The following is a 144,179-nucleotide window of genomic DNA, read 5'->3' as shown; positions in this document are numbered from 1 at the left end:
TCAGCTTATTATAGAAATGCTGCAAGACATATTTCCCAACGTGTGGCTGACTTTCCAGGAAAATCCTGGAGGAGGGGGGCACAAACGCCACCGGTTTTTCTACACTGGGGCCCTCTTTTTCCTCCACAGGCGAGCTCTCTGTCTAGATTGTGTTGAATAAATAGCGGCAAGGATATTATAATTCTTAGCAGAGATATATGAAAAGAATGAGAAATTTAAGAAGACATAAATTAACAGCTTATAAAATAACCCATTCCTAGAAGGATAACACTTTTTTTTATTGCATTTCTTAGAAATTCACAAAGGCCCAGAACTGGAAAAGCAGACCTTCGAATGCAGCTGTCCAAACCCTTTTTTCAGCTACAGGATGCTATATGTTAATGTTAGTAATTTTTTATTGGGTGGGGGAAAATAGTTTAGCTTCTATTTTTTCTGAATTCAAATATATTTTTACATATTTACACACACACACACTTCAGTGTCTAAAAAGAGCCAAATAAATCTGGTTCGGCCTTTTCTTCTACATTACCTATCTGTATTCTAAGTATGCACGAGATAATAAAGTCTGAAATTTGTATGACGTAATATATATATATTATATCTTTATTACGTCATACAAATCACATACAAATTACGTCACACAAAAAATAAATGAATTTTTTTTGTTTGTTTCTTGTCTCAGTTTTACTTATGCCAAACCTTCAGGCTACGTTCCCGTCATGAGCTTTAGGTGAGTTTTTGATGTTAAAGATTTTCTGCACCCATTAAGTAAAATAGGTTACTTGCATTTATTTTAAAATACACCCAGTAAAAAAACTCACCCAAAACGTAGCTTAATTCTATTTTTTTATGATAAATTAAAGGACCTGGGGTAAATAACACCTCCATTGGGTTTGTCACCTTAATATGCTGCACAACTAAGGCTATGTTCACACATTGCTTTTTTTTTTTACTAAAAATTTTACGTTGCGTTTTACAGTACCAGCAAAGGCTATGACATTTTTCTAAAAATCTCGTGCACACACGTTCTTTTTAGTTCTTGACTGACTTGGAAAACGGCTGCGTTTTTTGCAAACTGCAGCAGGTCACTGCTTTCAGAGTTTATCACTCATAGAAAGCAATAAGTGCGTGCAAAATTGCAGCAAAAGTTAGGCAGGTAACAGGTTTTGCAGTGTTGTTGGTGCAAAACCCTTAAGGAAGTTGCACCGTGATTTTTGGGGGGCACTAAATTTTATCAACATGCACAAGAGACCACAAAAACGCAGCAAAAAACACAGCAAAACCTGATTTTTGTAAGCAAGAGAAAAGGTTTTGCCTGCATGAAAAAAAGCAACGTGTGAACATAGCCTTAGGAGACAAGACAAAAGAGATCTGCAGATTAGTAGCAGATCCAGCTGGACGAGATCATAATAATACAGTAGTTGCCATTGAAAGAAAACTTGATCAGCCTATGATATGGAGAGAAATTCATCTAGCTTATGGCCAATATTTCTATACACATTCAATTTTCTCGCTACTTGGCCTTTCGTACATTATTTTACATAACTGGGACAGGCTTATTTAAAGCACCACTCTATTGTTTTTTTTTTTTTTATTGCACCGCTGGAGCGGTGCCCTAAGGCCGGAGTCTTATTGCAGCGAGATACGGCCGAGTCTCGCAGGTTAAAAAGAAGCTCTGGCACCGGCACTCCGGAGCGGAGCGTGCGGCTCCATGTATTGCTATGCGGCCGCCCGCTCCGCTCCGGAGTGCCGATGCCAGAGCTTCTTTTTAACCTGCGAGACTCGGCCGTATCTCGCTGCAGTGTGACTCCAGCTTTAATGTAATTCCCCATCTCATACTCACTAACAAACAAGCAATTCCCACATGTATTCAGGCTGTCTAGCAGCTGCAAATCATGCAGCTGCAGCTACAAACTAAATCTCCGAACACTCACAAATACTCGAAGACCACCCGAGCATGCTCAGGAAATCTCAAGTGACGAGAATACTCGCTCATCATTAGTTGTGACTTCCGGCCAGTCAGAAGACACGGACACAAGATAGAGCAACATCAGGAAAAGGTAAAGCTGTTGGAAGGTGAGTATATGACTGGGGGCAGGGGACTTATATTTAAAGTACCACATGAAGACCCCTACCGGCCGACCCGGAGCACGAGCATATCATTAACTACAAACTGATAATAAAGATTAAACAATAACCACAAGACGGATTTCATCAACCAAGGTATCATTGTAAATCAGTATAATGACACCGACCTGACACTGTATGTAGGTTACTGTGCCCAATCCTAATGTCAGGTTCCCTTTAAGGAAGTTTTAAAATTTAAAGCAACAGTTAGTAATCGGATTATCTAGTCACATTGCTATGTATATGAGTGCATTAAAACTTGCTGCAAATCCTATTCAGCACAGCCAAATGTGTAAAATAAAACTACATTCCCACAATGAGCTTTTGATGTGGATTTTTTTGAATACTTAGCGTAAAAAAACGCATCGAGAGAACGTAGCCTACTACAGTAGCCATAGTAAATGACAATGAAGCACTGAAACATTTCATCTTTCACATGTATTGTGCTCAATTAGAACTGGATTTAGTAGAGCTTTTAGACATATTTTATTATAAAATTAAAAAATTAATTATAAAAAATTCTAGCACTTTTATTGCCATTTTGTCACAGTTTGATAAATACATGCCATTCGACAATTATCACATTAACTCCAGAATAAAGGTCAATTTATTATGTATATAGGCTGCAGGCGTAGCATAAATCTAATTGCCCACTCCAAATCAATCAATACTTTAAAAAAATTTAATAATTTTAACTAATTGTTAGAAAAAATTTTTTTACAATTTTTGATCAGCAGGATCAGAAGCAAAGCTAAGCTATTCCTTATCTAAGCCCTACAACTTAACATATCCTGACCCTATACCTAATACCTAGCTAAAGTACAGTGGTTAAACACCCTGCAAACCCCCCCCCCCCCAAAATAGTAATGGTAAAATAGATCTGATCTTACAGTCAAAAAAATCTATCCATTGTTCGATTTTCTTCCGTTTGTAGGAAATGTTTGTCATAGTTCCAGTGCCACACAAGATTACCATCATCAGTGGGAATGTGTTGTCCATCTGGAAGAACAGTCAAGAATAATAATAAAAAAAATAAAAAATTTACACGTCTGAGACTAGTTTATTTTTCTTTCTATTTTTACTTCCGCCATATATTAACAGAATGACTCTCTTTGATTAGAGTTACCCGTTCGAAAAAAAAAATATTTAATAATGTTTTATATAGAAATTGTGCAACTATTGTGGCTGTCTATTTGCGTCAAATGTTACTTTTTAGCAGATTTATGGATTCGAAGTTCTCAATTTCGCATATAGCTTTAATAAAACATTACGTGGAGGTTGTTAATCAATGTAAAAGAAAAGTTGTGTGTTCCAGAACATGTAAATCTCCAGCGATCTACAAAGATTATAATTTTATAACTACGGGGTAGTCATGAGATTTCATTTACTTCTTAAATAAGATCCAGAAGGCATGTTTGAAGGGGTTTTAATATGGACTGTTCCAAGTAATACAACAAGTCGACACTAGCAAAAATTCCAATGTCAAGATGACAAAGCCAAAAAATTAACTTAAATATTTAGAGTGTTTTAAAAGTATATTAACCCAATCCTTCTACTTTCTCCAAAAGTCACAAATTAGGAAAGTAGAGCCCGTACTTTCTGTCCAGATTATCGAACTACCGTATTTAACCAGTGAAAAGTTAGTGATATTATTATAATATTACTACATTTCTAAGACTATATTCACACTTGCCAAAAATACTCAGCAGTTTTTGTTTATTTTTTCGCCAAAATCGCATGGATTTTTCACTAGTTTGTGCAACAAGAAATTTGAAAATTCAGAGCATGTCATAAAATGTGCATTTTTTTTCTGCCACATACAAATTATGTTTTGCGAGCTCCGTGCATCTATATAGTATTTGGTATAGATTTTTTAGGACGGAATACACGTGAGGCCTCATTACCTTCAAATTAAAGAAAAAAGTTTTTGCATGCAATTTTACATGCCGAGCTTGTAAGATGTCTGGAAGTTAGCTAGTTAAAAACTAAAGACAGGTCTGAGTCTACTTTTTGGACGTCATCAAAACAGAGCAGGGAGGGTGCGAGAACCGAGAGGCAGCAAGTAAGTGGCGAAACATCAGTTAAATCTTGTCAGGAAGACAATGATTATTTTCTTAAATTCTAAAAGTCAGTATTCCAGTAAGAAAGAAAAATCTTATTTTATAAAACCAAGATTTTTTTTTGTCTAAAATGAAAGTTATAAAAATGTATTAAAAAGACATGGGACTACACAGTCTCCATGTCCGTTATACCAAATAGCAGGTATAAATACAGTGCATCTAAAATCATACATAGCACAAGATAGTAGTTAAAGGGAACCTGTCACCCCCAAAATCGAAGGTGAGCTAAGCCCACCGGCATCAGGGGCTTATCTACAGCATTTTGTAATGCTGTAGATAAGCCCCCGATGTATCCTGAGCGATGAGAAAAAGAGGTTATACTATACTCACCCAGGGGCGGTCCGATGGGCATCGCGGTCCGGGGCCTCCCATTTTCTTTCAATGACGTCCTCTTCTTGTCTTCACGCTGCGGCTCCGGCGCAGGCGTACTTTGTCTGCCCTGTTGAGGGCAGAGCAAAGTACTGCAGTGCGCAGGCGCCGAGCCTCTCTGACCTCTTCTGGCCCCTGCGCACTGCAGTACTTTTGTTATGAACCTAGTGGCTGGGGATCACAAAACGGACTAGCAAAGTTTATGAACATAGACACGAGCTCTAGGGAGGTGGTAACTGGACTGACCGCAAACCTGATCCTAACCAACACACTAAAGGTAGCCGGTGAACGTGCCTAAAATCCTGGACGTCTCGACGCAGCCTGAGAAACTATCTACTCCTGGAGGGAAAGTAAGACCTCACTTGCCTCAAGAGAAATCACCCCAAAGATATAGGAAGCCCCCAACAAATAATAACGGTGAGGTAAGGGGAAAACACAAACATAGAAATGAAAACAGATACAGCAAATGAGGCCCGCTAATACTAGATAGCAGAAGACAGATAGGGAACTGTGCGGTCAGTAAAAAACCCTATGCAAAATATCCACGCTGAGAATACAAGAACCCCCACACCAACTAACGGTGTGAGGGGAGAAACTCAGCCCCCTAGAGCTACCAGCAAGCAAGGAAATCACATATTAGCAAGCTGGACAAGAAACAAAAATAAACCAAGAAACATATGACCACTGATGGTCAAAAAATGAACCAAGCAAAACTTAGCTTCTCTTGAAGAGACTGATAACGAAGGACTGCAGGAGAGCTCCAAAATAGCACTGAAGACATTGACAGCAGGCAACAACTGAGAGTTCAGGTGAACTAAATAGGAAACCAGCTAACAGATAACGAGACAGCTGATCAAGCCTCAGACCTGCAGAATGACACAAAGAGCCACCAGAGGGAGCCCAAAGACAGCACTCACACAGTACCAGTTGTGACCACAAGAGGGAGCCCAAAAACAGAGTTCACAACAACTTTGCTCTGCCCTCAACAAGGCAGACAAAGTATGCCTGCGCTGGAGCGTGAAGGCAAGAAGAGGACGTCATCGTAAGAAGATGGGAGGCCCCAGACAGGACCACCCGCCCAGGTGAGTATAATCTAACCTCTTTTTTTCATCTTTCAGGATACATCGGGGGCTTATCTACAGCATTACAGAATGCTGTAGATAAGCCCCTGTTGATGGTGGGCTTAGCTCATCTTCGGATTTTGGGGTTGACAGGTTCCCTTTAAGGAGAAGTGGTCAGTACGTTCTTATTTCCAGTAAACTGCCACCTTTAGGTTTTATTTCTACTCTTTCACTTTCTATAAGTATCTTTATATGCAATAGAAAGATCAATAAAATTATAGATTAATTGCCAAGTTTTCTGTATGTAAATTACCTTGCAGGAGTCAAGTGAGTGGAGTTACTTAGCAGGAGAGTCATGGTGGCTCCATCTACTTGACTCTTGCAAAATATTTTACATGCAACAATTAAACCAACGATGTTACAAATGTCCGCTCTCAATATTAGGCCTCCTTCACATGTTCGTGTCTCCATTATGTGTGGCATCTGTTTTTTTTCAGATATCACACGTACCCATAATAACCTATGCTGCTATTCACATGTCTGCATTTTTACATGGACCGTACAAAACACACAGGGTCATGTCCGCTTTTTTGGATAACAAGAGTCAATACAAGTCTATGGGTGGGTGAAAAACATGTACAGAACATGGATGGCATCTCTGTACTATAAGTGTTTAACATTACAAAGTATAGGAGAAGATTTGTCATTTGTTTCTTTATCCATACTGGAAAAACACTGCTGACACACTGATGGTAAAAGTGGACACACTGGTAGCACACAGATGGTAAAAACAGGACACACTGATGGTAAAAGCAGACACCCTGATGGCACAATGATGGCAAAATCAGGACACAAGGATGGCACACTGATGGTAAAAACGGACACAACCTGGAGATTTAAAAAAAAAAAAAAATTAAAAATTATTTCACTGAAAATAAGGATCAAAACACTGGATAAAGACAAGAAAAGAAGAAAATAGTGGACAAAGGAAAACTAGAAAAAAAAATGAGAATGAATTGAAGATTTCAATTCAAAAAAGAAAGAAAACTGAAAATGAGGGAAGGTTGCTGCATATGATATGTCTACCCTTAGCTTTTCTTACTGGACCACACCTTGTTAATTGATCCAGGGTGCTGCATAAATAAAATCTATATGCTTAATTTCTGGACAGGAGCCACTCCTCTGCTCTCAGCCCGATATCCCCTGATGGTCTGCTGACATAAAGAATGTTATGTGATCGCTGCAGCCAATCAGTTGCTACTAACCAGCTGCAGGCTTCACATTTTTGTCCAATTGAAAGAACAGTGTTGCTTCTGCTCAGACAAAAATATGAACACTGAAGAAGCCATGGGACGTTATATTAGGAGACTAATGGTGGACACAGGACTGAGAGTGGAGACATAGTGCTGGAAAATCAGATTATATATATATATAATTTTTGTAGCACTCTAACTTACTAAACAACAACTCAATTTCACTAAAATGCTAGTAAAACTCTTTACATCTGAAACACTAGGTGGCCATACATACACAATAAAACAGACATTGTGTGTTACAACCCTGCAAAATTAGTTTAAAAGATGGCAATCTCAGGCTTTGCTGTTCAAAAAGGGTAAGATAAGAGAGGAGAATATTCACACTTGTAGTGCTTCCCAACATAAACTCTGAGTTAGAAGTCATTCTGTTTTTCAAAGACTCCAATAAAAGCTATAAAAAAAAAGTCAGGTTAACATTTGTGGAACATAAGAATATTTGAAGTCAACAATGGTCTTTGATCTCAATATTCACCCTTTGAATTCCATTGTTTCATGCTAGTACTACCATGGAATATACTTTAGGTTACCCTACAATCCAGTCCTCGTTCTTCCGGACTTTGGTTCTGTTGCTTACTTTGATCTGTGCTCTAGTGGATCCAAGTTGCATTGCTTATTGAAAGACATTTTTTGTGAGCGTTAGTAATCTATTCATCTTTAAAGCTAGACGTTACAATTCTACATTAATGAAACCAATATGTGACATTGATGACAACTGAGATTTATTGATAAATACTTATGTGTTTTTAATTATTTTTCCGGACGTGAGAAGTTCCTACGCAATCTCAATGCTCTACATGTCACCTCTATAGGCCAATATGTGCTAAGCGTACTTCCTTACCGTAATCTGGTACTCATGAATATAGCTTTTTTCACCATTTAGGAAAGTGTTAAGAGTCACAATTAAAAATTTGTATATATTACAGGAGACTATGGGCGACCTGACCTTCTCTGTATACATATACAATAGAATATTTCATAGCCTTCTCTCTGGGAATTGGCTGCTGTTACAAGACTCTACCAAATGTATGCCTTTGACGTAAACTCAAAATGAGATGTGAACAGAGTCTTAAATGTCAGCATTGTGATTGCTTAACAACTGACAACAGTGTAAACACAGATAGTAATATTCAGCTGACACATTTTATAAAAAAAAAAAAAGGCTACAAACTGCTAAAATATGGGAATCATACTGCAACAGCTAACACCGCTCCAATGCTTATTCTCATTATGATAAATGGTTAAAATTAGAAACTGCTTGTAGAAAGAAGAAACTTTTGCAAGATGCTGCTTATGAAAAAAAACAAACAAAAAAAAAAATTTAAAAATGTAAATATTAAAAAAAAAAATAATAAAAAAAAAAAAATTCCATTCTGACGAATACAGGGATTTTTAAATACATTTTTTTCTGCTCACTGCCTACGTCTCCTAGACAAGGAGAGCAATGCTCTTGCCAATAAAGCTAGAAAGCGCTGTTCTTAAATGTTCCCGATCGAAGCCTCCCTTCTCCAATGCTGCAGAAGCAAAACGGTTTCTGTTGCCTCATAGGAGAGCACATAGTTCGGGTCAGCACCATTATAATGAGACTGGTCCTTCCCAGTCAGAAGGGCACTGTAACCCCTTCTCCTGCTCCCGTCAATCCGGACAGTCATAAAGATTAACGTTGAGAATAATGCTTTTAAATTAGATGACATACAAACACTAAGTGACAATTATTTTGGATTATTCTATTAGTTAATAGCATCAGAAGTTTAATTAAACATTTGTAAAATATATCCGTACACCTTAAAAAAAAAAAAAAAAAAGATGTCTGCCAAACTACTTATTCAACCGACATCTACTTCTCCCAACACACCCATCATACTCATTCATGTTGGGCTCGTTCAAATGCGCATGTATCCTCAAGTTGGGAGAGGAGAATAAGCTGCTGCCAGAAATTTGGCAGTGGCTTATTACTTTTGAAAACAAAGGATTTGGCATGGTGAAATCCAAAAATATTGGTTTTTTCCCCCTCAATATTTGCTTTTGTTAGAGATTCAGGACGTCACCATGCATAGAAGAATATTGGAAAGTTTTCACATTAAGACTCCAGATAAATTGCATTATGAATGAAGAGATCAGTACTGAACACAACACTAAAAAGCAGCTGTAATGAGCAATAGTAACACGCAAATGTTTTATGAATTTAAAACAAATAAAGCATAATTCATTCTCTAAATAAAAATTGTAATAAATGTTATCCCAAATCCAAATTAATTATAATAAAATCTGCCTAAGTCTTTTTTTATAACATATACTCCATTAAAACATACACACACTGATATTTGGCTTGTTGCTTCCTAATACACGACCAGGCTGTGAGAAATGGACATTTGCCCATTGCCTTTTGCCTGGCCAACTTTTTCAACCACATCCTTTCTTCAATGCAGTTTAATGCTGTTGCTCTAAGACTCCTGACTATGTAAACTTCTGGGTATTGCATAATTTTCTAATATGGCATGTGATCAGATCACGATCACTAACAACAACCAATAAAAATAAAAAAAATAGATAAAACATTAGATCAACACGATGTATTACTTTGCTAAATGAAAACACAACAAAAGCCACAAACCCAAGAGCCTATGCCATAGTAATGTAAATGTAAGGGTCTGAGCTACATCATCAGTGGCAGTAGCATAGCTACTGGGGGGCAATCGCCCCGGGCCTGGTGCTCAAAGGGGGCCCACCAGGAGCCACGCTACTGTAACTGTATCGGCGCGCGCAGATACAGTTACATTCTGCGGCAGAGCAGGGACAATCTATCTCCCTGCACTACCACCATAGGGCCCCTGAGCAGGCGGTGGGGGGCCCGGTGCCAGAGGAGTGCCCCCCGCCCGTCATTGCAAGGTCAGCTGTACCGGAATTTAGCTGATACAGCTGACCGCATTGATGAGGGAAGGAGAGCTGCGCTCCTACTCCCATCATCCTCATGTCAGCGTCTGATGTCACCGAAGCCGACACTGACAGTGGGCGCAATGATGTCACCACCCAGCGCCCGCTGTTAGGAGATGAGCAAGGAAGAGAGGCGAGTTTTATTGTTTTGTTTTTTATGGGGTGCTGACATCCTACAGGGTCTGCTGCCTTATACTACAGGGTCTGCCTATGGGGGTGCTGCCTTGTGCTATAGAGTCTTCCTATGAGGTCTGCCTTATGCTATAGAGTCTGCCTATGGGGGCTGCCTTATGCTATATAGTCTGCCTTTGGGGGTGCATTATACAATGTAGAGTAGGCCTATGGGGAGTGCATTTTACTATATTTAGGACGATCTGGTGCATTATACTATATGGAGGCTATCTAGGGGGCCATCATACAGTGTGGAGATTACAGTGAGGGGGCCATCGTACAGTGTGGGGATTACAGTGAAAGGGCCATCATACAGTGTTGGAGCCAAACAGTTTGGGGGCTACTAAGGGGTCAGTATACTGTGTGGGTGGTACTATATAGTGAGGGGGCATTATACTGTGTATAAGAGAGTATCATACTGTGTATAGAGGAGCTGTACGGGGGGAGACTTGGGACATTATTAAATGTAAAGTGGTCACTTATTGTTATAGGGAAACTCAGGCTACTGTGACTGTCAAAGGGGCACACAGTGCATTATTACTTTCTAGGGAGGAAAAGATGGACACAGTTTTCTAGGGCACATGTGCCCGGTGTTACTATATTATACAGGGTTGCTTTAGAATTTTGAAGGCACAGAGAATCACACAGCAAGTGCAGTAATAGGGACACTTACGGCAGCAGCGGCTCAGCATTGGGGTTTCAGCAGGATGAGGAGTTTGTGCAGGTTGAGAATAGATGGTGATGGCTGGAATGTGAGAAGTCAAACGTGTCTTTGTTGTATTCTCTGCAGCCAAGTCCTGCCTGGAAGAAGTTGTCGTGTCGGTCTGGACCAGATGGAAAAGACGAGAAAAGTGAACGACTCCATCAGAAAGAACGTCAGCAGCAAGTCATTATCTGTAACTGTGCTGTGATCTCTTATATGTTCTGTAGGACTGGTGTCTACCACTGACCATATGGTGGTAATATCAATATTAGTCTTCTAATTAGGTTCTCCTCCACTATTAGGGTGCGTCACCCACTTGTAATCAAGGTTACCTGGTTAGGGGCCCACTCAGAAGTTTCGCCCCCCCCAAACCAAAACCCTAGCTATGCCTCTGATCAGTGGGGTAGGTTTACATGACCAATGTTCCCACACTTGAGAAAAACGGTATAATTATTCTGATCAGTTTTTCTCAGACGTGTAGAGAAAAGAAAAAAAACATTTTCACCACCTTCTACATTCTGTCAGTCTGTGAAAATCAGACCACACTCAGATGTTATTCGAGCACAGTCCAATTTTTTCACAGATCCATAGAATTGCATTACCGATTTTGATCCGATACGTCGATCAAAATTGGAGAAGTCTCTGAATTTTTCCGGGGACCACAAGGTCCAAAAAAAAATAAATTTGGATATGTGCACAATCTCAAAGAATATCATAGGTATGACTAGGGTTGAGCGAAACGGATCGTTCATTTTCATAAGTCGCCGACTTTTGGCAAAGTCGGCGTCTCATGAAACCCGACCCGATCCCTGTGTGGGGTCGGCCATGCGGTACGCGATCTTGGCGCTAAAGTCGCGTTTCGTATGACGCATTTAGCGCCATTTTTTCAGCCAATGAAGGAGTGTGGGCAGAGTGATGACATAGGGGTTAGGGGCGTGCACGCCTATGATCATTTTAGCGCTTATGCGCAGCAGGGATTTGCAATGTGTAAAACGAAATCTTCGGGAGAGAGAGAGAGAGAGAGAGAGAGAGAGAGAGAGAGAGAGAGAGAGAGAGAGAGAGAGAGAGAGAGAGAGAGAGAGAGAGAGAGAGAGAATGAGAATAAAAAAATCCCCATTGACGTGCATAGGGTTTCGTGTTCCGGCCGATCCTCGACTTTTCGCAGTAATCGGCCGATTTCGCCCGACTCGACTTTTCAAAAAGTTGGGTTTCGCAAAACATGACTCGACCCTAAAAAGGTCAAGGTCGCTCAACCCTAGGTATGACTGCTATCTATGAAAATCACGGATGGCACTTGTCCGAGAAAATTAGTCATGTGCATGAGCCCTTACACAGAGGACAAGAGCACACTATCTTAAAATGTTTTTTCTTATATTTGGACAATTTATGACAATTCATAATTATCCTGTAGATTAGTTTCAATGCAAGTTTGCAGGTTTTATTCTTACAAACTGCATTTATCTATAATTACTGTGTACCTAAAGGGATGTCCAGAGTTGTGTTCTGCCAATTTGTTGTTCTTCAGAATCTCATCTACAATTAGGCAACTATTTGGGACATAATTAAAGAGTTTGTCCAACTTGAAAAACATATATTTTATTTATGTATGTGCGCAACTTCCAACTTAAATTTGATACCCTGACCAGTCCGTCTCCTGGGTCTTGACAGCTTCATTTTAGGCTTGGATTCAAAACAAGAGTTTTCTGTGCCGGCACATGATGAGTGTGTGACGGGGCTGACTGAGAGGCTTATTTTAATAATGAAGCCAGACTTACAACTTACAATTGATGAGTCACTTGGGTGGTACCAAGTGTAGGAAAAGTTGTAGAGTTGTAGCTCCAACCCCTCACCATCCTGGCTTGATTGGTTGTACCATCTGACTCTGTACATCAACAGTAACCTCAACCAAATTTTGCATGTGTGCCAGCATGGTGTGCAGAAAGAAGCTGTGCACAGTACGTTTTGTTACATACTAAAATAATACCTGGTAATGTCGCATGAGTGAGATATGGTGAAGTTAAAGGTGACATACAGGGCGGGGGGGGGGGGGGAGAAATGCCAGTCAACCAGGAAGTGTGAAAATGTCGTAAAGATTGCCTAACACAATGGGTAGCCTGACTTTTCTTACATAATGATTCATCTTGCAAAATGACTGCAATGTTTGACTCTCTACCTGTACAGAACAATAAATAATAGGCCTCCTACAGACCCAGATGTTGTAACCATCCTCTCCCTATAATGCGGACAATATAACATGATGCAAAGTTTCGACAAGTTTCTGGGTAAATTCCATGAGCTGTAACTTGACATACTTCACTGACAAAACTACACAGTTTCTTTGTCCAGAAACTTATACACAGAGGTTGATAGAGTGGCCATGTTGTAGACCCTACAAATGGACCAAGAAGTTTCAGCCAAAGGAACCTTTCACCAAATGTCCATAGGTGATGAATGAATACCCTACATGTGCTGGTATACAGAAAATACTTAGCATGACAAAGTAGAAAGATCCCGAGTTTTGTTTGATACTTGAATTACAAAAGTTTACAGAGCAGCTGGAAGGCACCTGTAATGTCCTACAAGATTTTCTCCTGCCTTACAATAGAAATGAATCCAATCCCCAGTTCTTATAGTATAAACCATATTTAAATAGTATATTCCACTCCATGTGCCTCACTAGCGCATGATAAAGCTGGTATTTTAAATTGGCATATGTAAATTAATTTCAGACTATGATATGTTAAAAAGAATCTGTCAGCAAGATTTCACCCTCCAAAGTATTTGTGTGCACATGTAGCTCTTTCAAAGACAAATCCATCCATACCTTTAGCTAGCCATTCATTTCCTTTAATACTGAAAAATCTGTATTTGAATGGGTATGCAAATGAGGCTGAAGTGCTTTTGGTGCATAGAAGCACTTCCCAAGATTCTGCCCTTCTAACTCTATACTCTGCCCCCAGTGCTGCGGTCTCCTACTTGACTGACAGCTCCTTTCCTGTGTTACTTCAAACAAGTGCGCTGTCAGTCAAACAGGAAGAGGTGCCACTGGAAAGGGAATAGAGCTGGAGTGACAAAGGCTTGAGAAGTACCTCCATGAGCCGAAAGCACTTCAGCCTCATTTGCATATTCATTTAAAAGCTAATTTCTTATTACCGACTATCATCACTATAAAGGTATTCCTGTATTTATCTTTCAAAGAGCTACATGTGCATATACTGTAAATAGTTTGGTGGTGAAAACCTACTGATAGATTCCCTTTAAAGCAGTGCTCAATATGTTAATATGTATGCATTTTGCCACAACAATAACTTATGACAACTATTGTAGCTTAGTAGATTCATACAAAGCTCAGGTTCAGTCACAGAGGCAATATAAATAAGAATCTACTATAGCAAGACAGTATACAGAGAGGAAACAAGAGAGAGTATACAGACAGGACAGCACAGGATCATCGCAGATCCCATTCTGTCCTGTCTGCATACTCCTTTGCTTCTTCCCCTGCCCAGGAGCTGTGGTATGATCAGGCCATGTTCCTGCACGGTCAGACACAGCCATTATACAGTACACAGCAGGGGCACATATATAAGATTATCTCGGCACAGGAATATTTAAAAAAAAAATCCAATTGTGGAACTTATTATTCAAAGATCTTTTGATTAAAATAAATATTGTTTGTGGGAAAAATCACTGCAATGAATTCCAGCTAAATCAAAAAGGTCCCTCATCCCCAGTGGCGTAACTACAAAGTTATGGGCCCCGGTGCGAACTTCCAAATGGGGCCCCCCCCCACCCCAACCTTCCCCTACATACGCCTCAGACTGTTGCAGGAATCTCCTGCACTGCAACATGGTGTTGGGTGCCAGCACAGCCTGCAAAGTGGTATATCCAGCACAGCCCGCACAGGGGTATATCCAGCACAGCCTGCACAGGGGTATATCCAGCACAGCCCGCACAGGGGTATATCCAGCACAGCCCGCACAGGGGTATATCCAGCACAGCCCGCACAGGGGTATATCCAGCACAGCCCGCACAGGGGTATATCCAGCACAGCCCGCACAGGGGTATATCCAGCACAGCCCGCACAGGGGTATATCCAGCACAGCCCGCACAGGGGTATATACAGCACAGCCCACACAGGGGTATATACAGCACAGCCCACACAGGGGTATATACAGCACAGGGGTATATACAGCACAGCCCGCACAGGGGTATATACAGCACAGCCCGCACAGGGGTATATACAGCACAGCCCGCACAGGGGTATATACAGCACAGCCCGCACAGGGGTATATACAGCACAGCCCACATCTCATCTCCTCCTCCCCCCCCCCCCCCCCCGATAATGGCCCCACAGTCCATTTAAAAAGAAAAAAGAAAAAAAAAAAAAAAAACCCTCTCCTCACCTTTCCTTTTGCCCGCGCTGCTCCTGGCGGCTGCAGTCTGCCCAGGACACAGCAGGTGCGCGATGATATGACGTCATCGCGCACCCGCAGTGTACTGTCAGAGGCAGAGCAGGGAATGATGGGAGAGGGAGCGTCAGGTGATGCTCTCCTCCATCATTGCATTGAACTATACCGGTGTCATAGACGCCGGTATAGTTAAATGCGGCGGCGGCACTGGCGGGGGGAGGGGAGGAACAGTGCAGCGGCCCACTACTGGCCCCGGCTCTTCTGGCATTTGCCAGAAGTGCCCGATGGCCAGTCCGGCCCTGCAGTCTGACCTGCCGGCCCCGGGCCCCTGACCCGCCGGCCCCGGGCCCCTAACCTGCGGGGCCCGGTCGCAATGGCGACTGCTGCGACCGCGGTAGTTACGCCCCTGCTCATCCCTACAGCTAGTCGCACCATGTTTCAGGCTGCTCTGCATGATAAAGAGGTGGAACCTCTCGAAATGTGGCAAGATCAGTTGGACCTACACATGACTTTGGCCATATGTTAGTAGATCAGCAGTCGTCCGTGAATAAGGCTACTTTCACATTGGCGTTAACTGCATTACGTCGCAATGCGTCGTTTTGCCGAAAAAACGCATCCTGCAAAAGTGCTTGCAGGATGCGTTTTTTCTGCATTGACTAACATTAGAGACGCATTTGCGACGCATTGACACACGTCGCAACCGTCGTGCGACGGTTGCGCCGTGCTGTGGCGGACCGTCGGGAGCAAAAAACGCTACATGTAACGTGTTTTGCTCCCGACGGTCCGCTTTTTCCGACCGCGCATGCGCGGCCGGAACTCCGCCCCCACCTCCCCGCACTTCCCCGCACCTCACAATGGGGCAGCGGATGCGCTGGAAAAATGCATCCGCTGCCCCCGTTGTGCGGCGGAGACAACGCTAGCGTCGGGAACCTCGGCCCGATGCACCGCGACGGGCCGAGCCCGACGCTAGTGTGAAAGTAGCCTAAGAAGTGCAGTTATACTGGTGGTCTCCTTTGACTTAGCACTTTAATAAAAAAAAAAAAAGTTTACTAACAGATTGGCAGGTGGTTTTCAATTTGTGAGACACTGATTTCAATGTGACAACGAATATGGCTTTTGTAACCACAAAAGAGTAAAGTGTCCCTATCTTTTTAAGTAAAAAGAAAATAAAATGCTGTAAATATGGGTCCCATATCCTCAGCATGAATGAATCTGTAATGCGCATGTGTAACGCTGGCTCCATTGACTGGCTATGAGAGTGGGCGTTACACATGCGCATTACCCCTCCACTCACACAGGAGATACAAGGCTTACATTAGGCCTAGACTTGCATCGATTTTTCTGGCTAACACGGCACCACAATATTATTTTGTATTGTACATCATTAGGCCTAGACCACGCCTATACATGATTTCTACTTCGCCCAGAGTATATATTCAACTCTGCTCATTTCCACTTTGCATTACAAAAAATGGTCAAAAAAAAAAATTGGCTAAAAAATATAAATTGGATAATAATTATTATTATTATTGATACCCAATACCATATAATGCAACCAATCATATTATATGATATTTGTTTTCAATAATAATTATCCAATTTCTATTTTTTTTGGACAAAGAGTGGGAAACTTAATAAATAGCTCCTGTTATTATATTACCCTACTGATGGTCGTCCACATTTCCAGAGGAAATATTATAGAGGTGTCGAAGGAGAATATTTGCAGCAAAGGTGTTAAAAGTAGAGCAGAGGAAGCTGAGCTGTGCTTTTAGTTATTTATTTATTTTTTTTATTTTTTTTTAGACACTGAACCACCACCTGAGGTTTTCCACATGGCGGTGCAATTATTTAGCCTGAAGAATTTTAAACTACAGTCGTAATATATACACACACACACACAGTACATATATACATACATGCATATTAAAAAAAAATATATATATAAAAAAAGAAGACGAGAAGGTGAATCTTCAATTACTAACGAGAAAAGTTTGGGCCTCATTTCAATCTTGTAGGATACTAAAGTAATTATGCAAAGAACCAATATTAATTAGTGTTCTCACTTACATACACAAGTGTGAAAACCCCACCACGAGCTGTTTTATAACACTAAACAACAGCTCAACGAAATCAGATCTATCACATGTGTTTCTTGCCTCCAAAACGCACTGAACAGTCGGAACATTTTTTTTTACCTATCTGAGGCTTGATTTTTCCTTTCCAAACTGTAATTAGACACCTATTTCACTCCACTGAAATATTATTATAAAATGGTGAAAATGCACTAGTGTGCCCTTACTGTGCCATCTATATAATGTCCACAGTGATGGGGCACATTAAGTAAGCTCCCAGAGACAAGAGGATGAACCCAAATTAGCGCTGATGTGCAATTACCACGTACTGTCGATACGGTTTAATAGTTAATTACGACAAGTGTAAAGTTATCAGTACAACATAATTCATTATTTTCGGTTAATTACGGAAACCAAAAAGTCAGAAATATAAATATATATATATATATATATATATATATATATATATATATATATATATATATATTTATTTAATATATTTTTCTGACTTTTTGGTTTCCGGAATTAACCAAAAATAATTAATTATATTGTCAATGTAATGTTCAGAAAATTTTACACTTACCGCAATTAACACATCATATATACACACACACACACGCTCACATGCAAAGCACCATGGAATAAATGACGCTATAATAATAATAATAATAATGTGTACAGTACTCATTAATTAGTATTCTTACGTTTACTCATATGGGTTTCATCAATAATGTATTTTTCAACATATTATAATTTCCTGAAACACATTACCCCCACGTTTCATTCTGAAAAAGAAAGTTATTAAACTAAAATATAATTATCTTAATAAAGTTAAAACTATTATTCTCTTAATTTCCCTCCACTGACAGGCCGCATACATCTTGTATGGGCTCAAGTAAAATGTAGGCGTACGTAATATTATGTAATAAAGTTATCCAGGCAATTTTTCGCAAATTACAAACATGTGATATCCACGTTTCCATTGGCTACAAAGGTAAGCACAGAAATAATATTAACGGTCCTTTAACCAAAAAAAAAAAAAAAGTCGATTTGTGTGGTTTTTTTTCCTGGAGATATAAGTGGCCCCCAAAAGCGGGACTTTGCGGGCCAGTTGGATAAAACATTAGCTCATCTCGCCCCCAAAATCCCGACTCTGAAACCACACACTGATGATAGAGTTATGGTCCAAAAAAATAAATAAAATAAATAATCGATCCCTCCTGCTGGAAAGTAATGGAAGCAAATTCATAACATTCTGTAAAAGGTATAAATATTCTAAAAACTTTTTATTGACTGTATAATAATAATATATAATTCCTTAATGGAAGAATCTCCTATTAACTCCACAGATTTCCTCCATAGGGACCATACATATATTTTTCAATGTCAAAAAAAAAAAAAGATATCTAACGTCGAAATAGGTTAACCCTTTCGGTTCAGAACATTTCAATATTTCCTCTTGTCCACTTACCGATGACTTCAGCAGGAATAAAGGACCCAATGTACCTTTTTTTGGGAAATGCATTAAAAAAAAAAAAAAAAAAAAAAAGACACGGCAGGGTTAACTGGAGAACAAGGGCTATAAGATTCAAGTCCTTTCCAAATGTAGCTGTCAACTCTTATTTTGTTAGCTTTGGCTTGGATCATGGATTGCAGGCGCCTCGGCCCGGACCCAAAAAAGTAACAACTGGTAGAATAATTGGATGATATGAAATGTATAGCAAATTGTCTTTTTTTTTTTTTTACAACTCTGCCCTACCCTAACCACCATAAAAAGTTAAAGGTTTATAACATCTCAGCAATTTAGGGAGCGTTTCTAAGGGATTATTTAAACATGATAACTTTCTAAAGGGATTTTGAGAGTATCGGTCACAACCAGAAATGTGAATTCTGGAATCTTTTAATGAACCTGACGTGATGGCGAGAATTCACATCTATAAAGGTATATGCGTAATTTGTCTCTTAAGGAGTTAAAATATATACAAACAAAAGAATGTTCATTTTTAGCAATTTTTTCCTTCTAAGAACCTCTGGTGATGTAAATCTAACAGTGCAACCCATTCATGTATTTTATGGTTTCACCATGAGAATAGAAGTGTCAGTGACAACTTTTTCAAAAGTATAGACTCCGGTAGATCTAAAGACTAAACAGGCCTCCCGGCCCTATGGTCAGGAGGGAAGGGGGCAGGTTATCAAACCAGAACAGTCAAAAGGTTCTAGATCCATAATTAATCAAACGGAACATTTATGATCTAGATTTCTATCCGTGTGGCACCACCAGTCCAAACCTTTAAGAAAGTCCCACTCAATGATCAGAATAGGCTGTCAACTTTTTTTTCCCACCCCTTTCTAAAAAAAAAAAAAAAATACAAAATGTTGATGAATTTGACCTGATTAAAATGTGTTCCCATATGAGTTTTAGGACAATTTAAAGCAAAAACATACAAAGAAAGAAAAAGAGAAAAACGCCGAGCCTGGTGCCAACTCATAGGGCAGCATTCAATCTTAATGGGTGTGTTCACATTATTTCAAAACGCGCATGCCATGAGTGTAAAAAAATAAAAAAATAAAAAGTAAAAAATGGTCATAAGGTTATATTTTACAGCTTATCGGAAAAAAAAAAAAAAAAAAAATCTAAAAAGTAGCTGGCGTGCTAAAGAGTTAACTCATTCCTCAACGGACAGCTTTACGAACAGATATATTTACGCAACTTTTTTTTTTTTTTAAACAAATAGACGAACCCAAGAGAAATAGACTATATCATTTGCAGATTAAAAGAAAGCAAGAAGGAGCGCAGATCAGCTGAGATCTGTTGCTTTGGCAGTCAGCAGTGTAATAAAGCAGACTGCAGCTCAATGTCAGACGCTGTCTATGGCAAGGTCCCTTGAGAATACAGGTACTTAGTCCATTGTCTTCATGCAATCTACAGCAGGATTGTAGAATAAAGTCCTATGTGCACACAGCATTCACCAATATACAAGGTCATACTGGAAAGTAATGATCAATATGCAATAAAGCAGCTATGGATCCCCTATACTCACACACACCACACCTGCATATCCAGGGGATCAGAGCATGCATTGTGCCATGTGTATGTGCCATGCACTGCCTGCTTCTGCCCATGCTGATTACAGCCTGCTGCAGTCTATTATTTATAGAAATCAGGACAAAAGGAGGGTAACTTACAGGCTGTGGAGCTAGCAGGGAGAGCCCAGGCTGCAGATCTCCCTCCTGCTTGTCATTCCCTGGGCTGGGGGAAGCTGGATCCTCAGCCCTGCTCCTTCCCTTAGCAAATCCTGACTCATTATATAAAGATCACATTGCCAGGCTTCTATAACATTTCTTCATCATCATCATGGTCACGCCACAAGAGGCCAGATCAGGGGTAAAAAAAAAAAAATCCACTGGTGGCTGCAGGAGAGATCCAAAAAAAGTGACTGTAAAAATGTAGCTAGTGAAATCTGCCAATTCTATGGATTCAGGTTTTGTACAACATCAGGCTGTGGATCCATATTTAAAAAAATAGACTTCTGAGTTTGCTGCAGGGAGAAGGAAAAAAAAAAGATCCTGAAAGTGGTTCTGAATATGGAGCTGTGCTGAAGTCCAGATCTTCTGAAAATTATTTTCCTAGAAACTACCTCCAAATATAGTAACAGGGAAGGGGCATTCCTAGAAATTCTGGAGACGTCAGAAGAGTTAAGCAGCTTCTGTGCTCTGCTGTGCTGCAGGGGGCGCTGCTGAGCTGGATCCAGCAGCACAGACTGCCCTGCATGCCTTTTGGATCAGATAATGGTTAAACTAAGAGGGAAAAACTATTTAAACCTGCAGTTTGCAGATTAGATCCGAAGAGAGTCGTGTGAAAAGCCAGGAGGCTGCACAGTTACCTTTTATTATTAGTTCTGTTGTGTAGTTTTATGGGAGAAATATACAGAATATTTAGGATTTCTCAAGTCACAGGAAAAAAAAAATAAGTGTGCGTAACGTGGCACTTGTGTCATGATGTAAAGATCTTGGAAAAATTGACGACTACAACGTGTGTTATAGCTAGGAAGAAATGTAATCATTTTCTGAGATACTGGTTATATTTAGGGCTCGCTCACACGAGCGTATAGACCGCTATCTGATGGTTTATTGGATAGCACGCAGCCCAATGTTATTCTACGGGGCAGTGCTGATCAGTGCTTTTTTCTCATTGCAATTCGGCTTGAAAAAACAATCGCAGCATCCGTGCGCAAAAAAACACCGGACTGCACTTGGATGACATCTGAGTGCAGTCCGATTTCACAGAATGGAGAAGGTGGGTGACAGCTTTGGTGTGTATACAAGTCATCGCAAGGATTGTTACAAACAGTCATGCAGAGATACCTATATACATTAACAGTAATAGACCAATATCTAAAGGTACCTCAATGCATGTATCCAGACCATGGTCAGGAAAAAACTGCCAACCATATGGTAAAAAACCTCACACATATGCAGTCCAAGATTTCCCATAAAAAATATACCTTTATTAGTGCACAAATAAATACATAAAACTGTGAACAAGGTTAATGGACAACAGGGAGTCATCGCGAGGGTCTGAAGGTCGTTATGTCAAGTCGAGGTTCTTCCAGCTACGGTGGCTTGTTTAGACCATGCTAGCAGCATGGTCTAAAAGGCTTCTGTCAGTGCAGCACTGACCGGTGTAATGACATGAACGGCAATGCTGGTGCATTCCCTTGTATCATACCAGCGATCAGAGTAATAGGAGTTAAAGTCCCATAGAGGCACTTAGTAAAAAAAAAGATGTAAAAATAATATTAAAAATGAAAACAAACGTACTATATACCCATAAACACTCATCTTTATGTAAAAACAAACAAAGTACACAAATTTGGTATTGTCGTGTCCGGAAAGGCCTGATCTATAAAACTGTTAAACTAGTTAACCCCTACAGTGAACACCGTAAAAAATAGTGGCAAAAAAAACATGATTTTATAATGCAGCTGACTATGACTAAGGCCTGTCCCACACGTCCAGATAATTCCGGTACCGGAAAAAAACGGTACCGGAGTTATCCGTGTCCGTGTGTCCGTGAGCTCACGTAGGCCATCCGTGTGGCACACGTGCGGCAGCCGTGTGCCGCCTGGGTACCACACGGACCGTGCAGGAGAGACAGCGCTACAGTAAGCGCTGTCCCCCCAGCATGGTGCTGAAGCCGCCATTCATCCATTCTCTCCAGCGCTCGCTGGGGAGAAGGGATGAAAAATATTTTTTTTTTTTAGGGGTGGAGCCGCATATTCATCAACTGTAATGGGCGGCACCACGTGACCGCTCAGTGCAGGAGAAGCTGCTGGGCGGAGAGCAAGCGTCGAGGGAGGCGGGTGAGTATTTTAATGCCGGCGGCCGGGCGCACAGGGGGTGGGAGGATGCCCTAAAGTTTATTTTAAACACATAAAAACAAAAACAAAAAAAAAAGATTTTTCATCCTTTCTCCCCAGCGAGCGCTGGAGAGAACGGATGAATGGCGGCTTCAGCACCATGCTGGGGGGACAGCGCTTACTGTAAGTGCTGTCTCCAGCACGGCACACAGACTGCACACGGAAAACATCCGTGTGCGTTACGTGTTTTACACAGACCCATTGACTTTAATAGGTCCGTGTAATACGTGCGCTCCCACGAACACTGACATGTCTCCGTGTTTGGCAAACAGAGACACGGTCCACAAAAAATCAATGACATCTGCACAGATGCATTGATTTCAATGTGTCTACGTGTGTCAGTGGCTCCGGTACGTGAGGAAACTGTCACCTCACGTACCGGAGCCACTGATGTGTGAAACCGGCCTAAGGGTGTGTATACACCTGAAATGCGTCAGGCACAAGGCCTCGCCTTTTAACCCCTTTACCCCAAAGGGTGGTTTGCACGTTAATGACCGGGCCAATTTTAACAATTCTGACCACTGTCCCTTTATAACTCTGGAACGCTTCAACGGATTCCGCTGATTCTGACTTTGTTTTCTCGTGACATATTGTACTTCATGATAGTGGTAAAATTTCTTTGATATTACCTGCGTTTATTTGAATTTGAATTTTTATGCCCTTAAATCACAGAGATATGTCACACAAAATACTTAATAAGTAACATTTCCCACATGTCTACTTTACATCAGCACAATTTTGGAGCCAAAATTTTTTTTGTTAGGGAGTTATAAGGGTTAAAAGTTGACCAGCAATTTCTCATTTTTACACCACCATTTTTTTTTAGGGACCACATCACATTTGAAGTCATTTTGAGGGGTCTATATGATAAAAAATAACCAAGTGTGACACCATTCTAAAAACTGCTCCCCTCAAGGTGCTCAAAACCACATTCAAGAAGTTTATTAACTCTTCAGGTGTTTCACGGGAATTTTTTGGAATGTTTTTTTTTTAACCCCTTTCTGACATCTGACGTACTATCCCGTCGAGGTGGGATGGGCCCGTATGACCACCGACGGTATAGTACGTCATACGCGATCGGCCGCGCTCACGGGGGGAGCGCGGCCGATCGCGGCCGGGTGTCAGCTGCATATCGCAGTTGACATCCGGCACTATGTGCCAGGAGCGGTCACGGACCGCCCCCGGCACATTAACCCCCGGCACACCGCGATCAAACATGATCGCGGTGTGCCGGCGGTATAGGAAAGCATCGCGCAGGGAGGGGGCTCCCTGCGGGCTTCCCTGAGACCCCCGGAGCAACGCGATGTGATCGCGTTGCTCTGAGGGTCTCCTACCTCCCTCCTCGCCGCAGGTCCCGGATCCAAGATGGCCGCGGCATCCGGGTCCTGCAGGGAGGGAGGTGGCTTACCGAGTGCCTGCTCAGAGCAGGCGCTGGTAAGCCTGCAGCCCTGCACAGCAGATCGCAGATCTGACAGAGTGCTGTGCACACTGTCAGATCACTGATCTGTAATGTCCCACCCGGGACAAAGTAAAAAAGTAAAAAAAATGTTTTTCCACATGTGTAAAAAAATAAATAAAAAATAAATTCCTAAATAAAGAAAAAAAAAATATTATTCCCATAAATACATTTCTTTATCTAAATAATAAAAAAAAAACAATAAAAGTACACATATTTAGTATCGCCGCGTCCGTAACGACCCAACCTATAAAACTGCCCCACTAGTTAACCCCTTCAGTAAACACCGTGAGGAAAAAAAAAAAAAAACGAGGCAAAAAACAACGCTTTATTACCATACCGCCGAACAAAAAGTGGAATAACATGCGATCAAAAAGACGAATATAAATAACCATGGTACCGCTGAAAACGACATCTTGTCCCGCAAAAAACGAGCCACCATACAGCATCATCAGCATAAAAATAAAAAAGTTATAGTCCTGAGAATAAAGCGATACCAAAATAATTATTTTTTCTATAAAATAGCTTTTATCGTATAAAAGCGCCAAAACATAAAAAAATGATATAAATGAGGTATCGCTGTAATCGTACTGACCTGAAGAATAAAACTGCTTTATCAATTTTACCAAACGCGGAACGGTATAAACGCCTCCCCCAAAAGAAATTCATGAATAGCTGGTTTTTTGATCATTCTGCCTCACAAAAATCGGAATAAAAAGCGATCAAAAAATGTCATGTGCCCGAAAATGTTACCAATAAAAACGTCAACTCGTCCCGCAAAAAACAAGACCTCACATGACTCTGTGGACTCAAATATGGAAAAATTATAGCTCTCAAAATGTGGTAACGCAAAAAATATTTTTTGCAATAAAAAGCGTCTTTCAGTGTGTGAAGGCTGCCAATCATAAAAATCCGCTAAATAACCCGCTATAAAAGTAAATCAAACCCCCCTTCATCACCCCCTTAGTTAGGGAAAAATAAAAAAATTAAAAAAATGTATTTATTTCCATTTTCCCGCTAGGGTTAGGGTTAGGGTTAGGGCTAGGGTTAGGGCTAGGGTTAGGGTTACGGCTAGGGTTACGGCTAGGGTTAGGGCTAGGGTTACTGCTAGGGTTAGGGCTAGGGTTATTGCTAGGGTTATTGCTAGGGTTAGGGCTAGGGTTAGGGTTAGGGCTAGGGTTAGGGCTAGGGTTAGGGCTAGGGTTAGGGTTATTGCTAGGGTTAGGGCTAGGGTTAGGGCTAGGGTTAGGGTTAGGGCTAGGGTTGGGGCTAGGGTTAAGGCTACAGTTAGGTTTGGGGCTAAAGTTAGGGTTAGGGTTTGGATTACATTTACGGTTGGGAATAGGGTTGGGATCAGGGTTAGGGGTGTGTCAGGGTTAGGGGTGTGGTTAGGGTTACCATTGGGATTAGGGTAAGGGGTGTGTTTGGATTTGGGTTTCAGTTATAATTGGGGGGTTTCCACTGTTTAGGCACATCAGGGGCTCTCCAAACGGGACATGGCATCCGATCTCAATTCCAGACAATTCTGCGTTGAAAAAGTAAAACAGTGCTCCTTCCCTTCAGAGCTCTCCCGTGTACCCAAACAGGGGTTTACCCCAACATATGGGGTATCGGCGTACTCAGGACAAATTGGACAACATCTTTTGGGGTCCAATTTCTCCTGTTACCCTTGGGAAAATACAAAACTGGGGGCTAAAAAATAAGTTTTGTGGGAAAAAAAAGATTTTTTATTTTCACGGCTCTGCGTTGTAAACTGTAGTGAAACACTTGGGGGTTCAAAGTTTTCACAACACATCTAGATAAGTTCCTTGGGGGGGTCTAATTTCCAATATGGGGTCACTTGTGGGGGGTTTCTGCTGTTTAGGTACATCAGGGGCTCTGCAAATGCAACGTGACGCCTGCAGACCAATCCATTTAAGTCTGCATTCCAAATAGGGTAACCAAGGAAAGGAATACAGATAATAGAACCTCGATTTCTGATAGAAATAGTGACAAAGAGAAAAGGTTCACTTTTTGTTTTGCATTTAGCAATATGGACCAACAGATCAGATTGGCCATTAAAAAGAATTGGCACATTTTAGGACGAGATAAAGACCTAGCGGAGGTAGCAGCTAGAGGCCCTTTGATAGCAAACAAGCGAAGCATTACTGTGAGGGACAAGTTAGTAAAAAACCGCATTAGTAAACCCAATCAGAATTTGCTTAATTCAATGGTCCCTAAAGGGAATTTTAAGTGCGGTCACTGCACGTTTTGCAAACAACATATTACTGATCGGGTTCTACATATAGGGGCATTGGAGCATGTGGTCAATGATTTTATTACATGCAAAACTGACCACGTGGTGTATATTATTTTTTCACAAAAAATTTACTTCAGCTCCAATTTGTTTTATTTTACCAAGGGTAACAGAAGAAATTGGACCCCAAAAGTTGTTGTACAATTTGTCCTGAGTATGCTGATACCCCATATGGGGTGGTAAACCACTGTTTGGGCGCATGGCAGAGCTCGGAAAGGAAGGAGTGCCATTTGACTTTTCAATGCAAAATTGACTGGAATTGAGATCGGATGCCATGCAGCCAAACAGTGGAAACCTCCCACAAGTGACACCATTTTGGAAACTAGACCCCCTAAGGAACTTATCTAGATGTCTGGTGAGCACTTTAACCCACCAAGTGCTTCACAGAAGTTTATAATGCAGAGCCGTAAAAATAAAAAATCATATTTTTTCACAAAAATAATCTTTTTGCCCCCAATTTTTTATTTTCCCAAAGGTAAGAGAAGAAATTGGACCCCAAAAGTTGTTGTGCAATTTGTTCTCAGTACGCTGATACCCGATATGTGGGGGTAAACCACTGTTTGGGAGCATGGCAGAGCTCGGAAGGGAAGGAGCGCCGTTTGACTTTTTAATGCAAAATTGACTGGAATTGTAATGGGACACCATATTGCATTTGGAGAGCCCCTGATGTGCCTAAACAGTGGAAACCCCCAATTCTAACTGAAACCCTAACCCAAACACACCCCTAACCCTAATCCCAAACACACTCCTAACCCCAACCACACCCCTAACTGTTGTGAACTCTGTTTTTGGGCTCCCTCTTGTGGTCACAAGTGGTACTGTGTGAGTGCTGTCTTTGGGCTCCCTCTGGTAGCTCTTTGTGTCATTCTGCAGGTCTGAGGCTGGATCAGCTGTCTCGTTATCTGTTAGCTGGTTTCCTATTTAGCTCACCTGGACTTTCAGTGTTTGCCTGCTGTCGATGTATTCAGTGCTATTTTGATCTCTCCTGAATTCCTTCGCTATCCGTCTCTCCAAGAGAAGCTAAGTTTTCTGTTTGGTTATTTTTTGCTCATCAGTGTTCAATATGTTTCTTGGTTATTTACTTGTCCTTGTCCAGCTTGCTAATATGTGATTTCCTTGCTTGCTGGTAGCTCTAGGGGGCTGAGTTTCTCCCCTCACACCGTTAGTTGGTGTGGGGGTTCTTGAATTCTCAGCGTGGATATTTTGTATAGGGTTTTTTACTGACCGCACAGTTCCCTGCCTGTCTTCTGCTATCTAGTATTAGTGGGCCTCATTTGCTGAATCTGTTTTCATTTCTACATTTTGTATTTTCCCCTTACCTCACCGTTATTATTTGTTGAGGGCTTCCTATATCTTTGGGGTCATTTCTCTGAGGCAAGTGAGGTCTTACTTTCTCTATAGGGGTAGCAAGTTTCTCAGGCTGCGTCGAGACGTCCAGGAATTTAGGCACGTTCACCGGCTACCTTCAGTGTGTTTGGTTAGGATCAGGTTTGCGGTCAGTCCAGTTATTACCTCCCTAGAGCTCATTCTATGTTCAGTTACTTAGCTAGTTCATTCTGTGATCCTCAGCCACTAAGGATCATAACAGTACAGCAGGCCAAAAAGTGTTTAATGCATCGCAGAAGTGGGATAAGAGAAGTCCTGAGTACAATTTTTTTTTTTTCCCTCTCCCTTTGCTGCAGTCTGTCCAGCTTCTCTCATCCCCTTAATCTCTGGGTGGCTTTGAGTTCAGCTGCAGACATGGATATTCAGAGTCTGACTTCTAGTGTGGATCATCTTGCTGCAAGGGTGCAAAGCATTCAGGATTTTGTTGTTCACAGTCCTATGTCTGAGCCAAAAGTACCTATTCCTGAGTTGTTTTCTGGAGATAGATCTAGGTTTCTGAATTTTAAGAATAATTGTAAATTATTTCTTTCTTTGAGACCTCGTTCCTCTGGTGATTCCGCTCAGCAAGTTAGAATTGTTATCTCCCTGTTACGTGGCGACCCTCAAGATTGGGCTTTCTCCCTGGCGCCAGGAGATCCTGCATTGCTGAATGTGGATGCGTTTTTTCTGGCGCTTGGATTGCTTTATGAGGAACCTAATCTTGAGAACCAGGCAGAAAAGGCCTTGCTGGCTCTCTCTCAGGGCCAGGATGAAGCTGAGGTGTATTGTCAAAAATTTCGAAAATGGTCGGTGCTTACTCAATGGAATGAGTGTGCCCTGGCTGCAAATTTCAGAGAAGGTCTTTCTGAAGCCATTAAGAATGTTATGGTGGGGTTCCCCACGCCTGCAAGTCTGAATGACTCAATGGCTTTGGCCATTCAGATTGATCGGCGTTTGCGGAAGCGCAAATCTGCGCACCATCTGGCGGTGTTTTCTGAACAGAGACCTGAGTCTATGCAATGTGACCGAATTCTGACCAGAATTGAGCGGCAAAATCATAGACGTCAAAATGGGTTGTGCTTTTACTGTGGTGATTCAACTCATGTTATCTCAGCATGCTCTAAGCGCGTAAAAAAAATCGCTAAATCTGTCACCGTTGGTACTATACAGCCTAAATTCATTTTGTCTGTTACTTTAATTTGTTCTTTGTCATCCTACTCGGTTATGGCTTTTGTGGATTCAGGTGCTGCCCTGAACCTGATGGATTTGTCGTTTGCCAGGCGCTGTGGTTTTGTTCTGGAGCCTTTAGAATTCCCTATTCCACTGAGGGGAATTGATGCTACACCATTGGCTGAGAATAAGCCTCAGTATTGGACTCAAGTGACCATGTGCATGACTCCTGTACATCAGGAGGTGATTCGCTTTCTTGTGCTGCATAATTTGCATGATGTTGTCGTTTTGGGTCTGCCATGGCTGCAGGCCCATGATCCAGTTCTGGATTGGAAAGCTATGTCTGTTTCAAGTTGGGGTTGCCAGGGGATTCATGGCCATGCTCCTTTGGTGTCAATTGCTTCTTCCACTCCTTCTGAGGTCCCTGAGTTTTTGTCGGACTACCAGGATGTATTTGATGAGCCCAGAACCGGTGCCCTGCCTCCTCACAGGGATTGTGGTTGTGCTATAAATTTGATTCCTGGTAGTAAGTTCCCTAAGGGAAGACTTTTTAATTTGTCTGTACCAGAACATGCCGCGATGCGGAGTTATATAAAGGAGTCTTTAGAGAAGGGACATATTCGCCCGTCCTCCTCCCCTCTTGGTCAGGATTCTTTTTTGTGGCCAAAAAGGATGGTTCTCTGAGACCTTGTATAGATTATCGTCTTCTAAATAAAATCACGGTCAAATTTCAGTATCTTTTGCCATTATTATCTGATCTGTTTGCTCGGATTAAGGGGTCCAGTTGGTTCACCAAGATAGATCTTCGTGGTGCGTATAACCTTGTGCGTATTAAGCAGGGGGATGAATGGAAAACAGCATTTAATACGCCCGAAGGCCATTTTGAGTACTTGGTGATGCCTTTTGGACTCTCTAATGCTCCTTCTGTGTTCCAGTCCTTCATGCATGACATCTTCCGAGAATATCTGGATAAATTTATGATTGTGTATCTGGATGACATTTTGGTCTTTTCTGAGGACTGGGAGTCCCATGTGAAGCAGGTCAGGATGGTATTTCAGGTCCTGCGTGCTAATGCCTTATTTGTGAAGGGCTCAAAATGTCTCTTCGGAGTACAGAAGGTTTCCTTTTTGGGTTTTATTTTTTCTCCTTCTACTATTGAGATGGACCCAGTCAAGGTCCAGGCTATTCATGACTGGACTCAGCCTACATCTGTTAAGAGTCTTCAGAAGTTCTTGGGTTTTGCTAATTTTTACCGTCGCTTCATTGCTAATTTTTCTGGCGTGGTTAAACCCTTGACGGATTTGACCAAGAAGGGTTCTGATGTGACTAATTGGTCTCCTGCGGCCGTGGAAGCCTTTTGGGAGCTGAAGCGCCGGTTTTCTTCGGCTCCAGTTTTGTGTCAGCCTGATGTCTCTCTTCCTTTTCAGGTCGAGGTTGATGCTTCTGAGATTGGAGCAGGGGCTGTTTTGTCGCAGAGAAGCTCTGATTGCTCGGTGATGAAACCTTGTGCTTTCTTTTCAAGAAAGTTTTCGCATGCCGAGCGGAATTATGATGTTGGTAATCGGGAGTTGTTGGCTATGAAGTGGGCATTTGAGGAGTGGCGACATTGGCTCGAGGGAGCTAAGCATCGTGTGGTGGTCTTGACTGATCACAAAAATCTGATTTATCTCGAGTCTGCCAAGCGGCTGAATCCTAGACAGGCTCGTTGGTCGTTATTTTTCTCCCGTTTCGATTTCGTGGTCTCGTACCTGCCTGGTTCGAAGAACGTGAAGGCTGATGCTCTTTCTAGGAGTATTGTGCCTGACTCTCCGGGAGTTTCAGAGCCGGCTGGTATCCTCAGAGAGGGAGTGATTTTGTCTGCCATTTCCCCAGATTTGCGACGAGTGCTGCAGAAGCTTCAGGCGGATAGACCTGACCGTTGCCCACCACAGAGACTGTTTGTCCCAGATAGATGGACCAGCAGAGTTATTTCCGAGGTTCATTCTTCGGTGTTGGCAGGCCATCCTGGGATTTTTGGTACCAGAGATTTGGTGGCTAGGTCCTTCTGGTGGCCTTCCTTGTCGCGGGATGTGCGTTCCTTTGTGCAGTCCTGTGGGATTTGTGCTCGGGCTAAGCCTTGCTGTTCTCGTGCCAGCGGTTTGCTTTTGCCTTTGCCTGTCCCGAAGAGGCCTTGGACGCACATTTCCATGGATTTTATTTCGGATCTTCCAGTCTCTCAGAGAATGTCTGTCATCTGGGTGGTGTGTGATCGTTTTTCCAAAATGGTCCATTTGGTGCCCTTGCCTAAGTTGCCTTCCTCCTCCGATTTGGTTCCTCTATTTTTTCAGAATGTGGTTCGCTTGCACGGCATCCCTGAAAATATTGTGTCTGACAGAGGATCCCAGTTTGTGTCCAGATTTTGGCGGATCTTTTGTGCTAAGATGGGCATTGATTTGTCTTTTTCGTCGGCCTTCCATCCTCAGACGAATGGCCAAACCGAGCGAACTAATCAGACCTTGGAAACTTATTTGAGATGTTTTGTTTCTGCTGATCAGGATGATTGGGTGACTTTTTTGCCATTGGCCGAGTTTGCCCTTAATAATCGGGCTAGTTCTGCTACTTTGGTTTCACCTTTTTTCTGCAATTCTGGTTTTCATCCTCGTTTTTCCTCAGGTCAGGTTGAGACTTCTGACTGTCCTGGGGTGGATTCTGTGGTGGATAGGTTGCAGCAGATTTGGAACCATGTGGTGGACAATTTGAAGTTGTCACAGGAGAAGGCTCAGCGCTTTGCCAACCGCCGTCGCGGTGTGGGTCCCCGACTTCGTGTTGGGGATTTGGTATGGCTGTCTTCTCGGTATGTTCCTATGAAGGTCTCCTCTCCTAAATTCAAGCCTCGCTTCATCGGTCCTTATAAGATTTTGGAAATCCTTAACCCGGTGTCATTTCGTTTGGACCTCCCAGCGTCGTTTGCCATTCATAACGTGTTCCATAGGTCTTTGTTGCGGAGGAATGTGGTGCCTGTGGTTCCTTCTGTTGAGCCCCCTGCCCCGGTGCTGGTTGAGGGCGAATTGCAGTACGTGGTGGAGAAGATCTTGGATTCTCGTATTTCTAGACGGAGGCTTCAGTATTTGGTTAAGTGGAAGGGCTATGGTCAGGAGGATAATTCCTGGGTTGTTGCCTCTGATGTTCATGCGGCCAATTTGGTTCATGCCTTCCATGTGGCTCATCCTGATCGCCCTGGGGGTTTTGATGAGGGTTTGGTGACCCCTCCTCAAGGGGGGGGTACTGTTGTGAACTCTGTTTTTGGGCTCCCTCTTGTGGTCACAAGTGGTACTGTGTGAGTGCTGTCTTTGGGCTCCCTCTGGTAGCTCTTTGTGTCATTCTGCAGGTCTGAGGCTGGATCAGCTGTCTCGTTATCTGTTAGCTGGTTTCCTATTTAGCTCACCTGGACTTTCAGTGTTTGCCTGCTGTCGATGTATTCAGTGCTATTTTGATCTCTCCTGAATTCCTTCGCTATCCGTCTCTCCAAGAGAAGCTAAGTTTTCTGTTTGGTTATTTTTTGCTCATCAGTGTTCAATATGTTTCTTGGTTATTTACTTGTCCTTGTCCAGCTTGCTAATATGTGATTTCCTTGCTTGCTGGTAGCTCTAGGGGGCTGAGTTTCTCCCCTCACACCGTTAGTTGGTGTGGGGGTTCTTGAATTCTCAGCGTGGATATTTTGTATAGGGTTTTTTACTGACCGCACAGTTACCTGCCTGTCTTCTGCTATCTAGTATTAGTGGGCCTCATTTGCTGAATCTGTTTTCATTTCTACGTTTTGTATTTTCCCCTTACCTCACCATTATTATTTGTTGGGGGCTTCCTATATCTTTGTGGTCATTTCTCTGAGGCAAGTGAGCTCTTACTTTCTCTATAGGGGTAGCAAGTTTCTCAGGCTGCGTCGAGACATCCAGGAATTTAGGCACGTTCACCGGCTACCTTCAGTGTGTTTGGTTTGGATCAGGTTTGCGGTCAGTCCAGTTACCACCTCCCTAGAGCTCGTTCTATGTTCAGTAACTTAGCTAGTTCATTCTGTGATCCTCAGCCACTAAGGATCATAACACGTAACCCCAACACACCCCTAACCCTAATCCCAACCCTAACCACACCCCTAACCCTAATCCCAACCGTAAATGTAATCGTAACCCTAGCCCCAACCCTAACCCTAACCCTAGCCCTAACCCTAGCCCTAACCCTAATGGGAAAATGGAAATAAACACATTTTTAAAATTTTTTAATTTTTCCCTAAATAACGGGGTGATGAAGGGGGGTTTGATTTACTTTTATAGCGGGGTTTCTAGCGGATTTTTATGATTGGCAGCCGTCACAAACTAAAAGACGCTTTTTATTGCAAAAAAATATTTTTTATGTTACCACATTTTGAGAGCAATAATTTTTCCATATTTTGGTCCACAGAGTCATGTGAGGTCTTGTTTTTTGCGGGACGAGTTGACATTTTTATTGGTAACATTTTCAGGCACGTGACATTATTTGATCGCTTTTTATTCCGATTTTTGTGAGGCAGAATGACCAAAAACCAGCTATTCATGAATTTCTTTTGGGGGGGGGCGTTTATACCGCGTTTGGTAAAATGGATCAAGCAGTTTTATTCTTCAGGTCAGTACGATTACAGCGATACCTCATTTATATTTTTTTATGTTTTGGCGCTTTTATACGATAAAAACTATTTTATAGAAAAAATAATTATTTTTGCATCGCTTTATTCTGAGGACTATAACTTTTTTAATTTTTCACTGATGATGCAGTATGGTGGTTCGTTTTTTGCAGGACAAGATGACGTTTTCAGCGGTACCATGGTTATTTATATCCATCTTTTTGATCGCGTGTTATTCCACTTTTTGTTCGGCGGTATGATAATAAAGCGTTATTTTTTGCCTCCTTTTTTTTTTTTTTTTACGGTGTTCACTGAAGGGGTTAACTAGTGGGACAGTTTTATAGGTCGGGTCGTTACGGGCGTGGCGATACTAAATATGTGTACTTTTATTTTTTTTTATTTAGATAAAGAAATGTATTTATGAGAACAATAAAAAAAAATTTTTAGGATTTTTTTAAATTTTTTTTTTACACATCTGAATATTTTTTTTTTACACTATAACATTGCCCCTGGGGGGGCATCATGTTATAGTGGAAGATCGCTGATCTGACACTTTGCTGTGCACTGTGTCAGATCAGCGATCTGACGTGCACTCCTGGATTCTTCACGGCGCCTGCTCTGGGCAGGCGCTGGTAAGCCACCTCCCTGCAGGACCCAGATGCAGCCCCGTGGCCATTTTGGATCCGGGGCCTGCAGGGAGAAGAAGGTAGGAGACCCTCGGAGCAACGCAATCACATCGCCCCGTGAGCACTGCTGATCGCTATGACGGACTATCCCGTCGGTGGTCATATGGGCCCACCCCACCTCGACGGGATAGTACGTCTAATGTCAGAAAGGGGTTAATGTTTTAACTACATTTGAATGAAGAATCCGTTTTATCTCTTGATGGTGATGCTGGAATCTTTCCCCATTTTCCATGTGCCTGAAAAATTGTTATTTCTTCACCACCCAATGGTATAAAATTCTGTGAGGCACACGTGGTGTTAAAGTGCTCACTGCACCCCTAGATTAATCCATTTGGTGTGTAGTTTGTAAAATGGGGTCAATTATGGGGGTTCCGCTGTTTTGGCATGTGAGGGGCTCGTCAAATGTGACATGGCATCGGCAATCTATTCCAGCTAAAATTGCGCTCCATAATTCAATTGGCGCACATTCCCTTCTGAGCCCTGCCGTGTGCCCAGATAGTAGTTTTCCACCACATATTTGGTATCGGTGTGCTCAAGTAAAATTGCACAACATATTGGTCCTTTTTTTCCTGTTACCCTTGTGAAAATAAAAACTTTGGAGAAAAAAAACTACATTTTTGGGGAAAAATTAGTTGTTTTCATTTTCATGGCTCAACGTTATAAAATGTTGTTAAGCACGAGTGAGTTCAAGGCTCTCACCACACCGCGAAATAAATTCTTTGAGGGGTGTAGTTTCCAAAATGGGGTCATATGTGGGGGGGTTAGACTGTCTAGGCAAAATTAGGAGCTCTGCAATTTTGTGTTCCAAAAGACAAATGGTGCTCCTTCCCTTCCAAACCCTGCTGTGCGCCCAAGCAGTGTTTTTTCACTATATATGGGGTATCAGCGTACTCAAGAGAAATTGCACAACAAATTTTGGGGTTCATTTTCTCCTATTACCCTTGTGAGAGTAAAAAATAGGCTAAAACAAAATTTTGGGGGAAAAAGTACAATTTTCATTTGTCCTTCCACATTGCTTTAATTCTTGTGAAGCACTTGAAGGGTTAATAAACTTCATGAACGTGGTTTTGAGCACTTTGAAGGGTGCAGTTGTTAGAATTGTGTCACTTTTGGGTATTTTCAGCTATATAGGCCCCTCAAAGTCACTTCAAATGTGATGTGATGTAGGCCATTAAAAAATGGTTTTGCAAATTTAGTTGGAAAAATAAGGAATTGCTGATAAACTTTTAACCCTTCTAACTTCCTAACAAAAAAAAATGTTTATGTAAAGTAGACATGATAAATGCTATTTCTTAACTTTTTTGTCTGATACCACTATCTGGTTTAAGGGCATCTCCTGTATGGTCTGCAGTTCTATTCTTTACATACAGTGAGGAAAATAAGTATTTGATACATTGCCAATATTGCACACTTTCCCACCTACAAATAATGGAGAGGTCTGTAATTTTTATCGTCGAAGAAGCCCATAGCGCAAAACGTGCGTTGGGGCTCAGGACCTGGCGTGCACTTCATTTGCGTCCCACATGGGTAAGCACTGTATGCAGCACTTTCACTCAGGAACTCTGCACTTTTCTTCAAGGTGTGTGTCTTGTTACCGGATATCGGTTTCCATTGTTGACTGGATTTGTGGGTATATGATGTGAGTATGCACCGACTTCTAGAATTCTTTTTGATGGCATGTGCGCTGCCCCACTCCCAGCCCCCAATGGGACAGTCTCTGATATAGATGATTAGACACACATCCAAACTTGGTATAGCCTTTGAAACTATACAGTGCTATTAACATTGTTTAGTGCCGCCTTTTTATGTCCTTTTTGTCATCACCATTCACCCATCCTTATTACTGCAATGTCATATATGCTCACACTTGCATGTTTATTGAAATACATTTTGCATTTTTGTTATTAAAGTTCTTATTGTTTGCATATTTTTGGGGGGGCATAATACTCCAAAAGTCTTTGTAGGAACCATTTATCATGGGAGTTGCCCCTCCCTTGTTATTAATCAGTACCTCTTCCCAGATAGGGTTTTAGTACATCAGTATTTCCAAGATGTCGGTTATTGTTGCTGGTTGATTTATTACGGTCCCCATAAACCACATCACAGGAAACTCAAATATAGCCCTTGTCCGGCTCAAAGTATAACATAAAGCAAAATGTCCATACAATAGTTCCGGTTAGTTCGCCTGGCTTAGAATCCAGCTTCTTCGTCCTTTAGAAAAGGCACTCAATGTACACCTTCATACACACAGCCATATGTGAGACTAACCGGTCTCAATTTACAAAGTGAACCAAACCCAGGGGTGGAGATAAGGTGAGCAGCCGTCTATCCCAACTCTTCAGCTGCTCATAATTAATCTGCAATGGCCGATTAACCCCTTTCAGACCTATATGTGCTAAAGAATTTCTCCAGGCTTATCTCCTATCCAATAGGTGTCTGACAGCCACCTTACAATATATATACATATCTATGCACACACATTACATATATATTTATATATATATATATACATATATATATATATATATATATATATATATACACATATATACATATACATATACCGCGAGTTCTCGCAAGGTTTCGCAATGTAGTACTAGGAACGCTAGCTGCCGGGAGCATCGCTGCGCGGGAACGCCGGTAGGTGAGAATACTGCGATTTTTTTTTTTTTTACCGGGTTTGTGTTGTGTATGCGTTTTCGCAGTTGAAAACCACTGCGAAAACACATACACAACAGGTGCACATAGCTACGACGGGTCCGGTAGAAAGACGGGCCCAGTGCACACGTTTTCCACAATCTGCACAGGATCCGTCATTTCAACGTCTTGACGGGTCCTGTGCAGATTTGGAAGACGGAAGTGTGAAAGTAGCCTTAGGAAGCAACACTGACAATCAATTTCACATGCTGTTGTGCAAATGGAATAGACAACAGATGGAAATTATTGGCAATTATCAAGACACACTCAATAAAGGAGTGTTTCTGCAGGTGGGGACCACAGACCACATCTCTGTACCAATGCTTTCTGGCTGATGTTTTGGTCACTTTTGAATGTTGGTTGTGCTTTCACACTCGTGGTAGCATGAGACAGACTCTACAACCCACATAAGTGGCTCAGGTAGTATAGCTCATCCAGGATGGCACATCAATGCGAGCTGTGGCAAGGTTTGCTGTGTCTGTCATCATAGTGTCCAGAGGCTGGAGGAGCTACCAGGAGACAGGCCAGTACACCAGATGTGGAGGAGGCCGTAGGAGGGCAACAACCCAGCAGCAGAACAGTTATCTCAGCCTCTTGTGCAAGAAGGACTAGAAGGAGTGGAGCGCCCCTACGTAAGGGCAATGGGGTACTCGGCACCGGGTCCTTTGGTTCGGGGGATGTCACGGTGGCCCGACCCGGTCCGTGGCCCTTTGAGAGACGTCCAATAAAGGAATAGAGTTTTTTTATGGTTTTGAGAAAGGTCGTTAAAGGGGAAGTGTTCATGACGCCACCTGTTGTATTCGGTCAGGGTGACCAACGCTGCTTAGGGGTCTGCTGGGGTGATGTGATGGCAGCTAGATGGTATACCTTCCCACAGGTGAAGTGTTTTCCCAGGGCTTCCCAGATGTGTAGATGGATGATGTAAGGCGCAGAGAATATCGAAGACACAAGGTTGCAGTCTCTTTACCTTTACTGGAGGCTTCAGCATCCACAGTCCAGAGTACAGACCACAGGGTAGGCAGAGTCCGGCCGGTCCGAAGGCAAATCCAGAGTCCCCTTATCCAGGTGGAAATCAGTAGCCTTCCTACTAGAGCATGTGTGTTGTAGTACCTCCCTGCTGAGCTTCTCGGTAAGGTCCTCACAACTCTTGTAGATGATCTAGATGTTATTTCTTCCTCTCTGTCCCCAGATGGTATGGATAGGACAAACCCGTATGACTAATGGCCTGAGGCTTGTTTATAGGGACCCTAGAGACGCCCCGACCCCCACAGTTTGCCACTGTGTCTTCTTAGGTATTAAGGTCGGGCAGCCAACTTGGAATTGACTGTCCTGACGGTCTCTGAAGTAATGCGTAGAGTCAATTACTCCCTCGGTGTTCCGGCCACCGGCTACGCGCCTCAGAAGGAGGCAGCCTATTTCAGGGCAGAACTCCTCCTGGTGTTTTCTCCTTTTGCTGTGACTTCATTTCTCACCCTCTACAATACAATTCTCTTCGTGTCCTTTCTTAGGATGCTGCCGCACATGGGGCAGGCGCAGCTCCGTAGCTTTCTGTCCCGCTAGGCCTCTGTCAGGATCCCACCCCTGACAGGGACCCTCTGTCTGCAGCTCAGATATTCCTCTTTTCCCCCTGTCTGCCTGACAGGTGTTGCCTGGGCAAAGCCCAGTCAGCGTCTCCCTAACTTTCTATCCAGCCCACCAGTTTTACCCTTCTGTGAGCAGTGCCCTAGTAGATAGGAGCAAGGCTCCCCATGGTGGTCTGGAGTGTGAAGTGTGGTGTATGGTTTGTGATACCTGGTAGGTAGATCTCCTTTATTGCCATCAGACGTAATATCACTCCCACTGGTGGAAGGATGACATTACTGCAACGACCAGGACTCTGGGGCGCTGCAGGAGCACTGCCAAAGCCCTGCAAAATGACCTCCAGCAGGCCACAAATGTGCATGTGTCTGCACAAACGGTTAGAAACCAACACCATGAGGATGGTCTGAGTGTCCAACGTCCACAGATGGGGGTTGTGCTCACAGTCCAACACCATGCAGGACACTTGGCATTTGCCACAGAACACCAGGCTTGGAAAATTCGCCACTGGCGCCCTGTGCTCTTCATAGATGAAAGCAGGTTCACACTGAGCACATGTGACAGAGACTGGAGATGCCGTGGAGAGCAATTTGCTGCCTGCAACATCCTTCAGCATGACCGGTTTGGCATTGGGTCAGTAATGGTGTGGGGTAGCATTTCTTTGGAGGGCCGCACAGCCCTCCATGTGCTCGCCAGAGGTAGCCTGATTGCCATTAGGTACCGAGATGTGATCCTTAGACCCCTTGTGAGACAATATGCTGATGCGGTTGGCCCTGGGTTCCTTCTAATGCAGGACAATGCCAGACCTCATGTGGCTGGAGTGTGTCAGCAGTTCCTGCAAGATGAAGGCATTGAAGCTATGGACTGGCCCGCCTGTTCCCTAGACCTGAATCCGATTGAGCACATCTGGGACATCATGTCTCGCACCATCCACCAACGTCACGTTGCACCACAGACTGTCCAGGAGTTGGTGGATGCTTTAGGCCAGGTCTTGGAGGAGATCCCTCAGACCATCCGCCACCTCATGAGGAGCATGCCCAGGTGTTGTAGGGAGGTCATACAGTCACATGGAGGCCACACACATTACTGAGCATCATTTCCTTGTCTTGAGGCATTTCTACTGAAGTTGGATCAGCCTGTAACTTCATTTTCCACTTTGATTTTGAGCATTATTCCAACTCCATACCTCCGTGGGATATTAGTTGTGATTTATGTTGATCATTTTTAGGTTTTATTGTTCTCAACACATTCCACTATGTAATGAATAAAGATTTGCAACTGAAATATTTCATTCAGCGATATCTAGGATGTGGGATTTTAGTGTTCCCTTTATTTTTTTGAGCAGTGTATATACAGTGGGTACGGAAAGTATTCATACCCCTTTAAAGGGAACCTGTCACCCCCAAAATCGAAGGTGAGCTAAGCCCACCGGCATCCGGGGCTTATCTACAGCATTCTGGAATGCTGTAGATAAGCCCCCTATGTATCCTGAAAGATGAGAAAAAGAGGTTAGATTATACTCACCCAGGGGCGTTCCCGCTGCGGTCCGGTCCGATGGGTGTTGCGGTCCGGTCCAGCGCCTACCATCTTCTTACGATGACGTCCTCTTCTTGTTTTCACGCTGCGGCTTTGTCTGCCCTATTGAGGGCGGAGCAAAGTTCTGCAGTGCGCAGGCGCCGGGAAAGGTCAGAGAGGCCCGGGCAGACAGTACGCCTGCGCTGGAGCCGCAGCGTGAAGACAAGAAGAGGACGTCATCGTAAGAAGATGGGAGGCTCCGGACCGGACCGCGAAGCCCATCGGATCGGACCACCCGCCCAGGTGAGTATAATCTAACCTCTTTTTCTCATCTTTCAGGATACATCGGGGGCTTATCTACAGCATTTCAGAATGCTGTAGATAAGCCCCTGATGCCGGTCGGCTTAGCGCACCTTCGATTTTGAGGGTGACAGGTTCCCTTTAAACATTTCACTTTGTTTCATTGCAGCCATTTAGTAAATTCAAAAATTCATTTTTTTCTCATTAATGTACACTCTGCACCCCATCTTGACTCAAAAAACAAATGTAGTAATTTTTGCAAATGTAGTAAAAAAGAAAAGCTGAAATATCACATAGTCATAAGCATTCAGACCCTTTGCTCAGTATTGAGTAGAAGCACCCATTTGAGCTAGTACAGCCATGAGTCTTCTTGGGAATGATGCAACAAGTTTTTCACACCTGAATTTGGGGATCCTCTGCCATTCTTCCTTGTAGATCCTCTCCAGTTCTGTCAGGTTGGATGTGAACGTTGTTGGACAACCATTTTTAGGTCTCTGCAGAGATGCTAAATTGGGTTTAGGTCAGTGCTCTGGCTGATACAGTCAAGAATGGTAACAGAGTTGTTCTGAAGCCACTCCTTTGTTATTTTAGCTGTGTGCTTAGGGTCATTGTCCTGTTGGAAGGTGAACCTTCGACCAAGTCTGAGGTCCAGAGCACTCTGGAAGAGGTTTTCATCCAGGATATCTCTGTACTTGACCGTATTCATGTTTCTTTCAATGATAACCAGTTGTCCTGTCCCTGCAGCTGAAAAACACCCCCATAGCATGATGCTGAATTATCACCAAAAAGGTATATCTTCGTCTCATCAGACCAGATAATCTTATTTCTCATAGTCTGGGAGTCGTTCATGTGTTTTTTTATCAAACTCTATGTGGGCTTTCATATGTCTTACACCGAGGAGAGGCTTCCGTTTGGCCACTCTGCCATAAAGGCCCGACTGGTGGAGGGCTGCAGTGATAGTTGACTTTGTGGAACTTTCTCCCATCTCCCTACTGCATCTCTGGAGCTCAGCCACAGTGATCTTGTGGTTGTTCTTTATGTCTCTCACCAAGGCTCTTTTCCCACAATTGCTCCGTTTGGCTGGACGGCCAGGTCTAGGAAGACTTCTGGTGGTCCCAAACTTCTTCCATTTAAGGATTATGGAGGCCAATGTGCTCTTAGGAACCTTGAGTAGCGCAGAAATTCATGTCATGATTAAGGGAGCTTAGTCTCCAGAAACGCGTTGAGATTCTTACCCATATGGCTCGTGCTGAAGTCTGTATCCTCTATGCTTAAAGTTTGTGAATAAAGATAACTCTTTTTTACGGATTCGGTGAAGCTGGACATTCTTTTCTTTTTTTGGACTCTATACGCCTGGACACAGCGGGTCCGTGCTCCCGAGGATTGGTTTATGCATCACGGGTGAGCTGGTTTGTATTCCTTCTTTCTAAGTATTAGAACAATACAGCAACACAAAAAGACGAGAAAAAAGACAAATTAAACATAATTTCACATTAAACCTCCAAAAATTGGCATTACAAAATTGTTGGCACCTTCAACTTGATATTTGGTTGCACACCTTTTGGAATAAAGAACTGCAATCAATCGCTTCCTATAACCATCCACAAGCTTCTTACACCTCTCAACTGGAATTTTGGACCACTCTTCTTTTGCAAACTGCTCCAGATCTCTCACATTTGAAGGGTGCGTTCTCCCAACAGCAACTTTAACCCCTTTCTGACCTCGGATGGGATAGTACGTCCGAGGTCAGAACCCCCGCTTTGATCTAGGCTCCAGCGGTGAGCCCACATCAAAGCCGTGACATGTCAGCTGTTTTGAACAGCTAACATGTGAGCGCAATAGCGGTGGGTGGAATCGCGATCCACCCGCCTCTATTAACTAGTTAAATGCCACTGTTAAACGCTGACAGCAGCATTAAACTACCTCTTCCAGCCGCACGGCCGGAAATGTGCTCATCGCCGACCCCGTCACATGATCGGGGGGTCAGCGATGCGTCGGCATAGTAACCAGAGGTCTCTTTGAGATCTCTATGGTTGCTGATACCGGCTTTCTGTGAGCGCCACCCTGTGGTCGGCGCTCATAGCAAGCCTGTAATTCAGCTACATAGGAGCGATTTGATGATTTCTGCTATGTAGCAGAGCTGATCGAGTTGTGCCAGCTTCTAGCCTCCCATGGAGGCTATTGAAGCATGGCAAAAGTAAAAAAAAATGTTTAAAAAAATATGAAATAAATAAAAAAAATCTAAAAGTTTAAATCACCCCCCTTTCGCCCCATTCAAAATAAAACAATAAAAATAAAATCAAACATACACATATTTGATATCGCCGGGTTCAGAATCTCCCGATCTATCAATAAAAAAAAAAGGATTAACCTGATCGCTAAACAGCATAGCGAGAAAACAATTTGAAATGCCCGAATTACCTTTTTTTGGTCGCCGCGACATTGCATTAAAATGCAATAACGGGCGATCAAAAGAACATATCTGCACCGAAATGGTATCATTAAAAACGTCAGCTCAGCACGCAAAGCCCTCACCTGACCCCTGACCCCAGATCACGAAAAATGGAGACGCTACAGGCTTTTTTTAGCAAAGTTTGGAATTTTTTTTCACTACTTAGATAAAAAATAACGTAGACATGTTTGGTGTCTATGAACTCATAATGACTTGGAGAATCATAATGACAGGTAAGTTTTAGCATTTAGTGAACCTAGCAAAAAAGCCAAACAAAAAACACGCATGGGATTGCACTTTTTTTCAAATTTCACTGCACTTGGAATTTTTTTCCCATTTTCTAGTACATGACATGGTAAAACCAATGATGTCGTTCAAAAGTACAACTCGTCACGCAAAAAATAAGCCCTCACATGGCCATATTGACGGAAAAATAAAAAAGTTATGGCTTTGGGAAGGAGGGGAGCGAAAAACAAACACGGAAAAACGGAAAATCCCAAGGTCATGAAGGAGTTAAGATCTCTCCACTGCATTGCCCCATAGCATTACATTGGGGCGAGTGCTATGTGAGAAAACATCGGATAGCACAAGCCCTTGTTACACACTCATGTGAGCGAGCCCTTACATAGAAATACAGTATGTGTCTACATTTTGCTTCCACTGAAAAATAAGAATATTTGTAAAACAGTTTTTAGGCCAAGACATTTTTCCATTTATGGCATAAGACAAATGGAACAATATGCTTACATCTATATGCATTGTTCTGTATGTATAAATCAAAGTAGAAAGTGCATTTAAAAAATTCATGACTACATGAATCCACATTGCTAAATTTATCCTTTTGAGATGTGTGTAGGAAAGCTGGAAAGGATCCATGTATATATCTAGCTATCTAATTATCTATCTATCTACTATCTATCTATCGATCTATCTATCATCTATTATCTATCTATCTATCCATCCATCTATTATCTATCTATCTATCTATCTATCTATCTATCGATTATCTATCATCTATTATCTATTTATCTATCTGTCTATCTATCTACTATCTATCTATCTATCTATCTATCTATCGATCTATTCTCTATCTATCTATTATCTATCTATTATCTACCTATCTATCTATTATCTACCTATTATCTATCTATTATCTACATATCTCTCTATTATCTCTCGATCTATCTATCTATCTATCTATCTATCTATCTATCTATCTATCTATCTATCATGTATCTATCATCTACCTATCTATCTATTTATCTATCTATCATCTACCTATCAATCTATTATCTATCTATTATCTACCTATCTATCATCTACCTATTATCTATCTATCTATCTATCTATCTACCTATTATCCATCTATCTATCTATCTATCTATCTATCTATCTACCTATCTATATATTATCTTATCTATATATTATCTATCTACTTATCTATCTATCTATCTATCTATCATCTATCTATCATCTATCTATCTATCTATCTATCTATCTATTTATCTATCTATCATCTATCTACCTATCTATCTATTATCTATCTATCTGTCTATTATCGATCTATCTATCTATCTATCTATCTATCTATCTATCTATCTATCTATCTATCTATCTATCTATCTATCTATCTATCTATCTATCTATCCAGTCTGAGCAGAGCATTAGGTTTTCAAACTCTAAATGTGAAGGAGAATGTTTTTCTTTCTTGACAGCAAACTACCGTAATGTCTTCATACAATGAATAAGCCCTACGTACTAGAAAATCTCAAAATGTAAAATTATCAATTTTTACCAGAGCTTAACTTTTTTTTAATTTCATGGGTGATTTCTAGAGGAATGAAGCACAGTATTATATATAACAGAGTGAGTAATCATCTGATAGCACACATGTGCACATACTTATTTACCTATATAAAGGAATACATCCGGGACACATCTGCAGATATATATACTGACACTTTTACGCCATATTGGATCTTTCATCAGGTCTTGGCAGTTCGATGATCTCAATAAACATAAATTATTTCACATAATCTTTGTTGGACGTTATTAACTGATATTTGCAGTGAAGTCTTTCTCCAGAAATTTACTGCAGCATATGGGTCTGTGCAAGTCTGGTCCCAGAGGCCTTCAAGTGCGTTCAGTGTCTATTTCGTCCGCTTGCTCGGGCAAGCAAAGGCGGTGTTAATGTATCTTGTGTCTCAGCCTGTGCTCTGTGTATAGTCCTCTGTACCTTGCGCAGATTCCTGTGGCCAATTCAGCCCTTTAATATTGAACTTTAAATAGTGTCGCCACAGTTCACAGGAATAAGGGGGTGCATTGTAAGCCTTTGACCTTGTTTGTCAGGTTTTCTAAAATTAAAAACATGCACTAAATAGACAGTATAAATAAATAGGAATCCTACAGTACACAGCCATATATAGATCTAATAGTTATAAATAATTCATGAATCCACTGTTACTTTTCATATGGTTTGCCCTTGACGTGCAAAGGCTACTTAAAGGGTCATATCAATCTTAATAAACACGGCAAAGTAACAGACTGCTATAAATGCTCCAAGTTCTTAATATAGCCGATATAAACCCATATGAACATGTATCTAGATCCAAATACCGACGCATCCAGTGCACGGCGTATGGAACGTGTGTCCATACGTCGCGATGCGTCGGTAATACCAGTCTGTGTGAAAAAAAAAACGCATCCTGCGGGCAACTTTGCAGGATGCGTTTTTTTCACAAAACGACGCATTGTGACGGTGCAAGATAAACGGAAATGTGAAGGTAGCCTAAGAGTGGTTTTCCCTTACCGTGTGCAGGAGGAACCCGCACCAAGGAGGACTGAACTGTATGTTATAATTTTGTTTTGTTTTCTACTGTGCCCAGAGGGCTGTTTTGTTTTTAAGCACTGTGGTTTATGCTGTACACAATAAACCCACTGGTGTTTTCAAGTGCACAAGTGCATGTGCTCCTGAGTCTACCTGAATGCTTCTACCGAGAGTGGCAACCCCTCACTATATATACGGTATATACTAGATAAATAGATAGATAACACTGATTTAAAGACATTGACACACACACAAACACTGAGACACACACACACTGGGACACACACTCACATACACAAACTCTGAGACACACACTCACATACACAAACTCTGAGACACACACATACACAAACACTGAGACTCCCAGACACACATACAAAAACAACTAGACACACGAAGACAATGACACCCACACAAACACTGAGACACACTGACACTGATACACACACAGACACATACAATCACTGACATACACACACTGACACACACCAACACAGATACACACACACTGAGACACACACAGCCACTAAGACAGACACACACAAACGCTGTGATGCACACAAAAACACATTACAAAGGCTATGAGTGTCTTGTGTTAAGAAGACTGTGCGAATGTGTATAAAATTAAATCATGTATGTAAAGTAAAATAAACTTTATATATATGAATACATGACAGAGATGTTGCTTAATCCGCTGCTCTGAGTTATGAACCGCACGTCCAGAGATTTGCTATATGGCAGCCATCTAAACATAAGAAATCTCTGTTAGAAAATGAATCATTGACTTCTTCAGAGGAGTATTTTATCTTCGGTGTCACACTGCGTTGTCAAACTTTAAGGTGCCCATACATCCTAGATAGCTGACGATAAAACAGCTCTCTGTCTAAAACCGTGCCCCTTACACATGCACATTTGGCTCTGTGAAGCATACATGTGTTTCCCAAGGGGAGAGGGAAAAAAGCCACCTTGGTGGGGACACCTTATCTCCTAGGAGAATAAAAGGGTCAATCGTTAAATCTAGCATGTTCTATCCTCCTTCCCAACATCATCTGTTGGTGGTAAGTCAGCAGCCCCCCGATAGTTGGCCAGTTCGGTTCGCTGATTTATTGTATATGAGGACCTTTGTTATAGAGGTTTCCTTTCCACATCGTCCTCTAATCCTAATGAGATTACTACGAGTTGTAACTTGAAGCTTAGGGTCCCTATGTAAAACCTGAAACACGGCTCCCTATAATGATGGTGTATGGTCTTCTCATGTGACGTGGGTGCTAGTGCCACACCTGGACCTTCAATGACCATGCGTCTGAGATGACAGCTGAACAGAAAAGGCTCGGTGCCACTGTGAAAAATGCAAGATTTCGGTAATTTTCGTTATTGTGTGAGTTTGCTTGTGGCACATAAACATCTAGTGGAAGTATTGGATTAAACCATGAAATGAAACGACAAAAAGGTAATCACAACATATTACAAGACTGTATATGACCTAATAAAGCTCAAAGCAGAGTGCAAGGATTTGGCTCAGGCACAAACTCAGACCTTGTCTCTATACATTCCTCCGACGACACATTTGTCGTAGACCTTTTAATTATTTTTTTACCAGTGGCCTAAACTATTTTCTGCATTTTTCAAGTACTTTGAAATGATGTCTTGAAAATCCAGGCAGTGGCTAAAATTACCATAAGGGGAACATACAGGATCTTCTTGGTAACTTGTGACACCAGTATAAACAGCCACATGTTAGAGTATCAGGTGAAAACTGTATAACTCAACTGCTTGCGTTTGTCATCTGACTTCTTTCTCCTCCAGGGTGTTCTTTCTCAGAATAAATTCACGCGTCATAGACAACCCTCTGATTATATTAATGATTCGGTGACGGCTATCAGCAAACGTTGCTATGCTTACACTTTGTTATTTTCTGCTTCCAATAACAACAACACTTATCTTTATTGAGTAAATATATGTATTGAATTAATCGATTTAAGAAGTTGATCCGGGCTAATTTAACCCCTTTGAGACAAAGTCCTTTTTCATTTTTGCTTTTCTGTTTTTTGCTCCCCTTCTTCCCAGAACCATAACTTTTTTATTTTTCCGTCAATATGGCCATGTGAGGGCTTGTTTTTTGCCGGACAAGTTGTACACTTTTGAACGACACCATTTGTTTTACTATATCGTGTACTTTTTTTGGATTTTTTTTTTTTTACCATGTTCACCAAACGCTAAAACTGACCTGCCATTATGATTCTCCAGGTCAATACGAGTTCATAGATACCAAATATGTATTTTTTTTTTTATTTAAGTGGTGAAAAAATCCAAAGTTTGTTTAAAAAAAAAAAGGGGGCCCCGCTTTATAGCTACATGCAAATATGACTTTATCCTCATTCACAAAATTTAATAGACTGGGTTGATTGTTAATTAATATGATGTTGCCTTTGCCTGTATATGGTGAATCAAGTGTATTGTGCCACGTTCTGCTCATATAAGTGGATGCTGGCCCATTCCTGCACAGGGGCCCACCAGAGGATTCTCCTGTTCACCCGGGGGCCAGTCCGAGTCTGCATGCTGTCTGCCAACATTTGCCCTGCACGGATATATACTTGCCCCCTTTGGTGAAAATTGATTGTCTGGGCAAGGGATAGAAAAGGTACACAAACACAAAAGTGTAGTAGAGAAAGGTTCCTACTTTTGCTATGGAATTTGGACGCAGTTGCTTAATGTTTTTTTCACCACACCAGTTATATTGTGAATTCTTTAACCTATGGGAGATCAATGACTAGAAGTGATCTTCAGGAACCTTTTTTTCATTCTTCTCTTTTTTTTATAACAATACCTTTAATTATCTCTTTCTATACGTTTGTAATACTTTTTTAATAACACTCAATAATACTGTTTGTAAAATCATTTTTATTATCTTTCTTGCTGTTGCTTGTCTCTACTGCTTTCAAAATAATGTTTTATTAAAAAAATAAGCAAAAAAATAAAATAAAATAAAAAATAAAAATAAATAGGATAAAAAGTAAAATAAATGAAATTAATATATATATATATATATATATATATATATATATATATATATATATATATATATACTTACTGAACTAAAAAGGATCCCCTGATTTTCTGAAGAGCCAATTCAACCTACAGTGTTAAATTGTGGTGTCTCTGGGGTATCTCTGAGTCCGTTCCCACTACTCTTAGAGAAAGAAGAAAGAGTCTGCCTTTTTTTGTATAGCAGCTGCAGTGGGTGACATAATGGATAATAATTGTCATTAATAATTAAAAATATAACTTTGTACCTAGCTAAGATTTAAAGAAACAGCAGCAAAGGGGCATCTTTGGCAAAAAAAAGGTAAGTTTTTAATATGAATCATTTACGAAATACCAAAAATAGCAGGGTAAAGATCACATTTTAGCTAATACATTGAAAATAATAGAATTATTATATTAAATGATATCAATCATATTGAGAACACATTAAGAAGTAATGGGGCAGCAGAGGCCTGATTATTATGCTAAAATCCAGACAGCTTGAATACGCCACCCCACAGTGACCCCATTTGCCTGTCATAATCCAATAAATGAAATATGAATTAAACAGGATGAAAGCGAGTCATATACAGTAAAGGAAAATGTGGCCTCTCATTCTGTATCAATAAGGCATGTATTCTGAGACGCGCACAGGCAAACAGAGGTTGTCCTTAGAAGAGTATTTCTTACATTACTTTCTTTAGCCTGCAGTTGGCCTCTAACTACTGTTAATTATCCATGGCAAAGGTCAGGCACATATTGCAGGGTCAGGAGGCTCAGTTTCGGGCAGCAGCAGCACAGTAAAAATAATCGGTGGCATATTTCTCCTGCTGAGAACAGTTGAGATTTTTATCTTTTTCTTATTGATAACTTGTACGTTTTAACCGTTCCTTCAAAATTTGTTAACTTATATTCTGCTTCAATAGCACTGATACCTGCCAATGAAAATCAGTTGCCACACAAAGGACATATTTTCTCACAAAAAAAGTGGATTATTTATTTATTTTATACTGTGTTAATGTTTTATGTTAAATACATAATATTTTCTAATTAAGGAATTTGCTTGGATTTTTTCAAATTTAACCTGGAGTATAGAATTACCTAAATTAAATAAATAAATAAATAAACATTACTCACCCTTTGAATCCCCCTCCATAATGCTAATATCCCCATAGTATCACCAGTACTTGCAGTGCTTGTATTCTGTAAATCATTCACCTGACCGCTGCAGCCAAAAGGTAATGTTTGCATTTACGGCACAACCATAGAGGCTAGTGGCTGTGCAATCAGATAAATGATATAGGAGCGCCATTACTTCTGAAACCTCGATGGCTGCGGTAGCGTCTAAGTTGCAAGGGTTTTCAAATTTTACCCACTCACGCCATGGCCATTTTTCATTTTTTAATTTTCGTTTTTTTCCTCGCCTTCTTCCAAAAGCCATAACTTTTTTATTTTTCTGTCAATATAGTCATATCCTCATATGGCTATATTGACATAAAAATAAAAAATGGATGGCTTTTATGGCTTGTTTTTGTGGGCTGTGATGACACAGCATTTAATTTCAAACCCTTCAGCCCCCAAGCCTGTTTTCACCTTCATGACCAGGCCAACTGAACCCATGGAGATGTTTGGGGAAGCCGGGTTGGGACCCTCTGATCACCTGACCCCATGGATACATTTGGGGCTGCCAGTTTAGGACCTTCTGGTCACCTGGCCCCATGGAGACGTTCAGAGAAGCCAGGTTAGGACCCTCTGGTCACCTGGCCCCATGGAGATGTTCAGAGAAGCCAGGTTGGGACCCTTTGGTCACCTGGCCCCATGGAGACGTTCGGACAAGCAAGGTTGTAACCCTCCGGTCACTTAGCCATGTCCTTCAATGGACTGTTAGCTTCCTAAGCTTGTCATTACTTCCTCTCTGTGTATTCCCACCAAAAGCGGGGTGCCATTGGAGAGGGTAGTCAGCCCTGGAAGCCCCAAAGTCGCAGCTGCGATAATCCTGGCAAGTCAGTGGAAGGGTGAGACTCTAATTTGCACCATCTTGGGTATTTTGCGGGTACTGTTTTATGTGATACTGTCTGTTGGTGTTTCAGTAAAGTATTGCCACACTGTTTTACCTTCACCCTGCGTTGTCTGAGTAGTATTATGCCCACAGGAAAGGAGTGCGAGTATTCAGTGGGATGAGCCCTGGTCCATGTGGTCTTGGGCCAGCGGAGAAGAGCACCCACTGACCCAATGTTGAAATTGTAATAAAAAAAAGTGCAATTCCACAATTTTTTTTTATTATGTTCACTATTATACAGTAAAACTGACCTGGCAACCTGGCAATATGATTATTAAGTTCATAGACCTGTAACATTTAAATTTTTTGAGATATGTGGATGTGTGAGGGCATATTTTATGCGCCCTGAGCTGACATTTTTATTGATAACATTTTTGGGTAGGTACAATGTTTTGATCATCTTTCTGCATTTTACTGCAATGTTGCAGCGACCAAAAAAAAGTAAATCTGGAATTTTTATTTTTTTTCTCATTACGCCATTTATGCATCGGATTAATTTTTTAAATATTTTAATAGATTGAACTTTTACGAACGCAGCAATACCAAATATGTGTATTTTTCATTTTTTATGGGGCAAAAAGGGGGTGATTGAAACTTGTCTGTTTTGAATTTTTTTCATATTTTTCAAAACATTTTTTTGACTGTATGCAATAGTCCTTTAGAGGACTTGAAGCTGCAATTATCTGATCGTTTGTGCTATACAAAGCAGTGCATCAGCTAAACGCTGGCTTTCACACGAGGATTGTAATGACAAGAATGACTGTTATGACAATCCATCGGCACATTGCGATCATGTCATGGCGCGACGATGGGCGGGTGGAATGATGCACATCAAAGTCAGGGAGCTGGAACATGACGTAATGACTAAGTCCAGTTTGGGCTGTAAAAAAAGCAGAAAATGAATAATAAACATTGTAATTATACTTACCTGTCCAGCGACGTGTCCTCCCGTCAGTTGTGTGTGACATATGGCTTACCAGTACTGTCGGTGAGGGGATAAAGATTCTAGATCTCAATGAAAATTCTGTAACCAATGCCCCCCAGGAGTTAGTCACCATGTATAATACTACTTCTCATATAGAGCAGAGCAAGATCAAGGGTGTGGGTATGGCCACAACCTCTGCAACCTTTTTAGTTAGGGCTCTGATTACAACCAAAAAAGGAACATTAAATATATACACTAAGCACGTCTATATGTATCTATAATGATTTAGCTATTTAGCTTTATAAGTAACTATGACTTGATTATGTTTTTACTATTGATATATTTGTCATGTAAGCTGCATATGCATGCAATTTAGTGTAACAGTTGCCGTCTCAGCTGTCATGCTATAAAGTCTGTCTCTCCTCCTTAATAATATAGTTGAAGGTTGCTTGAACACCTAATGTAAGTTCCATGTGTATGTTACTATCTCAACTTTCGTTCTACGAAAATCTATTTTGGACTAAATGTCACCCTGCTTGTGCACAATAGCTTCAACAACACTTGTTGTATGGCTTGCTTGTAGCTCAAGTAGCTTAAATCTAATATTTTTCATCCAATGTTTTATATTTATATACGTTTTGCATACATGGCGCATCAAAACCTCAGACTTCCATGTTAGACGAGGGCTACACAGCGACAGGTCACCCTGCCAGAGATAGTTGTATGTTGCTGCTAAACCACAGCGTAACACCGGGTAATTGGGTCACATTGTCAACTGCAAGGTACCATGACCGCAACAAACAAGTTGCAAAAAAGCCAACTAGTTCTGAATTTTTGCAATTTGCTTAGCGTGGTGTAACGTGGCACAGGACGGTAACCAGGGGCAAGGTACTTGTCTTCCACACCCCAGCACTGTACATGAAAATCGGGGCTCTGGCTGGGTGTGTTGAATTTGGCGATATGCCTCTGCAGACTGCATGGTGCTGCTGTACTCAGTTGGCCAGTTATCAGAGGTTACGTAGATTAATAGGGGGAGGGAAACAGTTAAAAAATAAACTTCTGTTTACTAAACATTAACTATGTACAGCAGATAGTAGGGACAAAGCTTCATGGATGAGTTGTACATTTTTCCTTTGCATGTGATGTTATACTGCCTCTCTCAGTTCCTCTATTCCCAGCGAACTATCTTGGGAGCTTCGGTCCTTTCTCTGTGGGGACCACACAGGTTGAGTTGTAACACTACCGCCCCTCACAGCTACTCTCAGTTCGTCATCTTAAAGGAGGAAATTATTTTTTTCCTCTCTCGCAAGATGGCGCCGCCTGAGCAGTAGCAGCTATTGGATCACCCCTATATACACCGATAGCTGCTACTGCGCAGGCGCAGCGGGCACCATTTGATTTTTTTTTCTATTCCTCAGGAAAACCTCAAGCATAGTTATTAACTACACATTAAACGTGCAATTATGCGCATCTGCCTGCAGAAGGGTTTTTTTTTTGCAGTTTGTACATATATTCATTATGTAAACTAGGGGGCAGGTCAGTGAGGGATCAGTGACCTGTCAGCAATCTGCATTATCAATACCTAAACAGAGCATTACATGAAGACCCCCCACAGGCCGCTATGGAGCATGAGCATATCAAAACTGAAAATAAAGATTAAACAACCACAAGACGGATTTCATCACCAGGTATCATTGTAAGGCTGAAGTCACACATAACGTATAAAAAATCAGTCCGTTTTTCACGGCCGAGATTCGCAGAAATGTTCCCGATCAGTGATCCGTATGTCATCTGTGTGAAATGCGAGGATGTGATTTTTTTCTCATTAAAGTATCCGTGTGACATCCATATGTCATCCGTATGGCATTCGTGTGGCGAGATTTTCTCGCCGGCTTGCAAAATGGACATATAATGGATCCATGGCCTCAAATATTCGTGAAAACATATATACAGTGTATATATATATATATCTTTATATTTCATACAGGGCTAGATAGCAGAATAGCCGATAATTCAATTGTTGGGTTCTGTAAAATAATTACCGAACCCGACAGGATATGAGACATGGTTTACATACAGTAAGCCATTGCATATCCGTTAGATTTTTATATGTCCCTTTCTAATAATGCTAGCAGTATGTTTGTGTAAAATTTTAGAGCTGTAGGTGTTAAATGAAAGGATTAATACACAGAAAAAAATGGCTCCCACGCAATTTTCTCGGCCAGAGAGGGAAAGTCAGTGACTGAGGGCAGATATTAATAGCCTAGAGAGGCCCCCCCCCCCACGGCTAAAAACATCTGCCCCCAGCCACCCCAGAAAAGGCACATCTGTAATTCCGCACTTAGCCTCTCTCTTCCCATTGCCTGTAGCTGTGGCATATGGGGTAATAAGGGGTTAATGTCACCTTGCTATTGTAAGGTGACATTAAGCCTGGTTTGTAATGGAGAGGTGTCAATAAGACACCTATTCATTATTAATCCAATAGTATGAATGGGTTAAAAAAATACACACACACATTAAGAATAAAGTCTTTTAATGAAATAATTAAACACACAGGTTTACCATCTTTATTACACTCTCAATCCAAGCGAAGCCCTCGTTCTTCTTTTAAAAATCCAAAATAAAAAAGCAACAGTATCCCATACCTGTCCACTATACAGTCAAGTCCCATGCTGCAATCCATCTCAAGGGGTTAAATAGTTTACAACCAGGAACGGTGCTAATGCTACCCCCCCATTTGCAAACCACTGTGTAATGAATGAAAAGCCGTCGGCGCAGCTTCCCGTGTCCCGTGCCCGGACATGAGCTCATTAACGTGGGAAAGTTTCTGAACATTTTCCCACACTGTCAAGTTCACCTCAGGTCAGCCGGGGCCGACTACCGCTGACGTCACTGAGGCTGCGCAGTCTCACAGCCTGACGTGAGATGAAGTTGATAGCATGAGAAAATGTTCAGAAACTTTCCCACGCTAAGAAATTCATGTCAGGTGAGGCGGAGAGGCTGTGCAGGCAGCTTTTCATTCATTCCTCCATGGTTTACAATTGGGGCGGTAGAATTAGCACCGCTTCCGGTTGTAAAGTATTTAACCCCTTGAGTTTAATCGCAGCGTGGGACTTGACAGTACAGCGGACGGTATGGGATATTGTTGCTTTTTATTTTGATTTTTTTTACAGAAGAATGAGGGCTTTGCTTGGATTGAGAGTGTATTAAAGATGGTAAACCAGAGTGTTTAATTATTTCATTAACAGACTTTATTCTTAATGTGTGCATTTTTCAACCCATTCATACTATTGGATTAATAATGGATAGGTGTGTTATTGACACCTCTCCATTATCTCCATTATTAACCAGGCTTAATGTCACCTTACAATAGCAAGGTGACATTAACCCCTTATTACGTCTCTAGGCTATTAATATCTGCCCTCAGTTACTGGCTTTACCTCTCTGGTGGAAAAAATTGAGCGGGAGCCCACGCCATTTTTTTTCCGTGAATTAATCCTTTAATTTAACACTTACAGCTCCAAAATGTTACACACACACACTACTAACATTATTAGTGAGGGACATATAAAAATCTAACTGTTCTGCAATGGTTTACTGTATGTAAACCATGTCTCATATCCTGTGGGGTTCGGTAATGATTTTACAGATGCCGACAATTGAATTATCGGCTATTCTGCTATCTAGCTCTGTATAAAATCTAAAGATATATATGTGTCTCACTGACATATACATATATATATATGTACTATATATATATGTTTTAAAGAATATTTGAGGCCATGAATCTATTATATGTCCATTTTGCAAGCCGGCGATAAGGATGCCATACGGATGCTTAGATGCGAGAAAATCACATCCTCACACTGCACTCGGATGACGTATGGACGTTCAGGGAACATTTCTGCGATTCTCGTCCATGTAAAACGGACCGTATTTTTATACGTTAAGTGTGACTCCATACCTAATCTGTACAACGGCCCCGACCTGACACTGTCTGTAGGTTACTGTGCACAATCCTGCTGACAGGTTCCCTTCAAGGAATGAATGAGGCCCATCCTATTCTTCCTTGCTAGTTAAGGGGTATCTTAGCAGGGGGGAAATGATATTTTGTGGGGGTCTAACATGCTGTGTTTGATACAATTGTGATAATGGAGGCCTCTGTACAGAGTGGCTCATTCACAGAAACACACCACTGTTTTGCTTATCAATTTCCCACAAAAAAACCCCAGCATGAACAGTTTGGTTTGGAAGTGGCTGGACTGTTAGCTGTGTGTATTGAAATTGACTATTAGATATGATTGTAGACAATCATCAAAAGTTGGTATGCAGCCCCAGTCTGCAAGTCCCGATTCTCACTTCTTCATTATTTTCCCATGCTATCATGATCCATATGGAAGTGATATAGAAACAAATCTGCTGCAGCTCACAAGCCACTTCTCCTATAAGAAGTCTATAACTGAGTGATTTTGTGGGATTACTCAGCTGCATATTTTATTAAATTGGATTTTAAAGTCAATTCGGCACCAGATTTTTGTGACCTAACCTTCGGGAGCAGCTTAGTGTAAAGACAGATACCATAATTCAACTGATGTGTCACTTACTGGGCTGCTTGCTTTAGTTTTGATAATATCACTGTTTTATCAGCAGATTATCATTTGAGGACTAGTAAACCTACTACCAGGCAGTCCTTCATATTCATGAGCTTTGTAAAACCATTCCTCAAAACTGATTGGCATCTTTCTGCCTATGCACAGCGTCCACAGAAAGCTGCCAATCAGTAATGTGGTTAGGCTTATACAGAGATCAGCAGTCAGAGAACTGATAGATTTTCAGCTAATAAAACAGTGGTATTATCAAAACTGCAGCAAGCAGCCCAGTAAGTTATACATAGCTAGAATCGGGGTCTCTTCCCCTATATTACGCTGCTCTCAGATGACAAATTCCCTTTAAATTAATGATCAGCCCATGGAGCACTGATGTGCCTTTTTTGGATGTTTGCTGCTTGCAATAACACTAGTTGCTGTCAGGGTTCTTATTATAATTTACTGGGTAACGTTTCTCCTTGTGGACAGTGACCTATCGGCTTTGGCATGCCAAGGTAAGGAGGCTTATTCGCCATGCAATGATCCTCTGGGAAATTCAATATGCAAATTGCCTCTTCAGAGAGGAAGAGGACTTGAACTCTATAGCGCCACAAGTTGGAAGCAGCAATCTACAAGTCATTATCGACTCTTTAAAGAGCCTTGAAATGTGACTTCGGATGATTTGGCTTTTATCCCAAGTCCTATTTCAAGGCTCTTTAAAGGGTCAATAGTTGCTTGTAGGATCGCTGCTTCCAACAGGTGGCGCTATAGAGTTCTAGTCTTCTTCCTCTCTGAAGAGGCAATTTGCATATTATAATTTACGGGACTAAGCAAGTTTTTGATGTTGTGTATTTTCAATAACAAAAGCAAGGAGCCTATTTGACTTAATGGGTGCAGAAAATCAAAACCTCACCAAAAGCTCATTATGGGAACGTAACCTAATAGGCTGGTATCTAGCAGAATTTTTTAATCAGATTAATAAGTCCAGATTTAAAAAGAAATTATTTTTTTTTAATCTTTTATGACCATCATCATTTCGGTGATTTGATAAAAAGATCACATATCCCCCGACAAGGACATGTTTTGTTTAGAAACGAGACAGTACTAATCAACTGTTTTAACTAGGATAATATGTACTTTTATAAGGCATCGTACAATCTGAGCCATGTATGTGACCACACTTTACACTTCCGACCGGAATTAACAATTTGTGAAGGGACTCCCTTTGTAAATTCACAGCATTAAGATAATTGATTGTTGCACTACAATTTCATGGTGGGGCTTTGTACTGGCAACAGGGTGTTCAGCTGTTGGAGAAGAAATCTAATCCTTCGTGCCAGTGATTTCTGTATTGTTAGTGAGTTCCCAGCGTTGGCAGCCTAACTTCATGTCATCATGAGATTACAGGCGAGTCATTCTAACATTCGTGTGGATACAATGTTTTACATGGTAAGCATGTATTGGAAAACTTTCATCAAAGACTGAGAAGTATGAGGTCTTTTAAAAGAGAGCAAAACATTGTTTTATTTACTCGGGGACTTTGCAGGCAATAACGATGTATGAAGGACATGTGACAAAAGAAAACATTCCGGAGCAAACATAGAACTCATTTACCTAGCAACAGTCTAGCTCCGGAATGGAAAGTCGGAGCTATTTAAAGGCTCGGCAGCTAAAGTGCTACTAGGATAGCAACAAGGGTGTAATTAAAACGATGACATCACTAATTATTGGCTCATTCCGAGGAGGCTTTAGAAGGGGGCTTAAAATTAAGTTTGTGAGATCTGGATGGGCCATACCGGTATGACACAGAAGGGAGACAAGGAGAGAAATCCCTGGATTTTATCGCAACTCAATTTCTTTTTAGCACTTTTACAGCCTGCACTTTGACTTCATGCTAAATATTCGGTATGATATTGTACCAGACTCTAAATAATGCCTGTAAGTGAACTCGTAAGCTCAGATGCAGATATAATTAATAAAGTGGTAAAGGTGGATTTTTGGAGAGGGGTAAAAGTGTATATTTATAGGGAATTTGTCACCAGGTTTTTGCTACCCCATCTGAAAGCAGAATAACGTAGGGGCAGAGACCCTGATTCCAGCGATGTGTCACTTACTGGGCTGCATTGTATTTTTTTTCAATAAAATCACAGTTTTCTCTGCTGCAGATCTCCCAGTTGTCTGAATGCCGAGCTCTGTATAACCCCGCCCACACCACTGATTGGCAGATTTTTGTGAACACTGTGCATAGACAGAAAGCTGCCAATCAGTGGTAGGGGCATGGTTATAAAGAACTTATGAATAAGAAAGACTTCTTGGCAACAATACACCTGGAAGAAGCTAATGTGAAATGCGTGTTGGGTTTTTTGATCTATCTCAGCTTGGGTCCTTTAATTACCCATTACTTAACATTGATATTTGCACTGCTATTTCAGCCACTTTTGGGCTCTTTTCATCTTATTATATTTGACTCAGTTATTTGGCCATTTGATCAATTATATTATGTAATTAGATAGTTTTTTGTACTGTGCATTGTATATTTGCAATCTCAATGCTATTTTGATCTGGCTCCTGGGTGGTATGTATGTCTTTGTTTAACACTATTTTTTATATTTTCTTAGTCATGTCTATTTCATTTTCCTTGATGAATTACAAATAAAGGTTGTGATTTTTACTTGATCCTTTTGCTTCCATTTTTTGTGTTTCTTTTTTTTTACTTGGCAGCAGGTTTAATACTCATCTGATGATAATATCCTGCTGATAAAATCAGGATTTTATTAACTCTACATCAAGCAGATCGATAAGCAACAAATAATAATAAAAATTTTATTTATATAGCGCCAACATATTCCGCAGCTCTTTACAAATTAAAAGAAATCACTGGAATCAGGGTCTCTGTCTTTTCATTATGCTGCTCTCATATCAGGTGGCAAAAAGTAGGTGACAGATTCCCTTTAAGGGATAAATGTTGAGTAGGATGTTATTTATTCTTAATTTTGTAACATTTTATATCGTCATTCGTCAAACCATGTTGTAGAGATGGGTTTTTCTTTTTGGTTGTTGTCAGGTTTATATGTTTTTTTATTTTTTTAAGGTATTTCTCTACATCTTTTCTCTTCTGGGCCTGTACATTGACCTGTCAGCGCTAGTGAAGTCACCAAGCACATACAGGAGATGAGGTCATGGAAGTAACATTTGCAATGTGTTCTTTATTCATAACACTACTTATTACAACACCATATACAGTACAAGTTGTGTATACGTTTAGCCAGAAAACCACAGGTGTGTTTTATTTTAATGATTTTATCTTTTCTTCCTAGAAAGGCAGCAACACAAAATGTATTATTTATATAGTAGAGATGACATCACCACCATGACCACTCAACCCAGTGATTGGTTGCAGTCACCTGCTATAGTTGTGATGTCACCGCTGTATTAATTTTAACAAAGACCAGGGGCCAGTGAAGGAGAATCTGTGCTTGAGCTGCAGGGGTTAAGCAATGTTAGTTCTCTTATTTTTACACAAACTAATCTTCTACCCTAAAAAGAAATACGTGGAATAGTGGTAGACAAGACAGTCAACAAATCTTGGGCAGGACAAAATACTGGCTAAAAATTATGAAACATTGCTCAGACTGCACTGGATGGTTTCTGAGAGGGAGTAGGAGCATCTAGCTAAGAAAAAAAAGGTTAAACTGTAGCTATATACCATATAGTTTTCTGTGCATATGGGTTGTCTGATGGGGGAGGTCACATAACGGTCTCGCCATGAACACACAGTTGCATAATGGACAGTACTATACATAATAAGGGAGGACACTATGTAATAATGGATGGTGCTTTACGTAATAAGATAAGACACTATATAATAATGGACAGTGCTATATATTATAAGAAAGTACACTATATAACAATGGATGGCGTTATACATTTTAAGAGAATACACTATAAAACATTGGAAGGCACTATACATAATAAAGTAGGGCATAATGAAATAAAAGACAGTACTACAGCACTATAAATAATAAGGCAGGACACTTAAAAGGTACTAAACAATACATAAAAAGAAATTACACTATGTAACAATTGATTTCACTAAAGGTAAAAAGAGAGGACGGTATATAATAAGGGATGGTGCTATACACGATAAGAGATAACAGCATCTACTAAGGGATGGTGTTATACAAACAACTTCACTATATAACAATGGCCAGCACTATAAAGAATAAATATTTACATCCAGTAACTTACCAGTGACACTTCATGTGATACAGTCATTATAATTCATTTCTTCTCCAATTGGTCAAACTTTCATATTCACATCTTCCAGTATGGGACAGTAGTGCAAAAAGGGAAAACCTTCAATAAGGCCATTGTCACCCACTGGAGCCCTGAGCCCCGGACAGCAGTCAAGATTGCCCTACATGCAGCTAATTATTTATGTGAAGGAGCCCAATTAGTAACAGAGCTCAAGCTCTGAATTTAATATTCAGAGCCACTGGAGTCCATACGTTATGATTTCTGGTTGGTTTCCATACATATGTCAATACATTTTTACAAAAGGTTGCCAGTCAAAGACTGTGTTGCTCCTAAGTATAGCTAATGTCCAATTTAATAATTGTATCTTATACTGTAGACCCCATGGAAATAATCAGAGATATATGAAACTTATCTATACCAAGCTCACCTTACCATGGAGAAACTTAATTATTCTCCCAATGCAACAACTTTTATATTATAGCACTGTTTATTCAGAGACAGACCTTGACAAGCTGCGGCATGGGGCTACTCTTGGCTATTTGGCTTTTCCTGTCTGTCCTGCAGACCAGAACAGAAAAAGGCCTTGAAACAATGGCATAAAGGCACACAACACAGTCGCTATGGGCCCCAGAAGGTGGGGGGGGGGGCCCGGTGCCAAAAGCCATCATGATCCATTACCTGACTACTCAATTTTAAGGGTATCTGCATCCTCAAAAGGCAGATAGTGTTTAATACAATGGTAGCAGAAGCCTGTAACACCATTTAGCATGTGCATTTGAGTAGACTGCACCTTCTGCACAGAGCCTCAGTCCTGAAGTTGCACAGACTTGATTTCAGCCATGCATTGGGGGAAGAGTGTTGAGTAACTAGTAATTGTATTTTTTGGTTGTTTTTCTGGTTGTCAGTCAATACTTAAGGGAGGAATGGGAGTATGGGGCCATCATACTGTGTGAGATAAGTCTGTGTGGGCCTTCATACTGTGTGTGAGCCTTCATACTGTGTGTGGGCCTTCATACTGTGTGTGGGCCTTCATACTGTGTGTGGGCCTTCATACTGTGTGTGGGCGAAGTCTGTGTGGGCCTTCATACTGCCTGTGGGCCTTCATACTGTGTGTGGGCCTTCATACTGTGTGTGGGCCTTCATACTGTGTGTGGGCCTTCATACTGTGTGTGGGCGAAGTCTGTATGGGCCACCATACTGTGTGGGAGAATTCTATGTGTGGGCCTTCATACTGTGTGTGGGCGAAGTCTGTGTGGGCCTTCATACTGTGTGTGGGCGAAGTCTGTGTGGGCCACCATACTGTGTGGGAGAAGTCTGTGTGGGCCTTCATACTATGTGTGACAAGTCTGTGTGGGCCACCATACTGTGTGTGGGCGAAGTCTGTGTGGGCCTTCATACTGTGTGTGGGCGAAGTCTGTGTGGGCCTTCATACTGTGTGGGAGAAGTCTGTGTGGGCCTTCATACTGTGTGTGGGCAAAGTCTGTGTGGGCCACCATACTGTGTGTGGGCGAAGTCTGTGTGGGCCTTCATACTGTGTGGGAGAAGTCTGTGTGGGCCTTCATACTGTGTGTGGGCGAAGTCTGTGTGAGCCACCATACTGTGTGGGAGAAGTCTGTGTGGGCCTTCATACTGTGTGTGAGAAGTCTGTGTGGGCCTTCATACTGTGTAGGCGAAGTCTGTGTGGGCCTTCATACTGTGTGGGAGAAGTCTGTGTGGGCCTTCATACTGTGTAGGCGAAGTCTGTGTGGGCCTTCATACTGTGTGGGAGAAGTCTGTGTAGGCCTTCATACTGTGTAGGCGAAGTCTGTGTGGGCCTTCATACTGTGTGGGAGAAGTCTGTGTGGGCCTTCATACTGTGTGGGAGAAGTCTGTGTGGGCCTTCATACTGTGTGGGAGAAGTCTGTGTGGGCCTTCATACTGTGTGTGGGAGAAGTCTGTGTGGGCCTTCATACTGTGTGGGAGAAGTCTGTGTGGGCCTTCATACTGTGTGGGAGAAGTCTGTGTGGGCCTTCATACTGTGTGGGAGAAGTCTGTGTGGGCCTTCATACTGTGTGTGGGCGAAGTCTGTGTGAGCCACCATACTGTGTGGGAGAAGTCTGTGTGGGCCTTCATACTGTGTGTGAGAAGTCTGTGAGGGCCTTCATACTGTGTAGGCGAAGTCTGTGTGGGCCTTCATACTGTGTGGGAGAAGTCTGTGTGGGCCTTCATACTGTGTAGGCGAAGTCTGTGTGGGCCTTCATACTGTGTGGGAGAAGTCTGTGTGGGCCTTCATACTGTGTGGGAGAAGTCTGTGTGGGCCTTCATACTGTGTGGGCAAAGTCTGTGTGGGCCTTCATACTGTGTGGGAGAAGTCTGTGTGGGCCTTCATACTGTGTGTGGGAGAGGTCTGTGTGGGCCTTCATACTGTGTGGGAGAAGTCTGTGTGGGCCTTCATACTGTGTGGGAGAAGTCTGTGTGGGCCTTCATACTGTGTGGGCAAAGTCTGTGTGGGCCTTCATACTGTGTAGGCGAAGTCTGTGTGGGCCTTCATACTGTGTGGAAGAAGTCTGTGAGGGCCACTATACTGTGTGTGGGAGAAGTCTGTGTGGGCCTTCATACTGTGTGGGCGAAGTCTGTGTGGGCCACCATACTGTGTGTGAGAAGTTTGTGTGGGCCTTCATACTGTGTGTGGGAAGGCTATGTGGGTCTTCATACTGTCTGGGGGGCTGTTGGTGACCATACTGTTTGTTGGCGTGAGGGCCATCATACTATGTGGGGGAGCTGTGGGGACATAATTTTGTGTTGGAGGCTGTGGAAGGGGGTGGGTCAAATTATGTGGGAGGCTGTGATAGATCATACTGTGCAGGGCAGCTGTTAATCAAGGTCCATCTATGTTTATCATACTTAGGGCTAAATAAAAGCAGCATGATTTACTGTTGCTTTTAAGGATTATAAAAATCAGTAAATTATATGGTTTTGATTAGCTGGTGCAGGTAAGAATACATGTTACAATGAGCCATATCGTAACATGTATTAGCAGTAGCAGCAAGTCATCATACTTATTTCTGCTCAATACAAAGTTATAAAATTATATAAATAATAATAATGTTGGTTTAGCCCTTCACTACAGTCAGGGCTCCTCCGGAAAATTAATTGCCCACTCTTATTCTAGAGAAAGAATTCAACAGTCGGCAGATTGGGACTGTTCTATATGTGGTTACTTATCGGATGTAAAGTACAGAGTAAACTGGACCCAGAGCTGTAAATAACTTATATCTTTCAATTGTATCCATACCTTCCTGTGTAACTATGTGCATACATTCTGAATATAATATAGTATCAGACATATTATACAATGACAGTAAAACATGGTTTTGAAGTTAAAGCAACATCCATCATTTATTTTTATTTCAGCGTGCAAGTGGCGCTACTAATCTAAGTTCTCTGCCCCTAGTCTTATACTTACCAGCTGCCATCTTCAGCTCTTTGCGGTGCCGCTCCGCTCCGCAATTGCCATCTTTGTGACCAGAAGTCAGAGGTAACGGTCACAAGCTCTCAGTGTAAGTCTTTGAGGGCTTCTTTCTGGCTTAGCTCTCACTATCATAGACTTACATTGAGTTGTGACTTCTGGATCCCTCCAACAAACATTGAAGTGATCCGGCAGGTCACAAACTGCTTTAGACCGACCGAAGAAGCATCGAAAAACGATAAAGTTGGCAGCCAGTAAGTATAAGACTAGTGGCAGGTAACTTAGATTAGTGACACCACTGTAGCACGGCAATAAAAAAAACACTGGAGTGATGCTAGAAAGTTTCAGAAGGAAGATGGCCTGGGAAAAAAACAGTAATTCTCAGTTTACAAAATTTCTCAAGTTAATAAAATTAAATAAAAGACAAGAGAGATATGTTCTTGGAGAATGGATGGGTTGGTATGTCAGCTTATCCAAAGAAGCCAGCAAAGGTAAGGGGGAAATTAATCCCTTTAGCTTTTCTCCTTTGTCTAGTGCAAATTTATATAGTCATGCTGTGATATATAATATTCATTACACATATTATTGCAGAACTAAAGTTTATTCCATGCAGTGCTTTAAAAAAGCTGGGTATTAATCCATGCAGAAAATGTAACAGAATTATGTTGGTTGTCATCCATAACCAATTATATATTTTTTATTCATTTTTATTTAATTTTTTTTCCCCAAGAAATTCAGATTTTTTTAATTTTACTAAGTGCCTAGCTATATACACACACACACACAACCTATACTAGACATAGAGTACCAAGTCCAAATATGTAAAAATATATATCAATTTTTATTTCAAAATTACAAGTAATAACTCACATATGATAAGAAAAGGCGATGGAAAAAGTGGCGCACAGTGTCACAGGGGCTGGTTCCATTGGCACTTCCATACACAGGTTATAATGGGTGAGATGCCCTTATTTGGTTAACTATCCCTACCATGATCTGATTCCATGATGTGGATATTTCTGGGTTTGCTGTCCTTTTTTTTTACTTATAACATGTGACAATATAACTTTATCATGATGTGGATACTTCCCAGTCTGTTGTATAAACAACTCTGATTTCTTGATTATTGGCAGTGGATCAATATGCATTATCTGCACTGTTATATATCATACCATCATTGATTATGTATATTGTTTTTATGGCTCTTACCCCATACCTGATACGTTATGTATGGATTTGTGCAGTGGGAATTTGTTGACACTGTGCGCCACTTTTTCCATTGCCTTTTCTTACCATATGTGAGTTATTACTTGTAATTTTGTAATAAAAATTGATACATATTTTTACATATTTGGACTTTGTACTCTATGTCTAGTATAGGTTGTAGGTTTTGGTAGAGTGTCCGTTTTTTTGTCCAATACAATGACACTACAGTGTGTCTTTAATTCTTTGTTTTTGGTTTCGTTGATATTGAATATGTGCTTAGCTATATAGTAGATACATTAGGCAGAACATTATGCATGTTTATGTGTTATGGTTCCTCTGTTTCCCTGCTTTATATGTATGCGCGTAGAATTAGTACAATCCTTTCACACCAAGCGTGCTTTTGCTGCCCTCCCTTGTTCATTTCTGTTGTCACAGCAGGAACTAAGATCACAGCTAAGCACATTTATATAAAGAATCATAAGTGAAGTCTAGTGGAATGAAGTATATAAATAAAAAGCCAAATATTATTTTATGCAATTAACCTACATGTGCGTACTGTAAAATCACAAGGATAATGTAAGCGAAATTTGTTTTGTTAATTGTTTATAATTCAAGATGCAAGAATTAATGAAATATAAATAACATGAAAAGTAAATAAAAATCACAAATAAAATTAAGTAAATTAAATGAATGATTTCCATGATTATGTTGTTAAATTTCAAAGGAAAATTAAAAAGATATACATTTATAAATGTAGAATAATATTGTCCATTCTGAGGTTATTATTATTAACCCACAAAGCTCATAACATTATCTAACCCACAGAGTGAATACCTTATAAATAAATAATTTTGGCAGAATTCCTCTTTTTTGTTTACCCTGCCTCCCAGAAAAAAACAACAAAACAAAATGAAAAATTATCAAACAGTCATACAAAATTAACATTTTAACAATGAAAATGTCAACTCATCCCAAGAAAAAAGAAAAACAAAAATCTTGATTTGTCATGGAAGAACAGAAAAAGACTCTGGCAATACAGAACAAGAAATGAAATACAGTCTATAAAAGTGAATTCATTGTGGAAAGGAAATAAGGAAAAAAAACGTGTAAATATAGTATTGCCATAATAATACTCACATGCAGAAACAAAACTGTAAATAAAACAGCAAAGGCAGAATTGCTGTTTTTCTTAAATTTAGTAAAAACGTAAGACTTATCCCCAAATGGTAACATTGAAAATAAAAACTGGTGATAAAAAAGAAGCCCTCATATGGCTATGATAATCTACTATATAATTGTCTAAGGGTCACTTCCGTCTGTCTGTCCTTCTGTCTGTCTGTCGCGGTTATTCGTTCGCTGATTGGTCTCGCCAGCTGCCTGTCATGGCTGCAGCGACCAATCAGCGAGGCGCACAGTCCGGAAGAAAATGGCCGCTCCTTACTCCCCGCACTCACTGCCCGGTGCCGGCATACACCCCTTCGCTCACTGCTCACACAGGGTTAATGCCGGCGGTAACGGACCGCGTTATGCCGCGGGTATTAAACCTGTGTGACCAAGTTTTTTACTATTGACGCAGCCTATGCAGCGCCAATAGTAAAAACACCTAATGTTAAAAATAATTAAAAAAATAAAAAATGATTATATACTCACCTACGCCGCCTTTCCCGCTCCTCGCGATGCAACCGGCATGTTCCGTTGGCACGGATAGAAAAAAATGATGAAGGACAGCATCCAATCCAGGTGAAAAAAACTTCTTTTATTGTGCCAAATGCAACGTTTCAACCATCAAAGGTCTTTTTCAAGCATACAAAATGATTAAAATGGCGGCTTTAAATAGGGAATGGTTGTAAATCCCACTAATCTCTTTACAAGAAACCGCCCATATAATTTACATACAAATATATAATAAAGTGAACAATATATAAAAACACACATTAATACATCACATCTACCTAAATAAATGTGTCAATTCTTATTTATATGGAGAGATTCCTACACTGACGAGGATGCCACTCGGATTATTGGGAATGCACGGACTGATGTTTCTTTTTTGAGTACTCCGTCATGTGATATGCTAAAAAGGAAATATGAAAATGAGAAACGAAGACTAATCTCATTTGAATTGCATATGTCAACATTGACTGAATACTATAAGGTTCACAGGATACCTCGTGGACTACGGCCCCATTTACGGCCTACATTGATGGCAGATAATACAACATTCTGTGCCAAATTTGAATCTATTACGAATAAGTTCTGTTTTGATCTTATGCTCTTGAACATTGAATTTTTGAGCAAGGAAATAGAGACTTTGAGAAAAAGTATCATGGACTTGGAACAACAATTGGGTAAACAGCTGACAGCACAGGAGATGTGTACATTTAAGACCCGATTGAATGAGAATCTTGCTAAATTCCGTAAGGACAATGAAAGCACGAAAAGAACAAAATGGTTTCGTGATACTGAAGATTATAAAAGTGGCCATGTATTTTCATGGCAGATGGGACCACAGTCTTCTTTTTCTAATTATAAAAGGAATAATAAAAAATTTCAGCCACGCAGGCCCAAGAAGATATAAGATAATAGACAACAATTTGGGTTTACCACTGGTGATTCTGATTTGACTGGTGATGACTCTAATATGGGGGCCTGGGGGTCTGCTCATTTTTTAGTGAAGGACACCACCATAGCCACCTGTCATGAATCCCAATGGCTAGGGATAGCAAGGGACAAGCAAAGTAATACAAAATATCGGACGAGCTCTAGGGTGATGGAACCTGGGCTGACCGCTGCCCTACGCCTGACAAACGCAACTAGAGATAGCCAGGGAGCGTGCCTACGTTGGTTCTAGACGCCACGCACCAGCCTAAGAGCTAACTAGTACTGCAGAGAAAATAAGACCTCACTTGCCTCCAGAGGAATGAACCCCAAAAGGTATAGTTGCCCCCCACATGTATTGACGGTGAAATGAGAGGAAGGCACACACATAGAGATGATATATATAGGTTCAGCAAATTGAGGCCCGCTGTAAACTAGAAAGCAGAACGATACAAAAGGGGTCTGAGCGGTCAGCAAAAAACCCTAATCAAAAAACCATCCTGAGATTACAAGAACCCATGTGCCAACTCATGGCACATGGGGAGAACCTCAGTCCACTAGAGCTACCAGCTAGCATAGAGACATAATAAGCAAGCTGGACAAAAAACCAAACAACTGAAAATCAGCACTTAGCTTATCCTGAAAGATCTGGGAGCAGGTAGGAAGGAACCAAACAGAGCACATCTGAATACATTGATAGCCGGCAAGGGAATGACAGAAAGGCCAGGTAAAATAGGAAACACCCAGCCTCTGATGGACAGGTGGAAACCAAAGGCCGCAACCCACTAAAGTCACCCAGTACCAGCAGTAACCACCAGAGGGAGCCCACAAACAGAATCCACAACAGTACCCCCCCCTTGAGGAGGGGTCACCGAACCCTCACGAGAACCCCCAGGGCGATCAGGGTGAGCTCTATGGAAGGCGCGGACCAAATCAGTCGCATGAACATCGGAGGCGACCACCCAGGAATTATCCTCCTGACCATAACCCTTCCACTTAACCAAATACTGGAGTTTGCGTCTGGAAACACGAGAATCCAAGATCTTCTCAACAACATACTCCAATTCTCCCTCCACCAGCACCGGAGCAGGAGGCTCAACCGAAGGAACAACGGGCACCTCATACCTCCGCAACAACGACCGATGGAACACATTATGAATAGCAAACGATGCTGGGAGATCCAAACGAAAAGATACAGGGTTAAGAATCTCCGAGATCCTATAAGGACCGATGAACCGAGGCTTGAACTTAGGAGAAGAGACCTTCATAGGGACAAAACGAGAAGACAACCACACCAAATCCCCAACAAGAAGTCGGGGACCCACGCGGCGACGGCGATTAGCAAACTGCTGAGTCTTCTCCTGAGATAACTTCAAATTGTCCACCACCTGATTCCAAATCTGATGTAGCCTGTCCACCACCACGTCCACTCCAGGACAATCCGAAGACTCCACCTGACCAGAGGAAAAACGAGGATGAAACCCCGAATTACAAAAAAAAGGAGAGACCAACGTGGCAGAACTAGCCCGATTATTAAGAGCAAATTCGGCCAGCGGCAAAAAAGCAACCCAGTCATCTTGATCAGCAGAAACAAAACACCTCAAATAAGTTTCCAAGGTCTGATTAGTTCGCTCCGTCTGGCCATTCGTCTGAGGATGGAATGCAGACGAGAAAGACAAATCAATGCCCATCTTGGCACAAAACGTCCGCCAAAATCTAGACACAAACTGGGATCCCCTGTCAGAAACGATATTCTCCGGAATCCCATGCAAACGAACCACGTTCTGAAAAAATAAAGGGACCAACTCAGAGGAGGAAGGCAACTTAGGCAAGGGCACCAAATGAACCATCTTAGAAAAGCGGTCACACACCACCCAGATAGCGGACATTTTCTGTGAAACCGGGAGATCAGAAATAAAATCCATGGAAATGTGCGTCCAAGGCCTCTTCGGGATGGGCAAGGATAACAACAACCCACTGGCCCGAGAACAGCAAGGCTTAGCTCGAGCACACACTTCACAAGACTGCACAAAGGTACGCACATCCCTAGACAAGGAAGGCCACCAAAAAGACCTGGCCACCAAGTCTCTAGTACCAAATATTCCAGGATGACCAGCCAACACAGAAGAATGGACCTCGGAGATGACTCTACTGGTCCAATCATCCGGAACAAACAGTCTTTCTGGTGGACAACGATCCGGTTTATCCACCTGAAACTCCTGCAATGCACGTCGCAAGTCTGGGGATACGGCGGACAATATTACCCCATCCCTAAGGATACCAGTAGGCCCAGAGTCTCCAGGAGAGTCAGGCACAAAACTCCTGGAAAGAGCATCTGCCTTCACATTCTTTGAACCTGGCAGGTATGAAACCACGAAATTGAAACGAGAAAAAAACAACGACCAACGAGCCTGTCTAGGATTCAAACGCCTGGCAGACTCAAGGTAAATGAGATTCTTGTGATCAGTCAAGACCACCACACGATGTTTAGCACCCTCAAGCCAATGACGCCACTCCTCAAATGCCCACTTCATGGCCAAAAGCTCCCGATTACCCACATCATAATTGCGCTCGGCGGGTGAGAATTTTCTAGAGAAGAATGCACATGGCTTCATCACCGAGCCATTAGAACTTCTCTGTGACAAAACCGCCCCCGCTCCAATCTCGGAAGCATCAACCTCAACCTGAAAAGGAAGTGAAACATCTGGTTGACACAACACAGGAGCAGAAGAAAACCGGCGCTTAAGTTCCTGAAAGGCCTCCACGGCCGCAGGAGACCAATCAGCAACATCAGCACCCTTTTTAGTCAAATCAGTCAAAGGTTTAACAATACTGGAAAAATTAGCAATGAACCGACGAAAAAAATTAGCAAACCCCAAGAACTTCTGAAGGCTCTTAACAGATGTAGGTTGTGTCCAGTCACAAATCGCCTGAACCTTGACGGGATCCATCTCAATAGTAGAAGGAGAAAAAATGTACCCCAAAAAAGAAATCTTCTGGACTCCGAAGAGACACTTTGAGCCCTTCACAAACAGAGAATTGGCCCGCAGAACCTGAAACACCTTCCTGACCTGTAAAACATGAGACTCCCAGTCATCAGAAAACACCAAAATATCATCCAAATACACAATCATAAACTTATCCAGATATTCACGGAAAATATTGTGCATAAAGGACTGAAAGACTGACGGAGCATTGGAGAGTCCAAAAGGCATTACCAAATACTCAAAATGGCCCTCAGGCGTATTAAATGCGGTTTTCCACTCGTCACCCTGTTTTATCCGCACCAAATTATACGCACCGCGAAGATCTATCTTAGTGAACCACCTAGCCCCCTTAATGCGAGCAAACAAATCAGTCAATAATGGCAGTGGATACTGATATTTGACTGTAATCTTATTCAGAAGGCGATAATCTATACAAGGCCTCAGGGAACCATCTTTTTTTGCCACGAAAAAAAAACCTGCTCCCAGAGGGGACGAAGATGGACGAATATGTCCCTTTTCCAAGGACTCCTTAATATAATTCCGCATAGCAGTATGCTCTGGCAGTGACAGATTAAATAAACGACCCTTAGGGAACTTACTGCCAGGAATCAATTCTATAGCACAGTCACAATCTCTATGAGGAGGGAGCGAATTGAGCTTAGGTTCCTCAAAAACATCCCTATAGTCAGACAAAAACGCAGGGATCTCAGAAGGAGTAGATGAAGCGATTGAAATCGGAGGTGCATAATCATGAACCCCCTGACATCCCCAGCTTAACACAGACATTGTTTTCCAGTCCAGGACAGGATTATGAGTTTGTAACCATGGCAGACCAAGCACTAGTACATCATGTAAATTATACAGTACAAGGAAGCGAATCACCTCCTGATGAACGGGAGTCATGCGCATGGTCACTTGTGTCCAATACTGCGGCTTATTCATAGCCAATGGTGTAGAGTCAATTCCCTTCAGAGGGATAGGAACTTCCAGAGGCTCCAGACTAAAACCGCAGCGTTTAGCAAATGACCAATCCATAAGACTCAGGGCAGCGCCTGAATCCATATAGGCATCGACGGAAATGGAAGACAGTGAAAAAATCAGAGTCACAGACAAAATGAACTTAGGCTGCAGAGTACCAATGGCAAAAGATTTATCAACCCTTTTTGTGCGTTTAGAGCATGCTGATATAACATGAGCTGATTCACCACAATAAAAACACAATCCATTTTTCCGCCTATAATTTTGCCGTTCACTTCTGGACTGAATTCTATCACATTGCATAGTCTCAGGTGCCTGTTCAGAAGACACCGCCAACTGGTGCACGGGTTTGCGCTCCCGTAAACGCCGATCAATCTGAATGGCCATAGCCATCGACTCATTCAGACCTGTAGGCGTAGGGAACCCCACCATAATATCCTTAATGGCCTCGGAAAGACCATTTCTGAAGTTAGCAGCCAGGGCGCACTCATTCCACTGAGTAAGCACCGACCATTTCCGAAATTTTTGACAATATATTTCCGCTTCATCATGCCCCTGAGAGAGGGCTAATAAAGCCTTTTCAGCCTGAATCTCTAGGTTAGGTTCCTCATAGAGCAATCCCAATGCCAGAAAAAACGCATCCACACTGAGCAATGCAGGATCCCCTGGTGCCAATGCAAATGCCCAATTCTGAGGGTCGCCCCGCAGGAAAGATATTACAATCTTGACCTGTTGAGCAGGGTCTCCAGTGGAGCGAGATTTTAAAGAAAGAAACAATTTACAATTGTTCCTGAAATTCAGGAAGGTAGATCTATCTCCAGAAAAGAACTCTGGAATAGGAATTCTAGGTTCAGACATGGGAGTGTGAACAACAAAATCCTGTATGTTTTGAACTTTTGCCGCGAGATTACTCAGGCTGGAAGCCAAACTCTGGACATCCATGTTAAACAGCTAATATCAGAGCCATTCAAGGGTTAAGAGGAGGTAAGAAGCAGCTAGACAGCAATTAAGGGCTAGGCAGCAAAACTCTGAAGGAAAAAAAAAAAAAAAAAAAAAAATTTCCCTTAAACACTTCTTTTTCTCCTGCTTCAGCCCAAACAATTAACACTTTGTGGGCCGGCTATACTGTCATGAATCCCAATGGCTAGGGATAGCAAGGGACAAGCAAAGTAATACAAAATATCGGACGAGCTCTAGGGTGATGGAACCTGGGCTGACCGCTGCCCTACGCCTGACAAACGCAACTAGAGATAGCCAGGGAGCGTGCCTACGTTGGTTCTAGACGCCACGCACCAGCCTAAGAGCTAACTAGAGTATGCAAACAGAACAAAACATACATCAGGAGGGATCTCCTTTACTTAATATATCCTCATTAACAATAAATACGTGACCAGATTATCTTATATGGACCCACTACTAACTGATTTTCATATCCATATCAGTCCGGGGTGGATTGTTTATTGCAGTTGAGTCACCTACTAGTCGCCATAATGTGATTAGACGAATATAATAACAACTTTCTGTTTCATTTTCTTCAATATAATGTTTCTTTTTTTACTGGAACTATATGTAACTATGTTATCATGGATTATACAATTTTGGATGGACATGGATTATCATTTGTACAATTTTGTAAATATCTAATTGGTTGTTTTGTTCTGTTTGCATACTTTAGTCTGACGAAGGTCAATGTAAAGACCGAAACGTTACAGCATAATTTTGGAACGTGTTTCTTCAATAAAGAAAATTTTGTCTAAATAGTACCATTTTTTGAGTGCCGGGACTTATTTTTCTCATAATTATAAGGGAGTGGTGACCCTTGTCTCAGGCACCTGGATCCTTACACTTACGAAGAGGAGTGACGTGTCAATTTTTTCAGTTTAAGAGCTAACTAGTACTGCAGAGAAAATAAGACCTCACTTGCCTCCAGAGGAATGAACCCCAAAAGGTATAGTTGCCCCCCACATGTATTGACGGTGAAATGAGAGGAAGGCACACACATAGAGATGATATATATAGGTTCAGCAAATTGAGGCCCGCTGTAAACTAGAAAGCAGAACGATACAAAAGGGGTCTGAGCGGTCAGCAAAAAACCCTAATCAAAAAACCATCCTGAGATTACAAGAACCCATGTGCCAACTCATGGCACATGGGGAGAACCTCAGTCCACTAGAGCTACCAGCTAGCATAGAGACATAATAAGCAAGCTGGACAAAAAAACAAACAACTGAAAATCAGCACTTAGCTTATCCTGAAAGATCTGGGAGCAGGTAGGCAGGAACCAAACAGAGCACATCTGAATACATTGATAGCCGGCAAGGGAATGACAGAAAGGCCAGGTAAAATAGGAAACACCCAGCCTCTGATGGACAGGTGGAAACCAAAGGCCGCAACCCACCAAAGTCACCCAGTACCAGCAGTAACCACCAGAGGGAGCCCACAAACAGAATCCACAACAGCCACCACTGGAAAAAGAGGTGTCGGAGAGGTGGCAGAAAACATAAAAGGAATAAGACCACAGGAACAAAGGACAACCCGCAATGCCACGATGAAATTGAAGAATATGGAGGAGAAACGGGGAGTCAACATTTGAATGAAAAGACTCAGGTGGTAAATATTTCATCCTATGTATTATCAGAAATTGAATTGAGAGTTTTGGAGAAGGGATTGTTCTTTTGTCCCATGAACTTGCCAGATTGGTTTGAGCTAGAGACTGACTTGTTTTCTTTTTTTAGGAGGTGTCGTTTAACTACATTTTTTTCAGGTAAACAACGGGGACCACCTGGACCTACTGTTAATGCTGATGGTTTTTAACTTGATGGTTTGGATTTGTTCAATAAAAGTAATTTTCAACCCCCTACCACGAATCATGTTGTTGAGACCTACATCCAGCTGGTCAAGAAGGACTTTGAACAATTTAAAAAAACTTATAAGAACCGTGATCGTCACAATTTGACTGTGGATGAGAAAAAAGCTTTGGATGAACTTTCTAAAAATACTCTGATTACTATAAAGGCCGCTGATAAAGGTGGGGCGGTGGTTGTAATGGACACTAGTAAATATAGGGCTGAAATATTACGCCAATTGGCGGATGTTAACGTATACTGTAAATTGCCCAATGATCCTACTGTGTGTTTTCAAAAGGAACTACAGCTTCTAGTCAATGAGGCCTTGAATGATGGCTTGATTGACTTGAAGCTGTCTGAGTATTTGTTGGTTGATTGTCCTGTTAAACCCTTGATATATGTATTGCCAAAAATACACAAAGACTACTTTAATCCTCCAGGACGCCCAATCGTGTCAGGTAGGGGCTCTATGTTTAATAAAGTGGCCATTTTTCTTGATAAGGTATTGTCTAAATTTGCCAATTCTGCACGATCATATATCAGGGATACGAATGATTTTCTAGACAAAATTGAGAATATAAATGTGACAGTTGACACAATTCTGGTGTCTTTTGATGTTGTCTCCTTATACACTTCAATTGAACATGCTAAAGGCTTGGCGGCCGTTGATGTGGTGCTATCGGGCTCGGACATGGGTGGGGGCTGTGCACGTCTGGTCCTCACGCTGCTTGAATTCATTCTCCGGAAGAATTAATTTATTTTTGGAGATGAGTTCTATTTGCAGTTGAGGGGTACCGCCATGGGGTCCAATGTGGCCCCCACTTATGCTAACATCTATATGGCGGTACTTGAGGAACAGTACGTGTACAGTTCCAGGTATTGGTCCCATGTCCGGGCCTGGTGGCGCTACTTCGACAACGTCTTTGTGATATGGGAGGGACATTTACAGGAGCTTCTTGAATTTCATTGTGAGCTTAATAACATCTTCCCTGAGTTAGGATTTACAGTGACACATTCATATGATCAAGTTCAATGTTTGGACACATTGGTCTATAAAGATGGATCTTCATTAAAGACGGATCTTTTTGTCAAGAGCACAGACAGAAATAGCCTGTTGCAGTTCAATAGCCATCATCCCAGAAATATGGTTGAGTCCCTACCCTGGAGTCAGATGTTGAGGGTTCGCAGAATTGTGACAGATGAGTCACTCCTTGACTCCAGGCTAGATGTGATGTGCAAGAAATTTGTGGATAGAGGTTATCCTGACAGCACAGTTACAACACATAGGAAGAGAGTTAAGGAGATCTGTAGGACAGATACAAGAAAACAAAATAAAAAGAGTAAAGACATGCGAAATCCATTCGTGTCCATGTTCAATACAGCTAGTCGCCAAATGAACAATATCCTGGTTAAACACTGGGGTTTATTAAAACAAGGTCTTCCCGGAGTAGATGGGTTTTCTGAACCCCCGATTTTTTCATTTAGGAGGGGTCATAACATAAAAGATAAGCTTGTTAGGTCTGACATCGGCCCTGAACGGACGACTGTACAAAGGACATTGGCGCCACCCAGGATGGGAAATTTTCCCTGCCTGGGGTGTGCCCGTTGTGGCAATTTAATTAAAGGTGATTTCTTCTATCACCCCCATACGGGGAAGAAAATCTATATCAGGGGGAGGTACACTTGTACCTCCGGCTTTGTTATATATTTGATAGTGTGTCCATGTGGTTTGACCTACGTAGGTGAGACCACCATGGAGGTCAAGGTACAAATTGGTAAGCACAAAAGTACCATCAGGACCAAATTGGTGGAATTGCCGGTGCCTAAGCATTTTGTGGAGAGTGGTCACTCGGTTAGTCAGTTGAGGTTTAGGGTAATTGACAGTGTACCCCCCTTGAGGAGAGGAGGTGATAGGGTCAGATTGTTGAAACAGAAAGAACTAAAGTGGATCTCTAGACTTGGTTCCCTTTATCCGGGAGGTTTGAATATTGAATATAACCTACAGTTATGTGCTTCTTAAATATACGTGCGGTATCTAGTCAGTGTAGTCTGTTTTTAATAATTGGTTGTTTTAATTGGTGTTTTGTATGGAGAGTTTTCCTATGGTTTATTATTGTGGGGTCTGAATATAGACTATCTACATTGTTATTCTAATAAGATAGCTATGGCCACTTTAAGCAAAATGTGCCTGTCCTCGTCACATCACAAATGTAAGCAGCTTGAGGCTGGGTTAGTACCAGCATGGGAGACTGGCTGGGAATCCCCAATATGATGGCTTGGGTGCCTTTTACTAGAAAAAAAGAAAAAAACAGGTGGTTGTCCGGGTAGCGTGTATAGTGTGTATAAAGATAAATTGGTCCCCTTCCTTTCAAGAAACCATGGATATGGTGTATAAATGTTAGGCAAGTAGGGAGTATAGTTTTTGAATGGCGAGGTTTTTTAACCTCTTGTTATGTGCATACGCCCAGTTAGAATAATGGTTCTCCTGTGGTCATTGTGGAAGTTAATATCGTTGTGATGTATTGGCGTGATATTTTATTTTCCGAGGTGGAGTAGAATTACGATCCTGGATATGAAGATTTATATAAATCACATGCCATGATTATGTAACTTTGTCCTCCTACAGTGTGGGAGCCGGCACCGTGTTTGTGTGTGGGCGTGTCTTACGGCTCGCCTGGGCGTGTCCAATGGGCGCTGCTCATGTGGAGCTGGGTGTCATGCGTATTCGCATACCGCAGTTGTCACTGCACGTTGGAGAGAGGCCGAATCTCTGCTGGATATGACGGGTAAGCGAGGCCCCGATCAGGTGATGTGGAGTTTACTTTGGATTGGTTCTACTGCGTCAGCCTGAGATTCTGGCGCGATAGCCAATGGCAGCCCTTGTATCAGACCATGCTGGTGATAGTGCTGTGATTTGCTGATATATTTAGTGCTCTGATTGGGTTAAACTGGACATGTGACCACTTTTTGTTGGTAGCCTATAGCAGTCCTTGTAGTAAACCATGCTGGAGGTAGCGCTGTGATTTGCTGATATATTTAGAGCTCTGATTGGGTTAAACTGGACATGTGACCACTCTTTGTTGGTAACCAATGGCAGCCCTTCTATTAGACCATGCTGGGGACAGTGCTGTGATTTACTGATATATCTGGAGCTCTGATTGGGTTAAACTGGACATTTGACCATTCTTTTGGTAGCCAATGGCAGTCCTGGTATTAGACCATGCTAGAGATAGCACTGTGATTTGCTGACTCTTTTAGAGCTGTGATTGGTTTAAACTGGACATGTGACCACTCTTTGTTAGGTTACATCTTATTGGTAGTGAATTAGTGACCAAAGCACCTTTTGATGTAACGATTGGTTTAGATACAACAGCATGTTTCTGTTTATTTACGTTTGATGTACTCCATGTGCTAGTAGTGACATCTATAGCGTTTTTATTAGGAATCTCTCCATATAAATAAGAATTGACACATTTATTTAGGGCTGTCCCACACGTCCAGATAATTCCGGTACCGGAATAAATCGGTACCGGAGTTATCCGTGTCCGTGTGCCTGGGAACTCACGGAGGCCATACGTGCGGCACACGTGTGCCGCCCGTATGGCGAGTGGGTACCACACGGAGCGTGTGGTACCCACTCTGCATGGTGCTGAAGCTGCGATTCATATCATCCCTGCAGCAACGTTTGCTGTAGAGAAAATATGAAGAATAGTGTTTAAAATAAAGATCCATGTGTCCGGCGCCCCCCCACCCCCTGTGCGCCCCCCCACCCCCTGTGCGCCCCCCCCGCTGGTCAGAAAATACTTACCCGCCTCCCTCGCTGCTTCCTGGTCTGGCCGCGGCTTCTCCTGCATGCGGTCACGTGGGCCCGATCATTTACAGTCATGAATATGTGGCTCCACCTCCCATAGGGGCGGAGCCGACTATTCATGATTGTAAATGATCGGCCCCACGTGACCGCATACAGTAGGAGCCGCGGCCAGACCAGGAAGGAGCGAGGGAGCGGGTAAGTATTTTCTGACCAGCGGGGGGGCGCACAGGGGGTGGGGGGGCGGCGGACACATGGATCTTTATTTTTAACACTATTCTTCATATTTTCTCTATAGCAAACGCTGCTACAGGGAAGATATGAATACCGGCTTCAGCACCATGTGGGGGGGACAGCGCTTACTGTAGCGCTGTCTCCTGCACGCACACGGACCCCAGACGGAGAATGTCCGTGTGAGGTCCGTGTTTTACGCGGACCCATTGACTCTATTGGGTCCGTGTAAAACGTGCGCTCCCACGAACACTGACATGTCTCCGTGTTTGGCACACGGAGACACGGTCCGCAAAAAATCAATGACATCTGCACAGATGCATTGATTTTTATGGGTCTACGTGTGTCAGTGTCTCCGGTACGTGAGGAAATTGTCACCTCACGTACCGGAGCCACTGACGTGTGAAACCGGCCTTAGGTAGATGTGATGTATTAGGTTACGTTCACACAGGACTTTTTTGCTGCGTATTTTTGCTGCGTTTTTTATGCTAATTTTCAGCTGCTTTTTACAGTACCAGCAAAGCCTATGAGATTTCAGAAATCTCATGCACACACATTGGGTTTTTGTTTGATCAGTATTTTCTGCTTTGCTGCGTTTTTTGGACATAGGGCATGTCACTTCTTTCAGCGTTTTTGCTGCGTTTTTGCAACGTTTTTTCACCCATTGACTTGAATGGGTGATGGAAAAAACACTGCAAAAACGCAGCAAAAACGCATGTAGCATTATTTGCTGCGTTTTTTGTGAAGAAAAATCATGGTCAGCAGGAAGTGATCTCACAGCCAAGAGCTTAGGGGTGTGGTTAGTGAGGTGTGAAGAGCCATTGTGAGCCATTGTGAGGTGTGAAGAGCCATTGTGAGGTGTCCTGATTGTGATCTATTGTGAGGGAGTTTCTGGTAGTGAGGTGTTAGCCATGTCTTGGTATAGGAGGATGAGCATTAATGTTTCTCAACTAATCATGGAGGTAATATTTTTTTTAATTTGTGATATATCTATCTATCCGATTGTTTGCAATGGTACACTTTGCGATGCTCATGTGCTGTTATGTACATGTTCATGTGTTCTGCATGTGTATGTTTGTATCTTCCTTGTCATGAATGTTGGCTTCATTTCATCTTGCATTTGGTAATTACTTTTTCAATTATTTTTCCAAGGTGGAAGCAATGCCTGTAATTTGGGATGTAGCTTGCCCAAACTACAGTGATCGTCAAAAAAAGGCCGATGCATGGCATGTAATTCGCCGTAAATTGTTCCCCCGCTGGGATGAAGGCGATGCTAAGCTCCACTAGGGTCACTCAACTTTATTATCATGCACAAATAGACAAAAAAACGCACCAAAACCTCACAAAAAAACGCATCTATAAGCAGCTGAAAATTGGCATAAAAAACGCAGCAAAAATACGCAGCAAAAAAGTCCTGTGTGAACTTACCCAAAAAACGCACCAAATACGCACCAAAAAAACGCACCTAAATTAGCATAAAAAAACGCAGCAAAAATACGCAGCAAAAAAGTCCTGTGTGAACTTACCCTAAATGTGTGTTTTTATATATTGTTCACTTTATTATATATTTGTATGTAAATTATATGGGCAGTTTCTTGTAAAGAGATTGGTGGGATTTACAACCATTCCCTATTTAAAGCCGCCATTTTAATCATTTTGTATGCTTGAAAAAGACCTTTGATGGTTGAAACGTTGCACTTGGCACAATAAAAGAAGTTTTTTTCACCTGGATTGGATGCTGTCCTTCATCATTTTTTTGGGTATGTACACTTCCACTTTGGTCCGTGGGACTAGGACGGGCATCCCATTGCCAGTTTTGCTGTCAGCTACTCTCTGAATTTCAAACCGTTGGCACGGATGGTCTGGCAGAAAGTCCTGCGCGCCTGCGCGGAAAGGACCTGCCGTGACGTCACGGTCATGTGACCGCGACGTCATCACAGGCCCTGCGCGCCTGCGCAAGCAGGCTGGGACCGGAAGCGGCTGCCTGTACCTCGCACAGGCGACAGAACTACAAGTATGGGGAGTATGTTAGAACTACAAGGGGCCCTTGGATCGGAAGGTGAGTATGTTTATTTTTTATTTTTTAACCTGTGACATACGTGGCTAGGCAATATACTATGTGGCTGGGCAATATACTACGTGGCTCTGTGCTGTATACTACATCGCTGTGCAATATACTGCGTCACTGGGCAATATACTACGTGGCTGGGCAATATACTACATGGCTCTGTGCTGTATGCTATGTCACTGGGCAATATACTATGTGGCTGGGCAATATACTGCGTGGCGCTGTGCTGTATGCTACGTCACTGGGCAATATACTATGTGGCTGGGCAATATACTGCGTGGCGCTGTGCTGTATGCTACGTCACTGGGCAATATACTACATGGCTGGGCAATATACTACGTCGCTGGGCAATATACTACGTCACTGGGCAATATACTACGTGGCTGGGCAATATACTACGTGGCTCTGTGCTGTATACTACATCGCTGTGCAATATACTACATCACTGGGCAATATACTACGTGGCTCTGTGCTGTATACTACGTCACTGGGCAATATACTACGTTACTGGGCAATATACTACATAGCTGGGCAATATACTATATGGCTGGGCTATATACTATATGGCTGGGCTATATACTACGTGGCTGGGCAATATACTACGTGGCTCTGTGTTGAATACTACGTCACTGGGCAATATACTACGTCACTGGGCAATATACTACATGGCTGGGCTATATACTACGTGGCTGGGCAATATACTACGTCGCTGGGCAATATACTACGTGGCTGGGCAGTATACTACGTCACTGGGCAATATACTACGTGTCTGACCAATATACTACGTGGGCTGTGCTATATACTACGTGGACATGCATATTCTAGAATACCCGATGCATTAGAATCGGTCCAGAATATAAGCAATACAACCACCCAGAAAGTCTACTCTGAATGTCTCTGACTCAAAATATCAAACAAATACAGCAAAGTCAGCCCTTTAAATCATAGTTAAAACTTAGCATTTATTAATACACCTAGAATAAAAATATAAATAGAAATAGTGTACATAAAGTGCTCATGATTAACAGTGCACTAGATAAAAAATGGCACAATCTCACCCAAATTTTTAGCTGGCCCTCGGACTTCTGCTCCATATACCATGAGACCAGATGATGGGGAGAAAGGACATCAAGACCAAACAAACGACATAGGGGGGAGTGGGGAACACGGGGTCCTCTTTACCCTGTCGTGCCCCTTGCAATTAGCTCCCGCCCTTTCAAGGGCAGTACCCAAGTGTGAGTCTATTTTTCGGTGCCCCTGGTAAATATAGCCACCCTGAAAAAAAGTGTGTGTCTTCCCTACGCGTTTCCCCACCCGTTTGGGGGGTTCATCAGGGGAAGTTTATCCGGGCTAAAGAAAAACGGACGAAGTCACCTGCAGTGGCAGGGTGTGACCTCTCTGTATGCCGAGATCCTGTGTATAAGAAAAAATGGTCTCTCCATTTTTTCGCGTAGGGAAGACACACACTTTTTTTCAGGGTGGCTATATTTACCAGGGGCACCGAAAAATAGACTCACACTTGGGTACTGCCCTTGTAAGGGCGGGAGCTAATTGCAAGGGGCACGACAGGGTAAAGAGGACCCCGTGTTCCCCACTCCCCCCTATGTCGTTTGTTTGGTCTTGATGTCCTTTCTCCCCATCATCTGGTCTCATGGTATATGGAGCAGAAGTCCGAGGGCCAGCTAAAAATTTGGGTGAGATTGTGCCATTTTTTATCTAGTGCACTGTTAATCATGAGCACTTTATGTACACTATTTCTATTTATATTTTTATTCTAGGTGTATTAATAAATGCTAAGTTTTAACTATGATTTAAAGGGCTGACTTTGCTGTATTTGTTTATTAGAATCGGTCCACCATCTAGTGAAAAATAATAATATGGGATCAGAAAAAAAACATACTTGCTGTGTAGTCCAAAATAGAAACGTTCTAAAAGAGGTTAAACAATAAGTATTGTTGGAATAGGATTTGTACAGTGTGCGCTTCAGCATGTAAGTTTGAATTATTTTAAAAATGTATTACATTTATTTTCATATGCGGAAGAAGACTGGATTTACGTGAATAATCTGCATCTGATTTTTGTAATTTTTGGACCTTATGACAGTTTTTACCATTGATGTTTGATTCTCTTTTCTAGTATGAGCAAACAAGAACTGATTAAGGTTTCCAAAGATTGTCCTAGCAAATCAGTGATAAATGGTTGGAATTAGAATGTTATCCGTGTGATGTCCAATATTTGGCAGACTCATTTACTTAAATGGGTGAATTTGATCCCCAAATTAAACCAAAATAGATGTCTGGTTTTTTTTCAGACCAAAAGCAGGCATATGAAACCACACTCATAGGCTGCGATTAATTAAGGTTAGTGTTTCGTATGCCAGTCTTAATTAGGGATGTACGGAAGTAAGGTGCGCTAAATTCATTAAGAGGTGAACGTCACTTAATGAATTTGTTGCATCTTATCAGTGGTGTTCACCTCGTCAGAAATGTTACACCAGTCGGGAATTGGAGAAACATTTCTGGTGTAAGTCCAATAGAAAGAAAGAAAAAAGATGAAAAAAATGCAGCAACACTTCAAATTCCAGTGACAATTTCTGGTGTAAGAAACACCACCACCTTCCATTAATTTGACTGTCAGGCATAGCCGTGCCCCATCCTGCCTCCCTTCAAAGCTCTACCCATTTTGTCAGAGCTGCTTGAAACTGGCATAAAATCTCTAGAAGTTGCAAAAATTTTGGCAACCTCAACAAAAATTTTGCAATTCTTCAAAGTGTATCACGACAGTTTTCTGACACTTTGAAGTATTAGCCCTACAAGCTATAACGGGTAAGTGTCCTGTCTGAAAAAATATATACCGTAGATAGAACACATATGTAAATCTTGGACTTGTGAATAGGGCCTCACCCTTTTGTAAACAAAGTCTCTTTTATGATACCTTACTGCAAAATATTGTCTCCTGCATGACACTTTCTAAAGGTTAATAATAAATTATTTACTATACACGCTTGTGTATGTATGATCTATAGGGCGTAACTACCGAGGTCACTGCTGCAACGAAGCCCGGCAGGTGAGTTAGCCGCCAACACCAGCAAATACTTCAGCTGGATGTGTGCACTCAGACACATTGGTGGGAGAGTAATCAAGAAGCGATCAGTCATAGATGTCTATGTGTTACATTTTGCAGAAATGAGTTGTGGTTGGAAGACATCATAGTGGTCGGTGCCAGATGACGAGGAAAATGAATAACTTAAATTGGACACATCACTGGTAAATCACTGGATTTACAAGTATACTTATACTATACACTATATACTCAGCTCCTGTGTATAATGTCACTGGTGATCACTGTATTACCTTTTCATTATACACTATATACAGAGCTCGTGTGTATAATGTCACTGGTGATCCCTGCATTACCTGTACGCTGACATTATACACAAAGCTCCTGTGTATAACGTCACTGGTGATCACTGTATTAACTGTACACTACACACTATATACAGAGTTCCTGTGTATATTGTCACTGGTGATTCCTGTATTACCTGTACACTATACACTGTATTATTATTATTATTATTATTTATTGTTATAGCGCCATTTATTCCATGGCGCTTTACAAGTGAGGAGGGGTATACATAATAACAAGTACAATAATCTTGAACAATACAAGTCATAACTGGTACAGTAGGAGAGAGGACCCTGCCCGCGAAGGCTCACAATCTACAAGGGATGGGTGAGAATACAGTAGGTGAGGGTAGAGCTGGTCATGCAGCGGTTTGGTCGATCGGTGGTTACTGCAGGTTGTAGGCTTGTCGGAAGAGGTGGGTCTTCAGATTCTTTTTGAAGGAGAGCAGAGCTCCAGTCTATAATGTCACTGGAGATCACTGTATTACCTTTACACCTACACTATATACAGAGCTCTTGTGTATAATGTCACTAGTGATCACTGCATTACCTGTACACTTACACTCTGTACAGAGCTCCTGTGTATAATGTCACTGGTGATCACTGTATTATCAGTACACTGACACTATATACATAGCTCCTGTGTATAATGTCACTGGTGATCACTGTAATATCAGTACACTGACACTATATACAGAGCTGCAGTGTATAATGTCACTAGTGATTATTGTATTACCTGTACACTATACACTACATAAAGAGCTCCTGTGTATAATTTGACTGATGATCACTGTATTACCTGTACACTATGCACTATATACAGAGCTCCTGTTATAATGTCACTGGTGATCACTCTATTATCTGTACACTATACACTACATATTCAGCTCCCATGTATAATGTCACTGGTGATCACTGTATTACCTTCACACTATATTCTATATATACTATATAGAGAGCTCCTGTTATAATGTCACTGGTGATCCCTGTATTACCTGTACACTGACATTATACACAGAGCTGCTGCATATAATGTCACTGGTGATCACTGTATTACCTGCACACTATAGACTATATACAGAGATCCTGTGTATAATGTCACTTGTGATCACTGTATTACCTGTACACTGACATTATATACATAGCTCCTGTGTATAATGTCACTGGTGATCACTGTGCAGCGCCCCAGAGTCCTGGTCGTTGCAGTAATGTCGCTCGTCCACCATGGGGAGTGATGTTACGTGTGATGGCACTAAAGGAGTTCACCTGACCAGGTATCACAGTCACACACTACACTTCATACTCCAGTCCACCAGGGGGAGCAAAAGGTTCTATGTACTAGGCCACTCCTCACACTCGGGTAAAACTGGTGGGTTGGATAGGAAGTGAGTCAGAAAGCTACCTGGGTTCGACCCAGAGAAGACCTGTCAGGCAGACAGGGGGAGAAGGAGGAACATCTGAGCTGCAGACAGAGGTCCCTGTCAGGGGTGGGATCCTGACAGAGACAGAGCATGAGATAGAACGTTACGGAGCTGCGCCTGCACCTCATTGCGGCAGCATCTTAAGAAAGGACACGTAGCGAAGTATATTGTGGAGAGTGAGAAACGAGATCACAGCACAAGGAGATAACACCGGGAGGAGTTCTGCCTTAAGATCGGCAACATCCTTCTAAGGCGCGTAGCCGGTGGCCGGAACACCGAGGGAGTAATAAGCTCTACGCATTACTTTGAAACACGGCAGGACAGTCAATTCCAAGTTGGCTGCCCAACCTTTACACCTATGAAGACAACGGAGGCAAATTGTGGGAGAGGGGCGTCACTAGGGTCCCTATAAAATAGCTCCAGGCCTACCCCGTCATACTGGTCGTCCTAGCCATACCATCTGGGGGATGGAGAGAGAACATCAGATACATCTAAGAGAGTTGTGAGGACTATCCCGTGGTGCTCAGCAGGGAGGTACTACAACACACAGGCGCTAGTAGGAAGGCTACTGATTTCCACCTGCAAAGGGAACTCTGGATGTGCCTTCGGACGGGCTGGACTCAGCAAGCCCTGCGAACAGTGCTCTGGACTGCGGACGCTGAAGTCTTCAGTAAAAGGTAAAGAGACTGCAACCTTGTGTCCTCGTTATTACTGCGCCTACACCATCACCAACTACACCTCTGGGAAGCCCTGGGGACATACTTCACCTGTGGGAAGGTACACCATCTAGCTGCCATAACATCACCCCAGTGGACCCCTCAGCAGCGTCGGTCATCCTGACCGAATACCACAGGTGGCGTCACGAACACCGTACAAACTTCACCTTTAATTGGACGCCCCTCAGAAGGGCCACGGATTGGGTCGGGCCACCGTGACATTCCCCGAGCAGAGAAGGACCCGGTACCGAGTACCCCATTGCCCTTACGCGTGGGGGCGATCCAACTGTATTATCAGTACAATTACACTATATACAGAGCTGCAGTCCATAATGTCACTAGTGATTACTGTATTACCTGTACACTTACACTATATAAAGAGCTCCTGTGTATAATGTCACAGGTGATAACTGTATTACCTGTACACTATACACTATATACAGAGTTCCTGTCTATAATGTCACTGGTGATCACTGCATTACCTTCACACTATACACTATATACAGAGCTCCTGTGTACAATTTCACTGGTGATCCCTGTATTACCTGTACACTGACATTATTGTTAAATATGCTTATTTTGCACATTCATTTAAATCAGGACTTAACCAGGTGCGTTATTCTTAAAAGAAAAATGTCGTCATATTCACATAAAAAGTATAGTGGTTTATTGATTGTCCATAGAAAAATCACTTTGCAGCAAAAACATAAAACAGATGAAAATACTTACGAACGGATTGTCCATGTGTAGAGATCAGCATTAGTTACTCATCTTTCCCAAGTCCTGAATGGAAGCCGTCTCTTTGTGTGAAGTTTGAAGGTCATGATGGCTGCCAACAGCTGTTGTTCCTTCCTTCTCGGACATCCATGGAGAGAATGAGGGTGAAGATGGGAGATGACAGTCCCACGTGACAAAAGGCCCCCCCACCCTCCTAAAAGACGCTTATATATCTTCTCTACGGATCACGTGTTCCCTGTATATGGAGTTGACTTATACATACACAAAAATAGCTCTTTGTACTGTCAGCAAGAAGCAATATGTTCGGTACAGGATAATTCAATAATTAATATTTAACAATTATACATAGAGCTCTGGTGTATAATGTCACTGGTGATCACTGTATTACCTGTACACTATACACTATATACAGAGCTCCTGTGTATAATGTCACTGGTGATCACTGTATTACCTGTACATTATACACTATGTACAGAGCTCCTGTGTATAATGTCACTGTGATCAATGTATTACCTGTGCATCATACACTATATGCAGAGCTCCTGTGTATAATGTCACTAGTGATCACTCTATTACCTGCATACTTACACTATGTACAGAGCTCCTGTGTATAATGTCACTGTGATCACTGTATTATCAGTACACTGACACTATATACAGAGCTGCAGTGTATAATGTCACTAATGATTACTGTATTACCTGTATACTTACACTATATAAAGAGCTCCTGTGTATAATGTCACTGGTGATCCCTGTATTACCTGTACACTGACATTATACATAGAGCTCCGGCATATAATGTCACTGGAGATCACTGTATTACCTGTACACTATACACTATATACAGAGCACCCGTGTATAATGTCATTGGTGATCACTGTATTATCTGCACGCTATACACTATATACAGAGCTCCTGTGTATAATATCACTGGTGATCACTGTTTTACCAATACTCTGACACTATATACAGAGCTCCTGTGTATAATGTCACTAGTGATTACTGTATTACCTTTACACTTGCACTATATACAGACCTTCTATGTATAACGTCACTAGTGATCACTGTATTACATTTACACTTACACTATATACAGAGCTCCTATGTATGATGTCACTGCTGATCACTGTATTACCTGTACACTGACACTATATACAGAGATCCTGTGTATACTGTTACTGCTGTTCACTGTATTACCTGTACACTGACACTATATACTAAGCTCCTGTGTATAATGTTTCTGATGATCACTGTATTACCTGTACACTATACACTATCTGCCTGTGTAAACAGGGAATTAAAGGGAACCTGTCACCAGAAAAAATGCAAATAATCTGCAGATATTGGGTTATCTGCGGGTTAATAGCGTCATTAATCTGCCCGGCACCTGCACTTAGCCAAATGCTGCTGGGAGAAAAATAACTTTGTTCTCCCAGGCAGCGTTTGGGCTTCAGTCACGGGGGCAGCATTAGCACTGGTTCAGTCACCCACCACTCTGAGAATATTGAGCGGCGGTTGTAACTGCTCCCCCGGCAATGACTGATTGGCTGACTGATAGTCAGTGTCAGTCAGGGCCGGGGATGTGGTTACAGTTGTCGGTGACTGAACCCGCACCGGTGAATAAAGTTCGTTTTCTCCCTGCAGAGTTCGGCTAATGCTAATAGCTAATGCTATTAACCTGCAGATTAATAACATATCTGTAATCACATATCTGCAGGTTAATAGTATTTTTTTTGGTGCAGGTTACCTTTAAATGATAGTCGTTAGTGCCACAGATCGACCTTTACCCTCATTGCTTATGGCTCATGCTTCTTCCATCAATTCACAGTGAAGAAAATGATCGCACTGTGATAGCAGTTCTGTGACTTCACCGTTTTCTTTGGCTCTGTGCGCATGCCTATTCTGGATATTCAGTTTGGAATAAGTGATCCATTGAATCAGTTAATGAAGCAGAGGGGCCCCATTAATTCTTATGATGTCTGTCTTGGATTTTTTTTTAGAATGGAATTAAAAAGTGGTGCATGCAGGATTTTTTTCATCTGTTCTAAAGAAAGGACATGAAAAGTATCCCCGTTAGAAAGGACTGGCAGCGGCCATTCTCGCCCTATGGAACTGCTGAGCGCTGTGCTCGGTTTTATTCAGCAGCCCCATAGAAAATGAATGGAGCAGCAATTGGACATAAAATCTGTCGCACCATTTTGTTTCAGGGATAATAGTTCCCTGTCAAGGATAAAAATTCCCCATTCTTCCTATCAGTGTGGGTCCCAGTTGTGAATAGGTGATAACTATTCACTGGACAATCCCCTTAACTAATTGTGTACTTATTATAATGTTATAGTGGATTATGAGCCAAAAGTAGGAAAATTAAGAGATCGGTAACACTCATGGTGATGGCGACTTTCATAGGACAGTGTCAAGCAAATCGCAAAAGAATCTGGCAAGGTTCGACTTTTTGAAACTTTCTTGTCACAATCGCGGTAACCGTACCCATTCACTTTCGTTGCTAAGCACTGTAGCAAAGACACATAGCGAATTTGGCTTGCACAGTCTATGTTGCCGTGTGCCCCATGTTTGCGCAGTCTGTGTGGTGGCCTGAAATGCCGTTTGCCCCTTACTTGCGCAGTCTGTGTGGTCCCTTTCATCGCTGCATGCCCCATTCCCTGTGCAGTCTATGTGGCAGCCTTCGTCACTGTGTGCCCCATGCTTGAGCGTTCTGTGTGTTGGCCTGTGTCGCCGTGTGTCCCATGCTTGCGCAACCTGTGTGCCGGCTGGCATCCCCATGCTTGCTCAGCCTGTGTGGCGACCTTCGTCACTGTGTGCCCCATGCTTGCGCAACCTTTGTGGCGGCTCTCGTCCCTGTGTGTCCCATACTTGCTCAGCCTGTGTGGCGGACTGTGTGGCATGTGCCCCATGCTTGCGCAGCCTTTGTGGCGGCCTTCGTCACCGTGTTCCCCATGCTTGCACAGTCTGTGTGGCGGCCTGTGTCGCATGTGCCCCATGCTTGCGCAGCCTTTGTGGCGGCCTTCGTCACCGTGTGCCCCATGCTTGCGCAGTCTGTGTGGCAGCCTCTGTCGCATGTGCCCCATGCTTGCTCAGCCTTTGTGGCGGCCTTCATCACCGTGTGCCCCATGCTTGCGCAGTCTGTGTGGCAGCCTCTGTCGCATGTGCCCCATGCTTGCTCAGCCTTTGTGGCGGCCTTCATCACCGTGTGCCCCATGCTTGCGCAGTCTGTGTGGTGGCCTTCGTCACCGTGTGCCCCATGCTTGCGCAGTCTGTGTGGCGGCCTGTGTCGCATGTGCCCCATGCTTGCTCAGCCTGTGTGGCGGCCTTCATCACCGTGTGCCCCATGCTTGCGCAGTCTGTGTGGCGGCCTGTGTCGCATGTGCCCCATGCTTGCTCAGCCTGTGTGGTGGCCTTCATCACCGTGTGCCCCATGCTTGCTCAGTCTTTGTGGCGGTCTGCATCACCGTGTTCCCCATGCTTGCGCAGCCTTTGTGGTGGTCTGCGTCACCGTGTTCCCCATGCTTGCTCAGCCTGTGTGGTGTCCTTCGTCACCGTGTGCCCCATGCTTGCTCAGTTTTTGTGGCGGTCTGCGTCACCGTGTTCCCCATGCTTGCGCAGCCTTTGTGGTGGTCTGTGTCACCGTGCGCCCCATGCTTGCGCAGCCTTTGTGGTGGTCTGTGTCACCGTGTTCCCCATGCTTGCGCAGCCTTTGTGGTGGTCTGTGTCACCGTGCGCCCCATGCTTGCGCAGTCTGTGTAGAGGCCTGCATCTCCAAGTGCCCCATGCTTGCACAGGTTGTGAGGCGGCCTGCGTCACCGTGTGCCCCAGCCATAATAATATATCGGTTGCTATGGCAAACGGCTTTCTTTTTTCCTGTTTTCACACATGAGACCCATCTTGTGTCAAATAACTGAGGCCATATTGATTTTATATCACTTTCTTCATCAGTCAGCAGCAAAATGTAAGAGTATTGTCGAAAATACAGTAATTTTTTATTGCATCTTTTTCCAGCCTCATACATTCATCACAATGCAAGAAGTTGGGCTTATTTTACACCAAAATGTGATCTAAAGGATTTCACATTCTTTCCACCCACATTATAAAAGCTGAATCCAAGTGTATAATTAGCGTTAATGCACATTCCGGCTGAAATGATAGGCGTTTTAATTAGCAGGATAATAAATATAGAACTGCTGTGTGGGGAACAAAAAAAGCGGCAGGTCGTAGGCACGGACGGGGTTCGAACCCGTGATCTTCGGTTTACGAGACCGACGCCTTACCACTTGGCCACCGCGCCTGCGTCTAGATTTGGTAGCAGAGCTCGCTGTAATTCCACAAACAGCCCTCAGTGCTGCTCTGACAGTCTCAAGTGTGGACGCATGTCAGCTGAGCTATGAGGCAGAGCTGCCATTTGTACAAATGCTTTCATGAATAAATGTCGTCCATTTCACGATACCGAATCGTTCACGCTTTGCTGCTCATCCTACATTGTACAATCTATACATGATGCTGATTTCCCGAGTGTCGATGATGACGGAGCTTTCCCGCGTAGTCTCAAACGGTTTATTTTCCCGCCCATAGTGTGTGACGTGTCCGTGTTTCTCCATAAAGAAGGCACAGTCCGCATTTTTTTTCTCTGTTGTCCTCTCGGTTTTTCTTGAAAACTGGCGAAGAGATTTACTTCATAATAAGCAATAAAAATATACTGAGATGGTGAAAAGCTTTATAACCTACACATACAGTGCCTCAGGCAATACAGAGCTATGTAATATGGACGCAACAGCAAAATGGCAGACAGGACACAGCAGACATTTCTGCTATTTCCCCTGTCACAGTTTATTATAGACAATAAGCGTAGCGTAGCTGCATGTGAGAGTTAAAAAATAAATCACATAAAAAGTCACATACGGCCATTTTCATATTCGGGCATGGACAATTTAGTCCCCTTGATTCCCTCACCTCTTCGGTTACCTCAGAGTTGCAGCTAGCAGTTTAGCACAGGGGGCTGCACTTGCTGTATGGCATCATACCCCTATTGCATAAAAGAAAAAAAAAATAGTTTTTACTTTTAAGTACCCCTGAAATATACTGGCAAACAGATCTAAAAACTATAATGATCCCCTTAGTGAACACTATTAGTGCCTTCTTTTTGTCTTTATGCAGTAATAATGCATTGTACATTCCTTAAAAAGCAATAATATCCCAAGTGCCCCCTTTAAAGTAATTATGTCCCCTAAAAAGTAATATTACTGCATTAGTGCTCTCCTAAAAAGTAAAAATGCCTTCTTAGTGTCCACTTTAAAATGTATTTATGTTCCTTAGTGCCGCTGCCTTAGTAGCCTATTAAAAGTAATTACCGTATGCAACCTTAAAAAGTAATAATGCCTATTCAGTGCCCTCTTAAAAGTTATAATTCCGCTTTGTTTATTGCACAATGGGCACTAATGTCACTTTGTGCCCCAGAAAAAAAAAATTATTGTGACATCTGTATTAATGCCTGCCCTTGCTATGTCTGCTTCTGCCATTGCGAGTGATATGGGCTGACAACGCTAGTCCTGTGTTGGTTAGTTAATTCTGGACAGGTAGCTCAGGAGTTAATTTCTGTTTGTGTTAGGCCCCCTTCACACATCTGTTTTTTGTGTCTGTGTGCAGTCCGTTTTTTAAGGAGCACAAATACGGATTCACGCACAACCATTGTATTCAATGGTGTTGCGCACATGTCAGGTTTTTCACATGGACAATGCGTCAAAGAGAAAAACCAACAGACGTCATTTTTTTCACTCACCACGGATGAAATGCTTTTTGCACACATGTACACTGATGACAAACAAGTGACATCCATGAGTCATCAGTGTGACAAGTATTGGCGCCTGAGTAAAAGCAGTATACGGTAGTTATGGCTGTTCCCAGGCACCAGGTGCTGAATTAAAGTCATCATTGTAACCATACAACGCTGATGGGAGTTGGAGTTAGGGCCCACTGTGTGCGTATATCATGTATTGCGTAAAAAAATTAATGTAAAAAACGGCGTGGAGTCCCCTTTCATTTTCTTAACCAGCTGAAGACTGACAGCTGGGGCTGATGTTAATATTCTGGGAAGGGGCCAAAAGCCATAAAGGTTCCCAGTGTATTAGTAACAGCTCACCACTCTTTAGTTAGCCTTTACTGGTAATTATAGGGGGACTAAAAAAAGACGTGTGGTCCCCCCTATATTTACTAACCAGCAAAGGCTAAATAGAAACAGCTGCTGGCTGATATTAATAGGCTGTAACGGGGCCACGGATATTGGCCCTCTCCCAGACTAAGAACATCAGCCCTCAGCTGCCCCAGAAATGGCACCTACATAAGATGCGCTAATTCTGATGCTTACTCTCCATTCTTCACATTTGGTGCGGTGGCAAGTGGGGTAATAGTTGTGGGGTTGATGTCAGCTTTGTAATGACAGCTGACATCAAGCTCAGGGATTAGTAATTGAGGGGTGTCTATCAGACACCCCCATTACTAACCCCATAGTCAAACTTAATAAAGACACAGACAGATTAAAGTCCTTTAATGGAAATAAACACTTCAGGTCCTATTTTACCCATTTATTCACCAAAAAGTAAAAATGCAAAGTTATACTCACCTTTGCACCGATAATCCATTAATACCTATGTCCCACAACGATTCGGAAGGTGTGGTGAGCGGTGACATCAGTGATGCGATGAAAACTGCTGCCTGTAACTGGTGGTAACCTTAATGACATCACCGCCATTCACAGGGAGCTGTGTTCTCACGCTCAGCTCAGTGTATTCCGGGTGGCATGGTGAGCGATTGCATCACTGATGTAACCAATCTCAAACAATCCAGATCGTCGTGGGACATGGGCATTAAATATAGGGGTGACCCTATAATAACCAGTAAAGGCTAAGCAAACAGCTGTGAGCTGTTATTAGTACACTGGGAACCTTTATGGCTATTGGCCCCTTCCCAGAATATTAACATTACCCAGCTGTTTGCTTTCCCTCAGCTGGTTAGGGAAATCAAGGGCGACCCCACAGCATTTTTTTAATTATTATTTATTTAATACACGATGTACACACACAGCGGGTGCTGATTCCATGATTCCAACTCTGATCGCAGGGAGACCAGGCGATAATGATGAGTGTTGCATTCAGCACTGTGGCCCGACATTTTGGAACAGTGCTACCTGTACTGCTCTTCCCAGGTGCCGGTACGTGTCACATTCATGTGGCACACAGACAGCCCACGGATGACACACGTATGTTACACATGGACACGGATAGCACAGGTACTGTTTTTTCCAGTACCAGTAATATCAGAATGTGTTAAGGGGCCTTACTCCCAGCTATATATAAATATGGAGGCCTACATGGCAGCAGGTATACTAGTCCTCTAGTAATAATCCCCTGCTGATAAAACAGTGATATTATCAAAACTACAGCAAACCGCCCAATATGTGACACATCGCTAAAATCAGGGTCTTTGTCTCTACATCAGGCTGCTCTCAGATTAGATTTGTTTTAACCTCCTTTAAACCAGCTATTCACTGTCACTTATAGTGAACACTAGATGGTGGCCCGATTCTAACGCATCGGGTATTCTAGAATATGCATATCCACGTAGTATATAGCACAGCCCACGTAGTATATTGCCCAGCCATGTAGTATATTGCCCAACCACGTAGTATATTGCCCAGCCACGTAGTATATTGCCCAGTTACGTAGTATATTGCCCAGTGACGTAGTATACAGCACAGAGCCACATAGTATATTGCCCAGACACGTAGTATATTGGCCAGTCACGTAGTATATTGCCCAGCTACGTAGTATATTGCCCAGCCACGTATGTCACAGGTTAAAAAATAAAAAATAAACATATACTCACCTTCCGAGGGCCCATTGTAGTACTGTCGCCTGTGTGCGGTGCAGCTTCCGGTCCCAGGGTTGGTATGAGCGCAGGACCTGCGATGACGTCACGGTCACATGACCGTGAAGTCATGGCAGGTCCTCCTCGCGCAGGCCCACATAGCCTCCTATATACAGTATGAGCCCCCAAATGGCCTCCTATACACAGTATGAGCCCCCACATAGCCTGTATATAGAGTTTGAGCCACCCACATAGCCTCCTATATACAGTATTAGCCTCCTATATACAGTGTGAGACTACAAATAGCCTCCTATATATAGTTTGAGCCCCCATATAGCCTCTTATACACAGTATGAGGCCCACATAACCTCCTGTATACAGTGTGAGATCACAAATAGCTTCCTATGAACAGTTTGGGCCCCCACAGTCTCTCTACATACCATGTGAGCCCCAAAATAGCCTCCTGTATACAGTTTGAGCCCTCACATAGTCTCGTATATACAGTGTGAGCCTCATATAGTGTCCTATATACAGAGAGAGCTTCCTATAGACAATCTGAGCCCCTTCATAGTCTCCTATATACAGTGTGAGCCTCATAGCCTCCTATATACAGTTTGAGTCTACTATAGACAATGTGTGCCCCCACGTAGCTTACTATATATAGTGTGAACTCCCACATAGCCTCCTATATACAGTATGAGTCTTTACATGCAAACATCTCATACACATATGAAAAAAAAACATACTCACCTTGCTCCCGTTCCCCCCGGCACTCTGCTATGGTCTCCAGTGTACTGACTCTCCGTACAGCATGTGGCTCATGCACTGATTAATAGAAAATGAGCCAGCCCCTCCGCCAATGTATTCACTGCTGTCTGTATTCTTAGGATAGTGGTCACAGCGGGTGGTGGGGTAGGGCGTCAGCATAGTGCGACCCATGGGCCACTGTTTCAACCCTACGGTTGTCTCCATCCATGAGCTGGACTAGAACAGCCAGAGGATCAGATGTGGCATCTGCTGTAGAGGGTTTATAGGGTGAAGGCCAGAGCACACTTGGCACCTGAAAGTTGAAGTAGCCAGATCAAAACCTCTATGTGGAAGCCGTAGTGTAAGATACACAGATACTGTATAAAATATTCATTTACTTTTGGGTGATTTTTTTTCTTGAAAAACACAACCCTGAGAAGTGGTGATCAGAATGCTCCTATCAATGTTTATGGGATTTTTAAAGTACAAAGGCTCCTGAGACCACAAGAAATTTGCTATGGTAGTACAAGCATTAGGTGGTGATACCACATGGCCATTACATCTTTGTTATTTAAATTAATTGTGCTATCGATCCTTTGTAAGCATATTGTAGGGAAAAAATAGATCAAATCAGGTCCTTGATCACAAGTAAGATACAGTGTCTCCAGGTTGGAGGGGGAAGTTCAGTATTTTTATTGTTCAATATCAATACTGTTCACAATAATGGTATATCTTCCCCTATTAAGAGCTGCCAGAAGACCCCACATAGAGTCTTGTAACACTTATACTCATCTCTTCTCCAGACGTCACAAAGCAGTGACGATATCAAACAACCTGCTATGGGAGGTTGATGTCCCGAGCATGGCACCAGCATCTTCTGATCAGAGGTATAAAGCAGGCTATGGCCCACAAGACAGAAAATGATTTTCTCCCTGCTCTATCATTAACTTCAATTGTATTAAAATCTTGTGGTTGTCAATGCCAACAAAAGTGGTGCCCACCCAGGATCCGCAACACCGGGTGGGCTCCATTTCATATGCCCCTGCCTGCCATGTTACTGGGCTGCCTACTATTTACACTTGTTAGTTTTGTGTGATTTTTTTTCTTTGAAAAAATAGCAGCACCAACTTGCTATTCACCATCACCGTTAGGGTGCTTTCACATTAAGATGTGTCACCCGTTCATTGGTCCCATTAAGGCTTACGTCCGAAGTCACCACAAAGCAAGATTCGGGCGTATGCGTTGATGGGACCATAGACTATAATAGTGCCAACAGTGTGAATGTGTGCTCTGTGGTGCATCATTTTCGGATGTGTTCCATTATCTGTGAAATGCTGCTCCTGAACCAGTGTCAGACTCTGTCTCATCCAATAATGGTGCCAAACTCATTTCTTCTCCACATCCTTTCACATTAGTAGGGGTTGACCAAACTGGGGAAATCCCTTTAAGTCATTAGCCTTCATTCACTTTGCACCCAGTTAAGCAAAAGATGCAGGTTAAAAAGATGCCAAAAATTCTGCCGCTTGTTATCTCATTCCAAGAATGAAAGTATCTGACAAAACTGGGAGCTGTTTACATTCTCATTGATTAAAGTTACTGTATAACTTTCTCTCTCAATAGATAGATAGATACATAGACAGATAGATGAAAAGCCGACAATTCATTTGCCGCGTACAGTAAAATCACAGCGAACCAGTTTAGAATAGAATAGATATATACACATATAATTGATATATATATATATATAAAGATGTCAGTGACATATATAATTAGTATAGTGTGTGCAGCTTGCTGTACATGTATTTGATTAATAAATTATTATTTTTCTGAAAAAAATGACGTGGGCACCCGCGTAATTTTCATAACCAGCAGAGGGAAAGCCAACGACTGGGGGCTGATGTTAATAGCCTGGGAAGATGGTAACACCCAAGGAGGTTCCCAGGCTATTAATATTAGCTCACAGCTTTATATTTGTACTTTACTTGCTATTAAAATTGGGGAGCCCCCCAAAAAATGACATAGTGTCCCCCTATAATTAGTAACCAGCAACGGCTAGGTAGACAGCTGCAGGTTGATATTAATAGGCTAGAAAGGGGCCATGGATATTGGCCCCATCCCACACTAAAAACATCAGCTCTCAGCCACCGAATTCAAGGCGCATCCATAAGACTGGGTTGACATCACCTTTGTATTGCCAGATGACATCAAGACCAGAAGTTAGTAATGGAGATGCGTCTATAAGACGCCCCCATTACTAACCCCATAGTGATATTGTATAAAAAAACATACATACAAATAAAGTCCTTTAATTGAAAGAATGACTCCTATAATGAAACAAAATTAAACTATACTGACGTCATCGCCTAGTCCACTGAAGCCAATGTCTCCTGTAACAGAATTAAAATAATAAACAATAATATTTCTCTTCCCTCAGACTATTCAAAGTGTGCTCCAGAATGTAGGTGACCGGAATACTGATGCTAATGACGGCATCGTCATCGCTAACCATCTTAGTAGCCATTTCGAAACTCTGCAGAAGGATGCAGAGGTCCTTCATCTGTGGCCTTGCCGCAAGCGTGTTTTGCACCACGTCTGTACTGCGTTGGCCCCGGCTAGGCAAAAGGACATATTGCACCAGGGCTTGTCACTACTGCTATAGTCACTACAACATATGCAGAGTGTAATCCCACTGTTTTTGCACATTGCATATCAAATGGTTAACTGGTAGGCCAAAGGACATCTGTAGCGATGTAAGTTGATGACCTGCGGGGTGCGGATGGCGGAAGTGAGCACACAGCGACCAGGCTTTCTGCAGCAGCGCATCCAGCCTGGGATAGTGGCAGATAAATTGCTCCAATATGGCGCCTCTTCCCTTCTGAGCTTAGCACTGTGCCTCAAAACTAGTATTCCCCCACATATGGGATATCGGCATACTCATTAGAAATTGCACAGCAAATTGTATGGTGCAACTTCTCCTGTTACCCTTATGAAAATGCAATATTGTGTGCTAAAAACATATTTGTGGAGAAAATTTGATTTTCTTGATTTTTACGGCTCAACGTTATAAACGTCAGGTTCTTTTATTTTTTCAATGGAGGCAGGAGGTAGCGCCCCAGGCTTGTGTCTACCGTGCCTACTCCTTGTCATTCTGCTCAGCTCCCTCCCCCTACTCTATAACTTGATGCCAGCAGGTTGGGCTGCATTTTTATGATGACATGTTCCCTTTAAGACTGGAGTTTTGCACTTCAGTCTTAATGATGGTTGTGCTGGAGTAAGGTGTGCCTAATTTACTAAGAGCACCTCTTCCAAAAATGTTACTGTAGGCATGGTCTTGAGATTCATTTCTGGCATAATGTACGCCACAACTTTTGATGAATTTATTGGATGGCCTTGCCATCCTCTGTCCAGCTCCACACACTTTGGAGAGGCTTCTGAAGTTGTCATGAGAACGTCAAAAGCCGCAACAATTTTGCCTAATTTTCTGCAAGAATTTTACCACATTTTAAGGTGTTTCTGGTGAAAACACCTTCATCTAGCAGTCCTTTTGTTTTAATTTTACTTTATTATTTCATTTAACTGGTGTGCAATTTAGCCCTTGCTTAAATGTTGGCAAGTTTTACCAATAGGCTGTGGTCAAATGGCTGTTTGTTCTCTCATGCCAGTGAATCGGGCCGATTATGCTAATGACACTCAACTTAAACTCTGTCAGTGTTTGAGCCGAGTGTCATCTTAGTGTAATCTGATTCTCTCACATGAGAGAACCACAGCACAGGTGCGGAGAAGACACAGAACTTAATTTCTCCATCTTCTCCATTGTCTGAGTCTGTGGATGTCAGACTGCACTTGGCTGACATACGAGTGTAGTTAGATGTTTGACATGCACCCATAGACTTGTATGGGTGCGTATGGTCTGATTATCGGATGCACTCGCTGTTCGTTAGTCGACACTGCCCTATAGTATAATGTTAGTACGAGTGCTATCCGATAAAACATTAGATAGCCCTCGGCCATGTTATGCGCTAGTGTGAGCGAGCTGATAGAAATATTTACTGATTGCTAGTTGTTTCTGCAAAACAAAATATCAAAACATACCTGTTCCTCAAATGTGTGAAATGTTAGAAATTAGTGTATCCAGAGTACAGAAAATCATGCTAGTACTGGTCAGTTTGCTGCATCTCCTACTCTTGCTTGGTTCATTTATACTCCTAACTTTCTGAAATTTTAACCAACAGAAAAAATCCTCTAAAAATGCTTAGCTTGTAATGATAAACCATTATTGAATAAGTGCAATGCATAAATCCCATGAGGAGACATAGTTAAAGTATTACAGATTTGCTATACTGGAACCCTGTGTGCAGGGTGAATAGTAGGTTGGTTTTTTTGGTTGTTTTTTTTTTTTAATAAAACATCCAGACTGTATAATTTGCAGTTAAAAATATTTCCACTAAGCAATGATTAAGCAAAAACACCTACGATGAAAAGAATGGTTTTGCAGAATTTGCACTTTCCTTAACTATAGGTTTAGTCCAGGCAGATTTACATATGTGACACTACCACAACTATGTAACATTTGTTGTGATTAAAGAAATAATCAATAAAATACTGAATTGCATGGCAAAGATATGGTGTGTCAGATTTTGCAGGATAAAACTAGACCATAAACTACACAGAATTTATCATGGTGGGTCACGCTGTATGTTAAATTTGGTGCATGTTGATATATATTACAGAAGCTTGACTTTTTTTTCATACCACTTTTTGGCTGACTTTATCTTGCACCAGAATTTTGTGCCAAAAAACACATACACAGTTAATAAATCTGGTGCATTTTAACACATTTTAATATAGCTATGCCCTTTTTCACAACTGTCCAGTGCAGTACAAAAAGAGTATAAACAACATAGTGCATTTTTATTTAATATATTTTTTTCATTATCTCTCAGACAGTATTGATACATGGATTTCAACTTTATACCCCCAATTCACAAAATGTCTTGATGAGGAATTGTGTTAGAGTCAGACACTCATTTATTAAGCAGCACACGCCTCTTAATTAATCTGGCACATCTGAAAAATGGCATGTGCATTTGTGAATGGCTTGCAACAAATCTTACTTCAGTCAGGGACTGGAGTAAGATTTGTATCAAAGAATACCAACAGTTGTCATAAATTTGACAAATGGGGTTGCCACGTGTCCGTTCAGCTCCAGCTTCACCCACTTTGTCCGAGATGGATTAAAATGGTTTGAGAATACCAAAAGTCACTAAATTTTAGTGCAGCTTTGCATTGTGACAACATTTTGTAACTCTTCAAAGCTCTTTACGCCAGAATTCTGGCGAAAAATCTTTGATTAATCGGACACAGAGGTTTGTACTTAGTTACCAGAAAATTATTGCAATTACACATGTTTTATTATACACATGTTTATTTCCTTGGTGTGTATTGGAACACGACGAAAAAATGAAAACAAAAATCAAATTGGACGTATTTTCCCACAAAACCCCATAAATGGACCTGACAAAATTGTTGGCACCCTCAACTTAATATTTGGTTGCACACTCTTTTGGAGTAAATAACTGCAATCAATCGCTGCCTATAACCATCCACAAGCTTCTTACACCTCTCAACTGGAATTTTTGACCACTCTTCTTTTGCAAACTGCTCCAGATCTCTCATATTTGAAGGGTGTCTCCTCCCAACAGCAATTTTAAGATCTCTCCACAGGTGTTCAATGAGATTTAGATCCAGACTCATTGCTGGCCAGTCCGCTTTGTTTCCATCCATTTCTGGATTCTTCTTCAAGAATTAAGATCTCTGTTTTTATGTTTTTTAAGATCTCTGTAAACGAGAAAAATAAATAAATGTATATACATATATATATACAGTATATACATCTTGACAAAATACAAGTCAAAATCCATGTACAGATTCTTTTGACACTGCACTGGATAGTCGTGAAGATGGTAACTAAAGCAGTATTATATACAAATATAACAATTAGGAAAGGTTTTAAAAAGAAATTGTCATCTGTTTTCTTTGATGATAAGCTTACATGTATTTTCTGACCTTTTCTGTGAATAACATTTCAAAATCTCACTGCAGAGAAAATCCATAAAGTAAAATGACAGATGCTGCAGATTTTAACCTGCAGCATGTCTTACGTGTACTGTAGGGTCCAGTCAGATTAACGATCAGTCATCCCCATGCAGTTTGAAAAGTTAATTTGAGTGTGTTATATGCAGGAATCTGCTTGTTTAATAGGACCCTATGATTTTTACAGTGTCCAGACTGTATTTTCTCTGTCTCTTACTATTATATTTATTATGTTTACTACATTTATATAAATGTATAGGATTAAATCAAAATACAAGAACGACTTTTTTTGTTCTGTGTAAATATACAGTGGTACTTTAAAGTTTGCGAATACTTCAGAATGTTCCATATTTCTACATGACTTTTACCTAAAACTACATGAGATCTTCACACAAGCCCTAAAAGTGGATGGAGAGAACCAAATCAAACAAACAAGTCAATATATTTTTTTATTCAGGAAAATGATCCAATATAACAGATCTAAGAGTGACAAAAGTATGTGAACATTTAGGATTAGCAGATATTTTCACAGTGAAATTAGAGTCTAATGATTTTAATCAGTGGGATGACAATCATGTGTAAGTAGACCAGTTGTTTTACTCTACTTCTTACCGACCTATAATGTATGTTTTTATCAGAGGTCACTAAGTAAGTAGCCAGGCAGATGCTGCATTTTTAAGGCTGGATTCTCACTGAGTTTGGGCCACAAGTCTGTGGCTCCTTCGGGGCTTCCATCTGAATCCGTGACAGGGCTTTATGCAATCGTGGCCCACACCATTCAGCCACCCCTTGCTTTTCATCAGATACCAGTGAACAAGGTGATGCAACAGGGAAACATCAGCTCCCTCTTCCCTCATTGAGCGTTTGCGTTTGAGAGTGCAGCAGGCATATGCCACCATTACATCACATCGACTTTGCCTCAGTACACAATGCAGACTGAAGCAGTGGGGGAATGGGGTGAGGTGAGAAGGGTTTTTTTCTAATTCACAGTATTGTGGCCAATTGTGGGGACAGAATGCTGTGCCCTAAGGGCATGTGTGGGGACATGCTGTATCCTAATGGGCATGTGTGGGGACATCATGCTGTACCCTGAGAGGCATGTGTGGGAACATCATGCTTAACCCTAAAGGACGTGTGTGGGGACATCATGCTGTACCCTGAGGGGCATGTGTGAGAACATCATGCTGTATCCTAATGGGCATGTGTGGGGACATCATGCTGTACCCTGAGGGGCATGTGTGGGGACATGCTGTATCCTAATGGGCATGTGTGGGGACATCATGCTGTACCCTGAGGGGCATGTGTGGGGACATGCTGTATCCTAATGGGCATGTGTGGGGACATCATGCTGTACCCTGAGAGGCATGTGTGGGAACATCATGCTTAATCCTAGAGGACGTGTGTGGGGACATCATGCTGTACTCTGAGGGGCATGTGTGGGGACATGCTGTATCCTAATGGGCATGTGTGGGGACATCATGCTGTATCCTAATGGGCATGTGTGGGGACATCATGCTGTACCCTGAGGGGCATGTGTGGGAACATCATGCTTAACCCTAAAGGACGTGTGTGGGGACATCATGCTGTGTCCAGAGGGGCATGTGTGGGGACATCATGCTGTGGTCTAAGGGGTATGTGTAGGGACAAAATACTGTGCCCTAAAGGTGCTGTTCGGGGACACCATTCTGTGTGGGGATATAATACTATGAAAGGAGGCTGTGTGAAGACATCATACTGTATGGGGAAAGGGGCTCTGTCTTGACATACTGTTTGGGACAGCATACTCTATGGGAATATCCAGTGTGGCATTCTCTGTGGGGACATCATACTGTTTGAGGTAGCATACCTTTTGAGGGGCTGTGTGGGTCATCATACTATGTGAGGGCATCTTATTGTGCTGTGAGCTGTTAATCAATGTACAAGGGCTGAATAACAGGAGCAGAATAATTTGCTGCATTATATAAACTTTACAAAGATAAATAAATTGTATGTTTTTGATTAGGTAAGAATACATGTTACAATAAGCCCTATCGTAACATGTACTAATAGTAGCAGCAAATCATCATACTTAATTCTGCTCAATATTATGTAATAAAAATAGATATAAAACAATAATAATGAGCAGAATTAAGTTCAGCTGATTGGTTTGGCCATTCACAAGAGTCACGATCTCTCATTTGGCCCCTTGGGAAAATTAGTTGTCCATCCCTGGGTTAAAGGAATGAGAAATATAAGGCCTTATTCAGATGTCAGTATTTGGTAAGTATCTTGGATCAGGGTATCTGAGCCAAAATCAGGAATGGAACCTACAGAGATAGGGAGTATAATTCACACCTACTCTGTATTTTAGATCCATTCATGGTTTTGGCGTACAAATACTGACGATATACTGACCAAAAATTCCTGACATGTAAATAAGACCTACGGTAAAAACTTTTACTTCTCCTTTTTGTTGGATACACTGCGTTGGCTCAAAAAATTGTACCAAAAGCTTCAGATGAGATTTTCCCTGAGCTGAATTTCCCTTGTATGGGTAACATTATTGTGACCATCTTTGGAAATGCAGATATTTCCAAGCTGAAGGCTATGGGCAAGAGAGCTGTTAATCCAGGGGCGGACACAGAAAGAAGGAGGCCCCTGTGCAAGGGCAATATATGGGCCATTTGGGGCCCAATAGTTCATCATAATGCACTCCTTTTTGTGTGACAAAAGCTGTTTTCTGCTTTTGAAGTGAAGATGGTCCCCCTTACCCAGTGGGACACTCTGCAGTTGGACAGGTTGCTCCAATGGTATGCTTGCTCCTGCTTTAATCCTTCATTCTACTAAATCATTCATAATAATGAATTAGCCTTAGGCTACGTTCACACGTTCCTTTTTTTCATCCTTTTTTTTTCAGGTCCTGTTTTGAAAAACCGCAGCTAAATTCAGCGCTGATTTTAGCTGCGGTTTTTGATCCTTTTTCTTCTGCGGATTCCACTGCGGGTTTCCAAATGCAGTTTCCTATTGGGGCTGCTGGAAACCCGCTGCGGAATCCGCAGAAAGAATTGACATGGTACTTCTTTTTTCTGCAGGCAAAACCGCTGCGGATTTGCCTGTGGAAAAAAGGATCGTCGGCACAGCGGGTCCTGTTTTCCATTGGGTTACATTGTACTGTAACCTACATGGAAAACTGCTGCGGATCCGCAGTGCAATTCCGCTGCGGATCCGCAGCAAAAACCGCACCGTGTGAACATAGCCTTAGGGTATATCCACATACTGTTGCTAGTCACCTGGCTATAATTCTGCCCAACCAGATATGATAAGACCATGGCCACACAGCATTTTGCAGCAATTGGCCTGCTGTGGGTAGTTTTGGACTTTTTGAGACCACACCCTTAGAGGTATAAAACCTTTTGCTGAAAAAAGGGGATCAACTATTACTGAAGAGGTCTATACTGACCCTCTTGAAAGTGAATATATGGAAAATATTCTGAAGAATTTACTTCTGGACAGATTTACAACATAACACTAAGTGAGTATTTTAGACTCTTGGGTACTGGGAACCATAATCCTTGCTTTTACCAAATGTTAGAATAGCTGGATCAATAGCTAATACATTACACATCACTGTAGGGAAATAATCCTTTCAAACATGGCAAGTTATATTGAACATTTAGCAAGTTTATAAAATGTAGTTATTTATGCTAACTTTTACAATAATATACAGTGGGGCAAAAAAGTATTTAGTCATTCAGCAATAGTGCAAGTTCCACCACTTAAAAAGATGAGAGGCGTCTGTAATTTACATCATAGGTAGACCTCAACTATGGGAGACAAACTGAGAAAAAAAAATCCAGAAAATCACATTGTCTGTTTTTTTTATCATTTTATTTGCATATTATGGTGGAAAATAAGTATTTGGTCAGAAACAAAATTTCATCTCAATACTTTGTAATATATCCTTTGTTGGCAATGACAGAGGTCAAACGTTTTCTGTAAGTCTTCACAAGGTTGCCACACACTGTTGTTGGTATGTTGGCCCATTCCTCCATACAGATCTCCTCTAGAGCAGTGATGTTTGGCTTTTCGCTTGGCAACACGGACTTTCAACTCCCTCCAAAGGTTTTCTATAGGGTTGAGATCTGGAGACTGGCTAGGCCACTCCAGGACCTTGAAATGCTTCTTACGAAGCCACTCCTTCGTTGCCCTTGCGGTGTGCTTTGGATCATTGTCATGTTGAAAGACCCAGCCATGTTTCATCTTCAATGCCCTTGCTGATGGAAGGAGGTTTGCACTCAAAATCTCACGATACATGGCCCCATTCATTCTTTCATGTACCCGGATCAGTCGTCCTGGCCCCTTTGCAGAGAAACAGCCCGAAAGCATGATGTTTCCACCACCATGCTTTACAGTAGGTATGGTGTTTGATGGATGCAACTCAGTATTCTTTTTCCTCCAAACACAACAAGTTGTGTTTCTACCAAACAGTTCCAGTTTGGTTTCATCAGACCATAGGACATTCTCCCAAAACTCCTCTGGATCATCCAAATGCTCTCTAGCAAACTTCAGACGGGCCCGGACATGTACTGGCTTAAGCAGTGGGACACGTCTGGCACTGCAGGATCTGAGTCCATGGTGGCGTAGTGTGTTACTTATGGTAGGCCTTGTTACATTGGTCCCAGCTCTCTGGGTGGGATTTTGCGTGGAGCCCCAGATCGAGGGAGATTATCAGTGGTCTTGAATGTCTTCCATTTTCTAATTATTGCTCCCACTGTTGATTTCTTCACTCCAAGCTGGTTGGCTATTGCAGATTCAGTCTTCCCAGCCTGGTGCAGGGCTACAATTTTGTTTCTGGTGTCCTTTGACAGCTCTTTGGTCTTCACCATAGTGGAGTTTGGAGTCAGACTGTTTGAGGGTGTGCACAGGTGTCTTTTTATACTGATAACAAGTTTAAACAGGTGCCATTACTACAGGTAATGAGTGGAGGAAAGAGGAGACTCTTAAAGAAGAAGTTACAGGTCTGTGAGAGCCAGAAATCTTGATTGTTTGTTTCTGACCAAATACTTATTTTCCACCATAATCTAATATATAAAGCTGAATGTGTGTATGTTTGTGTGTGTGTGTGTATGTCCGGGATTGGCATCTGAACCGTCACAGCTACAGCCACAAAATTTTGCACAGTCACACGTCTGGACAACGAGAGCGTCATAGGCTATGTTGTGAGGTGAAATTTTAACCCCGCGCTTTCCAATTCACCAAACAATTTTGCCCCTATCTACATAATGGGGAAAAAGTGAAAGGAAAAGTGTTGGAGGCGTCGCAGCTACAGGCACAAAATTTTGCACAGTCACACGTCTGGACCCCGAGAGCGTCAAAGCTATGTTATGAGGTGAAATTTTAACCCCGCGCTTTCCAATTCACCAAACAATTTTGCCCCTATCTGCATAATGGGGAAAAAATGAAAGGAAAAGTGTTGGAGGCAAATTAACAGCTGCCAGATGTGAACAAGGGGGACTTAAAGAATGAGAGCGATGGCGCCAAAGAGTATATACTGTACAGTTGCTAAGGTGGGGCCCCGACATGGGATAATCACCACACCACCACGGGGATATGAACACACACACAAAATGCGCCACACACTACCACGTGCTCGAACACATATACCACCCTCAGCGCACATTCCACCACACATACACCAACCTCGCCACATAAAAGTCAAAACACAAAAGTCGCCGCTCAAAACTCGCCACGCGCAAAACTCTCCACATGCAAAACTCGCCACACGTGCAAAACTCACCTCATGTAAAACTCGCCACACGCAAAACTTGCACACGCGGAAAAATTGCCACATGCAGAAAAGTTGCAACACATGCAAAAGTTGCCTCACACAAAACTTGCACATACTCAAAAGGTACCACACATAAAACTCGCCACGCGCAAAACTCGCCATGCGCAAAACTTGCTGCACACAACTTGCTACACTAACCTGTCACATGCAACTCGACACACAAAAAGTTGCTACACGCATGTCGCCACACAAAACTCATCTCACAAAAGTTGCTACATGCATGTCGCCACACGCAACTCAACACACACAACTTGACACACGAAACTCGCCCTAAAACACACACAAGTCTGGTATTATCCTTCAAAAATAAAAATCTGATTAATAAGCAGAAAAACTACAAGAGCAACAAATGTACCATATAGGAATCCGGCAGCTGTCAGTCACATGACCTGTCTATTATGTGTATGTGTGAGCTAATATATACTGCCAGGGGGTGGGCTTACTGTTGACTGGGGATTTATCAGGCTGCCAATTTAGCTTACAAATACTGAGGTAAAAATACTGACCAAATAACGTGTGAACGAGGTCTAATACAGGAGGAGATGACATACAGATATATACTATTTACAGGGGAGATGACACACAGGTATATACTATATACAGGAGGAGATGACACACAGATATATACTATATACAGGAGAGATGACACACAGGCATATACTATATAGAGGAGGAGATGGCATACAGGTACATACTACATACAGGAGGAGATGACATACAGGTATATACTATATACAGGAGGAGATGACACACAGGTATATACTATATACAGGAGCAGATTACCTACAGGTATATAGTATATACAGGAGGAGATGACATACAGGTATATGCTGTGTATAGGAGGAGATGACATACAGGTATATACTATATACAGGAGGAGATGACACACAGATATATACTATATATAGGTGAGATGACACACAGGTATATACTATATACAGGAGGAGATTACATACAGGTATATACTATATATAGGAGGAGATGACATACAGGTATATACTATATACAGGGGAGATGACACACAGCAGGTATATACTATATACAGGGGAGATGACATACAGGTATATACTATATACAGGAGATGACATACAGGTGTATACTATATATAAGGGAGATGACAAACATGTATATACTGAGGTGAAAATGAGAGGTGTGAGGTGAAAATAAAAAGGTGTGAGTGCAAAATGAGAGGAGTGAGGGAAAATAGTGGAGTGATCGGAAAATGACAGATGTGAGGTCGAAATGACAAGTGTTAGGGGGGCATGAGGGGAGTGAGGGGGAAAATAAGAGGAGTGAGGGGGAAAATGAGAGGTGTGAGGGAGAAAATGAGAGATGTGAGGGTGAAAATGAGAGAAGTGAGGTGCTATAACTAACCACAGATATTTACTATGCCCAGGCAACGCCGGGCTCTTCAGCTAGTATGCAAATAAAATGATAAAAAAACAGACAATGTGATTTTCTGGATTTTTTTTTCTCAGTTTGGCTCCCATAGTTGAGGTCTAACTATGATGTAAATTACAGACGCCTCTCATCTTTTTAAGTGGTGGAACTTGCACTATTAATGTTGAAAAAGAAGAAAAAGGACCACTCACCATCCATGCAAAAGTCCGTTTATACGCTTTTTTCTGAAGAGGGGTGAATCAGGAAGATCAGGCTGAACGTGCGCCCATTTGTGTTCTTTATAGTTTGGAACTTGCACTATTGCTGACTGACTAAATACTTTTTTGCCCCACTGTATGTACTTTCCATGGAAACATGCTACATTTCCGTATAGCTGTATGAAAGCTCACAGAACAGCTGTTAGCCATTAATCTCTGCATCTATTTATCCTTCTCAAGTCTTTTTGGTTTTATATGATACAGTATATACTTTTAAAAATGTTATAGACTACTGTGAGCGTGCAACTTGGTGATTCTGACCATGACTTGGTGATTCTGACTCTACTGGTTCTAAGTAAATACTGCTACATGGGAGCAAAGGTGATTATTCAACATAAGACAGTGACTTTCTAAATAGCAGCTAGGTGGTAAGGATTTCTGCAAGTAGAGTTTTGAGTTTTTGTTCCATAAAATATGTACATATTAAATTTGTCTCATAAGGATCTGTTGGTAAATAAATTAACTTTTCTGGATAAGTTAATTAGGCAATGTGCCCAAAATCAGGATATAGCAGTGTTTTGGATGCAGTATATTTTCGCTGCATCCAAAACGCTGTGTTCTAATCACGCAGGTAAATCCTCAGGTGAGCAGATCAATCCATTGCTATCTGACTTTGAGACAAATTTTCTAAAATTCTCTGGTACCTGTGAATGCGTACAATTTGGGATCACTTTTTATAAGTAAAAAAAAAAATTACTAAAGATTGCATCAGCCGGAGCGCGAGCTCATGATGTCAGGGGCAGCTACGCAGGCTTTCCCATAATGCCTTGCAGCTATCACATTACGTACTCTAGCGCAGTCTATCAGGAGGATGAGTGGACCTAAAATACAGAGTAGGTGTGTATTTTACTTCCTGTCTCTGTGGGTACCACTCCTGATTTTGGCTTACATACACTGATCCAAAATACTGACCATTTACAATTAAGTAATTTCTCATTCCTTTAATTCCCCTTCCTGACATAAGACATCATAATTTGTTTGTTTATTCGGGAAAGGGTTCCCGCAAATGGATGTAACAGCTGATATTGATTAAGAACGACGGCTCTTCATCGGCACATGAACCGACATCACCTGCTCATTTGGGAAAAGCAAGACGGCCAGCAATCAAAGCAAGCTTCAAACTGTCCTCCTCCCTATTTTGCTTCCACTCATCTTTCTGTCAGCTAAACCGCACCCTCAAGTAGTACCTGGTTGGTTTCATAATCTTTGTCATCCACCACTACTGCTTGTCGTACTCTAACCTTCTTTATTGCAGTGGCAGATATCCATCCCTTAATGAGTATCTAGGAAAACATTGTACGCTACCACTCATCTGAATGCGTGCCAATTAAACTCTCACCTGGTTAAACTGCTGGTGATGAAGTCACTGCAGTACCACATTGTGGTGTGGAGTGAGCTGCCTTACCAAAAATGTGCTCACATGTGCACTCAGCCTTGTTGGAAGATATTAAGCTGCCATTATATCTCGCTAAAATGGATGATTTCTTTGTACTCTGATGTGCAGGAGTACATAGGCCACTATCTAGACTTGTCTTTGAGGTCCAAAGTGCACTGCACCATAGACACCTAGGGCAGCATCTATGGGCAGGAACAATGTATGAGATTCCTGGCCCACTTGGTGATGCACCACGACACCTGAGACAGTCTGCCATAGCGTCATCAGATTTGTGATGCCACTGGAATTTGATGCTACATATGTTGGAGGATCTGTACAAGCAGGATAGAGCGGTGATGGACTACATAATATATTAGCCAAACTGAAGCATTGGTCACTTTGAGATCTGCCACTGGCACATGATAAGAGGGCCATTTCATCTACTGCGCCCTTTGAAGAGGCTTCAAAATGTGTTATTAAGGACACTAGTGAAATTAACAATGTCATCCCCTTTATATTTATCCTGGAAAAAACACTCACCAGAATGTAAGAGGATATGGAGGAAGAATAGAAATTTGTACATGTCCCTTGCCACGCTATGTGTGTTAGAGACCCTCAAGGTCTATGTTGTATGTTGCAGGATGTGAGAGAACAGAACCAGGAATAAAAGGAGGAGAGGCTGGTGGTTATATAGGGGGACAGTGAGTTGGCACAGTCAGAGTAAAAATGATAACAATGACCTTCACCATGACAACCAACTGTCGCAGCAGAGTGATGAAATTGATCCAACGGGACCCTAGGTTTTACTGGCAAGCATAGCAAGCTGTTGCTATTAAAATTTTAAATCTAATTTAAAAGATTCTGAGATTCAGTTGGAACTGATGATAACAAAGAAATACACAGGCTTGAGATTTAAAGAACTCTCCAAAGAAATCTACCCACACTTTTTGTACAGAATCTGAGGAAAAAAGTGGTACGCTTTTGAAATGTATTTATTTTCTACTATATAAGTAAAACAGGGATATAACAAGTAGCTGAGGCAGCAACAACAGTTACAGTATATTTGACCATGGATCTGATGTTTTGTCTGTCTAACCTGACACACTTTAGCAAACAGAAAAACTTCAGCTGATAAGTCAGCTTCAGTCATACTTAGATTGTGTCCTTTTTCAGATGGATACCCTAAGCCCCAATCTCATAGACTTTTGGGTCACCAGATAGGACCAGTGGAAAAAACTGACCCCGTTTGCTATGGGCATACTGTCATGTCCAGCCTCTAGTATACTGTCAGAGAGGGTATTCAATGCGGCCGGTAGCTTTCTCACACCCAAGCAGACCAGGTTTTACACCAAAAGTGTGGAATTAGCCATGGATAAGTGTCTACTTTTATTAACCTACTGCTGATGCCAATAATTTGAATGGCCGGACTATATGCTTACCTGTCTCATCTGTGCCAATTTAATAAGTATCAACTCCCTGTCCACCATGTCATCTATACTGTAGTACTGTAGTACTGCTGCCAGGGCTGCCGTTGCTGGACCTACACTACCAGACATCCCCTTACCTACCCCGTCTTATTTTTCTACTGTGGGGGTTTTGTACTGCTGCTAGATGCCCACTCATACTTCCTGTGCTTGTCCAGTGTGTTGTATAGCTATTCTGTTCTGCTGCTGGGAAGCATACCCTCTAGAGCAATGTTCCCCAAGTCCGGTCCTCAAGAGCCACCAACAGGTCATGTTTTCAGGATTTCCTTAGTATTGCACAGGTGATAATTGCATCACCTGGACATGCAAGCATTCAATGACCTGGGCAATACTAAGGAAATCCTCAAAACAAGACCTGTTGGTGGCTCTTGAGGACCAGAGTTGGGGAACACTGCTCTAGAGGGTCCACATACATGAAATAGGTATCAAAATAGGGACCTTTTTGACGGCTTATTGACAAGCCATTGCTTTTTCACCTTGAAAATGGCTATCTTGTTACTGCTCCCTAAAAAAGAATAATTTTTGGACAGCTTGATAAAAAAAGCTTTTGCAAATGTTTAACCATTTTGAGGACAGCAAACCTATTGTGGATCACAAAAAAGGATAATTTTTTCACTCATAGTAGAGAAGTTACTATTTCTTCACTTACAAAACAGCTAATCTGTTTCTGCTCCTTAGGGTACCGTCACACAGTGCAATTTTGATCGCTACGACGGCACGATTCGTGACGTTCCAGCGATGCATTTACGATATCGTAGTGTCTGACACGCTACTGCGATCCGGATCCCCGCTGAGAATCGTACGTCGTAGCAGATCGTTTGAAACTTTCTTTCGTCGTCTAGTGTCCCGCTGTGGCGGCATGATTGCATCGTGTGACACAGGTTGTATACGATGTGCGCACAGTAACCAACGGCTTCTACATCGCAAATACGTCATGAAATTATCGCTCCAGCGCCGTATATTGCAACGTGTGACCGCAGTATACGACGCTGGAGCGATACTTATACGACGCTGCAACGTCACGAATCGTGCCGTCGTAGCGATGAAAATGGCACTGTGTGACGGTACCCTTAAACAAAGGGATACTTTTTGAATGGTTTGTGAAAAAGCTATTGTTTTATCTTTTAGAAAAGAGAAAAGCTCTTGATACTCCCCAAACAGGGATCATTTTTGTACCATTCTGTATAAAAAAATCGACGCCTTCTTCTGTTTGCATATCCTGTGTATCAACCAAGCAAGACAGGCATCTGCCCCCAAAAGAGGATAATTTATGGACTGTTTTTCAATCTAAAAAGTCTGTAACTACATAGGCTGTTGGTTACCAACAATCTTTTTTTTCCCTAGCCAGATAGGTTAAGGTCACTCGGACATTACTGAGATTGTCTCTGTGTTGAAAGGCTCAAAAGGGTTCAGTACTGTTTTAAAGGACTTGAGAATGGTGTACACTAATTTTCAAAGAAGCAAGAAGCTTTGCAATATTTACGGTACATTCACTACTTTTTCACCGCAAATTAAATTTTTGGAGAAAATTTGTTGTAGCTAGTGAATTAAAATGTGAAAAGATCTTCTCATCTCTTCTCCCAAAATTAAATGCTCGTTATTGGTTAAATGGTGTACAATTTTTAAAATATTTTTCTAAATTACTATTATCAGAATTTACCATATATACTTTTTCTAACTGCTGGCAGATGGTTAGCTCAGTCAATAGTGTAACCTCACATACAATGCCTTGAAAAAGTATTCATATATTTAATGTAATTCATTGTGATTTTTTGTGATAGACCAACACAAAGTAGCAAGTACTTGTGTACATAATTTTCTAAACAATTTCAAAATACTGGCCCCCTCAGTCAATACTTTGAAGGACCACCTTTCGCTGCAATTACTGCTAACAGTCTTTTTGGGTATATTTCTACCAGCTTCACACATCTAGAGGCTGACATTTTTGCCCATTCTTCTTTGCAAACTTGCTCTATCTTAGTGAGATTAGATGGAGAGTGTCTGTGAAGAAATATTTTCAAGTCTTGCCACAGATTCTCAATGGGATTTAGGTTTGGACTTTGACTGGGCCATTCAAACACATGAATATGCTTTGATTTAACCCATTCCATTGCAGCTCTGGCAGATTGTTTAGGGTCATTGTCTTGCTGGAAGGCGAACCTATGCCCCAGTCTCATTCTTTTGCAGCCCCTAACAGGTTTTCCTCCAGAATTGTACTGTATTTAGCATCATCCATTTTCATCTCAACATTGACCAGATTCTCTGTCCCTGCTGATGAAATGCATCCCAGAGCATGATGCTGCCACCACCATGTTTGATGTTGGGGATGGTGCTTTCAGAGTAATGTGCAGTGTTAGTTTTCTGTCATATATAACATTTCGCACTTAGCCCAAAAAGTTCTACTTTGGTCTCTTCTGACCAGAGCACATTCTTCCACATTCTCGTTATGTAACCAATATGAATTTTTTGCAAGCTAAAAAAGGGACTTCTTATGGCTTGCTTTCAAAAATGCTTTTATCTTTGCCATTCTTCCATAAAGACCAGATTTGAATAGTATATCACTAATAGCTGTCCAGTGGACAGATTCTTCCACTTGAGATGTGGATCTCTGCAACTTCTCCAGAGTGACTATAGGCCTCTGGGCTACTACTCTAATTAATGTTCTCCTTCCTTGGGATGTCAGTTTAGGAGGATGGCCATGTCTCGGTACGTTTGCGAGATGTTCAGAGCTTGGCATGTACACACTTTGTTGAGCGGGCACCATCCAAAATCTTCTCGTACGAAAGGGGATCACCATATGCATACCAATAGACAATAGTAACGAACAAGAACAAGCGTATGCACAAAAGTAGGGATCACCACAATATAATTAAGAGTAGAAAAAATCTTTATTCAAAGAACAACGTTCACAAAGACATTTAAAAACATCTAAAAACATATAGTTAGAAATAATGGGTCCACCAAAATACCAGATGAATGCTGACAAAAATATGCACCTTACACAGCTAATACAAATCCACTAACAGCATTTAGCATAAATCATAACTGATTCTGACAGCACACCCAATGTACATGTATGTACCATAAGGATCAAACTTTCAAGGTGCTGGGCAATTGAGTTAGGCGTTTATAGGCCACATGTACTAATACCAGATGGTAATATAATAAAAAGATCCTTAGTGCTCAATAATTGCCCCACTAGGTCATCCTCAACAACCTCAGATATCTCTTACCCAGCCCTAATGCAGACCCTTCTGGAACCGATCCTATACCAGCAGGCTTGTCAGATCAGTGGAGCTGTGTGGGTGCAAAGGCCCACGCGTATCAACGCTCACGGCGTCTTTCTCAAGGTCAATGTCAATGACATTGACCTTGAGAAAGACGCCGTGAGCGTCGATACGCGTGGGCCTTTGCACCCACACAGCTCCACTGATCTGACAAGCCTGCTGGTATAGGATCGGTTCCAGAAGGGTCTGCATTAGGGCTGGGTAAGAGATATCTGAGGTTGTTGAGGATGACCTAGTGGGGCAATTATTGAGCACTAAGGATCTTTTTATTATATTACCATCTGGTATTAGTGCATGTGGCCTATAAACGCCTAACTCAATTGCCCAGCACCTTGAAAGTTTGATCCTTATAGTACGTATATGTACATTGTTTGTGCTGTCAGAATCAGTTATGATTTATGCTAAATGCTGTTAGTGGATTTGTATTAGCTGTGTAAGGTGCATATTTTTGTCAGCATTCATCTGGTATTTTGGTGGACCCATTATTTCTAACTATATGTTTTTAGATGTTTTTAAATGTCTTTGTGAACGTTGTTCTTTGAATAAAGATTTTTTCTACTCTTAATTATATTTTGGTGATCCCTACTTTTGTGCATACGCTTGTTCTTGTTCGTTACTATGTTCAGAGCTTGGGCTATTTTTTATAACCTAACCCTGCTTTACTCTTTTCCACAATTGTATCGCTGACCTGTCTGGTGTGATTCTTGGTTTTCTTTATGATGTTTAATCCTTAATGTTTTCAAACAAACCTCTGAAGCCTTCACAGAACAACTGTATTTATACTGATAATAAATTACACACATGTGGAAACGAGTTACTAATCATGTGTCTTCTGGATTCAATTGGTCACTCAGAATAATATTTAGGAGTATCAGCCTACAGGACGCTGAATACAAATGCACCTCACAAATTTCAGATTTATATTTTTTAAATATTTAAAAAACTATTTCTTTCATACTTCATAAATATGTGCTACTTAGTGCATTTTATATCACATAAAATACCAATAAAATACATTTAAGTTAAGAAAAATGTGGAAAAGTTCACAGGGTATGAATACTTTTTTAAGGCACTGTACATGACAGAGTCCTGATTGAAGTTCCTACCTTAAGACTATTCAGAGGCAAACCTCAAAGACACTTTTTGCACTGGTGGTTTTCCTTAATATTTAAGTTTCCAGTATTTTTGATACAAAAACTAGCAGAGTCTGCAGCACTGTTCTCGCTATCAGTACCCCAGAAAGAAAAGCAGCCACTCATAAAGTCTGCACACCACCGATAAATTGTGTGAAAAAAGGAACAGCTTTATTGATACAAAATGTTAAAAACAATTTAAAACCAATGCAAACTCGAACATCCACCCTAAGGTCTACTCATAATGCACAATATATATATATATATGTAATCACAAAACACCACCTGGCACAAATCAATAATACAATGGTGCAAATGCAATAAACAGCTGGGTATAATAAATACACATGTGCTAACTGTAAGGGAGAATATAAGCCCTATGAGCCTGCTACCATGGAGCAGATAGCACAATTCACACTGCACAAACGTGGATATTGACCCAAATGCAATAAAGGGCACCAGTAACAATGTGCAGTAGCCACCGATATAAACAGATACACACAAATGTGGCAGTACTGGAAACCCTAGCCGAACCACGGCCCCAGCCACATGCAAGATTTGCCCAAGATGAGCCTACGATAAGTTAAGTAACCTGAGAGGCCAGTGGGAAGAGCAAGACCGGTGGGTGGAAGGACCCAACGCATATCGCGGTATCAAAGACCGCTTCATCAGGGGAAGTGACTTACCAACAATAGCGGCGTCCTTTTATATAACCCATCCAGTAATGAGTGAGCACAGGTGTGCGGCAAGGAGATGGTGGGGAGAGAAGCAGGAAGTAGAAGGCTGGAAGTAAACCAGGCCAGTAAGGTGGCGCATGCGCAAGGTACCAAAAGATGAAGGAAGTGGGCAGACGTCTCTGCCCATAGTGTTCCATTGCGCATGCGCCGGTCAAGCTATCAGACAGCAGAGAGATACCACAAAAGTCAATTTGGTTCATCTGGATTAATTGACATCTAATTTAAAAAATGAAGCAATCATAGCTGTCATAATTAATTCAGAAACTATTGTCATGACGATAATGTAAACAACATCAACTCAAATGAAACCATTTACAGTATTAATTCACACAGGGGACTTAGCCACTAGAAAAATCTTACTTATTTTGTTTTACATAACCCCCCATTGTATTAGATTTGTAAATGAGGGGTCCTCGGTACACCCATGTCATGGCCAAGAGCTTGGTACACTTAATTTATGATCCACCACATCTGCCCTTATTGACTGTTTGACAATACTGACTTTGGAGATCTGCTTAAATTGAATCCTCAGTCTTGGACATGCTGACACTGTAGGAGCCGAGAGCACACAGTGTCAGTATATGCAGGTGTGTTTTCATCCACCTCTTTCCTTCCTCAGTGTCTGCTAGCTTGACACAAAATCATAGACTAGCAGGCAGGGTTGGACTGGCCCACCAAAGAACTGGAGAATCCTCCGGTGGGCCCTGGCTTCTCCTTCAGAAGAGTTCGTAGTGCAAACCTTGCAGTTGCTATGGGGCTCTTCAAAGGGAGAGAAATGTGGGCCCTCAGAATCAAATCCTCTGGTGGGCCCATTGTTCTCCAATCTGACACGCCTAGCTGGAGGATGATACTGACATTAGAAGGGAATGAAAGCTTAGACAGTGCAACTAACATATGACACAGTCCCTTAAATTATGTTGATTGGGTTTAAATAGGGATGTCTGCATGGATATAATTATTTCAAAGTTTAGAGGATAAGGGTATGGAAAACAAGGCACACTAATTGAGGTGCAACTGTAAGGAGATGAATATATTGCCTACTTTCCCCTTGAAGAACAAGTGTGTTATCATAATGTGCAATGTGAATTGTGCTATGCGTTAATGGTCTTAATGCTGTGTGTTGTTTGACAGTAGGGAAAGTGAGAATTAATGGTTGGGACTAGCTCAGCCTTGGAGGGGAAAAGCTAGAGACATCTTCCTGTAAGAACGTCAAAAAGGGCCCACAGTGTGCAGAAAGAAGGCTTAAGGTCTGATATGAGCAGTGCCGCATGCTATGGGTGTCCCTAACAAGAGAGGAGACAGAGGATAGCAAGATCCTTGCAGAAATAAAGAGAAATGACAAAAAGAACACAGTGACCGATTGTAGATGAATTCTGGGTCAGGATGCCTAGCAGTATGGCCCAGAGTTTATAACTCACAAAGGTAACAGGCCTAGATGGGAAAAAGAACTTAAGATTAAGAGAGTGCCCTAGACAGGAATTCCAGAGCATCAGAGACAAAGAAGATAAGTATCAGCCATAGTGGTAATATAGTTCGCCATGCACCATGTTACACAACACCCACTTTGTGCACATGATGTGACCTTTGGTGGAAGCAAATATTTAGTGATTTGACGTGTATAAACTTTATAAAATACATTACACGTAATAAACTAATGCATCCATTATGCAGACTATTAAGATTAAGAAAATATCACATAGTTTCTGAGGTCAAACCAACATGCAGTACGTTGTAAAAGTTGTGTTACCTTGGCTAATAAACTAGATTTTCTCATGTGAACTATTGTTTTTGATGCATTTTAATCTCCATGGAAGAGTTGTCTCTATGTATATGAATAATACTTGGCAATCATGCGACTTTATCAACTTATCAGTTCATATTTATTAAATTATAAAAAATTCTTCCATTCAGTTCATAGATGAGGTTAGCATAATAAAATGAATTCATAGAGAAATACGTTTAGATGAAATGCATGTGCATTTTATCATGAGTCCAGGGACTACTTAGTAAAATTTACATGAACTTTTAAATTTCCCAGTGAAACGATAACTTTCTTTACCTATTGACTTTTAGAGATGTATTTTGAAGTTGCCAAAGACAGAAATTTTAAAGACATTCTGTCATTTTTATGTTTCTATCTGTCCCCTAAGGCATGTTCAGCAGTTCCTTGTCAAACATGTTCTATTCATGTTGCTCTCTGTTCTAGCGTGAGGAATTCAGGTAATTAAGAAAAAAGTCTCCAAGAATTTAATGACTGTCCTATTACCTGAAACACTTATTCTGGTTTCAAATAAGCTTATTTCATGCTCCGTATACAGCTAAGGGAAAAATTAAGAGACCACTGCAAAATGTTCAGTTTGTCTGATTTTTTTTATTTATAGGTATATTTTTGAGTAAAATGTAAATTGTTCTTTTATTTTATAAATGTCTCACAACATGTCTCCGAATTTCCAAGCAATACATTTTGTATATTTTTTCTGACAAAGAAAAATGGTCAAAATTAAAAAAACCCTCAGTGGTTCAGGACCTCAAATAATGAAAAGAAAATAAGTTCATAATCATTTAAAACTGCAATACCAATGTTTTAACTCATGAAGAGTTCAGAAATCAATATTTTGTGGAATAACCATGATGTTTAATCACAGCTGTCAGCCCCTCTGCCGGCTCCGGAACGCTGTGATCATGTTTGATAATCAGCTGATGATCAGCCGCACTCCTCCCATGAGCACCGGCTAATCGCATGTGACGTACTATTCCGTTCATGGGAATTAGGGCCCAGGTCACATGGATGGAATAGTACGTCTGATGGCAGAATGGGGTTCATTTTTTCCAGAGCTGTATGGAGCGCAATGTGCGAACTCTAACTGGCAGATTAGGCAATGCAGTCCATATATATGAAATAAAGTACAGACCAAAAGTTTGGACACACCTTCTCATTTAAAGTTTTTTTATGATTATGAAAATTGTACATTCACACTGAAGGCATCAAAACTATGAATTAACACATGTGGAATTATACACTTAACAAAAAAGTGTGAAACAACTGAAATTATGTCTTATATTCTAGGTTCTTCAAAGTAGCCACGTTTTGATTTGCTGACTGCTTTGCACACTCTTGGCATTCTCTTGATGAGCTTCAAGAGGTAGTCACCGGGAATGGTCTTCCAACAATCTTGAAGGAGTTCCCAGAGATGCTTAGCATTTGTTGGCCCTTTTGCCTTCACTCTGCGGTCCTGCTCACCCCAAACCATCTCGATTGGGTTCAGGTCTGGTGACTGTGGAAGCCAGGTCATCTGGCGTAGCACCCCATCACTCTCCCTCTTGGTCAAATAGCCCTTACACAGCCTGGAGGTGTGTTTGGGGTCATTGTCCTGTTGAAAAATAAATGATTGTGACGCCCGGGAGACCGAGGTACCCAGCACCAGATCAATGAGGTCCGTCCGTCTCTTGAGGGGGATGTCATTAGTGGCTTGACCCGGTGCTGTGGCCTCAGGCGATGCACAATGTAAGGGATATCATGAAGGAACAGACACTTACTTGATCAGCAGCAGGTCCTCTCAGCTGTGATGATCCCGATCCTGGATCGATGGCTATTGTCCAAATGAAAGACTGAGGCGCTGAAACGTTTAACCAGTTTACTTCAACAAAGAGAGATTTGCAACAAATACTGTCACCGGAGTCTGTTTAAGAACTCTGAATTACTTTGACCCTGTCAGGATTTCCACCTCTTATTATGCGCAGTTTCTGTATGGCCCTGCTGCTGTTTGTGAACTGGCTGCCGACCCCATCTGTCTCTTCTGTACTCTGGTTCGACGGACAACCCGAGTCCTTTTTTGTCGGCTTACCCCTTCTGGGAGTACCGCTGAACTCTGTGTCTGTTGCTGTGTCTTACCCTGGTGAAGCTGATATCACCTCACTTCCTTCCGGTTGCTGTATTATATACACTCACCGGCCACTTTATTAGGTACACCATGCTAGTAACGGGTTGGACCCCCTTTTGCCTTCAGAACTGCCTCAATTCTTCGTGGCATAGATTCAACAAGGTGCTGGAAGCATTCCTCAGAGATTTTGGTCCATATTGACATGATGGCATCACACAGTTGCCGCAGATTTGTCGGCTGCACATCCCAAAGATGCTCCATACAAGGCAGGATGGATCCATGCTTTCATGTTGTTTACGCCAAATTCTGACCCTACCATCCGAATGTCGCAGCAGAAATCGAGACTCATCAGACCAAGCAACGTTTTTCCAATCTTATACTGTCCAATTTCGATGAGGTTGTACAAATTGTAGCCTCAGTTTCCTGTTCTTAGCTGAAAGGAGTGGTACCCGGTGTGGTCTTCTGCTGCTGTAGCCCATCTGCCTCAAAGTTCGACGCACTGTGCGTTCAGAGATGCTCTTAGGCCTACCTTGGTTGTAACGGGTGGCGATTTGAGTCACTGTTGCCTTTCTATCAGCTCGAACCAGTCTGCCCATTCTCCTCTGACCTCTGGCATCAACAAGGCATTTCCGCCCACAGAACTGCCGCTCACTGGATTTTTTTTCTTTTTCGGACCATTCTCTGTAAACCCTAGAGATGGTTGTGCATGAAAATCCCAGTAGATCAGCAGTTTCTGAAATACTCAGACCAGCCCTTCTGGCACCAACAACCATGCCACGTTCAAAGGCACTCAAATCACCTTTCTTCCCCATACTGATGCTCGGTTTGAACTGCAGGAGATTGTCTTGACCATGTCTACATGCCTAAATGCACTGAGTTGCCGCCATGTGATTGGCTGATTAGAAATTAAGTGTTAACAAGAAGTTGGACAGGTGTACCTAATAAAGTGGCCGGTGAGTGTATAATGAATATAGCCACGGATCCGGTATCCGTCTCTGTGCCTATTCTGGGTAGAGGTTATTACTACCCGGTTCTCACAATGTCCTTTTTCTCTATTCCTCTTTTCCTACTATGGGTATTACGGGCCTATAATCCATTATAGGGCTGTTAGGAGTTCAGTTATACGACCTCTCACTTTCAGCTCCTCAACCCAACTGCCAGTCCTTTTCTCAGACCAGAATAGATCAAGGGGAGTCTCTGGAGCTCCCCCTTCTGGCCGGAGATGGTAGTGCAGTCTTGCTATTTTAATATTTGTATTTGGTGTCAATAACTATTTTTGTGGCAAATACCCCTAGGGGCGCCACATTCCCCCTTAGTTAAGAACAGTACTCCGGGACTGTGGGACGATAACATTTTGAAATAACAATTGATATGTACAGAGTCTTAAAAATGAAAAGTTACAAAAACCACTCAAAGAAACAAAAAAAATGGAATTCTGTAAAAAGTCACTTCAAATAGCGTCCATTAATACAGTTTTATCCTTGAAGGTACTAGGAAGCAAAGTTCACAAAGCAGTCTTTCCGGAGCTTTGATTTAGTGTTTCCGGGCTGATAAAAGTTCAAGAATATGCAAGAAGTTCATACAGGTAAGTCTCTGTAGGTACTGGGCTTAAACGTTACAGAACGATAACAATGACTATAGTCTTATAGTTGGTAATCCGCATACCTGGCCGGTAATTGACCCTGGGTGCTACGCTGGGATCTACGTAATAGCGGTGTCTCTTTATGTGGTGTACTACTGTCTACTACGGATATAGTATCTGCCCTCTCTGCTAAAGATAATTCCACCACTAAGGGGTTGGCAAGTCCACCGTGAATGGGATCACTCTGATCAGGAATCTGTTCTTCCTGACCTGGAACCTCTTGTAGTACGGGGTCAACCTCTTCCTGTCTTGGGACTTCTAATATTGGATTCGGTGTTGGATAAAAGGCCACCATGGGAACCACTACTGCACCATGGTATGTTAGTAGGGTTTTGGGAAAGTCTCCTATACAGGTGTGATACATTTCCTCCTCTTTTTCCTTTACTGGTTGAACCTGTATAGGTTGAATAACTTCTGATTCTGGCTGGACAACTTCTGGCTCTTTCAACGTTTCCGGACATAATTTAAGATTGTCTCTTGACACTAGTACAGATGTTAAACCTCCGTTTTTGCTAATGAGACACATTTTAGGATTATCCATTCTTGTTGGTAAAACTGTGTAGGGTACGGCTTCCCACTGATTATCCAGTTTATTGGTTCGACGATTCCTCTTGAGTACTTGGTCACCCGGTCTTAATGGAGTTGCTAGAGCATTCTGGTTGAAAGTTCGCTCTTGTCTTTCTCTGGTTTGCTGGAGGCTTCTTTCCACACTCTCTTGCACTTGGTGATACTGCTTTTGCCGTACGACATCCCAATTGGAGTCTTGAACTTCTGCGTCTGGTTTCAGAATTCCCATTTCTAGATCGATTGGCAATTGGCCGGGTCTTGCACGCATAAGATAAGCTGGGGTGCAGTTGGTAGAGCTCACCGGGACATGATTATACAGATCCACCAAGTCAATTTCTCTGGCCATTGATTCCTTTCCGTTTCAGGTAAAGTCTTTAGTAGGTCTATCACAATATAGTTCATCTTCTCACATAAGCCATTTGTTTGCGGATGATAGGCCGTCGTTCGGATCTTTTTGCAACCATACATATTACAGAATTCTCTGAAGATCTCTGATTCAAAGGCTGTACCCTGGTCAGTGAGAACCTGTTCCGGATATCCATGGGGTCTACAAAAGTACGTTTGGAACGCTTTGGCTGCTGTTTTTGCAGTTAGATCTTTTACAGGTACTACTACCAAGAAGCGTGAATAATGGTCCACGATGGTCAAGGCATAGACGTAACCGGACCGGCTCTGTGTCAACTTCACGTGGTCCATGGCTTCCAGTTCAAGTGGTTGTTTGGTGATTATGGGCTGCAGTGGTGCTCTTTGGCTCTTTTGATCGTTCCTTCTGAGGTTGCACGGGCCACAGTTTCTACACCACTGTTCGATTGATTTTCTCATCCCGACCCAATAAAATCTTTCTCTCAGAAGTACTTCTAGCTTTTTCCAACCAAAGTGACCAGCACCATTGTGGTAAGCCTTGAGGACCATCTTCACATCTTGTTTAGGCACGATAATCTGCCAAACCAATTCATGTGTTTTCGGATTGGTGAATCTTCTACAGAGTTTCCCTTGATACAGGAACATTTTGCCTCTCTCTTTCCAGAGTTGATGCGTCTCTTCTGGGGCATCCTCATCGGGATATATGCACTTTGCTCAGTCAATAGTTCCTTCACTAGCTTCACAGCCGGATTGCTATCTTGGGTGTCAACCCATCTATGGTGTGCTAACGGATTAAAATTCACTTCTTGTTGTTTCTGATAGGTATTTGACTGACGATGTTTTGCCTTGGGCTGATGAAAGGCTGGTAGTTCAATTTCTTCAAGCTCCCCCGTTTCTTCTTCTACATCTCTCAAGTGTGGCATCCGGGATAGGGCATCGGCATTTCCATTCTTGCGACCTGCTCGATACTTGATCACGAAGTTGTAATTAGATAACCGGGCTATCCATCGCTGTTCTAACGCACCTAATTTAGCCGTGTCTAGGTGGGTCAATGGATTGTTGTCAGTGTAGACAATAAATTCTGCACCGGTCAAATAGTGTTTGAAGCGTTCAGTCACAGCCCAAACTACTGCCAGTAGCTCCAATTTGAAGGAACTATAATTTTCTGAATTTCTTTCAGTAGGCCGGAGTTTTCTACTTGCAAAGGCGATGACTTTCTCCCGACCTTCTTGCTTTTGTGACAGCACCGCTCCCAATCCCACATTGCTGGCATCGGTGTAGAGGATGACAGGTTGATGGTAATCCGGGTACGCTAGAACTTCTCCGGTTAGTGCCTTCTTTAGTTGTTCAAAGGAGTCTTCTCTTTCGTCGTTCCACTGAAAAGGAGGATTTCGGTTTGAAGGTTTCTTCGTCTGCCCTATCAAAGCATCTTGCAAGGGCGCTGCCAATTTGGTAAATCCTTTTATAAATCTACGATAGTAACCCACTAATCCCAAGAATTGCCTCACTTCTTTTGCGTTGGTAGGTCTTGGCCAATCCCTTATGGCAGTTATTTTCTCGGGATCCGGTGCTACTCCCTCCGAACTCACGATGTGCCCTAAGTATTGTACCTTTGGCTTGAGAAGGTGACATTTGGATGGTTTGATTTTCATACCATACTTGGATAAGGCTTCGAACACCTCTGCCAGGTCTGTTAAGTGCTGTTCGTAAGTTTTTGAGTAGACGATCACATCATCTAGGTACAGGAGGACGGTCTCGAAGTTCTTGTGTCCGAGGCAACATTCCATCAGTCGCTGGAAAGTACCGGATGCGTTGCAGAGTCCGAACGGCATGCGATTAAATTCACTTAGACCCATTGGTGTGGTGAATGCCGTTTTTTCTTTATCTCTCTCAGCCACAGGGACTTGCCAATACCCGCTTGTTAAGTCTAAAGGCCCCGTCTCACATAGCGATTTACCAACGATCACGACCAGCGATACTACCTGGCCGTGATCGTTGGTAAGTCGCTGTGTGGTCGCTGGGGAGCTGTCACACAGACCGCTCTCCCCAGCGACCAACGATCAGGGGAACGACTTCGGCATCGTTGAAACTGTCATCAACGATGCCGAAGTCCCCCTGCAGCACCCGGTAACCAGGGTAAACATCGGGTTACTAAGCGCAGGGCCGCGCTTAGTAACCCGATGTTTACCCTGGTTACCAAAAAAAACAAACACTACATACTCGCCTTTCGGTGTCCAGGTCCCTTGCCGTCTGCTTCCTGCTCTGACTGAGCCGCCGTACACTGAGAGCGCAGCGGTGACGTCACTGCTGTGCTCTCACTTCTCACTGTACGGCCGGCAGTCAGTGAGAGCAGGAAGCAGACGGCAAGGGACCTGACGGACATCAGAAGGCGAGTATGTAGTGTTTGTTTTTTTTTACATTTACGCTGGTAACCAGGGTAAACATCGGGTTACTAAGCGCGGCCCTGCGCTTAGTAACCCGATGTTTACCCTGGTTACCAGTGAAGACATCGCTGGATCGGTGTCACACACACCGATTCAGCAATGTCAGCGGGGCCTCAACGACCAAAAAAAGGTCCAGGCCATTCCGACACGACCAGCGATCTCGCAGCAGGGGCCTGATCGCTGGTACGTGTCACACATAGCGAGATCGCTATGGAGGTCGCTGTTGCGTCACAAAACTTGTGACTCAGCAGCGATCTCGCTAGCGATCTCGCTATGTGAGACGGGGCCTTTAGGTGGAAAAATAATTAGCAGATTTCAAAGCAGTCAAGGACTCTTCTATCCTAGGCAAGGGATAGGCGTCTTTATGGGTGATATTATTAATCCGACGGTAGTCTACGCACATTCTCATGGTTCCGTCCTTTTTTTTTGACAATCACCAGAGGGGCCGCCCAAGGGCTACAACTATCTCTTATTACCCCGGCCTGTTTCATCTCTCTCAGCATGTCCTTCGCGCATTGATAGTGAGTGGGCGGTATGGGTCTATATCTTTCTTTTATCGGGGGACGGTCACCGGTGGGGATTGTATGTTCCACCCCTTCTATCCGTCCGAAGTCCAATGGGTGTTTACTGAAGACCTGTTCATATTCCGTCAGTAATCTATACACCACTTGTCTTTGATGGGTAGGTGTTGAATCTACACCCACGTCTAGCTGTTGACACCAATCCTCCGATTCTCCATCTGAGCCGTTATTTTCCACCTGACAGGTCGATTCTAAGGGCTCAACGGTTGTGATGGCATTGTTGTCAACAGTATATAACTTTGCCACTGTAGCGTACCTTGGCAAAGTGACCTCTTCCTCTCCACAGTTCAAAAGTCGTACCGGCACCCGTCCCCGGTGTACCTTGACCACCCCTCGTGCCGTGAGTATAGTGGGCCTGCTGTCGGTGTACGCTGGTTCTATTAAGGCTTGATAGTCTCGTCCTTTAGTACCAATGGCCGCTCTACACCATACCAGCATTTCTGTTTTTGGTGGGATTACAATAGACGTTGGATCACTCACCCTCACACTGCCGATTTCTCCACCTGCAACTTCTATCTGTTGCCTTAACATTAATACTTTTATTTCCCTCCAGAGAACTCTGCTGGCAGGATCGGGCAGTTTCAGCAATTTGTTGTAAGACAGAAATAACATCGGAAAGCAGTTCTCTAACACATTCATTCCTATCAATACAGTTGGTTCACAGTTCTGTCGGTCAACATCAACGACAATTATACCCTGTTTCTTCAATTCTGCTTTACCAATCTTTATGGTCATCTCCCTGAATCCTAGTTTCGGTACCAACTTACCATTACTGGCCCATATATCTAGTTCAACATCAGAGGGTCCTTTATCAATATCTACCTCAGCCCAGTACCTTTTATAAAGGATATATGGTATGGATGAAATCTGGGAACCTGTATCCAGCAAAGCGTTGAGGGGAATTCCGTCCAGCACGATAGGGATGATGGGTCTTCCTCCGATGTATCTGTCGTGCCAGGGTGTTGGGCCTTGAAAATTCATTCCTGCGAAGCGGCCCGCATTCCCAGGGGATTCCCGTTTAAATCACAATTTCGTGCAAAATGGCCTGGCTGCTGGCAACGGCGGCAAATGGGCTGTCCATCTGGTTGGTAGCGGTCACGGGGTCGTCCTCTCCATGTCGGGTATCTCCGGGACCTCATCCATGGAACATCCTCTCTACGGTTTGCCAACTCCATCTTGGGTTCTCTCATCTCCTGCATGGTTTTAGCCATTGAAGCAACAACATCAGTTAAAGAGTCAAGCTTTTGCTGAAGAGCCTCATTAGTAATGGGCCCCAGGGACTTAGCACTGGCACCGGATGTAGCTGATGTCACTGGCATTCCCCGTTGCTGAAGTACATCTGCCATGGGTTGTGTGAGATCCTGATCCCGAGGTGCCTCTGCCAGCTGGAGACGTATAGCGCTCTCCTTTAATTGGGCAAATGTCAATTCAGGGTTCTTAAAAACAAGCATGCTCACATGCCCCCGGTGAGAAGGGGTGTAGAGTCCCTCAATAAATTGGTCTCTTAGCAGTTTATCGGCTCCTGTGTTAAAAATGGGTTCAGCCAGTGTAAGTGATTTAAGGGCTTCCTGCAGGTTTAAGGCAAAATCTCTCACGCCCTCATTAGCTTTTTGTTTGCAATTAAAGAATCGTACTTTAGCTTTGCTGCTGGTAGTGGTTTCAAATGTAGCTTTTAATCCAGCAAATATGCGTTCAACAGTACCTTTTAGATCAGTTGCCCATGCCGTGACTTCTCGCTTAGCATGGCCACTTAACTGCATCATCAGGAGACTAACACGCTGAGCTTCACCCATGGGGAACATATCAAAATGAGCCAGCATCTTTTCCCTGAAACCGTTAAGGGTATTAGGTTCACCTTCATACATTGGAAGCCACGGGCCACCCGGGGTATATGGCATCAACACCGGCATGATGGGCGCCACTCCTTGCACTGCTGCGCTGCCAGGCTCTCTATCGACACTCTGTCTTTCAGCTACATTAGCGTCGCCGGGTACTGCGGCGTCTCCGTGCTGCGACATACTGTACCCCCTTAGTTAATCCAGGCCCCTCCGGTCCCAGCTTCCGTCTAGATAATGTAGATTTGTTCCTCTGTGCAGCAGGATGACAATGACACGCCCCCTGCTGCCTCTAACTGCCGCACGCTCTGTGATGGTGGATTTTGAAGTTTTTCAGTTAGACTGGGCCTTGGGTAATGACGTAGCTCGATTAACAGTTTTGTGCCTAACGGTTATGAGATGATTACATCAGGGGATGGCGGCCATTTTTACCCCATTATAACCAATGGAGAAAAGTCACTTTCAATAGTTTTCAATGGGGAACGGGATTTTCTTTAATAAAGTCAATTTCCAAGATTTTTCATCCAAATTTTCACAGTTTCAGACTCCAATTACGGCACACAATACCCGGTGTACGGGCTGGCCCGATCCTGTTCGTGACGCCAGTTGTGACGCCCGGGAGACCGAGGTACCCAGCACCAGATCAATGAGGTCCGTCCGTCTCTTGAGGGGGATGTCACTAGTGGCTTGACCCGGTGCTGTGGCCTCAGGTGATGCATAATGTAAGGGATATCATGAAGGAACAGACACTTACTTGATCAGCAGCAGGTCCTCTCAGCTGTGATGATCCCGATCCTGGATCGATGGCTATTGTCCAAATGAAAGACTGAGGCGCTGAAACTTTTAACCAGTTTAATTCAACAAAGAGAGATTTGCAACCAATACTGTCACCGGAGTCTGTTTAAGAACTCTGAATTACTTTGACCCTGTCAGGATTTCCACCTCTTATTATGCGCAGTTTCTGTATGGCCCTGCTGCTGTTTGTGAACTGGCTGCCGACCCCATCTGTCTCTTCTGTACTCTGGTTCGACGGACAACCCGAGTCCTTTTTTGTCGGCTTACCCCTTCTGGGAGTACCGCTGAACTCTGTGTCTGTTGCTGTGTCTTACCCTGGTGAAGCTGATATCACCTCACTTCCTTCCGGTTGCTGTATTATATATAATGAATATAGCCACGGATCCGGTATCCGTCTCTGTGCCTATTCTGGGTAGAGGTTATTACTACCCGGTTCTCACAATGTCCTTTTTCTCTATTCCTCTTTTCCTACTATGGGTATTACGGGCCTATAATCCGTCATAGGGCTGTTAGGAGTTCAGTTATACGACTTCTCACTTTCAGCTCCTCAACCCAACTGCCAGTCCTTTTCTCAGACCAGAATAGATCAAGGGGAGTCTCTGGAGCTCCCCCTTCTGGCCGGAGATGGTAGTGCAGTCTTGCTATTTTAATATTTGTATTTGGTGTCAATAACTATTTTTGTGGCAAATACCCCTAGGGGCGCCACATTATGGTCCAACTAAACGCAAACCGGATGGAATAGCATGCTGCTGCAAGATGCTGTGGTAGCCATGCTGGTTCAGTATGCCTTCAATTTTGAATAAATCCCCAACAGTGTCACCAGCAAAGTACTCCCACACCATCACACCTCCTCCTCCATGCTTCACGGTGGGAACCAGGCATGTAGAGTCCATCCGTTCACCTTTTCTGCGTTGCACAAAGACACTTTGGTTGAAACCAAAGATCTCAAATTTGGACTCCTCAGACCAAAGCACAGATTTCCACTGGTCTAATGTCCATTCCTTGTGTTCTTTAGTCCAAACAAGTCTCTTCTGCTTGTTGCCTGTCCTTAGCAGTGGTTTCCTAGCAGCTATTTTACCATGAAGGCCTGCTGCACAAAGTCTCCTCACACCTGTGAAGTGAAAACCATTCCCGGTGACTACCTCTTGAAGCTCATCAAGAGAATGCCAAGAGTGTGCAAAACAGTCATCAAAGCAAAAGGTGGCTACTTTGAAGAACCTGGAATATAAGACATAATTTCAGTTGTTTCACACTTTTTTGTTAAGTATATAATTCCACATGTGTTAATTCATAGTTTTGATGCCTTCAGTGTGAATGTACAATTTTCATAGTCATGAAAATACAGAAAAATCTTTAAATGAGAAGGTGTGTCCAAACTTTTGGTCTGTACTGTATGCTTTTTAGAATCCGGCCTTAAAAGGGTTGTCTGGTGAAAAATGGCAAGTCTGCAGTTACTCAATGTAACTGCAGACTTGGGAATACTCCCAACACCCGCACTGCATGCTTTGAGGATTTGCCGCTGTCAGAGCCGGGAATGGTGGTCATGTGACCAAAAGTATGTGACTTGTCATTTTTGACCAGACAATCTCCCTAGCGATCGCAGCCTTTAGAAGGCAGTCAGAGGGAAGGCGCCCCCATAGTAAAAGTGAAAATCCCAATAGAGAGACTAAGTAAAAAAGTAAAAAGAATTGCAAAAATTATTTTTTTTAAATCACAAAATAATAAAAAATATATATTGTGCTCATAAATAAATATTTTTTATTAAAAAAAAAGAAAAAAAAGTACACATATTTGATATTACTGTGTTCCACCAGTTAACCTCTTCAGTGGACACTGTTAAAAAAAAACCAAGGCACAAAAGATGCTTTTACACCATACTGCAGAACAACAAGTGGAATAAAATGCAATGAAAAAAATAAAATGTAAATAAAAATGGTATAACTGAAAACGTCATCTTGTCCTGCCAAACACAAGCCACCAAACAGCTCCACCCATGGAAAAATAAAAAAAAGTCATAGCTCTCAGAATAAAGCGACGCAAAAATAATAACTTTTTCTGTAAAATATTTTTTATTGCATAAAAGCCCCGAAATCCCAAAATTATATAAATGTGGTATCTCTGTAATCGTACTGACCCGAAGAATAAAGCTGCCTTATCAATTTTACCACACACAGAATGGCATAAAAGAAAACAAAAAAAAAACCAATTCCTGAATTGTTTTTTTTTTTTTTTGATTCTGCCTCTCAAAAATCAGAATAGTAAGAAAAAAGTAATGTGCCTGAAAAGGGTTAAAAAGTCAATGTGTCCCTCAAAAAGCAAGCCCTCACATGACTGTCAGCAGAAATATGGAAAATATGGAAAAATATGGAAAAATTATTTCTCTCAAAATATAGCGTCTTTTAGTGTGTGCAGCAGCTCAACATAATAAATGCTATAAATCTCATATAGCTGTAATCGCACTAACCTGAAGAGTAAAGTCATCTAATCACTTGTACTACATGAGGAATGGCGTAAAAAATAAATAAAATCAATTTTTCACCTGCTGTTGATTTTTCATTCTGTCTCCCAAACATCGCAATACGGCATGGTTCACATTTATCCTGTGCCCTGTGCTGAGTGCTCACACATGGGTTTCCGTGTAAATTTCTTAAATACGTGATTTAGATGGAACCACCGGTGGAAGATTCAGATGGAGGCAATATGGACGCCGAGTGACTTGTGATCCGACGTTGTCTGTCTTTTTAGGCGTGCATAAAAGCATAGTAGACCACAGTTTTGTGCAGTTCTGAAAGGAAGGACACCGCTGAACAGATGCCAGATGGAGTCAAGGATAACTCTGCTGCCTCATTATAGTTAATGAATCCCTCGAGGATTTCATCTGAATTACGTCAATCAGAGATTTAGATGGAAACCCTGATATAAGTGTTCAGCGCAGAGTGCCAGATAAATGTGACCCCAGACATTATATAAAATGTTCCCAACAAAAGCTCCAAATCAATTCACAACTCGTCCCCACTCGGATCCGTCATCTTTCAATGGAAATATCCATTTTTCTGGTACTACAAAGGCTCTAGAAAAGCGAAATGGCTACTTGCCCCCCAAAAGAAATCCAGTGAGTTTAGTGCTCCCAAATCCAAATGCCTCCCTTCCCTTCTAAGCCCCATTGTGCCTAAACCACATTTATCATCCTCATGCTTTGCATTTCTGGGGCGATGACAGCCCGACTAATTTACGGGTGCGTGTCTCCAGAAGCATGAGCTAGGCACTAGCATGTACTGGGCACAACAACGTACTGTTGACTACAACATACTAATCACTACAACGATTGCAATTTTCATTTAGCAACGTCAACTGCTGCTTGCTTCTGGAAAACACACATGGAATCAAAATCGTCACCTGTAGATAAATTTTCAAAGCGGTATAATTTCCAAAACGTTGTCACTTGAAGGGGGATTCTGTTCTTTTAGCAATTAAGGACTCTGTTTATAGAGTCTGCAAACTATTCTAGGAAAATCTGTGCTCCAGTAAACAAATGGTGCTCCTTCCTTCCCAAGTCTCCCCGTGTGACTAAGCATGTACCATGCAGCCACGTATCAGGTATTTCTACATTCTTCAGAAATGCCTGAATTGGCCAATTTGTGCGCTAAGAACCTTCACTTTTATACTGCTGCGTTCCTCCTTTTTGCAAGTTATGTAGTCATTGCAGCAGGCACCTGTTCACACTATATGGAGGTGCTAGTCAGGTGTTAAAAATTAAAAAATTGCGGCTAAATAAACATTTTTGGGGGATTTGTTTTTTTATTTTCACAGATCAACGTTGTAAAATTCTGTGAAACACCTGCGGGTTCAAGGTGCTCACCACACAGCTAGATAAAGACCTTGAGGGGTCTAGTTCCCAAAATGGGGTCTCTTGTGGGTTTTTTCCACCATGTAGACACATCAGGGGCTCTCCAAACTTGACATGATACCCCCACAAAGTCACACAAAGTCTAAGTTCCAAAAAGTCACTTCTTTTCTAAGCCCTGCCATGCACCCAAACAGTAGGTTACCCCCACACATAGGGTATCTGTATACTCAGAAGAAATTGCATAACAATTTTTGATTCAATTTTCTCTGGTTACACTTGTGAAAATTAAAAATTTGGGGCTAAAAGAACACTTTGTTCTATGATTTTCTTATGTTTACGGCTCTACGTTATAAAGTTCTGTGAAGCACCTGGGGGTTCAAGGTGCTCACCACACATCTAGATACACCTTGAGGGGGTCTAGTTTCCAAAATGGTGTCACTTGTGGGGGTTTCCACTGTTTAAGCAAATCCGGGGCTCTCCAAGTGCGACATGGCATCCGCTAATTATTCCATCAAATTTTGCATTCAAAAAGTCAAATGGTACTCCTTCCCTTCCAAGTCCTACTGTGCACCCAAACAGTAGTTTTCCTGCACATATTGGGTATTTGCATTGTCACGGGGTCCTTCTCTGATACCACACAATCAACAGAGCGAGGAAAGTGTGAACAATCCCAAGACCTTTATTATAGGCAAAACTAAAAGGTCCATTAACAATCCACCAACTGTTTGGCCGTTGAATCTTGGATTCTGACGCAGGCCGGGTTTTCTCAGAAACTTGCTGATACTATGATTAGTGCCCGGAAATCCACCTCAGCGCGAATTTATTATCACACCTGGAAGGTTTTTTGTTATGACCTGGTGGTTAAGGACCCACACTGATATGACCTGGTGGCTAAAAGGCAACATGGGACGAGCTCTGAGGAGGTGGTATCTTTACTGACCGCAGTTCCTAATCCTAACAACAACACTAGTAATAGCCGTGGGATGTTCCTGACTCTCCCTAGACACCTCGTCACAGCCTAAGAACTAACTACCCCTAAAGAAGGAAATAGAAAGCTATCTTGCCTCAGAGAAAACCCGAAAAGGAAAGATAGCCCCCCACAAATATTGACTGTGAGTGGAGAGGGAAATGACGTACACAGGAATGAAATCAGATTTTAGCAAAGGAGGCCAAAACTAAACTAGATAGACAGAATAGAAAAGGATACTGTGCGGTCAGTATTAAAAACTAAAAATCCACACAGAGTTTACAAAAATGAACTCCACACCGACTCACGGTGTGGAGGGGCAAATCTGCTTCCCCAGAGCTTCCAGCTAGCCTGAATATAACATAATGACAAGCTAGACAAAAAAAGACATAAATAGCTGAGCAATAGAGTCCAAAGCAAATGGACAAACAAGAACTAGCAAAAACTTATCTTTTGCTGAAAAGGACAGGCCATATGAGAAATCCAAGGAGAGAACCAAATCCAACCAAGAACATTGACAGCTGGCATGAACTAAAGCCCAGAGCCAGTTTAAATAACAAATCCAGGCAAGACGATTAGTGAAGGCAGCTGCTACAGCTAACCTCAAGGAGCAGCAGTTCCACTCGAAACCACCAGAGGGAGCCCAAGGGCAGAACTCACAAAAGTACCATTAACAACCACAGGAGGGAGCTCCGGAACGGAATTCACAACAGTTTTCCTTTCATGGTGCAGGAAACGAGGGCTTCCCTCTTGGTTTCTCCATTCCTAACATCCTAGCATTTCTTCAGGCCGACCTGGATTCGGGCCTCGTACCTAGTACCCTCAGAAGACAAATATCAGCTTTGTCGGTACTTTTTCAGCGTAGGATAGCTATCAATCTGCAGGTAAAAACTTTTTTACAGGGAGTTTCTCACAAGGTACCGCCTTATAGGGCCCTCCTGGAAGCCTGGGACCTTAATCTGGTCTTAAATGCACTACAGGGGGCTCCTTTTGAGCCTCTTCAAGACGTCTCTTTATCGTATCTCTCTTGGAAAGTTGTGTTCTTGGTAACCATAACCTCCATTAGGCGAGTTTCAGAACTAGAGGCCCTGTCCTGCCAGGCTCCGTATTTAAGGTTTTATCAAGATAAGGTTGTGCTCAGACCAGTACCTTAAATCAGCCATCAAGTTCAAGGTAAGATGCGGGCTAAGAGTGTGTCCTACATTGAAGGCAGAAACACGGGCAATGACATAAACATATGTCATCGGTCATGAAGATGTTATGCTGTTTGATGTATGCATTTTGCGTTGTGCTTTTTTCATGAATGCATTTTTTATGTGTTTTTGATGCAGTAAAAGTTGCGTTTTTTACATTTTTACAGGTAGAAACATAAAGTAATCAAATGGTGGCACATAGTTTGGCTGGGATAGTCAGTAGAAGCTAAACCAGTGTGGGTCCTAAATAGATAACAATGGTGTTTATCTACCATTTGAAAGTGCAAGCGATAAAGCCACAGTATATTCTCCAGACACTGCCAAGTCACCTGCAAGAGACCAACATTGCTGCAAAATGCCACATTATGTGTGTGACCTTTGATGTCAGTTTACCATTAGCTTGAATGAAAATAACATGACACAGTGTATTGTAACCTCACACATTTATGTTAACCTGTTAAGGACACATCTTCATGAACCAGTGTTCATTTTATTTTTTTCTTTCTCTTAATTATTTGCTAGAACTACAGCTTTTTTATCTTTCTGTCAGCTTATCTGCATGACAGTTTTTTTATTGAAAAAAATAGCAATTCTGAAGTTGTATGAGTTTTATTTCTAATTGTTCAATATATGATATACATGACAATTTGTATTTTTTTCTGTGGGTTACAGAGATACAAATGTATATAGACTGCAATGTTCTTTCTGCTAAGTCCATACAGATATGTTACCAATGCACCAATCACTGACTTCTCTTCACCTGCTGCAGTAAGTGATTGACTGCAACCATCACTGCAACTATAAAAAAAATTAATATTTTAAGTCACTCCTCTTTTGCCAAAAAGTAAATGCTAAAATATAAGGTATAAAAAATCACTATATTTAGTATTGCTGATACTTCTGTATCCCAGAGTGTGGAATTTGCTACTTGATTTTTACTTTCTATTCTTAAAGGGGTTGTCCACTACTAGAACAAATCCCTTCTTGATCTAAATGTTTGGCCACGATAAAATAAAAAAGCCTATACTGTCTCCGCCTTCGTACAAATTGAACATCAAGAGGAAGTGAGAAAGTAGGCGCAGTCCTGACTTTCTCTTGATGTTCGATTTGTCCGAAGGTGAGACTAATGATGACAGTGCTGATGTGTTATAACAACCACACGACAGCCCCGGGAATGCGAGTGCCGACACCGCTGGAATAGCACCGGCAAAGAGGTGAGTATAAGCTTTTTTATTTTATTGGGATCAAGCGTGTAGTATGAGAAGGAGTTGTCCAAGCATTGGATAATTTCTTTAATGTTGCATCTTCGATGGCAACAGAATTATGTGACAATCTACTTATATCTTTATGGTTCTGAAAAATATTATATTGTATATACATATTATCTGCACCTCATCCTCAATCTCATCACACTGCTGCATGACAGGATGGGATTCTAATAAGCATTCCTCTGACCCTATCCCGACACTCTTGTCTTTAAATTTGTTCATAAATACAGTTGTATGCAGAGAAAGTCAACTATTCTTGTACTGGTTTTCTGAGTGGACCACAACAGAAAAGCTTTGGCGGACTACAAGCGGCCCACGAACCATATCTTGTGCAAGGTGTGCTGTGTAACTTTTCACAAAGTGTCTGGATTGTGAAATTACAAATTACGAAAGCGTTGAAAGTTTATTTTGTTTTTCTTTAACACATTGATACATGTGTCCATGTATATGCAGACTAAAGATAGGTACTTAAGCAGTGTCACAGTGTGAAACATAAGGGGAAGGAAGCCAAAACACTAAGGAAAGGGGGAGTAGAGACCCCTAATCAGATCTAATAGCACCCTGCCTCCCCTACAGTCCCTATATTGGTTCCACACCAATCATTGTGCAGGAACCTAAGCCCTGTATATCCCTAGAACTAGGCCCTGAATAGGGAAGGGCGGGATGAGCCCTGGTCAGTCCCCACTATAGACTCAGAGAGGTAACACCAAACGTCCTCCAACAGCACCAGAAAGGATGATAGCTGACTGCCATGGCTACATGCCTTCACAAGGGAAATTGTGAATATCACAGGCGACTCCCTGAAGCAGACTGAGAGTCTATAAACATCCAGGTCTGGGTGTGTCAATTAGAGCCAGAGGGAGGTTGCCATTGGGATCAAAAGTCAGAAGGAAAAAGACTGCGCCTTCAATGCCAAACGCAAAGACCTTCTGCAGCCAGATGCAGAGTGACTGTCTGACTCATGTGACAAACCTGTGACACAAAGTTATCACTATATATACTGTTTGATAGAGTATAATTAAAAATCCCCACTGGAACCCTGCAAATAGGTCAGATAACTGAGGCTGGTTTACAATGTTGACCAGAAATATTGTTATGTTAGAGTCCAGTGATTACAGTATGTTGGACAATGAGCAGAATACATCTCTCTTTTTGTTCTGGCGTGTTATGTTGTTATTATTGTGTTGTGGTTATTCTTAGGCTCCAGTTTAACAATAGACAAAATCTAGCTACTATGCTTAACACTGACTTCAGAGTTTACAATAATTCATTCTGGAAGGGAGATCTTTATCCAGATTAACATTAATGCACTAGAGATGGAAAGAAAGGAGGAGATGTTCTGTGCTGTGTAAGTTGATTCAGATAATGTGAAACAGAATCAAGGAAGAGTCCGTACGTTCAAAAGGAAACACTGGTGTTTCACCCTAATCTCTGCAATGTGCCAATACATTTTAATGTTCGGATGTGGTGAGGAGTCTTTCAGCTACTGTACGCTTGAGTAGCATAAAAAGAAGTATTAAGTATATAACAGAAGCTTGATTATTTCTGGCCATTAGACTTTCCTTCTTTTGGGATAATTTACAGCAAGAATATTCGTTAGACATTTTCTAAGAATGTATCCACTATGTGGTTCATAAACGTCATCTACAGGCAGTTCACTGTCTGTCTCTATGTTCCTATGAACTTATTTAGGTTTTGTTCATCTTCTGTGTAGACTTATATGAGGTCCCACTGTATATTTATGCCTCAAATTTCAAGATTAAACATACAGAGGTTTTGTCTTTCTGAGCATCCTCTATCAGGGCCATATCGTCTTGAAGTATTGCTTCTAGTCAAGAATAGTTATGTAAAATAATGCCATACAGAACACCATATAGCAGAATATGGATTGTCCTACGTCCAAGAGGCTATTGTGTAAGAAATATAAGAAAAAACATATACTTAATATTTTATAAAGTAATAAGTAAAGCAAAAAAGAAACAAAATTTATATTCTGCCCTTCTGTAAATCAATAACAACTGAAAGCCACCCTTCCATGAAAAAGCCTTGGTGTGGAAAAGCTGTAGGTCCATCAGCAATCACTTCAGTAGATGACTTGCTACTGTGTTGTCCTTCATGATCACTTGCTTATTGAAATGCCCAATAATAGGCATTGACTCAAGTATATTCCAACTGTACTCGACATCATAGCACATCGAAATTAGAAAAATTGAAGGAGTAATACATAATTCCGATGACAAACTGGTAATATTTAGTGCTTAATGTATTGATAATCAAACAGAAGATCGAAACAACCCTCAGAGTGGGGACCGGTATATTGTAATGTTAAGCAATACTGCCTTCTTATATGTTCAGGTTTCAGTATGCTTGTTCCTAGCCGTGTTTACCAAAATGTTTGACCTTAAAGGGACTTGTGTGATATTAGCTGTAGTGGGTTTAACACACTCACTGACAACTAATTAACACTGTAGCATAAGGCTGGGAAAAGTGGAAGACTACTGGGGAGACAGCTTTCAATCAGCATGACAGAGCGGAAGAGAAGCAACTGCTCTGTTGACGGACATCAGCAGAAGCTATAGAATCACTGGCAGGAGAGACCTGTGTCTGCTCTGAGCCGGCAGAAAGGTCATGCAGTTAGCAACTACCTATCGGTTAGTTCTTAGGCGCATAGTAAAAAAAAAAAAAAAAAAAGTCCTGAATATCCCCTTTAATATATCTTTCAGCCCATTCATGATGCGCCATGTCCTTATCCCTGGTCTACTGGTCTCAATTTCCACAAGAAATCCTACACTGAAAAGGTAAGGCCACTCCTGTTTTAGAAGGCATCTAATCTACTAGGACATTTACATGATGCATAATGATGTAACATTTCATCTTTGATAGCGCATTTATTAAGGTACAGTTGTGGCCAAAAGTATTGACACCCCTGCAATTCTGTCAGATAATACTCAGTTTCTTCCTGACAATGATTGCAAACACAAATTCTTTGTTATTATTATCTTCATTTAATTTGTCTTAAATGAAAAAACACAAAAAGAATTGTCCTAAAGCCAAATTGGATATAATTCCACACCAAACATAAAAAAGGGGGTGGACAAAAGTGTTGGCACTGTTCGAAAAATCATGTGATGCTTCGCTAATTTGTGTAATTAACAGCACCTGTAACTTACCTGTGGCACCTAACAGGTGTTGGCAATAAATAAATCACACTTGCAGCCAGTTGACATGGATTAAAGTTGACTCAACCTCTGTCCTGTGTCCTTGTGTGTACCACATTGAGCATGGAGAAAACAAAGAAGACCAAAGAACTGTCTGAGGACTTGAGAAACCAAATTGTGAGGAAGCATGAGCAATCTCAAGGCTACAAGTCCATCTCCAAAGACCTGAATGTTCCTGTGTCTACCGTGCGCAGTGTCATCAAGAAGTTTAAAGCCCATGGCACTGTGGCTAACCTCCCTAGATGTGGACGGAAAAGAAAAATTGACAAGAGATTTCAATGCAAGATTGTGTGGCTGTTGGATAAAGAACCTCGACTAACATCCAAACAAGTTCAAGCTGCCCTGCAGTCCGAGGGTACAACAGTGTCAACCTGTACTATCCGTCAGCGTCTGAATGAAAAGGGACTGTATGGTAGGAGACCCAGGAAGACCCCACTTCTTACCCCGAGACATAAAAAAGCCAGGCTGGAGTTTGCCAAAACTTACCTGAAAAAGTCTAAAACATTTTGGAGGAATGTTCTCTGGTCAGATGAGACAAAAGTAGAGCTTTTTGGGCAAAGGCATCAACATAGAGTTTACAGGAGAAAAAAAGAGGCATTCAAAGAAAACACGGTCCCTACAGTCAAACATGGTGGAGGTTCCCTGATGTTTTGGGGTTGCTTTGCTGCATCTGGCACTGGACTGCTTGACCGTGTGCATGGCATTATGAAGTCTGAAGACTGCCAACAAATTTTGCAGCATAATGTAGGGCCCAGTGTGAGAAAGCTGGGTCTCCCTCAGAGGTCATGGGTCTTCCAGCAGGACAATGACCCAAAACACACTTCAAAAAGCACTAGAAAATGGTTTGAGAGAAAGCACTGGAGACTTCTAAGGTGGCCAGCAATGAGTCCAGACCTGAATCCCATAGAACACCTATGGAGAGATCTAAAAATGGCAGTTTGGAGAAGGCACCCTTCAAATATCAGGGACCTGGAGCAGTTTGCCAAAGAAGAATGGTCTAAAATTCCAGCAGAGCATTGTAAGAAACTCATTGATGGTTACCGGAAGCGGTTGGTCGCAGTTATTTTGGCTAAAGGTTGTGCAACCAAGTATTAGGCTGAGGGTGCCAATACTTTTGTCTCGCCCATTTTTGGAGTTTTGTGTGAAATGATCAGTGTTTTGCTTTTTGCTTCATTCTCTTTTGTGTTTTTTCATTTAAGACAAATTAAATGAAGATAATAATACCAAAGAATTTGTGTTTGCAATCATTTTCAGGAAGAAACTGAGTATTATCTGACAGAATTGCAGGGGTGTCAATACTTTTGGCCACAACTGTATGTGCACACATTGCGGATTGGCCTGTGGAATTTTCCGCACAGAATCTGCATCTCTTGTCAGAAAACGCAGGCCAAAATGCTTGTGGATTTAATGCGGAATTGATGCGTATTTCTTGCAGATTGTCATGCGTTTTTTGATGTGCGGATTTGCCTTACTCAATGTATAGTCAATGGGTGCAGAAACGCTGCGTTTCTGCACAAGGAATTGACATGCTGCGGGAAAAAAAAAACGCAACGAATTCCGGCAGATTTTTCCACAGCATGTGCACAGCAATTCTCAAATTCCCATTGACTATCATTGTTACTCTACTACACTGCGGATTTGATGCTAATCCACGCATCCAAAAACACTGCGGAAACGCATCAAAATCCGCAACGTGTGCACACAACCTTAGAGGGCTTTCTATGTAGTGATATCTAGTATTCTATTCTGTTCTGAAAAAGAAAATCATAATTAAAGTGGAATACTAGTTAGACATTCAGCATTAATCTTAGTGTTATCACTTCTATTCTAATTATAACCTGTCAACCCGTATTTTTTACTGCAAACAGTGTTAACATTGGTGTCATATTTTCATACATCGTCAAGATTTTAAGCAGGGTGTAATGTAACATTTATCTGTTTTCTGAAGTTTTACCTGTCTAGCGATGGTATCAGCAGCATATGAAATAAAAATAACATTTTATGGTTCTTGGTCTGTATTTTGACCCTACACATTATGGCATTTCTAATATGCAACTTTCTATCCAGTGACGGCTTAAAAGAGTTTAGTATTACAGAGCATATCACATGTGCCACAGAAGGAGTAACATATTATGCCACATGCCCTTGTGGCTTGATATAATGATATATATGGGTCTGAGCTCACGACAACTCCAAGTGAGAGTCAGAGAACATGTTCGTGACATCAAAGGAGCCCAGTATTCATTGGCGGATGAATTTTTGAAGCCTATCCCCAGACACTTCAAGGAAGCACGTGGATGTAACAGCAAATTACTATGAGTGCGGGGAATAGACCGGGTCCTTGTGGACAAACGTGGCGGTGACATTAAAAAGAAACTGGCCCAATTTTTGGGTCTATGGATGGAAATCCTCTATGATGATTTTCGGGGCGGGTTAATGTTCTTTGTCTCTGCTTTTACACATTTTACTGTGCTTAAAATATTTATATATTGCATTTTCTGTGCATTTTTTATCATACACAATTGCATGTATTATTTTTAATGTATAATATCCATTTATGTGAAGGGCTCACTTTAATTGTAGACTTGTCTGGTAACTCCAGGCTCCATTCCTACGTGTTGTCATAGTTATTACTCATATACAATGGTATTTTCAACGCTTGCATATTTTGAAGATCATAGCCCCTCTAATAGGCTTTACTATAGCCATGCATAACGCTTGCCTTCACGTCTCACTTATCCTTTCACTCTCACTCACTTCCTTAACCCCTTCCCGACCTTTGACGCCACGTAGGCGTCATGAAAACCCGTGCCAATCCAACCCATGACGCCTATGTGGCGTCATGGAATGATCGCGTCGCTGCAGAGCGGGTGAAAGGGTTAACTCCGATTTCACCCGTTCTGCAGGGACAGGGGGAGTGGTACTTCAGCCCAGGGGGGCTTCACCCCCCCATGGCTATGATCGCTCTGATTGGCTGTTGAAAGTGAAACTGCCAATCAGAGCGATTTGTAATATTTCACCTAAAAAACTGGTGAAATATTACAATCCAGCCATGGCCAATGCTGCAATATCATCGGCCATGGCTGGAAATACTGAAGTGACCCCCCCCCCACCCCACCGATCGCCCCCCCAAGCCACCGATCTGTCCCGTAGTCCCCTCCGTCCTGTGCTCCGCTCCCCCGTCCTCCTGTCCGCTCCCCCCGTGCTCCTATGTCACCCCCCCGTGCTCCGACGCCCCCCCCCCGTGCCCCGATCTCCCCCCCCTTATACTTACTGAGGCTCCCGGTGCCCGTCCGCCTCCTCCATGGGCGCCGCCATCTTCCAAAATGGCGGGCGCATGCTCAGTGCGCCCGCCGAATCTGCCGGCCGGCAGATTCATTACAAAGTACATTTTGATCGCTGTGGTAGGTTCTATCATAGCGATCAAAATAAAAAAAATAATAAATAAACCCCCCCCTTTATCACCCCCATAGGTAGGGACAATAATAAAATAAAGAAAATATTTTTTTTTCTTTTTCCACTAGGGTTAGGGTTAGAACTAGGGTTAGAACTAGGGTTAGGGGTAGGGTTAGGGTTACGGGTAGGGTTAGGGGTAGGGTTAGGGTTATGGCATGTGCACACAGTGCGGATTTGGCTGCGGATCCGCAGCGGATTGGCCGCGGATCCGCAGCGGATTGGCCGCGGATCCGCAGCGGATTGGCCGCTGCGAATTCGTACCAGTTTTCCATCAGGTTTACAGTACCATGTACACCTATAGAAAATCAAATCCGCTGTGCCCATGGTGCGAAAAATTCCGTGCAGAAACGCTGCGTTGTATTTTCCGCAGCATGTCAATTCTTTGTGCGGATTCCGCAGCATTTTACACCTGTTCCTCAATAGGAATCCGCAGGTGAAATCCGCACAAAAAAACACTGGAAATCTGCTGTAAATCCGCAGGTAAAACGCAGTGCCTTTTACCTGCAGATTTTTCAAAAATCGTGCGGAAAAATCTCACACGAATCCGCAACGTGGGCACATAGCCTTAGGGTTAGGGTTGGAATTAGAGTTAGGGTTGGAATTAGGGCTAGGGTTGGAAATAGGGTTAAGATTAGGCTTGTGGTTAGGGTTACGGATAGGGTTAGGGGTGCGTTGGGGTTACAGTTGTGGTTGGGGTTAGGATTAGGGTTAGGGTTGGAATTAGGGTTACGGGTGTGTTGCGGTTAGGGTTGTGGTTAGGGGTGTGTTGGGGTTAGGGTTGTGATTAGGGTTATGGCTACAGTTGGGATTAGGATTAGGGGTGTGTTGGGGTTAGTGTTGAAGTTAGAATTGAGGGGTTTCCACTGTTTAGGCACATCAAGTGTCTCCAAACGCAACATGGCGCCACCATTGATTCCAGCCAATCTTGCGTTCAA

The 144,179-nt window shown here is 42.1% G+C and overlaps 1 long non-coding RNA gene and 1 other non-coding gene across 2 annotated transcripts; one reads left to right on the top strand and one right to left on the bottom strand.

The window, feature by feature from the left end:
* The first annotated feature begins 79,395 nt into the window (after nucleotides 1-79,395).
* On the top strand, nucleotides 79,396-139,482 carry LOC143784944 (uncharacterized). The gene is made up of 4 exons (XR_013217927.1): nucleotides 79,396-79,589; nucleotides 83,721-83,761; nucleotides 83,879-83,961; nucleotides 139,294-139,482. It is a non-coding gene; the product is annotated as an uncharacterized LOC143784944 (long non-coding RNA).
* TRNAT-CGU (transfer RNA threonine (anticodon CGU)) lies at nucleotides 91,203-91,274 on the bottom strand. Its single transcript has one exon. It is a non-coding gene; the product is annotated as a tRNA-Thr (tRNA).
* Nucleotides 139,483-144,179: the final 4,697 nt, after the last annotated feature.

The sequence above is a fragment of the Ranitomeya variabilis genome, chromosome 7 (assembly GCF_051348905.1).
Source record: "Ranitomeya variabilis isolate aRanVar5 chromosome 7, aRanVar5.hap1, whole genome shotgun sequence".
Classification (NCBI taxonomy): domain Eukaryota; kingdom Metazoa; phylum Chordata; class Amphibia; order Anura; family Dendrobatidae; genus Ranitomeya; species Ranitomeya variabilis.
The sequence above is the reverse complement of the archived record's forward strand: the minus strand, read 5'-3'. Positions and strand labels throughout refer to the sequence as shown.